Source organism: Diaporthe citri (assembly GCF_014595645.1).
Source record: "Diaporthe citri strain NFHF-8-4 chromosome Unknown scaffold_4, whole genome shotgun sequence".
NCBI classification, from domain to species: Eukaryota; Fungi; Ascomycota; class Sordariomycetes; order Diaporthales; family Diaporthaceae; genus Diaporthe; species Diaporthe citri.
Window position 1 is genome coordinate 5,961,885 of NW_025064849.1, and position 143,850 is coordinate 6,105,734.

Consider the following 143,850-nt stretch of genomic DNA (forward strand, 5'->3'; position numbering starts at 1 on the left):
AAATTATTATTTAAATTTTTAGTTTTTTTAAGTGCTATGCTATTATTAAAGCTAGTTATTATTTTATATAGCTTATTAGTTAATATGCTTTGGGTTATATGCTTATATTTAATAAAACTTTAATAAATTATATTTTTAATAATTTGGAAATTATTCTTTATATAGTTAGTTTTTATTATTAGTATAATAATAAATTTTAGCTAGGAGGTAAAGTTTTTATTATTAATAAATAATTTATTTATAAAGATATATAACTTTATATATTTTAGTTTTAATAAGATAAATATAATCCCTTTATTTAAGTTTTCTTTTTATTATTTAATTTATATATTAAGTATATTAATATTCTTTACATTAAGGTTTTAAATTTATATAATAAATAAAAGGTTATATGCTGCTTTTAATTAATAAATAAATATAATATATGCTTTTTATGCTTATTAAGAAATATATTATTATGGTATATTTTTTATATAGCTATTAATTAAATTAAGATTGCTTACCTATCCCTTTTATATAAATAAAAAGTTTTTTCTTAAGAAATTAATTTTTTCTTTATTAAACTTTAATAGCTTATTCTTTTTTAATATTTGCTTTAGCTTTATATAAAACTTTTTTTTATATAATTTATTTTCCAATTTTTTAAAAAATGCTTTAATAATAATTAAAAAGGTATTATTTATTTATATTTTTATAATCTTAAAATTATATAATTTATTTATTATATATAAAAGGTATAAATTATATATTAATACCTTTATCTTTAATGCTTTTATATAATATATATAATATATTTTATATTAATATAATCTTAATTTTATAAATTTATATAATAGCTTATAAATAATTAAAATTATACTTAAAGGAAACTTATTTTTAAGCTTTAATAATAAGTATATAATAATTATATAAGTAAGCTTATTTTTTACTTAAGTATAAGCTTAAGTAATATTTTATAATTTTATATAATATTTAAAATAATAAATAAGTATTAATTTTAATATAAATAAGATTTATTAGCTTATTCTTTAAATTATTAAAGCTTATATTAATATTATATGCTTTTCCTTATTATTAAAACCTTAAATTATTATCTTAAATTTTTTAATTAACTTTATTAATTTATTCTTTACCTTTTATATTATTTTTATTTTAAAGATATAAAGGTACTTATGGAGATTTTTATTATATAATGCATATTTAAATACTTCCTTAGCTATAAATATATTAAGTTTAAAGGCATTAAATTCCTTAAATAATCTTTTAAAAATTATAATTATATTATTTTTTCTTAACTTAATTATTAAGTTATATATATTCTTTTCCTTTTATATTAAAAAAATACTTATATTATACTAAATAATAACAAGGGAAATATATTATATAGCTGCCTTTTTTAATTATTTATATCTTTTAAGTAATGCTTATATAATAACTTTTCTTAATTTATCTTATTTCTTAAGCAATTTTTATTATTATATAACTTTAAGTATAAAAGTATTTAAATTATTATATAATATTAAATTTATTATATAAAGGTATGATTTAATATAAGTTACCTTAAATTAAGTTAATTTATTTATTATCTTAATTATTATTATATAATTCTTAATAGCCTTAATCTTATATAACTCTTTCTATTTTTTATTTTCTTTTTATATAAAAACTTTACTTTAAAAAGATAAGGATAATATAGCCTTAATATTTAGCTTATTTCTTATATTTAATATATAATTAACTTTTATTTTAACTTTAATTATATAAAGTATCTTTATTATTTTTTAAATTATTAATGCTTTTTATATAATTTTTAATAATAATAATAAGTTATATAAAACTTAAAGGTATATATTAAATATTAAAAGGATAGGTATAAAATTATTTAGCTTAGCTATATTATTTAAGACCTTAATAATTATTTAAAGAATGGTTTTATTATTTATATAATATTTAATTTTAACTTTAAGAATATTATATATTTTCCTTAAGGATTTATATAATTATTTAACCTTATTAATAACTTAATAAGCTTTAATAAGCATTGCTTTATATAAAATGCTTATAATCCTTATATTATTTTTAAATTTCTTAAATATAAAGTTTATACTTAAATTATATATAATATAATTTAAGGGATTAATATATATATAAATTTAATATTTATATAATATATTTTAAGTATTTTTTATAAATAAAAAGGTTAAAAATATAGCTGCTTAAAAGCTAGTATTTAAGTTAATTATATATAAGGCATTTTTTTTACTTAATTATATAATATTAATTATTACTTTATAATTAAAGTAATTATTATTCTTAATTAAGAATTTAAATTTCCTTAAGGTAAAGTTATATAATTAATAATAATAATAAAATCTTTAAATCTTTTTTAAAATTAATTTTTTTTAAATTATTATGCTTAATATTTTTAAGAAGCTTATAAAATTTCTTTATTTAAAGATAGCTAAAGTATTTATATAATCTTTTAAGCTTTAATTTTATAAAAAAGATTTTATTTTTTATATAACTTAAGTTAAAAAATGCATATCCTTATTTTTATATAATAAGGATTTTTATTTTACTTTATATAATTATATTTATTATATTATTAAAATATACTTTAAGTTTATTAGCATTATATAATAAAAAGAGGAATAATATTAATATTTTTAAAATATAATAAGTAATTTCTTTAAATTAATTAAGCATTTTTATTATTTTTATTAAGGAAATTACTTTATTTAACTTAAACTTAACTTTTATTATATTGTTTTCTTATAATATATTTATATAAGGATTTTTATAAATATATATTATAACTTAAGGCTTTTTAATTATAAATATTTTTATTACTTTTATATTTTAAAGCTTTCCTTAATATATTATATTATATAAATTATGTAATATAAAGCTTTTTATTAAAATTATTCTTAAGGTAAAGAATATATCCTTTTTTATTATATAATAAGTAAATATAAAGTTAATAAGATTTTATTATGAAATGTTTTTATTATTTAATAATTATAAATCTTATGTTTATTTTTTATATAAATATATTTTAGCTTTTTTTCTTTATATTTTAATATAAAGAAATAAAAGCCTTTTTTATCTTAAATAGGTTTTTAATAAAGGTTTTTATATATTTATAAGTATTAATATTTTATATTACTTTTTTCTTTTTTAAAGTAATTTATTAATTAATATCCCTTTTTTTTATATATAAAGTATTTCTTAAGTTAATTATATATATAATATAGCTTAAATAATTATTTAAAGCTTTAGCTTATAAATAATATAAATTATATAGATTCTTATTATATAGATTTCCCTTTATTAAAATGGGGATGGTTATATAATGTTTAATAAAACTTAAAATAGCTATATATTTCTTTTTAATAGTTATTTAAATTTAATATATATTACTTATTTATAAAGTTAATATTTACTTTATTATATATAAGGAATTAATAAGTTAAATTCCTTTTTATAATAATTTAAATTATTACTTAAAGATTTATAAATAATACCTTATAAATTAATTTTTAATTTATTAAAGTATATTTTAACTTTAATATAGCTTAATAAGCTTAGGAAATAATTATATAAAGAATAATCTTTCCTTAATATCCTTTCTTTAATATATATTATATAAGCTATAACTTATTTAAAAGTATTTCTAAGGTTTTTAGCAGCATTTTATTTAAATTCTCTTTTTTAATTTATATATATAAGATTATTATTTAATTTACTTAATATTAGCTATAATTAATATTAATATTAAAATATATATTTAATAAGTTATATAATTTCTTTTAATACTTATTTAAGTTAATATAATATAAGTAAAAGTTTTTTATATAATTTAAGAAAATATTTAAGAATATAGCATAATATTAATTTTTTATAATCTTTAGCCTTTAATAATAGCTAATACATATTTATATCTTATTATAAAGTAAGTTATATAATTTCTTTATATAGTTTTAAATTTTATTTTTATTTTTTTTAATAGCTTAAAATTAATTATAAATTAATTAGCTTATTATAAATTATTTATATTAAAGGTAAGTTATATAAAGCATTATTTATATAAATTAAATATATTATAAGCGTAATATTTAGCTATTATAAAAAGCTATTTATTTTTTATATATATTTTATTCTTAATAATATTTATTATATAGGAATAAAATTAGCTATTTATACTTAAGATTATTATATATTTTATTATCCTTTTTATATATAAGAATTTAAAGATTATTATTATAATTATTAAAGGGTAGGTTATATAAGTATTATTTATATATGCTTTAAAATTAAGAGTATTTATTTATTAACTTTTATTTTTTTAATTAATATCTCTTTAACCTTAGCTATATTTAATAATTTATTATTAAAAAAATATAAACTTTACTTTACTTAATATATAATTTATTTATTAAAATTTAATGCTAATATAAGAATAATGCATATGGGCGTAGCGTGCCCACGCAGTGGGTGCGCTGCAGGCAATGCACAGATTTGGAGGTGCAAGGTCTAGACTAGTCTTATCAATAGCAGCTGCCAGCCCGTGCCAGCCGGCTGCCAGCTAGCGGTCACGTGCCCTACGCACGGACCACCATAGCTAGCCTATAGCCAGACGGGGGAAGGCTGCAGCTTTGCTGCAACCTACCCTCCACACCATAGCCAATTCAAATGCACCCAGTCTGCTATCAACCAACGTACGTTAACCCAACCAACAGCTAATAATATTAATAATATATTATTTTAAAGTTAAAGTTAAATTATTTTAATAATTACTTATATAAAGTATATTATAAGTTATATAAGCAATAATAATATTATAAAATTAATTTCTTTTTTATCTTAAAATTTAAGATTAATAAATTATTATTATTTAGCTATTAAAATAATACTTCTTTATATTATTTCTTTATATATAATTATAACTTATTATTATTTAATAAGTATTTTAAAAGAGTTTACATTAAATAATATTTTTAAGATTTTTATATTATTTTATATTAATTATTAATTATTATATAATAATATATACTTTATTTATTTTAATTATATATATTTTTATTTATAGCTACCCTTTAATTTTTATTAAGTAATATAAATTTAGTTTATATAAATAAAATAAACTTTATTTTTTAAATAATTCTTTATCCTTTATTATGCTTAAAGTTGTAACTATATTTTTATATCTTGTATTTGTATCTTTAAAAATATAAAATACTGTATCTATATTTATATCTATATTTGTATTTTTTTTTTATTTATATTTATATTTATATTTATATATAGCTTATATTTATATTTATATTTTGTATTTTTTTATATCTATATTTATATTTAGATATAAAATATAGATATAAATATAAAAGAATATATATATAAAAAGAAAAATTAATTCTTTTAATTCTTTTAATTCTTTTAATTCTTTTAATTCTTTTAATTCTTTTAATTCTTTTAATTCTTTTAATTCTTTTAATTCTTTTAATTCTTTTAATTCTTTTAATTCTTTTAATTCTTTTAATTCTTTTAATTCTTTTAATTCTTTTAATTCTTTTAATTCTTTTAATTTATATAAATATAACTTATTTAATTCTTTATTTAATTACTTATTTAATTATTTATTTAATTTTTTTTAAAAAAAATAAAAAGCAAATAGGGAGATGGGTTACAAGGGTACCACTAAGAATTAAACCCAGGTCTTTAATCTTAAATTATTAGAATTCTAACCACTAAACTATAATACCTTTATATACCCCATTTCCTTATTTATGAAATTCTATAAAAGTAAGGAGTATATATAATAAGAATAAGTAAATTAATATATATATATAATATATATAAGAAATTTTATATATATATAAGAGATTTTATATATATATAAGAAAGAAAAGAAAGAATTATTAATATAATAATTAATAAAATAAATAATAAAATAAGTAATAAAATAAGTAATAAAATAAGTAATAAAATAAGTAATAAAATAAGTAATAAAATAAGTAATAAAATAAGTAATAAAATAATTAATAAAATAAGTAATAAAATAATTAATAAAATAATTAATAAAATAAGTAATAAAATAATTAATAAAATAATTAATAAAATAACTAATAAAATAGGTAATAAAATAACTAATAAAATAATTAATAGAATAACTAATAAAATAACTAATAAAATAACTAATAAAATAATTAATAAAATAAGTAATAGAATAATTAATAGAATAGCTAATAAAATAACTAATAAAATAAGTAATAGAATAAGTAATAAAATAATTAATAGAATAGCTAATAGAATAACTAATAAAATAATTAATAAAATAACTAATAAAATAGGTAATAGAATAACTAATGAAATAATTAATAAAATAACTAATAAAATAACTAATAAAATAACTAATAGAATAAGTAATAAAATAAGTAATAGAATAAGTAATAGAATAAGTAATAAAATAATTAATAGAATAGCTAATAAAATAACTAATAAAATAACTAATAAAATAACTAATAAAATAGGTAATAGAATAATTAATGGAATAACTAATAAAATAATTAATAAAATAATTAATAAAATAATTAATAAAATAATTAATAAAATAATTAATAAAATAATTAATAAAATAAGTAATAAAATAAGTAATAGAATAATTAATAGAATAATTAATAGAATAACTAATGAAATAATTAATAAAATAATTAATAAAATAGCTAATAAAATAATTAATAGAATAACTAATAGAATAATTAATAAAATAAGTAATAAAATAATTAATGGAATAATTAATAAAATAACTAATAAAATAATTAATAAAATAAGTAATAAAATAAGTAATAAAATAAGTAATAGAATAATTAATAAAATAACTAATAAAATAATTAATAGAATAACTAATAAAATAGCTAATAAAATAATTAATAGAATAGCTAATAGAATAAGTAATAATTTAATATAAATATATTCCTTTTTTTTATTTTCCCTTTTTTTTACTTTTTTTCTTTATATTAAAAAAGCAATTTACTTATTATAATACTATTAATTATTATATAATATACTTTTATTATTAATTCTTATTTAAAATAAGAATTAAAACTTTAATAAGTTTATAAAATATTTAAAAAATATATAAAATACTTTAAAATATTAAAAAAATGGATTCTTTTTTATTTTTTATTGCTGGATCTTTTATATCTTTTAATATATGCTATGCTAAGGAATTTGATTTAAATGATGAAAATTATGAAAATAGTGCTAATAATAGCATTAATTCTTAAAATAATGAAGATATATTTAAAAAACTTAAAAAGAAAGATAAAGTATATATTAATGAAAGGGGAAATAAAGTAATATTTAAATTTAAACCCCCTAAATCTTATTTAATAAAAGAAAGGTTATTTACTTATGAATTATTATTTATTAATTATTTAGAATTAAGAAAAGTTTTATTTAAATATATTATACTTAATTATAAGTAGATATGTATATTTAAAGCAATTAGGCTATAAATTAACTCTTTTAGCTTTTAATATTATAAGAAATACTATATAGGAATAGCTTATAATAAAGAAATAAATAAAACCTTAATAAAAAGTAAGTATTTTAATTAATAAATTAAATTTATTTATATTAATTTAAATATTTCTTTAAGAAGTAAATATAATAAAATAATATATTTATTTAATATAACTTCTTAAAAAAAGTATATAATTATTTATTTTAAAATTATTTATTAAAAATAAAAAAAAAGATAATATTTTATTAATTCTATATTTATTAATAATAAAGTTTACCTTGAAAAAGTTATAAATTTTTTATTAATAAATAATTTATTATTTAATATTTTATTTTTTAATTTGTTTAATAAATTAACTTAATATTTAAATAAATAAGTTTTTATTATATTAATTTATTTTAATAATATATTTATTAATTTTCTTTTAGTAATATTCTTAAACTTTATTATAAAAAATTATAAGCTTATTTATGGGTTTTATATGATAATGTTATTTAAAATATTAAAGGAATAATTAAAAAATAAATTGAAAATAATAAAGGAATTTTTATATAATTAAATATTTAAACCTTTATTAACTTTAATAAATATTTAAGTATTATTATAAATTTTATAAATAAAGATTTTAAATATGATTATTAATTAATTAGTAAGTAGTTTTAAAATTATCTTAATATAATTATATATAAATATTAATAAAATTATAGGATTTAAATTTTTAAAAGAAGCATATAGTAGTGTATATATATATGAAATATTTAAATAAAATATTTTAATTCCTTTTAAAATTCTTTTAAACTTTATTAATAGGTAAATATATTTAAATGATTTATATTTAATAATTGTTTTTATAATATTAATTATTTAATTTATAGTATTATAAGGGATAATGGCTTAAATAATAATATATTTTTTAAAGAATTTAATATTAATTACTTTATTAAATTTAAACTAAATTTTAAAAATAATATATAATGCTTAGCATATATATTAAATTTATATGCTAAAGCTATTATTAATTCTTTTAATAAAATTATAATAAATAATATTAAATTATAATAAATTAAATTATTAAGTATTTTTATAAAGACTTTAAATAAGTGGGAATACCTTTTTAAATAAGAAAAGGATAGAATATTTAATAAATTATTAGGTATTTTATAATTATTATTATTAATATATTTTTAATCTTTTTAGTTAATTATATTTAAAGCTATTAAATAAAGTAAGTTATATAGCTATTATTATTAAAAGAAATTAATAAATAAAGAAATGATGGCTAGAAATTTTAAAAGAATATAAATTAGTAAATAAATTACTTATTAATAAAAATAAAGTATTAATTTCATTAGGTATTTAAAATTTAAATATATATTATATTTTAATTTTAATTTTAATTAATTAATTTAAAAATAAATATTAATACTTATTGGAATTTTTTATATAAAATGATAAATATAACTTTAAATTTTAAAGAGTTTATTAATTAACTTATTAAAAACTTTAATTATGGAATTTTAAAAGAATTAATTATATAAGAAAAAGAATAGAAATAAATAAAAGATTTAAGGGATATTTTATTATCTTTTTATATATTAATAATTATTTTATAAGGAAGAAAATACCTTACCTTAAGTTTAGTTTTACCCTTAATTAAATAAATATATAAGGTATTATTAAATTTAAAATAATTATATATTAATAAGGAAGATAAAGGAAAGGAAGGTAAGGTAAGTTTTATTAATTATCTTTTTATTTTTAATTATATTAATACTTATTTATAGGTTTTATTATATCCTTATATATTATTTTTTAATTTAGTTATTATAGCTGGTTTAATAAAATTAAATATTTATTTTTTAATAAATTTTATATGGAATTATAATGAAATTAAAAAATATAAAATATATATTTTTTTAATATTATTAAACCCTAGGAATAATAGTTTAAATATATAAAGAACTTTAAACTTAAATTAATAATTAATATATTATATAAAAGACTTATTATTAAAAAGATTATAAGAGTATATATTTTAAATTTTTTTAAAAGTTTAATAATTTATTAATATTATTAATAGTTTATATAATAAGAAAAAAGATAATAAAGAAAAAGGAAAATAAGTTAAATTATTAGAAATATTTATATAGGAAAAGCAATAAATTAATATATATATTGATTTAAATATATTAAATTCTTTACTTAAGAAAAGAAAAGAAAAAAAGATAAAAGAAAAGAATATTTTAAGCTTTTTTTTTCTTATAAATATATTTAAAAATATAGAAAAAGAAGATAATTTAAAATAAGAAATAAATAAATATTTTAAAGAAAATATTTAACCTTTTAAAGTAAATATAATACTTTTTTATTTAATAAGTTAAAAAAATAATAAATATTAATATTTAAATAAATTAATATTTTAAAGTAATAGGATATAAATAAAAACTTATATCCTTATTTATTTATATTAGCTTTAAAATATTTAAATATTTCAGCTATATTTATTGCAATTAAAGGGAATTTTAATAGTGGAATAAATATTATTATTAATAAGCGTATTAACCTATAATATATTATATGGAAAGAATTATTAATTTTAAAATATAATATTAAAAAGGAAAAAAAGCTATTAAAGATTAAAAAATATTTAAATTTAAAAGCAAAATTAGATTTAGAAATATTAGAAATTAATTTAAGTAAAGGGGAAAATAGTAATATTAATTAATTAAAAAAAAATAGATTTAGCTTATTATTTAATTTAGAAATAATTATTAATATTTAATAAATAATAATAAATTAAAAGTAGTTTTAAAATAAAATATATAAATTTAAATAATAATAAATAATAAGTATTTTTATATAAGTTTAAATATAATATAATAATTAAATTATATTAATATTTATATTAATATTAATAATTTCTTAATTAAAGTAATAAAAGAAATTTAATAATAAGGAAATAATTATATATATATATTTATTTCCTTATTTATTTTCTTATTTATTTCCTTATTTATTTCCTTATTTATTTCCTTATTTATTTCCTTATTTATTTCCTTATTTATTTCCTTATTTATTTCCTTATTTATTTCCTTATTTATTTCTTTATTTAATTCCTTATTTAATTCCTTATTTAATCTCTTATTTAATCGCTTATTTAATCTCTTATTTAATCCCTTATATATTTCCTTATTTAATCCCTTATTTAATCCCTTACTTAATTCCTTACTTAATTCCTTACTTAATTCCTTACTTAATTCCTTACTTAATTCCTTATTTAATTCCTTATTTAATTCCTTATTTAAATTAGCTTTATTTTAAAACGTTTTAAATTTAAAATTAACCTTAATCTTAAAATATTTTATATTTAAAATTAACCTTATTTTAAAACATTTTATATTTAAAATATTTTAAATTTAAAATATTTTAAATTTAAAACTAACCTTAAAGCTAAAACGTTTTAAATTTAAAACTAACCTTAAAGCTAAAATATTTTAAATTTAAAATGTTTTAAATTTAAAATTAACTTTAAATTTAAAACATTTTAAATATAATATTATTTAATTTTAATAATAAGCTATTTAAATATAAATAAATATAAATATATTTATCTTTTTTATTTATATTTTTTATTTTTCTTTCTTCTTAATTTATTTATATTTATTTTTATTTATTATTTATTAGCTAAATATTTATTTTTAATATCTTAAAAATACCCTTTTTTCATTTTATTATTATTATATCTTTTTATATTACCCTTAAGGCCTAAGCTAAGCTTTTTAAGCTTACTTTTTCCTCTTTTATTAATTCTTTAATTAATTACCTATTTATAATTAGTCCTTTTTTTTTTTTTTTTTTTTTTACTAATACCTTTTTTAAAACCTAAATATTACCCTTAGTATGGCTAATATACCGTATAACCTAAGTAATCTACTATATTTTATATATTTCCTTTTTTTCTTTTTTTCCCTTTTTATTTTATTTATTTATCTTTCTTTTATTTATAATAAGATTTTTTTTAATAATTTTTAGGGGCATTTTAAAGTTAAAGGGTGTGAAAATATATTATATAATCCTTATAACCTTTTATTTTAACTAAATAACCTTATAAGTATTCCTTATTTTATTTTTAACTTTTTTCTTTATTAATATATATTTAGCTTCTTTCTTTAATTAACCTTATTTTTAAAGGTGGTAAAAATACTTTTATATTTTTAGATATTAATATAAGATTTATTAAAAAATTTTAATAAAATATATACTAATATTTCTTAGCTTTTTAACTTACTCCCTCTTTTTCCTTTTCCCCCTTTCTTAAGCCTTAAGCTTTTAAGCCTTGCATATAACTCTAAGCATTTATATTTTTAGGTAAGCTATATATTATTTAAAAGCCCTTTTTTTACTTTATTTATTAATATTTTTTTTAAAGACTTATAATATTCTTCTTAATTTTAATGAAATCTTAAACCTTAAGCCCTTTGCTTTTTAAGGCCTAGCTTTCCTAAGGTTTAACTTTATAAATATTAATCCTATCCTTAAAGTAAGTATACCTTTAAAATACGCTTTTTTTAATATATATTTTTATATTAAATTTATTAAAATAGGACTTAATTAGTAATCTTAAGAAATAATTATATTAAATATATTTTAATAAACTTACCCCTATTTAATAAGAGAAAGTAATTAATACCCTAACCTTATAAAAATATATTTAAATATTAATAATATTTTAAATTGCTGCTTAATTTTAAGAAAACTAGGAGAAAGAAATTTAAAAGGAAATTCCTTTTAACTTAGCTTAAAGATAGTTTCTTTTAAATTACCCTTATTAAAAATTTATTAATTTAATAAATTATATTTATAGTTATATTATTTAGTATAATATAAGTTTTTTCCCTTAACCTTAAATATTTATATATTAATATAATTAATTTATTTAATAGTATTTTGGTAATTTTAAGGGATTTTCAACTCGTTTTTTATGCCTAGATTATAAGAAGGTTTATATTTCTTAGCGGCAAATTTATATGCATTAGCAGCACGTTAATAAGAGTCGCTATAGCAACTATAGCTCTCCTTGTATTTAGTTATTTAGTTATTTAATTATTTAATTATTTAATTATTTAATTATTAATTATTTAATTATTTAATTATTTAATTATTTAATTATTTAATTATTTAATTATTTAATTATTTAATTAATTATTTTTTATATCTTTTTAATTTTTTAAATTTCTTTTATCTTTTTAATTATATAATATAAATATAAATATAAATATAAATATAAATATAAATAAATATAAATATAAATATAAATATAAATATAAATATAAATATAAATATAAATATAAATATAAATATAATATAAATATAAATATAAATATAGATATAAATATAAATATAAATATAAATATAAATATAAATATAAATACAATATTTTATATTTATATCTATATTTATATTTATATCTGTATTTATATTTATATCTATATTTGTATTTATATTTTGTATTTATATTTGTATTTGTATTTTGTATTTCTTTTGTATTTGTATCTGTATTTATATCTATATCTTGTATCTAGTTTGTATTTCACAACTCTGATTATGCTGCAGCTTAAAAAAATGGATCTTTAAGCTTTTAATATAAGCATATAAATTTAATTATCTTTGCTATTTAATCTTTATTAAGCAGGGCCTTTAAGAATTTATATAAGTACTTATTTCTTTATTTTTATTAATTTATAATTACGCTAAATAATTATTAATTAATATTAAATAGCTTTTGCTATATAACTATATTTATATATATATATATAATATTTATTTAATTAAGTTTTATCTTTATTATTTTATTTAAGTTATAAAATAAGAAAATAAATAAATACTATATAGGAAAGTATTACATAATATTTTAAGGTAAGATTAATCATCCTAACCCGCTAGCATATTTCCATGTAGTTAGCTTTAATGTTATTTTAATAAAAGCAATTATTTCTTTATTATTATTAAAAGGCAAGATTTAAGGCATTAAAAGAAAAGCATATATTATTTAAATAATAAGGAATTAATTTATAGCTAATTAATATAGCTAAACTATTAATAAGTATTCTTATGCTTAAAAACTTTAATAAAGCAATATTTATACCTATTTTTAATAACTTTATAAAAATTAAAAAAATTAAATTAATTACTTTAATACTTATTAAGCTATAAAATAAGTTTTTTTTAACTTTTAAAATATTAAGAAAAATATAAATTACTTTTACTAATTATAATTTATAAAAATACTTAATTATAACTTAATAATTACTTTTTAAAAAAATATAAAAAGAATATAATAAGAAAAACTAGGAATTAATAATGCTTTTATAAGAAAATTAAATCCTTAAAGATAAATTAATAGCCATAATACCTTAAAAGAAAAGGAAAGTTAAAATAAGCCTTAACTCTATATTTATTAAAATTAAGCATATATATAAGGCGTAAATTAATGCTAATATAATTAAAAATAACTTAGCAAAGATAAACGCTTTTTAAGATACCATAGATATAGAAGAATGTATTATTATAAATGGTGATGATGATTTAAAGTAACTTTAATTAAAGGGGTGGTGTGGTGAGAAGGACCGATTAGGTGGGCCGAATCCCCGGGCGGGCTGAATGTGGGCCACTTGACTTAATTTTATGCAGATGTTCAGTTGAAGCCTCCAGAATTGTATTCCCGTGCTGTCCACATTAAGATATCTATTGCCATCTTCTGTTAGAATGTACATTTTCTTCCTTTGAAGTCGTTCACATGGCAGTCATGCTCCAGCTGAGAATAGCCATCTCGGCTTGTGATTCACTTGCTCTGTGGCATCATTTGTTCAAGTGCAAGCTGCCAAAGGCATCAAGGCTGGGTGGAACGTAGGCTCAGATATTGTGCAGAGATCTATGCCCATCTTGACAATATGTACGTTCCTCTACATCTGAGATCGGTACTTGTAATAAGGACGGGAAATATTGTTTCACTGATCCCCAGGCCACGGTTGGAAATTTCCCGAGTTCCAGCCGGGCACACCCGCATCACCACGTGGATCATGATGGAATGCCGCCATCGGCTGTTTTTGGTTGCATCCCTGTCCGACCGGTCTAGCTGGGCTAAGCGAGAGGGACACCCCTGATTGCCAACGGAACGCGGCGAGTACAGGACAGGGATTCATCCGGAGGCCGGAGGAAATGAAATTGGCTGACCTTCACGTGCGCATCACGATGCTTGCGAACTGCTGATTTATCCTGCAAGACCGACCAGTCCTGCGAGAAAACCACCCTGTAATCGGCTGGTGACCTGCTGCTTCGCATTCAGGTGGTGTGGTCGACAGAGGTAGTTCCTCCAATCCGCGAGCTTGCAAGCGTTGATCTCTGCGCCGGTACTTATGCGAATCAAGCTCACCAAGACTGCTTGGTACTTAGCTTGGCTCGACATGGATTAGTTTACTTTCAAAGACCTTCGGATATTGTGACATGGGTTCAGCAAACACAAGCACACGTGTAGGAGATGGTGAGGACATCAGGATGACGGGATGGAGTGCTCTCCGACGAGGCGTGCCGCAAAGGACGCCCCGGAGCCCCGCTTCAAATCTCGGGGAGGAGGGACAATGGCTACCGCGACTTTACGATTACCGAGGCACGGTCGTGAGGATGGATCAGATGGGTCCTCAAAGCTGACTATTTTGCTTCTTTTCCCGTTGAGCCATGTTCTAGATCTCTTATGGAAGGGCGCCCCTGGCCACACTTTGCAGCCCGCCCACGAGCCACATCCCGGGATCCGTTTCAGATAAAAACGTGGTTGAGCAATGGGGTGAGGTCTCGCTCGAGTGGACTCGCCCTGTCTGCCCGTCAGGCCTGTCATCCCGGACTCCCAGTGAGAAGCTGCCGACCGATCCCTCGTGACTTCGCAGCGTCGCAACAGTCAGTGCGAGATCGTGAATAGCAGGAGGCTATGGATGGGTCGCAGAAAACGACAGCCTGGGATCCCATGCCAAGAGACCACGTGTGACCCGGCTTGAAGGTTCGGCGCTGGCTGTGATTGATTTGGACATAGACTACGTACACTGCAGGCCGCTGTCGGATCTGATCCTCGCGTCGATCTGGAAAAAAAGGATTATCGCGACGCAGCTTTTTAGGTGGGCAAGTGAGTGGAGAGCAGCACCCCCTCCCACCTCGATGATGAAGCTGTCACACACCTGCAGCCTGCTATCACAATTGCCAGGTATTGTACGTGCCGCCAATGGTGGATTTACCAACGGTGGATTGATCCGATGCAATTCAAAGAGGCAAAGTCAGCGGACCGAAGGTAGGATTGATGCACAGGCCAGGAGAGTGCGCTGCGCCAACGGCGAAGCATTCCTTTTCCAGCCCTTGTGCGGCGCGAAAGTTAACGGAGTCATATTCCCAGCGCAGGCCCTCAAAGGTCCGCGTGCGCAATCAATCTGCAAGTAGGCGACGTGGGTCACCGCAGGGGCCCAGCCCTGTAGGCCACCTAATTTCAAGTGATGCTTCTTCAGGCTTGTCCCCTTCCGGAACGAAAGCTTCTCTTGACTTTTCATCTATACGGCATTCCTTTCTCTTGGCTCCTTCCTTCTTACTTTCGATTCTCGCGGTGCTGGTACCAGCGGACAAGTATGGTCGATTCGAATGGACTGCTTGTAGCCCACCACGACTGAACCCACACGCCACGACGTGACATGGCGCCGCTTCGTGATTCGATCATGGTCCCCGATCTCCTGGCCTTGTCTCCTCGGAAAGAACACCACTACTACGACCCCTCAACGGAGCTATACGCTGGACTATGGTGTCTCTTTACTGCTGCGACCGCATTCCTGGCGCTGAGGGTCTGGGTCAAGGTCAGCAGGCGCCACGGATTGTGGTACGATGATTACCTGCTCATCTTATCATGGGTGAGTACTGCATTTGGGATGTATCAATGGCCTGGAACCACTTGTGGCTTACGCGTTGCTTGTCATTCCAGATCATCCTCTTGGGCACGGATATACTTATAACAGTCGAGTACGCTACGGGATATGCGAGGGGGAGCTGGGACGACAGGATGCATAGTAAGTAGCTTCTGGATACAATCCCAGCTTCAGACAGGCTATGGGCAAATGATAGTCCTGATTTGCTACTCGCATTTCATGTGCACGTCCCTGGTGCTTTCAGCAACTAACCTTTCTTAGTTTTGATCAACATATCTTCGGACGGCACAGTCATTGGACAGGCTCTCACCAAAACAGCATTTGCCGTCACACTCCTCCGCATGTGCCATGCTTCGACACGGTCGCGTTGGCCCTGGCAGCAGGCCCTGCTATGGTTCTGCATCATCACAATGGACGGCATCGCCTTGACAAAATGTGTCTTCCAATGGGCCAAGATGTGTGAGAGGCACGACTACCAGCAGTGGTATCGTATCCAGGGATGGTGTCTAAATTGGACCTTTTCTCAGGACTTTAAGGAGGTTGGGAACAGTGAGTCGGCACCACGACAACTTGCAGTCTATTAGGCTGACGCTGACCAATTTCTAGTCTACAACATTATCATGGACTTTATGTTTGCCATTTTCCCCTGGTTCATAACATGGCCGTTGAATCTCAAACGGGGTGAGAAGATCGGACTATGCATCACCTTGAGCCTTGGTATGATGTGAGTGCAGGAGTTGATATTACAATGCCCCTTGACATCAAACATCAACGCACCATCGGCTAATGGTAAAACAACAGGATTGCTATCGTCACAGCAATTCGAACTTGGTGGAAAGACACGCCGCTCATGCACGTGCACGACAACTGGTGTAAGTGCTTGTCGCCTTTTCCGCTGATGTTGTTATCAGGTGCATGAGATAGATGAGGGGTACTGACAGGGCATTGCATAGATATGTTGCGTGACGCGATATCACAGATCTGGTACTCGGCTGAGGTTGCTGGAACAATCATAGTTCAGTGTGTCCCAGTGCTCAGGCCGTTCCTCAAGGATCTGCATACCTCGTTCACATCGAAACGGCTTGACGCAACTGAGCCATCACAAGCGAAATCGACATGGCGTGGTTCGACGCTGGTCGACCATAAATCAAAGTCAATCCCCTCGCGAACGGCTTCGATACTATCCAAGAACGAGGAGAAGAAGTCGCCTGGACTGTTCGAACTGACGGAAATACCTGAGGAGCCAGGTGCACTAGACCAGACACGCAAGGGCTTTGGGTACCACGCGGATGCGTACTATGAACCTAGTTCCGATACAAGTGTCGACCTACCCGTTCAGGGCATAACCACCACCACGACAACGACCCAACGGCTGAACGGGCCATTGGACTCATGGCCGATCCCAGCAAGGGGCAACTACTAGCTAGAATCAATATCTCTTCCTCCGTGAACATTGTCCACTTGTACAGGGCCATGCAGTGTGTGGCTAGGGCGGGATCCTTGACGTTTTGCCTATTACTTCCGGCCTTTCTCCTCTCGGTATATATCGTGGAACCAGCAAAGTTTAATTTCTTAATGCCAAGTCCAAGTAGCTGCGAGTTCAGGAATTGCGCGAACATGTAGCACCCACATGACCAGCACCCACACAACCAGCACCTACACACCCAACACTTATATACCTGATTCAAATATCTAATTTAGGTATATGGGTATTAGGCATATAATTAAGTGTGTAAATCAGGTATGTGAATTAGGTGTGGCCGTTGGTTGTGGGTGTTGGGCATATGAATTCTGATGTGGCTCAGCACTGGCGATGTACTGGGTGTACCCTCCAATGTTGCAGGTGCAAATCTCCGTATCCTTTGTCCATAGCCAGGAAAGCAAGCCGACAGGGCGGGCAGTTTTAAAGTTATGTCGAAGCGCAGACACGGCATAAATTACGTGTGATTTCTGGTGAACCACGGCGCCTCGGGCCGAGCCCGGTGAGCCGTTGGGCAACGTCATGTCCAGTCATGTTCCCTACTAGTATGACGTGGTTGTGATACCACCTCGGCTCTCGTTTGCACGAAACTTTCTCTCATCGGGGCAAGGCGCGCTTCAAAGTTACGTTCATCTGTCGAGCTCGGTATCCACCCATCTGTCTCCTTGAGGCCAGCCATAAGACCACAGCTTCGACTCAATTGCGTTCTCCCTGCTCAACGGCACGCGATCTCGACACAGCAGAATCCGCTCAAATGTCATCCACGACCACGTCGGGCCAGTGTCTCTGTGGCAAGGTCCAGGCGAGTAGCCCTACGCTCTTGGATGGCATGCATTGATCTTCTGGCACCCGTTCTAACTAGGCTTGAATCCCATCTGCAGGTGACCGTCACCGGCAAGCCCCTCGCATCGTTCCCGACCCTTACCTGCCACTGCGTCTCGCGCAAACGGCGCAGCGGTGGCGTTGCATCATACGCCTTTGTCGTGCCCAAGCAGAATGTCCGGTTCCAACCAGAGCCCAACCCCCCAAATCCAATCGGCCCCGCGGGCGGACCTCACAGGATCTTTGTGGACAACGATACTGGCTCTGGCCACCCCATGCAGAGGACGATGTGCGCCGAATGCGGCAGTCCTGTCTGCATAATTGAGTCGGCTGACCCCGATGCGAGGTGTCTACAATTCGGGCTATTTGCAGACTCTCAGGGCGTGGATCTGAGTGAGTGTAAGCCGGCCTTGGAGATGTTTGCCTGCAGGCGAGTAAAGTGGATTCCGGAGCTGGGTGACGACGTACGAGAGAAGTCTTGAATTGAAGCAGGCGGTGACCACACTGCGCCCCGCACACATCAATCCAAGAAACTGCGGGCCATCACTTGGTCTCAATCTCAACTAGGAGACAGTATGAGAAGCCGAAGAATACCATAACGATGCAATCCCACTTGAGGTACTTTTACAGCCTTCCCCACTATGAGCGTAAGAGCGCAGATCCCAGATCGGTCTTGGCTCACGAGTCGATGGATGCAAAACTTCAAGATTGGTTCCGCTCCAAAGCAGGCAGCTAGAGACCACCTGCGACCTTGATACTACTAGTCGACAATGAATGGCATATTTCAAGTCACGGAAATCCCCGCGGTGTGTCCTCTGGCAAGCCACAAATTCCAGCTCGGCCCCTATGTTTTCCTCGGTCTTAGATCTCCGCACCACCGAGCCATCGCCGCTTTGCAATCCACGGCGCGTTCCGCGATCTTCAAATATTGCATGGTCTTCATCGGCTTTTATGTACCAAATGTCGCCGGCGCAAATATCCTCCCAGTTTATAAGCTAGGCAAACGCCATTTGTCTCGAGTCGAGGCAGTCGTCTCGGAATTCGGGCTAGCAAGCAAAGCGCGCGACTGGATCACAAGACCTTCTGAAAATTCATCACTCTGGCAGAAGTAAAGCTGCGAGACTTGGGATTCACGGGGCGTATTGTAGATAGTACGTCTCAGGACTTGCAAGGCTTGCTACGTCGTTTCTCGGCCGGGGCAGAGCGGAGGGCGAGATACGTCGTCTTGCCGAGCTCGGCACGAGATGTCTCCTTGGCCATCAAATTTGCGACTCGGTTTGTACATGTGGCACTTGATATCATTAGTGCGAGCTTCTAACACCTGCGTAGAGAGGATCTGAGTATAGCTGTGAGAGGCGGCGGTAACCACGCTACTACTGGCGCCAGCAGTGCTGAGGATGGCCTCGTCATTGACGTCAGCAACCTCAACAGAATTTCGGTTGACACAAACAAAGGCCAAGTCACTGTTGGAGGAGGATGCCGCTGGGGAGATGTATACTCGACACTACACAAGCAAGGGCTGATTTGCGTCGGCGGCGGCGTGCACATCGTTGGAGTCGGTGGCCATTTGACTGGAGGTAGTAATACGCCCTCCCCGTTCCTATCCCCCGCTCTAATTATGTCGACTGGTGGCTGGGGTACGTTGAAGGGCAAGTATGGAATGGGTTGCGACAATGTACTGTCCTCAACGGTGGTGCTTGCGGATGGGCGAATTGTCACTGCGAGCGAGACCGAGAATCCAGACCAGTCGTGGGCAATTAAGGGTGCGTGCCCCCTGCCACAATGAGGCGCTATGTGGTCGCTAATTCTCACCATCAAAGGAGGGTCATCTCAATTCGGCGTTGTGACAGACTTTGTTCTTCGATCATTTACTGAACCGGTAAGGAAACCAAGAACTATTTATCGAGCGACCTATTGGCTGAGATGATGCATTAGAGGCAATTCTTCTAACGAAATATGGCTTTCCAGAGCGAAAGCCTCCCCGCTATTCTTGAAAGGTTCCGCGTGAGATACCAATACTACATTCAGCCTCCACAGTGATGCATGGCACCAACGACTGACGTGCTTTGATGTAGACTTTTCTTGCTCGGAGATATGAGGGAGACGAGTGGTTAATCGGGTTCATTTTCTTTATGAGATCCCAAGATCAACATCACACAGTTGGTTTCCACTTTTACCGCACTCTAACACGATTCTGACGAAGTTGCAGCCAATTGTAATGCTCAACCTCACTGGTGTCAGAGACCCAGACCGCTACAACGATGTGTGGACTTCATTCCGAGAAGCAGCCAAACCTTCCATGGAGCAGACGGTTGGGAACCTCTCCATATCGAACCTCTCACATTCTTTCGACGATGCTCTGCTAAAAGGACCACCGCGTGTGATGAACGCTGGCTGTGTTGTTACGGAACTTTGGCCAGGAATGGCCGAAGAGCTGTGGGAATACTTCATTACTTACTCGGCATCTAGCGCCGATGTCGTTGGCTCGATGGTCGCCCTCGAGTTTCACGCCACTCGGCGAAAACATCCGGTACTCATGGGTGACCAGCCCCTACCCCTTCCCTCGGCCCCTCTCTCCCTCTTGTCCAACCGAGTACGGGATGAGCTATCTCTAACAAGTCACAGGAACTTGGTTGCTTCCCCATCGACGAGCCTGTACATCATGCTGTTGTCATTCACGGCCAGTGAGTTTCTCCGTCGTGACCTAACTGAACGTTTCAGGTCTGACCGCGAGCAACGCAAGACACCACACTTCTGCGAGTGACCCAGGAGCTGCGGCCTGGCTCAATAGCAGCACATCAATCATTCGACGCTACCAGACTCAGAACACAGGCAAAGACTTGGGCCTAGCAGCGAATGCGACGAGCATCCCAGCCAATCCCCAGGACGCATGGGGGGAAAGCTACGAAAAATTACAATGTTATATTGTTTTTTAACGTGGGGTGTTTAAGCGTTTATCACTATATAAAGGGACTGGATGCATATTGATTAAGAAGCATATGTGTACAGATAAAAAACGAGACCACTTATTCAGTACAGGTACTGCCTTTACGGCAAGCAATTCGGGTACGGTCAGAGCCCCTGCCCCTGGTTGTGTTGTACGCCACAAGGCCTGCCAGACTGGTTTTAGACACAGCTCCATCTTTTCCAATGTTCCCCAGGCGTGTGCCTTACGTTCATTGTACGTGTGGAGGGTTCCGCGGAATGAGGGCACGAATCGGAATGTGACAGCTTGTATGAAGGATGCAGGCAGGAAAGGAAGGCTCGAGTCGAATATGAATATGGACGACATCCCTTGAATTGCAATTCTGGCAAATTAAAGTGATGCCGCAACCCTCGTTCCTCAACTATCAAACGGACAGCTGAAACAGTCAATACCAACCATGGTCCCTCACAAAGACGATGATACAAAAGAGCGGACGGCTTTTGGAGAGTTCGACACGGTAGAGGATATCGGAAGAGTTTCCACGATTGAGGTTAACAAGTTTTATGGGCTGACATTGTCTGTCGTCCTCATTTACCTGGTGGGGCGCTGTTCAAGACCAAAGATGAATACTCATGCTGATGCGCACAACCTTCGTGTAGGCCCTCGTCCTCGTTAATTTCGCAGGCATGATAACAGTCGTGTCTTCGGGATTGGTAGGTCCCGCCTCCTTCCATCTGCGCGTTGGTGCTGGCTGCTAAGGCTACATACACAGGTCGGAACGTATATGGCTGAAGACATTGGGGACCCGGCAAAAGCGCAATGGCTAATACCTCAGACCAATACAATTATAACCTTGGCTTTCGTCAAGCCCATTTCTCAGATCGCAGACTACTGGGGCCGCAAAGGACCATTGGTCATCGCCTCTGTTGTTACCTGCGTCGGGAGTATCATAGTCTCCCGGGCGACCAACATGAGCATGGCCATCGCGGGAAATGTGTTCGCCAGCACCGCCAACGCGGTCTCGCCGTTGGTATTTGCCGTCGCCGCCGAAATCGTGCCCAGACGCTACCGCTCGCTTGCACAAGGCGGCATGACCGGGATGCAATCTTCGGCGGGTCTTGTGGCCTTGCTCGGCGGCACGAGCCTGTGCAAGAACTACGTCGAGGGCTGGCGCATCCTGTGGTACTTCATCGCCGGCGTGGGCGCGCCCACGGCTGTCATCGCGTTCCTCTGCTACAACCCTCCCCCGAGGCAGCTGCAGACCGCCCTTAGTCTGAACGAAAAGCTCCGTTGCTTGGACTGGTTAGGCATCTGCGCTGTGCCGATCGGTCTCACGCTCGTCGTCGTCGGGTTGACATGGTCTCAAAACCCGTATGGTTGGAATGATGCACACATCCTGGCCCCCTTCATCCTTGGTATGGCGATCCTGGTGTTTATCATTTTCTACGATGTCAAGATCAAGAAGCACGGCTTGTTCCATCACGAGCTCTTTAGGAAGAGTCGAAACTTCCCGCTGGCTTTGGTCCACATCTTCGTCGAGGGTTCTGTTTTCTTCACGGCCAACACCTTCTTCACGACCGAAATCGCGATTCTCTTCACAACAGATCCGCTGCAGACCGGCCTGCGCTTCTCGATGACCTTCTTCGCCGCTTTTGTAGCAAGTTTCGTCGCGGGATGGTACATCTCCTGGCAAAAGGCGCTGCGAGGCGCTATGCTTCTGGGCTTCATGTGCTTCACAGCCTTTTATGGTATGTACGACCGGCTCTGTAACCTTCGTGGTGATACAAGCGATGACCGCCGCGGGCTAACTCGTTCTCAGGTGCGATGATAGGGGTCGACGAGGGAAGTTCGAAAGAGATGTGGGGCCTGGCCGTCATCCTTGGATGGGGCCTCGGTACTGTGCTGACGTCCCTGGTCACTGCTGCGCAGTTCGGCACGCCTCCTGAGCTGATTTCACTCAGTGTGAGTGCGTTGCTCTGTGTGCGGACCTTCGGTGCATCGATCTCGCTCCCCATCAACAACGCCATCTTCAACTCACAGATCCAGAAACACCTCGGCCCTGGCATCCCCGCTGCCGTGTTGCCCCTGGGCCTCTCCCCGGATGTCCTAGGCCGATTCATCGAAGCACTGAGTGCGAACAAACAGGCTGCTCTTGCCGGAATACCCGGCGTGACACCAGAAATCATTCAAGCTGGCGTTCACGCACTTCAAGCAGCCTACGTCTCGTCTTTTCGCATCATGTGGATCATGCCCCTGGTGCTGTCCGTCTTGGCTCTTTCATGTAAGTCACCGATATTTCCTAGTACCACCTGTAACGTCCAATCTCTTCTTTCCTAGCTTGCGCACACTAACTTTGTGCACTTGGCCTGTTTGTTCCTGGCCAACCCACGGGAGGAATTCACCATGCACGTCGACGCGCCGATAGAGTCTGAGTCTTCGGGTGAGAATGATCCAAAGACTGCAGAGTAAACAGCCAGTCAGGCAAGCTCACCCGGGGATTGTCCGTTTGCTGCTCCTGATTACCATCGTCTCATTCTCTAATGACTTCATTGCAAGCACTGTAACAATACTAAGGCAGCTTCGTCTGTGTCTCATGAGCCGAGGAATCTGTTATGACTCCTGGTGGCCGCCTATGATTCACTTCAACTGCCCTTAATTCGCTGTTAATGCATTTTGCCGCAATTTGACCAACCATGGGGACCAATCTGAGCTCAGTGTGACCTTCAAATAGGGGACTTGGTGCTTGGAGAGGCTTGTCACCAGCGATTATTGTCCCCTCCAGCCCTCCCGTACAAATTCCCGCTTCGGGCACCCATAGTAGTTAGTAAAGAGAATACCATGATTCTAGACATGGCACAGGCAAATAGCATCATTACAGGTTGCTGGGAAATGATCGAGCTGAGATCAAATGTACTACGACTACACGTTTGTCGACGAGCACGCGTTGCACCCTCACTTCGTGCTATCTTACAAGTTTCTAGCCCGTTTTCCCTACACTTGTGGCCAGCGGTATGCACTTGTAGGCAACGACACAACCTTAGAGCATCCAACACCGAGCTTCCTATAGTGCAAAGGCGACGAAGTAATTGTTCAAAGTATCTCACGTAAGACTTTAGTAGGGTATACCAGCCACTTCTCTGTATACAGATCTACATTATGACACAAACACAGATGTAGGTGTTCCGGCCGCTGAAGCGGCCAGAAGGCCAGCACTGATAATCGCCTTGCGCTGGACTTTGTCTTCCTCGCCCCAAGTCCTCACCCCATTCTCGCCTGGTACCATTGTCGAGTCTGCGTACAGTAATGGCACCAACGACGACTTCCACGCGCGCTGGTGTGCTGCGCAGGTCTTCCAGATGGTGATACACAGAAGTGCCATCGAGCCAGTAACCGTAATAACAGATAGCGAAAGCCATCCCCAACGCACTCTTACGAACGTTTGGGTCTCAAGCAGCGACCCACGGGCCAGCGTTGCGCTTGGTCCGCTCATCATGTTGTACGTTATTCCCGTAGCCATGTTTTGGAGAGTCTGGGAAATATTTGGGCCAGCCAAGTATGCGCTGTTCCAGAAGTACGGGATTCCGTTGGAGGCTTCTCCTGTGTACCAAATCGTGGAGAGGGTAAGCTCCATGGCCTGCTGGTCCAACGGGTTGATCTCGAATGTACCGTTTCCGTGGAAATCGGGATCTGTGGCCGTGTAGACACGAGAAGTCTTCGCGCCTTGGGCGTCAAAGTCATCAGATGTGAGCACTCTTCCATCACTGACGACGGGAGATTGCGCTGTGGTGCCGTTGACGAGGATCCCGTTGGTCATGCCCCAATCTTCAAAGGACCATGCGCACAGTTCGAATTTGCATTCGTAAGCAGTCATCGTCTCCGCCCATTTTGTCGGCCTGTCCGGGTCCTCCGAGTCGGTGTTTTCATCGTCATTATCGAACCGGACAATGCTGATAGAACTGATCCCGGGCGTTCCGTCTAGCCCGGCATTGCCCCCACTGGTTGTACTGCCCAGGCTGATATTGAGATCGGGAGTGGTCACGCCGTACACCGAAGTATAGTACGCGTATGCCCAGATGTCGGCTCCGCCGGGAAGAGTGTAGTTACAAGAACTGTAGGGGCCGTTTTGCGACTCGGCTGTCAAGACAGTGTCGTTGCAGGTGACCTGTGTCTGCGCTGTGACGTTTTCGCAGGAGCTGCAGACGCCGAGGGATGTCACCAGCGGGAACGTACAATTGGACCCTGGACAAGAGAACGGCGGATCAGGCAGGGTACCGTAAACACTTGACATAACGCCAGCCATTACGGCGTCATCATTACGGCGACCTTTTATAAAATTCCGTAAGCGGGTCGCCTGGTTATGATAGGAGTCCACATGATAGTTAATAGACTTACTTAAGACGTTTGTCTTGTTCATTGGGCCTCTGTCATATAATAGTGAATGTTGCACTTCCGAGTACATATTGGGTACTGGCTCTCCGAAGGGTTGATTGTAATGGACGATTTGTTGGGTGAAAGGATCGAGAGCAAGTGCCAGGATAACAATGAGGCAGGCAAAATACGACACCGGAGGAGCCCCCCTAGCTTGTAGGAAGAATTGCAAAGAACCTGCTGGCCCCCTACTAGCGTTATCAAATACCTGGAGTTGCTCAAGACTAGTAAATTCCGTTATTCAGATTCTAACATATTAGTTGGCTTGAGGTTCTTACTGTGACTTCTTGCTTTGTAGGTGGATCCATTTTAGTTGGCTTATGCACTCAGCCACGGGCAGGATTAAGCCAGCTTTACCAGCTGTAGAGAGAATGGAAATAACAACGTTTAGTGATACTGGTACGGTCCACTTCGACAGGGGCTTCCCATCAACATTATAAAGGATAACGACGATGGCCACGGTGCAAAGTATGCTCGAGGTAGCACTGAGGATTTCCTGCCACCATTCGCTCAGAACACCTGTCTTCTTTTGTGTTTGTATCTCGAAGATTTCCTGCTGACATGGTTCCATTATCTGATATGGATCCATTATCCCTTTACTCGGTATAGCAGACGTGTCAATGGACTCGTATGACTGGGGCTGGTGTTGGGATTTGGCTGCATCGGAAGCCGTCGTGCGTGTTGGGGAGAACGAGGAGATCGGTGAGACTATCTCGTGGTGATCGTTGCTAGGGAGGTGTGCCCACCCGCGTTGCTGTTCGGTTCGAACGTGTGGGTGGTCAGTATGCTCGTCGTCTCCGATCATGGCTGGACGGCTTGGAGGTCTGATTTGGCAGCCAGCCAGCCAGCAGGGTTGATGGTCGAGAAATGAATTAAACAGGAACCAAAACCGGAGAAGATTGAGTCCTCCGACTGTATTGCACGATTGAAGCGAGGATCGAAAGACTTTTCGGCTGGCCTCGAAGCCTCTAGACGCTGTCCTGTGAGGCCCATATCTATATCCTCTAATGGGTCGATCCACCCTCTCTAGCGCCAACAGACAATCGCATTGCATACGCAGGATTGCGGCACAGCACTCAGGGGTTGCATGACTTGTGAGTGAGCCCGAGAAGAAAATGCGGTTGGCTGTGGATATGAAACTCTCGGCATAGTTCTTGCCGCACCGCCGGGAAAGTGTGCTCAGAATCGTCGTAAATATGTATGTTTGGTGCTGATTGGGCTTATTCGAGGGTCTCTATGGTGATAGGTCGTATGGTGATGAATGTTGCACTGCAACTTGAATAGCATCACAGACCAAGACCGATGGAGAACTGACACACAAACCTAATCCAAGAGATCCCTGGCAGCTCAGTTTCGCACACCGCCGCCAGCTTCTTTCGCGTCCCAAGAGTTCGAACAATCGTCGCGCTCATTTGCCATGTTGGCCATACTCTACGTGGCACAATTGGCTTAGCTTGGGGACCCAGAGGGAATGGTAAGTATGCTACGACTTTGGTCAAGGGAAAATCAAAAGGCCGGGGTCTACTAGCACTGCTAACGGGCGCACCGCGAACCGTTGCGGAACGGAGCGGCCGGGGGGTCGCCGGTTCCGCGGGTATCACCGACTTGTGCAGTGCGGGTATCACATCCCCGCTGTGTGTGGAAAACGAAACGCAGCCCCCCCTGTCGTTTTGACTCATGTCCCCCCCCCCGGCTTTAAAATCTCAAATTTAAAACCCAGCTATATTTTATTACGCCTTTAGTAAAGAATTATACATTATAATATAAATTATATTTTTACGATCCTTATTAAATGTATTATTTAATAAAATATAATATTTAATTAAAAAGATATTAAAAAATATTATATAATTTTAAAATATATTATATATATTAATTATTTTAAATTTAAACTAATAATATATAATTATAATAAATTAATATAACTTAAAATATATATATATTAAATATAAAGTTATTTAAAATTAAATTAATTAATTAAATTATAATATTTAAATTTAATTAAGAATTATTAAATATTTATAATTTTAAATATTATAAAAATATTTTTAAAAATATAAGGATTATAATAATATATTGTAATATAATATAATTATTTGTATCATAATAGTTATATAAGAAATAGCTTATATTAAGAGGATTTGGGATTTGAGAGCAAAGGGGGGGGGACATGAGTCAAAATGACAGAGGGGGGGGGGGCTGCGTTTCGTTTTCCACACACAGCGGGCGGAACGTTCCCAGGATAGCACACCCGACCCCCAAACGCTTGAGGTATATGTAGCCAGACATGCAGGCACCACGACGCAGGTTTGTCGATTATTGTTTCTGAGCAATACATCCACACGGCGCTAAGAAGGATGGCGCGTAAAGAATACATTTTCAAAGGCGAGGGGAGCGGCGGCATCGCTGCTGATGTCTTGTATCCGGATGGAGACTCTGCTACGGCATCCCCTATAGGTTCGTGGGCAATGGTTGCCCCGGTTGTAGACAGTGACATGGTTGGCTGACACCCACTTGTTTGCAGCACTGTACTTCCACGGTGGGAATTTCACGGCCGGGTCCAAGGATCTGCTTTCCCAGAACCATGTTGAGAAACTACTCGGCCTGGGCTTCGTGGTCGTTGCAGCAAACTATCGACTCTGCCCCACGATCTCCGTGTTCGAGGGGCCAGTCACGGGTGCATTGGACGCGTATGGCTGGGCCCAGGACGTCCTGCCAGGTCTGCTGCACATAGATGCTGGTGTGCGAGTCGATGGCTCCAAGATTGTGGTGCTAGGCCATTCGGCCGGTGGTCTTCTGGCTCTTCTAACGGTACGTTCCGGGAAAGAGAGGCACACAGAGAGCTCCCTGAGTCAACGTCCGACTTTAAAGGATACGTTAAGCAATGTGCTGATTAGGAACCGCCACTACACAGGCTGGCTCCCCCAGACCGCCTCGAGCCATGTTGGACCTTTTCGGGATGAAGTATCTGCAGGATGCATCTCTCCACACGCCCAGTGCTGCCTTCGCAAAGCTCCCTCCCTTCGACCAGGCATTCCTCGATCAAATACACGAGCAAGTTCCTCCCCCGAGCAGCGGGCCGTCTCCCATGACGGCCAAGGGCCCGGACTTCTCCAACCCTAGGGTCGCGTGGATGTTCAATCTTGTCAAGGAAGGAAAACTTTTCTCGGCCGTCGTAGCCGATGGTAACTACGATCGGGTCGACCCTGCTACTTTGTTCGCCAAGTTGGGGGAAGAATTTCCCGCCCACGTATTTCATTCATGGGACAGCAGACACTCTCGTAGACTGGAAACTGTCACAGCGCGCACACGACGAGCTGCAGGCCAGCGGGGTCGACTCGAAAATAACCCTCGTCGACGGAGCGCCCCATGGATTCGACGCCAAGGCCCAACCGGGAGACGAGACATTCGCCATCGTAGAGCAAGGGTTTGAGTTTTTCAAGGCGCACCTGTGAAGTGTCTGCGGGGACGGGCCTGTTGCTGTGCCGAACCAATGCTCGAAACATGGCAACGCACGGTAAAAACGAAATAGCACTATGTCGGGTTAGACAGGTAGTCAAGCTGCGTGGTGACCATGCCAAGAATTGCCATGTAGTTGTCTTCTGTCGCGTCAAACGTGCCAAAAATATCATCCTCCACACCCTGCGGATGTATATCCAGGAGTTCGACTGCGGTCGACTCGGAAGACGCGTCCGTGCTGACGGCGTTGGGGGGCGTGGGCTTGTCGGGCGTCGGCATCTGGATTGTCTCGCCGAGCCTCCGCATCTCGTCCAGCGAGCACCAGAGCCTTGGTTTCGACCCGGATCCCGTGTAAGGAGAGGCTATCAGGAAGTCGATTGCTGCGTGAAACGCGGAGCGGCAGATGGGCCCGTACGCACTGGGGTTACATGAGGCTGCCAGAAACATGCACGACACCGACCCCATGATAAAACGGTCCGCCAGGGGGCCTTCGAGGCGAGTCAAACCCTGGTGTCCTGCGGCGTGGGTCATCTTTCCATACAGCGCGACAAGAGCCTTGGGAAGGGCAACGGTGTTCTCTGCGGACTGCTGTGGCCGGCAAGCAAGGGCCTTACAGGAGCTGAGGGATCTGAAATGCGCCAGCATCCTCAGATATGTTGTGCGCATCTGGAAACGACTCGAGGACGACGCGCTCGGCAGGCGGGGGCACCACGAGGGAATCTGGAGGGAAGAGGTCAACTCGTGACGTTTCCTCGGCCAACTTCTGGATGCGATGGTCCAGGTAGTCCATCCGATCGTTGATCTCTTTCGACTTGTAGCCGCCGCTCCCGGCCTTGGCCGTGCTGATCAATTCAAACAGCTCTGCCTGGATAATATTGAGATTGACCATTGCCGAGAGGAGCGGGTAACGCCCGTGCTATTACTCGCGGTCAGCTGTATTGTCTCCGGGGGTGGAGCCTTCGGCTTAGGCTTGTGTGAATAGATAGAACATCGTACCAGGTCCAAGACGCTGTCGTCTATTTCCGTGTCGTGCAGGTGGTACGGCAGATTCACCATGAAGCTGCATCGTTTGTCGAGATCGACAACGCAAGCCATCAGCCTCTTGAGAAAGCATGAGCGCTCGATTGTGGCGTTTCCATGTCGGTAATATCTCTCTTTATGGAGCCCGACCTCGAAAGCAGATTGGACCACGAGACCGGCCGATCGCCACGCCTTCCGGGCCTCCTGGCGCAGCATGAAATAGATGGTCTGCGCCCGTTCTTACGCATAAGCCTCGCACCCGTGCAAACAGAGACAACCTGCAGAGGAGGCACTCACCAGCAACGCGCCCATGATCACGTCCTCAATCTGGGCGTGATCTCTCCTAATTATGCTGTCGGCGTTCCAGATAAGATGGGTCTCTAGGGAGGAGCTCAAGGGACTGTCCGCGTTACCCTCGATGAGCATTCCGATGGCCAAGACCGCCTTTGTGGCCTCGATGTCGATCAAATGCACGCCCAGGTCCTGGACGCCGCCGGCGAAGGAAAGCAGCGAGGTCCTGAAGAGGGAGTCGATGTTTTCCTTTGCGAGCGTCAGGTCGATGCAGGGGTATAGGGGGAACAGGTGATCGCGGAAGGCGGCAAGGTGGGCCAGCGCATTCTCGTGGCCCAGCTCGAGCACGGGCCGGGCGGCTTCGAGCGGCGGAAGGGTTCTCGTCAGGCAGGGCAGGCTCTACCGGGGCCGGCTGGTCCGCATCGGCCTGGCTGGTGGTGGCCGGGACCGAGATGATGCCTCTCTGCTCTAGGATCCGTCTGGCCTGGTCCAGGGAGTCGACGAAGGCGATGGGGTCGGAGTTGCTCGCAGGGTTGGCGCCGGCCGTCTCGCTCCGGCGGCGTCTTGGCGAGGATCTGAATTGGGAAGAAGGGCTACCGAAGCGCTTGGTGGAGGACTGGATGTCGTCGCAGATCTTTCTCATGCTGGCGAGTAGCTGGCCGAGGTCTTGCTGAGTGGCGCTGGACAGGTCTGCCGCCGTGCAGTCCTTCCGGGGTGCCGCATTTGCGCGCCTGGGAGGTGCCGCACACCGTCAGCGATCCCGAGCACAAGTGCTTGCTCATGGTCATGGGACTGTAAGCACGAAGCCAGGGGATGAAGGGGGAGATCTAGGGAATAGAGAGCCTCGTCGTACGCGGTGTCGGGCTGCGGAACATAGTCGTTGTATCTGCAATTGGCGTTGAGCTCCACACACCGGCTACAGGGCAGGCTGCCGCTGCACTTGACCTTCCTCGTCTTGCAGGACTCGCTTCGGAGGGAGCGTTAGCCTGCGTCCTAGTCAAAATGTCTCGCAGGCCATGCACGGGAGCACGGCGCGGGTTGTCTGCATATGTAGAGTGGATGACCAACCATGCGATGCGCGTGTATCTCTCTCGCTTCCGGGAGCGTTGCTGAGTCTCACGGCCCTCTGCGTCATGAGCTTGGGATCGCTTCTTACTGGGCATAATTGGCGGTTTACTTTTCTCGGGAGGTAAGGGGGGGGTGGTGGGTAAGAAGGCTGACTCCAGGGCTGGGACGACGGATATTGAGTGAGAAGCACTGAAGCAGGACGGGACTCGCAGGCCAGAGCAGGGTGAGCGTCCAATCGCCAGCGGTGAAATGTCTTCGCTGGGCACAATGTGGGCCCGGGCCCGGGGAACCAATTAACCCCGCAGGCATGGAGGCCCCAAAGGGCGCCTTGTTCGTACACGCATAGACTACTCCGTATTCACCTCGGCATTACTAGCGACCGCATGTACATCTACACACCCTGCGGTAGCGTTCAACCAGAAGCTTGAGCCACGCTAGCATTGGCAAGCCAAGCCCTGCTTGCCGCCCTCGTGAGTCGTTGCAGACGTGTCCGAAACACAACGGGGGACACGACTACTTAGTCTCAACGGCACAGCAGCAGCAACCCCCCTGCCCTCGCACATCTCCTGCCTAGTTGGCCCGGAACGGTGGAGCTTCCCCGGAGTGAGGAGTGTGATCCCGTCCCGCCCCGTGGGGCTGTCCTTGAGCTTGTGAGTCGGCCGGCCCACTGCCTTGCGTAGCGGGTGTTGCGGTAGTCTCATCTCCTCCCCGCCGTCCGGAACTGCCCGCGGAAACGGTAGTGTCGTGCTAACCACGTGGGGCCTGCTGCTTCGAACTACGTGGCACGCGATCGATCTCCAGGCGCTGTACGAGCACCGTGTTGAGGGCCTACGGGACCATGGTAGGCTGCGTTCCATAATGCTAGGCGACACAACGTCCTATGGCAAGAAAGACGATGGTCAGCAGTACTTAAAAGGGCTGTGGGCCGCGTGTGCCGGTGGGGGTGGGGGAACAGAGAGAAAATCAAAAGCAGGTAGGACCGTAGGAGGCGGCTCATTTGCCCCGTGCAGTGTTTCAAGGCCTGTGGTCTGGCTCGCTATTCTTCACAGCTTACCCTTTGCGAGCATCGCCACCACCTTCTCAGGCTGGTTGTGACCGTCAGCAACTATACACTGCATGCTACCCTACCAACAGGCAGACTCCTCGCTCTCGATTCTTGCCTATGTTCTTCCGTACTGCCCACCCCAAGGAACCAGAAATCCCCCAACTGCAGCATATATCTCAGGCCCCACAGTCAAGCATGGCTTGCAAAGTTTCTCACTGAGGTTGACAGGGGTCAATGACCTTTCCCTCCCGATTGCATGTCGCCTTGAGAGCCAAGATGTTGGATCGGTTATGTATATATGATCCCGATATGATCTCGTCCGGGGAGTTCGCGGAAACTCGACATTCTCGAGCCTACTGACTAGGTAATCATACTGACAGGACCGGGTCACAACCTGTTTATAAAGTTTCGACGGGCGTCAGTAGGCTTCTCAACACGCCTGCACCTTGTCCCCCCCGGGCCGGTGGCACACCAGTGTGGCGTTGCATGCTTTCAGCGTTACGGCGCTGTAAGACCAAGAAGCAGTGGAGAGCCCTGAGTGTGCCGAGTGGCCATGAAGCATCCATGGTGTCGCAGTGAATGCAGAACAAAATTGCACATGAACAATGTGCCAAATCATCAACCGCGTTATACAAGACCAGCCCATGAAACCAACATATGGCTCAGGAGGCGACAATGGCAACAAAATCGCTGCCGTTTCCGTTCGCACCGTTCAAGGTTGCAGGGCGGTGCAAGAGGTTGTACTGCAAATGCGCAATCCAGACTGTTTGTTCATAATGAGAATACCCCAGTCTCCCTGCGATAGTGTGACAACCCATGGCGAAGGACAACAAAATTAAGACATTACTCTGCTGATCGTAAAAGGGATCAAGGACATTAAGGCGCTTGCACAACTCACAGTGAACGTAACCAACTTTGTTACTACTACAAGAAACAGTGCTGCCTGTTCAAATCGGGCAACAGAAATCCTCGCGCGGCAAATTTCTCCCCCCCCCTCCCCCAGCGTTTCTTAAGCTTCATTTCCACCAATTTCTCAGGCGAGATTTTATCATATAAGTTTAGGCACAACTGAGGCGTTAAAAGATCACTGCAAAGAGGCCTCTATAGTCTTGGTTGAGGGATAAACATCCCTGGCTGAAACCTGAGATATCAAGGCAATCCTCGAACAGACAGGGGATTTTTCATTGCAAACGTGTAATTATCAAGTAGAAGACCGTTGTCACCGAGAAGAAGTTCTGCTGAACTCAATTCCTTGAAGGAGCGGATTACTGAACAAGACATCACATCCAGCACTGACAAGTTTACCAAGCACTGAGATGGGCGGCACAAGACTGTTAATGTCCATTCTCTCTGGTCTTCTCATGGCGTATCTCAATAGCTCATGCCTAATTACTCCGACGCACTGTTTTGCTATCTCAGCCTGTTTGTGAACACTTGTGGAGTAATGAACTCCTCTCTATCTTTCTAACTCAAACTATTTCTAAATGTCTAAACTCTTAATTATTTCGGAAGGATAGCTCTTGAAAAGAAAACTCGTTTTATACGCGTGGGGTGGGGGGCTAGGGAGAGAGAGTCTTTGTGTGTAATAGCCAACTTAGCTCACATAATTTGTTGCAATATGACCTTGCCTCCTAGTCTGATACATGAAATGATTGCTGGTCCTTGATGAGGATTCTAGGCATACCAGTAAGGACAGGGATAATAGTGTGGGCATGTGAATCAGGCAGAGGTTGGGGCCGAGGGCGACGCGAGGCACCGTGTGTCTTAAGGCAAAGCTTTCAACTCTTAGCGTCTATGGGCAGATTAATTGGGTGTGTTAGAGGGCGACTTCAGGTTATCAACTGTTGGTACATTGCTTCTGGCAAGATACCACTCAACCTTGAAAATGCTGTACCGGGTATGTGGGGTTCTTCTAAACGGTTGTTAAGCGGTGCAGTTATCGTTTAGGGTGTCTAAACTGCGGGCAATTGGGAGGGGAAGTTGAACCATTTAAAATCTCTAAGTAGTTTAAAATTTCTAAGTAGTTTAAAATCTTTAAGCAATTTAAAGCTTAATTAATAATTTAACTAAGTTATATATAAATAAATTTAATATAATTTATACTTATTTATTAAGTAAAAAACAAAAGTTACTTTTTTATAATAATATAATATATATAATATATAATAATATAATAATAATAATATATAATATAATAATAATAATATAATAATATAATAATATAATAATATAATAATATATAATAATATAATAATATAATAATATATTATTATCTTAATTAAGAAAGTAAAAAGGAAAAGAACGGGAAAAAAAAAGCTTTAAAAATATTTAAAAAAAAGTAAAGATAAAGATAAAGGTAAAGGCATATAAATTTAGCTTAAAATTTAATTTTATCTTAAATAAATTTTATTCCTAAGCTTTTAAAGGTACTTCCACCCCTTTAATTACTCCTTCCTTTAATTATTTAAGCCCCTTTAAACTGCTTAGGGATTTTAAATCGCTTAGAGATTCTAAACCGCTTAGAGATTCTAAACGGTCCAACTTCCCCTCCCAATTTTGAACCCCTTACCTGCCCCCAGTCTGGCCGGTATAGTGAGGCCAGAGCGGCCCTCATGCTAGGCTGTGCGGACACTCCGGTCAAGGGGGTGAAGGACGCCCGTGGAGGGGGGTCATTGGGGTTGCTCGGGTGCTCTATCAAAAGGGACGGGCGAGAAGAGGTAGTTATAGTTTGCCTAGGAACTTATCTTTTCAATATCTCAAGTCATTATAAACTGCTAAGCTAGCAGGATTCCCTCTTTGCCCCAACCCTCACAGCAGCCCACATGAGAGCCTTCCAAGTCCACTGCCGAGGGCGACCGACATTACATTCCAAGTCCCCTTTCACACGGTAGGGTCCTACGGACCAGTCTAGGCAGGGCCTCAGCATCTCAAGTCCTTGTTAGAATCCTTTAGTTTGATTATGCCCTGGAGCGGCTGTCTCGGTTAGTAAGGGGAGAACACATTCCGTCATGGAATGACAACATTGACAGCTGATGAGTTGACTGGGTCCAAGGGCAATCGGTGCTCAGGAAGCAACCTGCTGGCTGCATCAACAAAATATGACATAATTTGGATACTTGGGATTTTCTCAAGTCCCAGAAATTGGCATCTCCTACTTCATAAACAGCACGTGTTGGCTCCAGCAGTTGCGTCTGATATACACTTGTTTATACTCAAATTACCCATGTGCCAAATAAAGGGCCTTCGGGGACGTTTCTCAGTCTCGTTGAAATCATCGTAATTCACTTCATCTCCAATCGGATACGGCTGGAAAGCGTATGTTGTTGAGAGGCCATCAGCCATGGTTAGAAAAGTCCCAACCCTGCCCAAGTGCAAAGCACCTAAAGCCAGCACAATTTTATCAATCGATTCGAACCACTATTGTGTCATTTGACAACGTGCCAAGTCACACTATTCCCCGAAATTAACCGACTAGAGCAAGATCAGACGCATCGACTTGCTTAAACAGCTTACCGATCTCGGTATTGAGGACGAAAGAAAAGGAGCAGCCACAGTGGAGATATCAACTCAACGCCTGGGAAACCCGTTGTCGCCTTTGAGGCTGCCGGGGACTGGTTGGAATAACTGTACGCCTTGAGGCTCCCCGGAGCATTGGCGCTTGCCATAGTGAGACACTATCTTCTCAAATTTAGATGAAGAGCACGATGCTGTAGTCTTTGCTGTCGTACACTTGGACATAGCTTTACAAGGCAGATAACACCGTATCGTTTGCAGTATCACATGTGCAGTTGGCCCGTGTCCACAGCCTCACGCGGCGGGAGAGGAGGGCCACCTGGAGAGTCAACCCGGGAGGGTCCCATCAGAGTGTACTGGGGCTGGGTACGACTGCGGGGGATGAGAATACAATACAGACCAATTCACAAAAGGAACAATCTCTCGATGTAGGCTGTGTTACGGGACAATCAGTTAAGTGCGCGACACTCTCGTCGGCTTCGGCTGGTGGTCGCGAGACCCGAGACCCAGCGCAGACAAGCTTCGAGACTGCAATAGAACCACACGTGTTCCGCACCGACGTGCACTATTGCCCGAGGCGGGTCAAACCCACGTGGTTTGAGGCAGACGGCCGATGTAATCCCCTCGGAGCCCCAAAAGCTTGAAATTGATGGCTCGAATCCGTTAGTCTGAGGCCATATGTGGCCGTATATCCAGCCATGACATCCATCACCCGGTGTGCGACTATCGATATGACTCATGACGAGGCCCGTTCCGACGCGGCCATGAGGCTGCAGGGACCAGGCGTTCCATTCTGAAGCTGACAAGGGTGCTCATGTTGATCATCCGGACTCGCTTATAATCCCCGCAAACACGCCCTATAGCTGACGTCTCGGCTAGTTTTTGCTCGTCTAAGTGACCTGGATGACATATCTACAATTTTCGCCCACGGATGTGTCGGTGCAGCTCTCTTGTAATTGCTGACGTGAGTCGGCCGGTGACTGGACACCGGCCGTGTGGAATCTCCTGTCCCCGTCGCAGGGGTGGGTTCCCGCTCAGCCTCGGAGGACAGTTCCTCATCCGTTGAATAATGATCAAAGCACCCTATAGTGGACCTGCCAAGTTATAGCTCGTTATCGGTCGGATGCGATCCAAGAAATCAGGATCGATCGGGTCTTTGCCGAACCTACGGCCTGCAGTATATCATGGAAAGAATATCCCCAGGAACGTGCTTGTCTCTCTTCCGGACGTGCTCTACAGCCCTGTGTCCGCAGTCTCACCAGTCAACCCTTCCCAGCCTGAGAGCTCCCAGCCTCGTCATCCATCCCTTGTGTCTTCCGTACGAGCTCATCCGACAACATGCATTTCGCCAACCTCGCCCTCGCCGCCATGGCTACGGTCGGCCTTGCCGCCCCCGCGACCAAGCGTGACATTCTGCCCACCGTTGTCTTCACCCCCGGAGCTTGGCACGGAACCTGGGCCTTCGACACGGTCCGCTCTCAGCTCGAGGTGCTTGGGTATCCCACAGAGGCCGTGGCGCTGCCCTCCGTCGGCAATACCAATGCCTCCGTTGGCGTGGCTGAGGATGCTGCTGCTCTCGCGGCCGAGCTGGCCACGCTCACCGATGCCGGAAAGAATGTCGTCATGGTGTGCCACAGCTATGGTGGCGTAGTCGCATCCGTTGCTGCTGAGGGATATGGGTATAAGGACCGATCGGCCGCCGGGCTTGGTGGTGGGGTTATCATGTTGGTCTACATGACTGCCTTCGCGGTGCCGGCTCAGACCAGTCTCCTCGACGCTCTCGGCGGCGAGTACCTGTGGTGGATGAGCCCAGATGCCAGCGTGAGTCCCTCCGGCTATTGTATTTCTTTTCCAATAGGAAACCCAGATGAGCTGACTGTGCAATAATACTACAGGGCGAATTCATCACCGCGGTCAACGGAAGTCAGGTCTTCTACGCTGATGTGGCAAACGAGACCCTCGTTGAGGAAGCCGTCGCTGCTCTCAAGCCTGAGCCTGCCCGTATCTTCTCCGACGACAACACATACGAACCCTGGAACAACGGTGTGGAGGTCGGCTTTTTCTTCACCGAGCAGGACCAGGCCATCCCACTCGCAACTCAGCAATCCATGACGGCTCAGTTCCCAAGTGGCTATGTCTCTTACACCATGAACAGCTCTCATTCGCCGTTCATGAGCATGCCGGAGAAGGTGACCGAGGGCGTTGTGCTTGCTGCCACCGCGGGTCTGACAAAGATGCTTCTGTAGGAGGGACGGAACGGGAACAAGAAGTACATTATTTAACATTTCTCCAATGGATACAATTCTCATTCAGTCTGGTCTTCAGACTGGCCATGTATGTCTGTGGCAGAGTGGCGCCCTTGTGGTCCGTTTTTAAGCGTAGCTGGGAGTGACCCAAGCTTGCGAGGGGCGCTCCTGGCTGCGGTTAAGTTTAATACCATAAATCTATAAAATGTTTCTGAAGCAGTAATTAATTCATTATTATACCCTAAGTCTACTTATCGCTAAATTCTTCTTATTATTAAAGCGCTAAGGATTGCCGTTGCTAATATAATAAAATCCTTAGCATAGCGGCGATAAAGAAAATAATAATAAAAAGCTTAAGCCCCCTTACCCATTTATTTATGCTTAATAAAAAGTTAAATATGATAAAAAAGGGGGTTTAAGGGGTCCTCCCTTAAGGAAAATTTTTTTTTATTTTAAATAGCTCTTTACTTAATATAAGTTACTTGAAATTATGCTTACCCCTTAATATAATTCATTAAAGGGCTCCTTAATTAACAATATAATCATAACCCTCTTAGCTAATAATTTAAAAGCTAAGCAAAATTAATACTATCCCTATAATGTGCAAAGGGCCATATAATATTAATTTTGGGGAACCGCACCTGGCTTCTAGTATACTTCTTCTGGACGAGGATGGCATGGGTCGGTTTTCTGCTTGCTGTGCTCACACTGGCTCATCCACAGTCTCGTCGAAGATGTCAAATCCGATCTTGGCTGTCACATTCATAAAACGCACTCTCCCGGTTTCCATGTGCACTCTGTTCATTTGTTCGAACAACTCGTCGGAGAGCCTTGCGATTGTGCTCTTCTCGATCATGCGCGACTGGCTCATTGTTTTGGGCACGACCGGGATGCCACGCTGTACAGCCCAGGATAGGCAGACTTGGGCAGGAGTCATCCCGCATTGCCTGGCAACCTGAACGATCGCTGGGTTGTTCAGAGGTGACGATCCGGTATCATGGCCCTCACGGCCGTTGTTTACTGGCTCGCCACCCAGAGGCTGATGGGCCACGACAAGAATGCCATGGCTGTGGCAGAATTCGACGAGGTCGTGTTGTGGAAGCAGCGGGTGTAGCTCAACTTGGTTCACTGCCGGGAGGATCCGGCATGTCGACAAGATGCGTTTTGCCTTGGTTATGCTGAAGTTCGCTAGTCCAATCGCACGAGCCTTGCCTTTGCGGACAAGGTCTTCCATTGCCGCCCACGTACTTTGGTAATTTCGGGACAAGTCGACATCCACTATTGGCCTGCCACTACCGTCCGGGTTACGCAGCGCGTTGTGCTCAGAGTCAATCTGGTAGGCGTGGGGGACTGGCGGGTGGTATTAATACGACACATCCAGTAGTTTATTTGTTACGTGACTGAATATGAACCCACAATGCATCAAGTACAAATCAACTGAGAGATAGATTTAGTCGTCATTGTTTTGTGAAGGTCAGGGTCCTGCTTACCGTAATCGGTGCCAGGTGCTTCTAAGCTGCGATTCATGGCCTCTTCCACGTCCTCGGATTTGTGCCAGGTATTCCATCTGTTACGGTTATCACACTGAGTCAGAAGCGTGGAAGGGTTACGTACAACTTCGAGGTTATGAAGATTTCTTCCCTGGAACAGCCGCTTTCTCGTATAGCCTGCCCAACGTGGATACAACCTTTGTCACGCCGTCATTCCCCGCGATCGCCTGGAAAGTACCCAGGCCTACCGACGGTATCTGATGCCCCGTATTCAGTGGAAAGGACTTTGGGAGTACCATCGTGGTTGAGGCTTGAGTCGCTGATGGCGTCTCTCGAGACGTTGCGGCCTGGCAGCTGGGAACGAGTATCGTAGTTCAAATCCCTCTGAGGCAACATGTTTACGTTCGAGCAACATAGTTGAAATCTGGGAAAGCGGGGTGATCGAGGAGAAGAGCAGCTAGGCACGTGACACTCATGTCAAAGTCCTGGTATGAGAGACAGGGGCAGGGAAGCAACATGCGGTTCTAAGTGAACAAGGCGAAAGACTTGATTTAGACAATCATGCGCCCTTCCTTACTCACGATTAAAAATGAAAACCCAATCTTGGTCTAGGGCGGGAATCAGTTTATAGTCCTGAATTTTATGATTGCTTATGTCAGGAGGCAAAAATGCCTGCTAGCTGCTCTTGAATAACAGGTACTGGTCATATTCTTTTCCTCTGGATTCTTGTTATATCACCCTGATTGATTCTGGAATTTTATTCTGACCCACGCTCTTTATACATGTCAAAACCGCCTCTGTACTTGTCGATTAATCTCCGCATGTCATCTAGAACCCTTTTAGAGAAAGCGCATTAGTGTCGTGAACCCCAAGCAAGTGTGTTATATTTACATTTGGAAACATTTCGTTCTGTCGGGAAAGATCGTTGCACCATTTGCGTTGAAGCGCCTGGCTATTCAAATAGTTGAGTCAGCTTGTTTAATTTTGTTTATCGGTAGCAGCAGCACGGGTGTACAAACAAACAAGCTGTATAGTGCGTTCCTGTCATCGTAGTCCTCCTCGGGCTCACTTTTCGGGATATGGGTGTGACAAGCTTCAAAGTAGCGCTGTGAAAACATCTTGCGTTCAGGACGCCAGTTTCCCAACTCATCTATCCCCTAGAGTTAATACATTTACGTGGGACACCAGACCAACACATTTCAAGGGCATACAAACATTCGTTGTGTGCCCAAAAGCTAGCTGGGTCAAAGGATATGCCCTCTTCGGTATCCTCGTCAATGATTGCAGCATTGCCACACCATAGGTCACCATGAACGAATGATGGCTGCAGTCTCCTCCCGGCAGATTCCAGTGGCCGCAGGAGCCGTATGATGACTTTGCCATAGAAATCAGGAAGCATTGCCTCGAGCGCCGGTTGTGGACCAGCCCTCCCCCAACATACCTTGAAGACATGTTTCATGCCATTGGTGAAGCACTCTTCCCAGCTGCTGGACCAATTATTGTCTTGTGGCAGGTTTCCATTGTACTTTGTGACGTGAAAGCCGAACTTCCCTTGTGGAGAGGTATGGGCCGAGTGTAATTTTGCGACTTTGTCGCAGAACGACCTTGGCTCAGGAACGCCCTCTGACATTTCATAGAACTTGCAGATATAGAAATGGGAGCCAGGGTCGGTCTTGAATGTGTCTCGTGCGATAGGATCTGGGCAGAGGTCGGGGGCGATCGTGAACATTTGCCGTGTAGCCTCAAACTCGCCCCTGAGTGCCTCATGGCCATGGTGTCCCTCGGAAACCTTCATGAAATACGCCCCGTCAGTCCCATCGAGATGCTTAACAGTGACTCGATAGGCCTTTGCCCATGGTGATTGCGTGTGTAAGCTGATCTCAAAGATTTCGCAGACATCTGCAATCACTGTAAATGTGTCAGCGCAGCGCCCTGCAGTCTTTCTGATGGTCATAACTCTTGATGCATTTGCTGCAGAGTCCTTGTTTGCTCACCTTCCAGCAGTTGAGGCATTTGTGAATCCATCTTGGCGATCTGCCGAACGAGGGCAGAATTTCAATTACCCTGAGCTCTTGTGCAGCGTTTGTAAGTGAACACAGAAGTCCTGCACTCATTCCGATGGCTTGCACCGTATTATTCTTAACATAGCTGGGTTGCAACCAGGCTACCATGCAGGTCTCGCTTGCCCACCGCGCCTCTGAGCGGGATTATGCAGTTGGTTGCCTCAAAACTAAAATAGCCCAGGATCTGTGTGTGCACTGGTCGGCTACCGATCGCCTCGATGTGTGGGCGGTTGAACGACTGGCTGTGGATGAAGGGTGCTGAAGCCAACAGTTTTTGGCGCTTTTGCCATCACCTCTTGGCGTGAACGGGCTGACATGCGGCGTTGCACCACTCCAGCACTTGATTGTGACCGAGAACGTGTTGTTGTTTCCTGGGTAAGACTCTTCGTCTGTTTTCACGCTCTTTATCTCAAACAAACAGACGAGAATTACGGCTGATTGCTTGATTTTGCTTTATCAGGATCAGAATCAACCCAATGAAACCGACAACACGACTACCTCGAAAGAACGATCCATCCCCCAAAGCGCCCGCCGCACGACCAGCTACAGCCTCCGCGGCCTTTTCCGACGCTCCGCTGCGTCGCCGGAAAATGAGGAAGCCCCATTCGACTCACATGGACCGTTGGGACTCCATACACTCTTTCATCCAGAGCCAGGGCAGTCGTGTCTTGTCGATATCGTGTTCGTCCACGGCCTGGGCGGGGGCTCTCGAAAGTCGTGGTCCTTAACACCGTCGGACGATGGATTATTCTGGCCCCAGTCCTGGCTCCCGCACGACGCAGACTTCCAGCAAACCCGAATACACTCGTATGGGTACGATTCTAACTGGGGCAGTCGAACAAGGAGTGTTCTCAACATCCACGACTTTGCCCAATCTCTACTAGCCGCGATTAAGAATTATCCACCAATAAGACGCTCTGCGACGCAAATGATCCTTGTAGGGCATAGCATGGGTGGTTGTATTGTGAAGAAAGCATATGTTCTCGCGCGTCAGAACCACATCCACGAAGAGTTCGCGTCTCGATTCCACTCTATGTTCTTCTTGGGTACCCCTCACCGCGGCTCGAACTTGGCGAGGTAGGGTATGCCCACCCAGCTTCCACAGTACGCCCACCCAGCTTTCAGCGTTGGCCCACCCAGTATAAGGAAATTGGCTGCATATATTAATAAAATTAAGTACTTTCTTAATAAGTAAAAAGCTACCTTGCATCCTTAAAAACGCTATCTTAGCTAAAAAGGGCTTTTAAGGGTAAAGAGGGCCCTTAAGGGTAAAGAGGGCTCCTATAGGCAAAGAGGGCTCCTATGGGCAAAGAGGGCTCCCAAGGGCAAAAAGAGCTCCCAAGGGCAAAGAGGGCTCCCAAGGGCAAAGAGGGCTCCCAAGGGTAAAGAGGGCCGGTAAGGGTAAGGAGGGCCCTTAAGGGTAAAGAAGGCCCTTAAGGGTAAAGAAGGCCCTTAAAGGATAAAGGGCCTTTAAGGATAAAGAAGGCCTTAAAGGTATAAAGGACTGCCTTAAAAAGTAAAAAGAGTCTTAAGTAATTAAAAGGGCCTTAAGGGATATAAAAGGTGTAAAGGGGCATAAAGGGTATAAAGGGGCAAAAGGGCAAAGGGGCAAAGGGGCGGAGGGGCAAAATCTAAAGTATACCTATATTTTATTAATGCATGCAGCTAATTTCTTTATACTGGGTGGGCCAATGCTGAAAGCTGGGTGGGCGTATTATGGAAGCTGGGTGGGCGTACCCTGCCTTGAACTTGGCAGTGACTCTCTGCAATATCCTGCAAGTGGCCTGGGGCTCGAAGCCATATGTCGATGACCTGGCCCCAGACTCAGCGATATTGATGATGATGATGAACGACGACTTCCGCGTCTACGCTTACGACCTACGTTTATGGTCGTTCTTTAAGACTGTCCCTATGACTGGCCTGAATAGGCTGGTGGTTGATAAGGTGTCTGCTACACTTGGTTTCGGGAATGAAGAAATGTCTTTCATGGATGCAGACCACAGGAATGTCTGTAAATTTAGGAATCAGCAGGATCCAAATTACCGAAAGCTCCGCAACAGCCTATGCAGTGCAATCGACATGATGAAGACAGACTCAGCCCTACCTCGAGAAATGGATCACGCAGGCCGAGCCACCAGCCGCTCAAAGCCACGGAGTTTCCTGCTGTCAACTGACATGGATTCCCTCGAAGACGACCTCGCAACACTGGAAGAGCTCAAAACCACCGGTTCTTGCTCGTGGCTAACAGAAATACCTCAGTTTCGTTCATGGGCAGCTCGCATCACAACTACCTGAGGGGCTTCGTATGTTCGTCACAAGTCGCAGCTTGCCTGAGATAGAAAGAGGAATCTTGTCAATGGGCTCACGGATCTACGTCCATGAATTGACTTCGATCGATACCCTGGAGGACCCACGCCTGTATGTCAATACGATACTTGACGAGATGGCTTACAAAGATGCGGCTAAACTCGTGGAGAGAATTCTTGCGAAAGCCAACGGCTCAATTTTGTGGACACGTCTCGTTGTCCAAGATCTAGAAATGGTCTTCACGGAAGAAGAGGTGGACGGAATACTCAACGACATCCCTGATGACCTGTTTTCTGTCTATGAGCGCATCCTGCGAAGTATCGAGAGCGACCGACGGCGGGCAAGACTCGCGAAATCGATATTGACATGAGTGTTACTTGCTGCGCGGCCTTTGACAGTGAAAGAACTCCAGCACGGGGTCAAATTGGACATTCACGACACAACGCAGCCGATAGAAAGGACCATCATTGCAACATGTGGGCAATTGGTTTTCATTGACCCTACTTCACGCGTCCAGCTGGTCCACGAGACTGCGAGGGCGTTCCTCCTCAGCGAGGAATTGATCTCGGAACTCGCCATTTCAGCACCATCTGGTCATACTCGGCTAGCAAGTCTATGCGTGAAACATCTTTGTAGACGGCGAAAGGTTCTTTACTGTGGGGAGATCGAATGGAATGATTTGTGTCTATGACATGCCATCTTTAGAGAGCAGCATGAGCATGAAGCACCCAGGTCGAGTTGCATGCATCGAGTTTGGGACCGAGGACGCGCACGTGGCTTCTGCAGGGAAAGACCAAATCATTATCTGGGACCCAAAGACGGGAGCTGAATTTCAACGGTTCCAGAACGTGCAGGCTTTAGCAATGCAGCTCACATCGGATAATCGAGCTCGACTGGCATCAAGGTCTAGTCAGCTTATTACGGTCGATCTCAAGTCCAGACCCACGAAAAGAATCTGTTTGACTGGAGCGAATTCTGGTTCATCATTCCTGCCAAGCCAACCGCCTACAAAAGCCGCACTGTCGGTTCCAGAGCTTGGCATGCTTGCTCTTTACCACCGAAGCCACCCAGTCATGTTGCTAGACACCCAGACCGGCTCATTATTGGGCCAATGTACGGTTGGCTGGAACAATGGAATTAACTCACTGGTGTTTAATCCTAGGGTAGATATAGCCGCTCTGGTTGTGGCCTACACCGACGGGAACCTCGTTGTCTACAATCTTCACAACTTCACGTCTACCTTCCACACGGAACACGTCTCCGCTCATTCCTTGGCTTGCTCTTCGGACGGCAGAAGTCTGTTGGCGGGAAGCAATAACGGGGTTATCGAAATCTACGAATTCACTGGGATCGAGGGGAATCAATTGGAGCTGATACACCGTATTGCAACAGACGAACCGGACATCCGAGGCATGGCGTTCAGTAGTGATAGTTTACGCTTCGTCAACATCTGCCCCAGCAGATGCCGTGTCTGGGAGCCGGCCGCACTTGCTCGCCGTGACTCGGAATGGATGAGCGCCAGCGACCTTAGCGCATTGGTACCTCTACCGGCAAGAACTTGAACCGCGGGTGGAAACCCAGTCATTACTGCTCTCGAGTACGTTCTTGAGAGGAACATTGTCATTTGCGGAAAAGAGAATGGCGACGTGGTCATCTTTTCTGCTGAAGACGGCTCTGAGCTCGAGGTTCTCTACAGCCATTCAAAGACTGTCTCTGTGGTAATTATCCGTTTCCGCTGTTGCAGACAAGGGGATTGTGGCAATCGCCGACAACTCAGGACGCATTATCGTGACGAAGGTGGTACATAAACATCCACGTTGGTCCCAAGCAGTAGAAAAGTTAGACATACGAGTCGGACGCGCCATTAACAAGGTGATATTGTCTCCCAACACAGAATGCCAGTGGTTACTGGTCAGCGGTGTGCGGCCGACGAAATTTGGAACGTTTCGGATGGGACAGTCACCTCGAGGACTGATTGGCCTGACAATAGCCACCGTGCGATTCAAGCGCATCCACTGGCCAATGACCGCTTCGTGGTCATCCGAGACGACTCTGCTCACCTGCTCCATTGGGATGATACCGCTCCGGCTGTTGTGGCAGGGATGCAATGTCGCAGGATTGGTTGTCTGAGCAATGCACCGTTCTCGACCCAAGCAGTAACATATCGATGGAACCACAAGTGGCTTACACAAATGGTCAAGTCCGTGGTGATCAGGAGCGCACGAGCATTCGATGTTGGCTGAGCTCCTTCTTCCTATCCAAGGTTGCATTCCCGGACCCTGTGATAGCTCTGGACCAAGACAATGGCATTGGGCCAAGAGTCAGACACCTTCTTGGTTTGAGCGGTTCTCACTTGATCTTTGTTGATTCCAGTCCCTGGGTTTGCAGCGTTGACCTGGACACTTTCAAAACCGCGACGCTTGCAAAACGGCACTTTTTCATTCTGCCCGAGTGGCTGAGATCTGATGGAGAACGTCTCTGCGAAATAACGGAGAACCTTGACATCCTGTTCGCCAATGGGGACGGGCTTGCTGTAATTAAGCGTGGCATGCAGTTTGTCGAGTCGATCATGCCTTAAGTGAGAGAACGGATATTCGCAGAGCAAAAAACGGATGGCGCAAAGCAAGCCCCGCCACTGCAGCCAATCAAAGCCCACCATTCGCACGCCCACAACTTATACACGCTTATACTTAACTTATACCGTTAATTTGCATAACTAAGTTATATGCTTAAATTATATACTTAATTTATTTATTTACTTTATATATTAATATAATTATATAAATAAAAGATATTAATTATATAAATAAATTAAAGATAATATAATTTATTAATAAATAATATACTTTTATAACTTTTGCTAACTTTAATTAACCCTAGCACTTACTTAATATAAATAATTTAATTAAATTTAATATTAATTAATATTAATTATAATTAAATTTTTATTTTTAATTAATTTACTTAATTTAAAGTAATATAAATAATTATAATTTAAATAAAAGTAATTAAGTTTTAATAAAAGGATTATTATTTAATAAAAATTATATTAATACTTTTTAAATTAATTTTTTATTTATTTATTTATTTAAATATTTAATATATTAAAAATTAATAATTATAATATTAAAACTTTTAAAAAAAATAAAATACTTTTAATTATTTAAGTAATTAAAAATTCTTAAGAAAAATATATTAAACTTTTTAAATTATATAAAGTTATATAAATCTTTAATATTTTTAAAATTATATCTTATTATAAAATAAATTAATAATACTTTTAAAAAGAATTATATATTAATATATATAAACTTAATTAAATTAAAAAATAAATACTTATTTAATATATTATTAATTAAAATATTTAAAGTTTTTTTTATAACTTTTTAATATAAAAGATATAATTAACCTTTTATTAATATTATAAAATGCTAAATTTATTAATAAGTATAAAGCTTAATGCTTTATAAATTAATAACTTAGCCTTAAAATTAAATTTAATTATTTTTATAAAGTTTTAAAAATTATTAAAAAATAATTTAAATTACTTTATAATATAATAATTAAATATTAAATTATTAATAATAATTTTTATAACTTTAATAAAATTAACTTTATAATAATAATAATAATAATAATAATAATAATAATAATAATTTATTTGCGCTATTTTAAGCTATTACTAGCTAAAAACCATTTAATATATAATCCCTTTGCTAATTTACCTATAAGGAAAAACTATATTAAATGGCTGGAAAAAGCCCCTATGCCGCAACCTTTTCACAATAATATAACTATTTATTTACATTATATTAAGTAATATAAGCTTTATATCTATACTTAAAAATCTTTAAAAAGGGAAATATTTCCTTTTATCTTATAACTTTTTTGCAAAGTTTTTAACTTACTTATTTATTATTTCCTAAATAAAAAGATAATAAAAAACTATTTATATAAATAGCAAAATTTAAGCTAAAAAGTATAAATAGCTGCAACCCCTTACCCATTTTTCTTTCTTCTTTTTTTAATAATATATTATTTCTTAAGTAAGTTCTTAATTATTAACAACTTTACAAAGTACTTAAGTGCTTTATGGTAATGTTATAACCCCTTTATAACCTTTTCTTAATAATTCCTAACTTTATGCCTTTATTGCAATCTTTATAACCTATTTATAATCTTTGCTATATTAAATAATATTAAGAATATAGCTAAGGCCTTAAATTAATATTTTTACTTTTACTTTACAACCTTTAATAATCTTGCTAAGTCTTTTAATGGAATTAGCAATAATAATAATAATTTTTAAGAGGTTTTAGCATCCTTTTAAAAGTATTGCTGCATTAATATTGCAACCCTTAAGAAATTTAGCTTTAAGGGCATTACTTTAGCTGCTATAAAAAGCATTATTAATAACTTTGCTATAACCTTTCCTAAGGCCTTTAAAGCAATATTTGCAAACATAACTTTATAATAAGTATAATTACTTTATTAATAATTATTATATATATTAATAAGTATAAAAAAGTTAAAATAATTTAATTTAATAATTAAGAATAAGTAATTATTATTAAATATATTAATATAAATAAGTTATAAATTTTATTATTTATAATTATTTAAGGTATTTATTACTTTATTAATAAAATAATAAAGTTAAGTTTTTTAAATAATTAAATTATTAAGCTTATTTTTAATAAATAAATAAATAATAAATTTAATTTAAAATAAATTTAATATTTTAATAAATATATTAAATTAAAGAAAAATATTAATTATTAAATATTAATTATAAATAATTATAAAAGTTATATATTAATTAAGTTTAATTAATATTATAAAAATAATAAAATTATTATTATTAATATATTGCTATATTTATTTTATTTATTTTAATTATTAAATATTATATTATATTTACCTTTAAAATATATATATAATAATAAAATTAATTTCTTTATTTAAGCTTTTATTAATTATATTATTAAATTTAAGTTTTTTTATATTTAAAGCTATTAAATAACCTTTATTATATAGTTATATTTATATATATATATAATATTTATTTAATTAAGTTTTATCTTTATTATTTTATTTAAGTTATAAAATAAGGAAGTAAATAAATATTATATAAGGAAGTATTATATAATACCTTAAAATAGGATTAATTATCCTTATTTATTAATATATCTTTATGTAATTAGCTTTAATATTATTTTAATATTAAGGGTTTTTTATTTTTAAATTATATAATGCCTTAATAATATTAAGTAAGTTATATTACTTATATATTCCCTTTTACTTATTAAGAAAAGTATTTCCCTTATTTTTATAAGTTATATTATTACTTTTTATTTATATAATATAAATAAAGCTAATTATTTAGCTAATATCTTTTAAATAATAATTAATATTATATATTTAAAACTTTATTATACTTTTTTATTTAATTTCTTTATTATTCTTTTTAATTATAAACTTAATTATATAAATATAAAAGAAATTAAAAAAAAGTTATTTTTAATAAGTTATTAATTTTTATAATTAATTAAGTATTTAAAAAAGGAGTTATATATAACACTTCTTAACGTTAATATTTAAATTATTCCTTTCTTTATTTTACTCCCTTTTTTTTTATTCTTTATTATATAATACTTTTTTTTCCCTTTTATTTAACATTCTTCCTTATATTATATAATTCCTTTTTTATAATATATATAATTAATTAATTAATTAATTAATTATATAATATTTAATTATAATACTTTTTTATTTAACCTTTTTAGCTATTATACTTTTTTATTTAGCCTTTATAACTTCCCCTTTCCTTTAATTAGCCCTTATAACTCTCTTTTTCCTTTAATTAGCCCTTATAACTTCCTTATTCTACTTACTTTTAAGTTTCCTATCTTTATAATTTATACTCCCTTATTATTTATATTAATAGCTTTTATTATTATTAATTAAAAATTTTTAAGTTTAATTTTTAACCTTTTTTAATTAATAGCTAGCTTAACTTTAAGTAATTAAATTATAACCCTTTTTATTAATTATTTTTTAAATTATACTTTTCTTATTTTTCTTTATATTAATATTTATATAATCCTTTCTTTTTATACTTTTTATTTTTTAACCTTATATATAATATAAAATATTAAATATATAATTATTACCCTGTTATTAAGTAATATTTATATATTAATTAATATTAACTTTTCCTTAATTAATTATATTACTTAAATCTTTCAATATTTAAGTTACTTTTCTATTATTTTAATTTAATTATATAATAATAATAACGGCTTATATATATAATACTTGTAAAATATACTTAAGATTTATTAATTTTAAGGCTATTATTAAATCTTTAAATTTTAAGGAAATACTTATATAACTTATATTTAATAATTGCAAGATTAATAATGCCCTTATTATAAAAACTATTAGCCTTATTAACGCAATACTTATAATAATTATAAAGATTATAAAAAATATAATAATAATAATAATGTAATCCCTTTATATAATTTAGCATTTATTATTAATAGTAAGCAAGAAATTAAGGAAAAGAAGGAAGGCAGCTTAATAATTAACTTATATATTTTTATTTATAAGATTTTAAAGTAATTATATTATAATCTTAATTTTATGTAATATTTTTTTAAAAGGATAAAATTTCATATAATTAAATTTTATATATTAATCTTTTTAAGGGTTAAATTATATATTATATTCTTTATATATTATTTAAGAATTAACTTTCTTTTTACTTATTTTTCTTTTTAAATATCTTAATAATCTTTATATAATAATTCTTTATATTATTTTATAATAGCTTATTATATATTTTAATTTATTTATTAAATATCTTAGCTTAATTTTAGCCTTATTTCTTATATATTTTAGCTATATTTAAACTTTATTTTAAGTTTATTATTATATATTTTATTTATATTTAAACTTTATTTTAAGTTATTTATTATATATTTTATTTATATTTAAACTTTATTTTAAGTTTATTATTATATATTTTATTTATATTTAAACTTTATTTTAAGTTATTTATTATATATTTTATTTATATTTAAACTTTATCTTAAGTTTATTATTATATATTTTAGCTTTATTTAAGCTTTATTTATATTCCTTTTCATTTATATAAATTTATTTATTTTTCTCTTAACCCCTTTTTTAATTTTATTCTTTTATTTTTTTTATATTTTTTATATACTTACTTTTTTTAAGCATTTTATATATACCTTAATTTTAATTCTTAATATATTAATTAAGATTAAATTTTTTAATGCTTTATTTAAAGCTTTTTTTATATAAGTATTAGTTAAGTTATTTTTCTTATTAATTTATTATATCTTTAAAATCTCCTTTTTTTATATACCTTTTATAAAATATAATATTAATTATTAATTACTTATTATTAATTATTTTAAATTATATAAGGCATTTATATAATAATTATAGGAATAATACGTATGGGCATTACGTACAGCATGCCCATGTAGTGAATGTGCTGCAAGCAATGCATAAATTTAAAGGTGCAAGGTTTAAATTAATCTTATTAATAGCAGCTGCTAATTAATGCTAACTAGCTATTAGCTAGCAATTATATACCCTGCATATAAACCATTATAGCTAGCTTATAGTTAAATAAGAAAAGGCTATAGCTTTGCTATAACCTACTTTTTATATTATAATTAAATTAATTATATATTTTATTTATTTATTACTAACTATATAAAAGCTAAATTAATATTAATTAATGCTTACTTAGTAAGCATAAATAGCTAAGTTTAAAGAAATAATTTATTATTTTTAAAAGTAATTATATTAATTAGTAATTATTGCATGCTATGAATTTACATAACGCGATTTATAATATTAATAAATATTTATTAATTTAATTAATTATAATAATAAACTATGGGTGCTTTTTTTAATTAATAATTGCTTTATATATTTATTATGCCTTAAGTAAAACTAATAATAATGGCTTTTAAAATTAATAGCCGGCCTTAAGCAAAAGTATATATTAGCATTTACTTTCGTTAACCTTTTTTAACCCCTTTATTAAATATACTTAAAAACATTATATTAAATACTTTCTTATAATTCTTTTAAGCTATTACAGTTTTTTTAGCTTATTAAAAGCCTTTTTGCAATATCCTTATATTAAAAAGCTTTCCTTGCGATATCCTTAAAAAGCCTTTGCTTAGTACTTATAAAAAGCCCTTAATTAACACCCTTAAAAAGCCCTTACTTATAATTAACACCCTTAAGAAGCCTTTACTTAGCACCCTTAAAAAGCCCTTATTTATAATTAATGCCCCTTAGGGTACTTATGCAATACCTTTAAGGCCTATAACCCTTTAAAAACCCCCTAAGCACTTAAGAAAGCATAAGGTACTTAAATACTTTAAAGTATTAATAAATAACATTTCTTTTAAACAATTTACATATTTAATTAACACCCTTAATTAAATACTTTAAAGTATTAATTAGCAAATAAGCCATTAATATAACCATTTTATTTACTTAGTTAGCTTAAAACCATTAAAAAGAATAGTTAATATTTATTATTAATTTAGCTATATAAATAACTTAATTAAACCTTTAAAATATTTACCTTTTAATAATAATTAATGTTTAATTAATAAGTATAACTTTTTTTTAATGCTCTTTTTATTAATGCCCTTTAATAAAATCTTAAGTATAAACTATCTTAAAGCTAATAAAAGTTAGTTTATTAAGCAATAATAATATTTAAGCGTCATTACTTATAAATAAATAGTTTAAAAGTTAATTATTAATTTATAAGCATAACATAAGAATATTCTTTCCTTCCCCTTTACCTTATAATTAATTATTATAAGATTTACTTTAATAATAATAATAGCAATAGCCTTAATAATAATAATAATGCCTTGCTATTAAATAAAAGTAATGCTTATTATTAAGTAAAAGTAATACTTATTACTAAGTAAGAATAGCCTTGCCATTAAGTAAAAATAGCCTTATTATTAAGTAAAAGTAGTAATTGCTATTAAGAGTGGCGTTTAGCATTAACCATTAAAAAAAAGCTGCTAAAGTAATAATTAACTAATTAAAGCATAATATTTTAAATACTTTAAAACTTTAAAGTATTAATAATTAAATAATTTAAATTAAGCAATTTAAGTACTTTCTTTAAGTAATTATAAATACTTTAAAGTATTATTAAATAAATAATTTAATTAAGCAATTTAAGCAATTTAAGTACTTAAATTATTTAAGCATACTTATACTTAAATACTTATACTTAACTTATTAAAGTAATAGCTATAAAGTATTTAACCTATTATAACCCTTTAAAGAATAAAATATTTATATTAACTAAGCGATTTAATTAACTAAGCAATAATTTAAAGGAAAATATAATTTTAAAGCGTATACATGCATATATATAAAAGATTACTAATATAGGAATAATATATATAAGTATTATATATAGCGTGCTTATATAATAAGTACGTTGCAAGTAATATATAGATTTAAAGGTATAAGGTTTAAACTAGTTTTATTAATAATAGCTATTAATTAATGCTAGCTAGCAATTAGCTAGCAATTACATGCCTTATATATAAATCACTATAGCTAGCTTATAACTAAATAAGAAAAGGCTGCAGCTTTGCTGCAACTTACCCTTTACATTATAGCTAAATTAATTACATACTTTATTTATTTATTACCAATTATATAAAAGCTAAACTAATAATAATCTTAAATTTATATAAATCATTACTTAAACTTTTAATTTTCTTAAGTAATTTATAATTTAATTTAAAGTTATATTAAGTATTATATTATTATTAAAGCTAATTATTATTTTATATAGCTTATTAATTAATATGCTTTAAGTTATATATTTATATTTAATAAAATCTTAATAAATTATATTTTTAATAATTTATAAAATTATTTTTTTATATAATTAGTTTTTATTATTAATATAATAATAAATCTTAATTAAGAAATAAAGTTTTTATTATTAATAAATAATTTATTTATAAGAATATATAACTTTATATATTTTAATTTTAATAAAATAAATATAATCCCCTTATTTAAGTTTTTCTTTTACTATTTAATTAATATATTAAGTATATTAATATTCTTTATATTAAGTTTTTAAATTTATATAATAAATAAGAAATTATATATTATTTTTTATTAATAAATAAATGCAATATATATTTTTTATATTTATTAAGAAATATATTATTATAATATGTCTTTTATATAATTATTAATTAAATTAAAATTACTTATTTATTTCTTTTATATAAATAAAAAGTATCCCTTTAAGAAATTAATTCTCCCTTTATTAAATTTTAATAGCTTATCCTTTTTTAAAATTTACTTTAACTTTATATAAAACTTTTTCTTATATAATTCCTTTTTTATTTTCTTTAAAAATACCTTAATAATAATTAAAAAAGTTTTATTTATTTATATTTTTATAATTTTAAAGTTATATAATTTACTTATTATATATAAAAGGTATAAATTATATATTAATATCTTTATCCTTAATACTTTTATATAATATATATAATATATTTTATATTAATATAGCCTTAATTTTGCAAATTTATATAATAATTTATAAATAATTAAAATTATATTTAAAGGAAATTTATCTTTAAGCTTTAATAATAAGTATATAATAATTATATAAGTAAGCTTATTCTTTATTTAAATATAAGCTTAAATAATATCTTATAATTTTATATAATATTTAAAATAATAAATAAGTATTAATTTTAATATAAGCAAAATTTATTAACTTATCTTTTAAATTATTAAAGCTTATATTAATATTATATGCTTTTCTTTATTATTAAAACCTTAAATTATTATTTTAAATTTCTTAATTAACTTTATTAACCTATTTTTTATTTCTTATATTATTTTTATTTTAAAGATATAAAAGTATTTATAAAGATCTTTATTATATAATATATATTTAAATACTTTCTTAATTATAAGCATATTAAGTTTAAAAGCGTTAAATTTCTTAAATAATCTTTTAAAAGTTATAAATATATTATTCTTTCTTAGCTTAATTACTAAGTTATATATATTCTTTTTCTTTTATATTAAGAAAATACTTATATTATATTAAATAATAATAAAGAAAGTATATTATATAGCTGCCTTTTTTAATTATTTATATCTTTTAAGTAATACTTATATAATAGCTTTTTTTAACTTACCTTATCTTTTAAGTAATTCTTGCTTTTATATAACCTTAAATGCAAAGGCATTTAAATTATTATATAGCATTAAATTCATTATATAAAAATATAATTTAATATAAATTACCTTAAGTTAAATTAATTTATTTATTATCTTAATTATTATTATATAGCCCTTAATAACCTTAACCTTATATAATCCTTTTTATTTTTTATTTTCTTTTTATATAAAGACTTTGCTTTAAAAAAATAAGGATAATATAGCCTTAATATTTAGCTTATTTCTTATATTTAATATATAATTAACTTTTACTTTTACTTTAATTATATAAAGCATTTTTATTACTTTTTAAATTATTAATGCTTTTTATATAATTTTTAATAATAATAATAAGTTATATAAAACTTAAGAATATATATTAAATATTAAAAAAATAAATATAAAATTATTTAACTTAATTATATTATTTAAAGCCTTAATAATTATTTAAAGGATAATTTTATTATTTATATAATATTTAAATTTAACCTTAAAATATTATATATTCTTTTTAAGGGTTTATATAATTATTTAATTTTATTAATAACTTAATAGGTTTTAATAAGCATTACTTTATATAAAATACTTATAATTCTTATATTATTCTTAAACTCTTTAAATATAAAGTTTATACTTAAATTATATATAATATAACTTAAGAAATTAATATATATATAAATTTAATACTTATATAATGTATTTTAAGTATCTTTTATAAATAAAAAGGTTAAAAATATAGTTATTTAAAAGTTATTATTTAAGTTAATTATATATAAAGCATTCTTTTTACTTAATTATATAATATTAATTATTACTTTATAATTAAAGTAGCTATTATTTTTAATTAAAAATTTAAATTTCTTTAAGGTAAAGTTATATAATTAATAATAATAATAAAATCTTTAAATCTATTTTAAAATTAATTCTTTTATATTATTATATTTAATATTCTTAAAAAACTTATAATATTTCTTTATTTAAGCATAATTAAAGCATTTATATAATTTTTTAAGCTTTAGTTTTTTAGGGAAAATCTTATTTTTTATATAGCTTAAGTTAAAAAATGCATATCCTTATTTATATAATAAAAATCTTTATTTTACCTTATATAATTATATTTATTATATTATTAAAATATATTTTAATAATAATAATAATAATTTATTTACGTTATTTTAAGCTATTGCTAGCTAAAAATTATTTAATATGCGATTTCTTTATTAATTTACCTATAAAAAAAAACTATGCTAAATAATTAAAAAAAAACCCTATGCTGCAACTTCTTTATAATAATGCGGCTATTTATTTACATTATATTAAATAATATAAGCATTATATTTATACTTAAAAATCCTTAAAAAGGGAAATTCTTCCTTTTATCTTACAATCTTTTTACAAGGTTCTTAATTTATTTATTTATTATTTCTTAAATAAAAAGTTAATAAAAAATTATTTATATAAATAATAAAATTCAAGCTAAAAGATATAAATAATTATAACTTCTTACCTATTTCCCCTCCTTTTTCCTTTAATAATATATTATTCTTTAAATAAGTTTTTAGCTATTAATAACTTTATAAAATATTTAAGTATTTTATAATAATATTATAATCTTTTTATAGCCTTTCCTTAATATTTCTTAACTTTATATCTTTATTATTATCTTTATAATCCCTTTATAATTTTTATTATATTAAATAATATTAAGGATATAATTAAGGCCTTAAATTAATATTTTTATTCTTACTTTATAATCTTTAATAACCTTATTAAGTTTCTTAATAAAAATTAATAATAATAATAATAATTTTTAAATAAATTTAGCATTTTTTTAAAAGCATTATTATATTAATATTATAATTCTTAAGAAATTTAGCTTTAAGAGCATTATCTTAATTATTATAAAAAGCATTATTAATAATTTTATTATAACCTTTTTTAAGGCCTTTAAGATAATATTTATAAATATAATTAAGCTTAATTATATCTTAACTTATATTTAAACCTTTAAAATATTAAAATAAGTTTTTAATAAGTTTATTATAATTATTAATTATTTTTTAATTATTATTATTACTTAGGGTTGCATTTTAAATAATATTTATTTTTATTATATTTATATTAAACGTTATATTAATTAAAATTATTTTATTATAACCTTTTATATTTAAGCTATAAGTATATCTTTATAATCTTATTATATTCTTTTATAATTTTATTATTAATTATTTAAGTAAAAAGAAAAATAAAAAGTTGCTAGTAATATTATAAAGAAAATTATTAAGGAAATTACGTTATTATAAGATTTCTTTAATATTTCTTTATAATTTATTATTAACTTTTTTATAAATTTATATTAAAGCCCTTACTTTTAAAATTAATGCAATTCTCTTTAATATTATTTATACTTTATATTTAATCTTTAAAATTAAAGGCTTTAATAATATTATTAATATTATAATCTTTATAAATATTTTTTGCTTTACCTTTATAACCTTAATTAATATTTATAATTAAATAATTATTATTATTCTTTTTTTAATAAGTATTTATATATAGTTAATAAGTTTAAATTTAATAAAATAAAGCTTATAATTATTAAAATATTTTAAATTAATATTTATAAGCCCTTTATAACTTTTAAAAGTATTAATAAACTAAACCTTTAAGAAATTTTTAAAATTATTAAAAAGGTTTATAATAAAGTTATAAAAAATTATATTTTCCTTAATTATATTTATTATAAATTATGCTTTTTTAATAACTTATATTAAGTTTATAATAAGTTTATTTATATTAAAAATAATAATAATATTTTTAAAACTTTTAATGCAAAATCTTTAACTCTTATTATTGCTTATTTAAATAAGGTTATTAATATAGTTAAGAATAAGTAACTAAGTATTTATTATATCTTTTTTATAATTCTTTTAAGTATATTTTTATAAACTTTTATAATAATATTAGCTTAATGCATTAAGTTAATTAAATAATTTCTTTTATAAGCTTTGCTTTAAGTTTAATGCAATCTTAAATTAATATCTTTATAATTCTTAATTTAAAGTTATTATATCTTTCTTTCCATTTTATTTCTTAATATTTCCCTATGCACTTAGCAATTTCATTATAACCTTACTTCTAAGTAATAGCCCATTAATAGGGGTTTATAATAAGCATTAAGCACCTCTTATTAAGCTATATGCCTTAATTATGCTTCCTTAAGGAGGATTATTGCAAGGCCTTGAAATTTAGGGACTTTTTTTATTAGTTAGTAGTTGGTTCGCTATTACTTTAAGGCTGGCCCCTTTTTAAGGTTTCTTTTTCTTCTTTGTTTTGCCTTAAGGGGGTTAATTAAGATTTTAATGCCAATATCCTTATTTCTTTGGGCAATTTGCTTATAAAAATATATCTTAAGTTTATTAATATTATATAATAAAAAAAGGAATAATATTAATATTTTTAAAATATAATAAGTAATTTCTTTAAGTTAATTAAGTATTTCTATTATTTTTATAAAGAAAATTACTTTATTTAGCTTAAACTTAGCTTTTATTATATCTTTATCTTATAATATCTTTATATAAAAATTTTTATAAATATATATTATAGCTTAAGGTTTTTTAATTATAAATATTTTTATTGCTTTTATATTTTAAAGCTTTTCTTAATATATTATATTATATAAATTATAAAATATAAAACTTTTTATTAAAAGTATTCTTAAAATAAAAAAGATATTCTTTCTTATTATATAAAAAATAAATATAAAGTTAATAAGATTTTATTATAAAATATTTTTATTATTTAATAATTATAAATCTTATGCTTATTTTTCTATATAAATATTTTTTAACTTTTTTCCTTTATATTTTAATATAAAAAAGTAAAAGCCCTTTTTATTTTAAATGGGTTTTTAATAAAGATCTTTATATATTTATAAGTATTAATATTTTATATTACTTTTTTCTTTTTTAAAGTAATTTATTAATTAATATTTCTTTTTTTTATATATAAAGCATTTCTTAAATTAATTATTTATAAAATATAGCTTAAATAATTATTTAAAGATTTAGCTTATAAATAATATAAATTATATAAATTCTTATTATATAAATTTCTTTTTATTAAAATAAAAATAATTATATAATATTTAAGAAAACTTAAAATAATTAAATATTTCTTTTTAGTAATTATTTAAATTTAATATATATTGCTTATTTATAAAGTTAATATCTACTTTATTATATATAAGGAATTAATAAATTAAATTCCTTTTTATAATAATTTAAATTATTATATAAAAATTTATAAATAATGCTTTATAAGTTAGTTTTTAATTTATTAAAGTATATTTTAGCTTTAATATAGCTTAATAAGCTTAAGAAATAATTATATAAAAGGCAATTTTTCCTTAATATTCTTTTCTTAATGCATATTATATAAGCCATAACTTATTTAAAAGTATTTTTAAGGTTTTTAGCAATATCTTATTTAAATTCTTTCTTTTAACTTATATAAATAAAATTATTATTTAATTTACTTAATATTAGCTATAATTAATATTAATATTAAAATATATATTTAATAAATTATATAATTCCTTTTAATATTTATTTAAATTAATATAATATAAGTAAAAGGTTTTTATATAATTTAAGAAAATATTTAAGAATATAATATAATATTAATTTTTTATAATCCTTAATCTTTAATAATAATTAATAAATATTTATACCTTATTATAAAGTAAGTTATATAATTTCCTTATATAATTTTAATTTTATCTTTATTTCTTTTAAAAGCTTAAAATTAATTATAAGTTAATTAACTTATTATAAATTATTTATATTAAAGGTAAGTTATATAAAATGCTATTTATTATTATGGGCTGGCCCTAAAGGGGCTGCAGGCTGGTTAGCGCCTTCTTCCATAAGCTGCAAAAGCAGTAATTAATTAATTATTTAAGCCAAAAGGTATGTAATAATTTAAGCTCCCTTGAATTATTTAGCTATATTATATAAGGCTTGGGCAATAGCTTAAGCTCATTATATAGCCCCTTCCTTTAGGGCTCCCTCTTTATATATAGTAATATAACTACCCTTAAGGCTTACCTGCAATATTACCTTTTTAAGCTAGGGATCTTTTTTATAAAAAGGGTGCCCGCATTTATAGTAAATATAACTTAAACCCTTAACCCTAAAGCTTAAATTATTTATTATAAGCTGGCCTTAAAGGGGTTGCAGGTTAGCTAGCGCCTTCTTTTATAAGCTGTAAAAGCAGCAATTAATTAACCATTTAAGCCAAAAGATACGTAATAATTTAAGCTCCCTTAAATTATCTAGCCACACTATATAAGGCTTGGGCAATAGCCCAAGCCCATTATATTTATATAAATTAAATATATTATAAGCATAATATTTAACTATTATAAAAAGCTATTTACTTTTTATATATATTTTATTCTTAATAATACTTATTATATAAAAATAAAAATAGTTATTTATGCTTAAAACTATTATATATCTCCTTATATTAAGCTTTAATAATACCCTTAAGGTTTTTTAATTATTTCTTTAACTTATAATTATTATATATTTTATTATTCTTTTTATATATAAGGATTTAAGAATTATTATTATAATTATTAAAAGATAAGTTATATAAATATTATTTATATATACCTTAAAATTAAGAGTATTTATTTATTAATTCTTATTTTCTTAATTAATATTTTTTTAATCTTAATTATATTTAGCAATTTATTTTTTAAAAAATATAAAATTTACTTTAGTTAATATATAATTTATTTATTAAAGTTTAATATTAATAATGCTAATAATATATTATTTTAAATTTAAAGTTAAATTATCTTAATAATTACTTATATAAAATATATTATAAATTATATAAATAATAATAATATTATAAAATTAATTTCTTCTTTATCTTAAAACTTAAAACTAATAAATTATTATTATTTAACTATTAAAACTATATTTTTTTATATTTTCTCTTTATATATAATTATAACTTATTATTATTTAATAAGTATCTTAAAAAGGTTTGCATTAAATAATATTTTTTAAAATCTTTATATTATTTTATATTAATTATTAATTATTATATAATAATATATACTTTATTTATCTTAACTATATATATCTTTATTTATAATTATTCTTTATTTTTTATTAAGTAATATAAATTTAATTTATATTAATAAAATAAATTTATCTTTTAAATAATTCTTTATCCCTTATTATATTATAGGTTAAGAAAAAGAACCTTTAAGCTTTTAATATAAGTATATAAATTTAATTATCTTTATTATTTAATCTTTATTAAGTAAGGCCTTTAAGAATTTATATAAGCACTTATTTCTTTACTTTTATTAATTTATAATTACGTTAAGTAATTATTAATTAATATTAAATAACCTTTGCTATATAATTATATTTATATATATATATATAATATTTATTTAATTAAATTTTATTTTTATTATTTTATTTAAGTTATAAAATAAGGAAGTAAATAAGTGCTATGCAGGAAAGTATTGCATAATATTTAAAGGTAGGATTAATTATCCTTATCCGCTGGCATATCTTCATGCAGTTAGCTCCAGTATTATTTTAATAAAAGCAGCTTATAATAAGACTTTTATAATAAAAAATATTAAGTTTATATTTAAAGAAGCCGAAATTTCTTCTTAAAACCTTAATTTTATAATTTTTAAGCTTAATATTAACTTATAAACTTTAATATAATTCCTTTTTATTTCTCCTTACAAGTAAAAGTTTTAAATATTATTAAATGCTTAATAAACTATTTAATAATTAAGTTTTATTAAAAATAAAATCTTTATTTATTAAAAAAACTTTTTTATATTAATTATAAAGGTTATTAATTAATTAATAAAAAGTATATAAATAATAATATATTTATTTATTATACTAAATAAGTAAATTTATATACTTTAAAATATTAAAATAATATTTATTAAATATTAAAAGGTTAAAAAACCTTAAATATAACTTAAAAAAGTATTTATAATTAAGAAATTTTAAGCTTTTATTTAAAAGAAATAAAGAATAAAGCAATTAATTAATAAAATAAATAATAAAATATAAAAGTTAATTTATAATAAATTAATTAAAAAATATTATAATAATTATAATAAAATTAAGCATAATATAAAAAATTATAAAAAAAATAAAAAAAAAGTTTAATTAATTAAATTTTAATTATATTATAATAAATTTAATTTAATTAATATTAATTAATATAAATATAATTATTTTATAAATTTTTAATAAATTATATTTTTAATAATATAATTAATATTAATTAATATTATATATATATTTTTTATTAAAAGTTAATTAATTTAAATTAATATTATAATTATATTAATGCATTTAAATTAATAAAATTAATTAAAAATAAGGATTTAATTATAATTAATATTAATTAATGCTAAACTTAATTAAATTATTTATATTAAGTAAGTATTAAAGTTAATTAAAGTTAGCAAAAGTTATAAAAGTATGTTATTTATTAATATGCGTTATTTATTAATAAATTTTATTATACTTTTTTTTAAATATAATTTTATATTTTTTTAAAAAAATATTCTTATATTTTATTTAAGGAATAAGCTTTAATATTAATTTCTTATTAAAGAATATTAATTTTTTCTTTTAAAAATATAATATAAAAGAATAAATCTTAAATTTATCTTTATTAAATAAGCTTAATATAATGCATTATTTAGCGAAATAAATTACTTAGCAAAATACTTTTTATTAATTTATTAACTTTTATTAATTTTAGCATTTATTTAATATAGTTAATTTAATAAAAGTTAGCATTAATTAATGTTAATTACTTTAAATTACTTATTTTTAATTAATTTAATTAATTTAAAGTAATTAATATAAATATAATATAAATTTAAATTAAGTTACTTTTAATAAAAAATATATATTTTATATTAAATAATGCTAATTATATTATTAAAAATATAGTTTGCTATAAATTATTAAAATAAATATATTTATATTAATTAATGCTAATTAAGCTAAATTTGCTATAATATAATTAAAATTTAATTTATTAAACTCTTTTTCCTTTTTTTTATATATTTTTATATTATGCTTAGTTTCGCTATAATTCCTATAACATTATTTACTTAATTTATTATAAATTACCTCCTTTATTTTATTAATTATTATATTAACTAACTGCTTTTTTTAAGTTTCTTTAATTATTACTTAAAAGTTCTTAATAATAAATGCCCTTTTAAGCTATATTTAACTTTTTTTAGCCCTTTTATACTTAATAAATATTATATTAATATTTTTAAGTATGCAAACTTAATTCCTTAAAATTATAATTTTATATATTATTACCTATAAACCCTTTAATTGTTAATTATTAGCTAAAATAATTAATATAAGGAAGCTTTCTTAATATATTAAGATTTTACTCTTAATAAAACTTAATTATTAAATAGTTTATTAAGCATTAAATAATATTTATAACTTTTATTTTTTTAAAAAAATAGAAAGAAATTAATTTAGCGTTTATAAGTAAATATTAAGCTTAAAAATAATAAAATTTAAATTTTAAGGAGTAATTTTAACTTTTTTAAATATAAACTTAATATTTACCTTTATAAAAATCTTATTATAAGCTACTTTAAAGGCAAGAAAAAACTTAAACTTAATAATATAATTAATAAATGCATAAATAAAGAAATTAATTTAATTGCTATATATATACTTTAAAGATAAATATAACATAATATTTAATAATTAAAGTAACTAAGATAAATATAATAGCATATTAATAATAATAATATTATTTATCTTATAATAATTCTTAAAATTTATTAATATATAACTCTTATATTTATTTAAGACAAGTATTTAATATTTATTCTTTATTTATTATCTTATATACTTTTTAAAGTATTAAGCTTATTTTAAATTAATTTAATTAATTAATTATTTATTTAAAGTAAGCTTAATAACTTAATCTTTTAAGAAACTTAACTTTATAACTTAGCTTATAAAATAATAAGCTCTTTAAATAATTATAAATAACAAGATATATTAACTCTTTATATTAATGCATTTAATAATTATTATTTATTTTTAATTTTTAAGTTATATTAATATAACCTTTTTATATTTATTAATGCATATAATAATTATTAATATAATTAATATACTTATTATAAAGTTAATCTTATTAAAGTTATATAAGTTATTATTTATAATTTTATACTTAATTATTATATTATAAAAGAACTTAAATTAATTTTTAATAATTTTTAAATCTTTATAAAGCACTCTTTAATAATTATAAAAATAATTAAATTAAGTTTTTAAGTTAAGTTATATATTTATAAAGCATTAAGTTTAATACTTATTAATAAGCTTATTATTATATAATAATAATATAAGGTTAATTACATTTTTATATTAAAAATATATATTAAAAAACCTTATATATTTTAATTAATAATATATTAAATAAGTATTTATTTCTTAATTAATTTAAGTTTATAATTATTAATATATATTTTCTTATAATAAAGTTAATTATTTATCTTAGCTAATAATATATTATAAGGAATAAAAAAGATTTATATAACTTTATATATATTTATAAGTTATTTAACGTAGTTTATTAATAAGTAATATATATTAATAAATAGCGAACTTTTATAACTTTCGTTAATTTTATTAATTTAAAGGCATTAATATAATTATAATATTAATTTAAATTAATTAACTTTTAATAAAAAAGATATATTTAATATTATTTAATATTAATTATATTCTTAAAAATATAATTTATTATAAATTAATAAAATAGCTATATTTATATTAATTAATATTAATTAAGCTATATTTATTATAATATAATTAAAATTTAATTAATTAAATATTTTTTTATCTTTTTTATAAGTTTTTATATTATATTTAATTTTAATTTAATTATTATAATATTTTTTAATTAATTTATTATAAATTAACGCTTTTATTTTATTATATATTTTATTAATTAATTACTTTACTTTTTATTTCTTTTAAATAAAAGCTTAAAATTTCTTAATTATAAGTATTTTTTTAAATTATACTTAAGTTTTTTTAATTCTTTAATATTTAATAAATATTATATTAATATTTTAAAGTATATAAATTTATTTATTTATTATAATAAATAAATATATTATTATTTATATATTCTTTATTAATTAATTAATAACCTTTATAATTAATATAAAAAAGCTTTTTTAATAAATAAAAATCTTATTTTTAATAATATTTAATTATTAAATAATTTATTAAATATTTAATAATATTTTAAACTTTTATTTTTAAGAAAAAATAAAAAGAAATTATATTAAAGTTTATAAGTAAATATTAAGCTTAAAAATTATAGAATTAAGGTTTTAAAAAGAAATTTTAACTTTTTTAAATATAAACTTAATATTTTTTATTATAAAAGTTTTATTATAAGTTACTTTAAATATAAAAAAAAACTTAAATTTAATAATATAATTAATAAAGGCTTAAATAAAAAGATTAATTTTATTATTATATATATACTTTAAAAATAAATATAATATAATATTTAATAATTAAAATAAGTAAAATAAATATAATAATATATTAATAATAATAATTTTATTATTTTTATAATATTAATTAAACTTAATTAATATATAACTTTTATTATTATTTATAATTAATATTTAATAATTAATATTTTTCTTTAATTTAATATATTTATTAAAATATTAAATTTATTTTAAATTAATTTTACTATTTATTTATTTATTAAAAGTAAACTTAATAATTTAATTATTTAAAAAGCTTAACTTTATTATTTAATTAATAAAATAATAAATACTTTAAATAATTATAAATAATAAAATTTATAATTTATTTATATTAATATATTTAATAATAATTATTTATTTTTAATTATTAAGTTAAATTAATTTAACTTTTTTATACTTATTAATATATATAATAATTATTAATAAATTAATTATATTTATAATAAAGTTAATTTTATTAAAGTTATAAAAATTATTATTAATAATTTAATATTTAATTATTATATTATAAAGTAATTTAAATTAATTTTTAATAATCTTTAAATTTTTATAAATAGCCTTTTAATAATTATAAAGATAATTAAACTTAATTTTAAAGCTAAGTTATTAATTTATAAAGCATTAAGTTTAATATTTATTAATAAATTTAGCATTTTATAATATTAATAAAAAGTTAATTATATTTTTTATATTAAAAAGTTATAAAGGAAATTCTTAAATATCTTAATTAATAATATATTAAATAAGTATTTACTTTTTAATTTAATTAAATTTATATATATTAATATATAATTTTTTATAAAAGCTTTATTAATTTATTTTATAATAAAATATAATTTTAAAAATATTAAAAATTTATATAACTTTATATAATTTAAAAGGTTTAATGCATTTTTCTTAAAAGTTTTTAATTACTTAAATAGCTAAAAGTATTTTATCTTTTTTAAAAGGTTTTAATATTATAATTATTTATTTTTAATATATTAAATATTTAAATAAATAAATAAATAAGAAATTAATATAAAAAGCATTAATATAATTCTTATTAAAACATAATCTTTTTATTAAAACTTAATTATTTTTATTTAAGCTATAATTATTTATATTACTTTAAATTAAGTAAATTAATTAAAAATAAAAATTTAATTATAATTAGCATTAATTAATGCTAAATTTAATTAAATTATTTACATTAAATAAGTATTAAAGTTAGCGAAAGTTATAAAAGTATGCTATTTATTAATATATATTATTTATTAATAAACTACGTTATAGTTTTTTTTAAATTTCTTTATTGCTTAAAGAATTAAAATGATTTTATTTCTTTTTAAGTAAATTAATATAATAAATATTAATTTTTAATGCATTAAATAATTAAATAAGTAAAATAATGTAAAATTAAAATAAAAAACAGGGATGCGATTTTTATTAAATATAAACCTGCTTATTAAAACCTTAAGTTTTTAAACCTGCATTGCAACCTTATCATTACTTTAAATTAATAAAATTAATTAAAAATAAGGAATTAAAAGCAATTAATATTAATTAATGCTAACATTTATTAAATTAATTGCATTAAGTAGGTGCTGGGGTTGATAAAAGTTAATAAACTAACAAAAAGTATCCCGCTAAGTAATTTATTTCACTAAATAATGCACTATGTTAATTATATATTTTAAAACCTTATATTAAATTAAAAGTTAAATAAAATAAAAAAGCAAAATATTAAACATTTTTATAGCTTTTTATATAAACATTAATAATAATTAAATATTTAAAATTAAATCTTTTTATTAACTTTTCTTTATTTTATATATAAGGTAAGCTAAGATAAGAAAAGTAATAAGAAAAGTAATAAGAAAAGTAATAAGAAAAGTAATAAGAAAAGTAATAAGAAAAGTAATAAGAAAAGTAATAAGAAAAGTAATAAGAAATGAGAAATAAGATAAAGCTGCCCGTGCAAAGAAAGTTCGTTAAAGTAAGCAAGCAAAGCAAGTAAACAAGGGTAAACCTCTTTCACACATATTCTTATTATTTTCTTACTTTTTTATTTTTAAAGAATAGCTATTATAAGTTTTATAAAAATATTTATATAATATAAATTAAGGATATGAAATATATATATAACTTAAATATATAACTTAAGCATATAAATTAAGGGTGTAATTTAAGCTTGCGAAATAGGTATATAAATTAAATATATAACTTAAGCATATAAATTAAGGGTGTAATTTAAGCTTGCGAAATAGGTATATAAATTAATGGGTGTAATTCATGCACTAGGGGCTTTATATTATACCTTTGTACCATCCGTTTTTTGCTTTGTGAATATCCGTTCTCTCAAGTGAATGGAAACTGGAGAGTGGTCTCTGACCCCGGTGAACACACTGCAACCGTCAGCTGGAGGGCGGCTATACTCGGCAAATCTCAGGTCCGATAAAGAAGTAGGAATATTAGATTAGTTAATGCCAGGTAGCGCTACTTGATCTCGTCCAGCTCGGCCCTGCGGTGGTGATTCTCTCGAGATAGTTATGGGCTGATGTCTTGGAAAACTTCTTGGTCGTATCCCTAGGACTGTCAAAGGGTTGCCTTAATCTGTAGCCGACACGCCAGCATTTTGTTTTAATTCCACGCATTCCAAGAAGGATTAAGTGAAGAGACACGCAAATAGGTTTTGTTGTGTAATGCCTGGGATCTTAAGCAGTTTGATTGTCTATAGTCCCATCCAATTTAGAATAGCAATCTCCCTTGGCATATCGACCGAGCCTTTCTAAACAACTGTAACATCCCAAAATGTAGCCTCGATTTAACACTTGTAGCAATTTTGGAAGTGATTTACCACCGCGGAATTTTACTGGAGAATTCCGGCTGGAATTTCTGCATATAAGTTGTGTCATCTCTTTTCTTCAATCCGCAGTCCAGATATTGCTGGTGTAAAGATGCCAGTCTCTCCCTGTCGAGTTCAACCCCAAGGCCCGGTGTAGTTGTTACTCGAACACCTCCGTCCTCCCATTTGAGTGTTCCGGGAACTATGACATCCTCATCGCGGCGTTTCCACGGCCAGTGTGTGTCGCATGCATAGTCTAGATTTGGTGTCGTAGAAGCCAGATGTGTCACTGAGCCATGCGCAGTTAGCATCCACGGTGTCGCGGGGTAAGGGGGAATGAAATGGACATGCGGTATATTCGGAAATAAACCGCAACTTTTGTGTCCTAGAATTCGATGCAAGCCAGGTCATAGCATAAAGCAGGGGCTTGTCCGGGAGACGGTGCATATAGCTTCAAGGAGAGACTTACTAGCTGCCAAAGATATTCCCAAGTGACTGTTTGAATGCATCGACAATCGCATCCCCCAGGTGGCACAGATGCTCGCCAGCGCCTTGGACTGACGCAGTCCACCCCAGAAGTGGTGGTCTGACAGTACGATTTGGACTGCGTCTTGTGCGATGGAGGGCGGGAGATGAGCAAATGAGACAACGGCCATGTTCGTTGCGAGCGGCATGTTTGCCTCCTTGGCCACGGCAGCCATACCCTCAATCTCGGGGGCTGGGTCCTCGAGATACTCGAGCATCCCGTCCAACTCTCTCGCAACCCACTTGGACGTCTCGACCGTCCATGCAGCGTTGGGGTCAAGTCTCAGTGGCAAATCAGGGAACTCGGCGCGCAGAGCCTTGATGGCCTCCACCTCGTCTTTCGGGGGGAACACGCCGCCTTTTAGCTTTACAGCCTTGAAGCCATACTCGTTGATTATCTTGTGGGCTTGTTTAATCAGCCCCGCGGGATCGAGAGCTGGGCCGTACTCATCATCAGGCTGGCCCGGATGTCCAGCCCACTTATAGAAGAGATACGCAGAGTATTGTACGCGGTCCCTCACGCGCCCACCTAGCAGGTCGCAAACGGGGACACCGGCCAGCTTGCCTTGGACATCGAGGCAGGCGACCTCAAACGGGGAGAAGACCTTGGCGGCTGTCGACGTTCCTGTCACCATCCCGCTCATGCCATCCCCGCCGGTGCTGCTGTCCGAGGCGAGCGAGTCTACAACAGCTTGGTAAACAGCATTTGTATTGTGGACCTCCAAGCCTCTGATCTTGGTGGCTGCTTCTCGCATCCGATTCAGATGGGCAAGGTCGCCATATGATTCCCCAAGGCCGTATGTGCCATTGCCAATGATGACTTCGACAATACTCCTCAGTGCAAAGGGTTCGTGGACACCAACGCTGTTCAGTAAGGGCATGTCGTGGAAGGCGACAGGAGTAATGACAATATTCTCGATCACCGTTTTGTTTGACAAGGCAGGCGCCGAGCCATTCTTTTCGTTCTCGTGAGTCATTGCTCCCGTGGCGACCTGTTGTTGGTGATTTGGAGTTTATAGAACCGGATGGTAGGTAGGTCTTCTGTCGCACCACCCTCGAGTACGAAACACAACTCAACTAAAGGCTTGAGTCAACATCTGTGTGGGAGGTGTATCCGTGCTTGTTGACGATGCCAAGAGCAACCAACGCGTTTAGCCGTCACGCCGTCACTGTTGGGCAGAAGGTGACGGAAAAGCGATGCCGGAAAACGAGGGCGGAAACAGAACGCCGGAAAAGCAGGACCGGGACATCTGCAGACGGGGAGAGGGGTTTGAGCCAACCGGCTCCAAGCAGCCAAGGGAACTGGTCGGGGTTTAAAGATCCGTGGCGCGATTAGAGTGGCATCATTCTCGCCGCCATCTGCAGTCATGCTCACCTTTGGGACCCCTTTTCTGCTCAACACCTCCACTTCTGACAGCAGCGGGTGTGGGCTGAACTAACCGCCTCGAGTCGAAACCCCGGGCCCAGTGGAGTTTCACGTCGCGAGTGTGATTATCCTGCCGTCCCAACAGAGCCTGGGGAATTCGTTTGTTGCTGGAGAAGGCAAGGTTCCCCGCAAAAGCCAAGGCTCCTTCGACATCTCCCCCAGACTTTCCCCGGATCCCCTTATCAGTGTTTTGCGGAGCTGAACGTGTACCCACCCGGAACCCAGCCGCGTGGGCCAAAGTAATAAAAGGTCATTATACCCATCGCGTCTTCATGCAGTTCTTGGGTTTTTGGACCAGCCGAAGTCCTTTCCATCTCGATCTTTCACCCTTTTGAGCTGCTCGGATCGGTGTTCACAATGTCTCCCAAATCATCGTTGGACAAGGAGGCGGCCTTGGGCCATGTTGAGAACCTCGACGGTGCCCCTCAAGTGATTGAGATTGACGGCTTCAGAGTCCTTGGACTGTCCCCCGACGATGCAGACTTTTATAATAACTTTTCTGCAGAGAGGAGGAAGAAGGTCTTGCGCAAGGTGAGCAAAGAGCCTGCTGCTTCCCGGTCCTCGAAGCCACTCCCGCAACGAGCATTAACAAAGCAACCTCGCAGGTCGATATTCGGCTCGTTCCAATGCTAGCAGTCTTGTATCTCATCGCACACATCGACCGAGCCAACATCGGCAACGCCAAAATCGAAGGCATGGTGGAAGAGCTTGGTATGACCGGAGTGCAATACAACACAATCCTGGCCGTGTTCTTTATACCTTATGTGCTATTTGAGGTGCCCAGCAACATTCTCCTGAAGAAATGGGGCCGCCCTTCGTGGTACCTGGGCACTCTTATCACCATATGGGGTGTCATTATGACTCTTACTGGCGTTGTCAAAAATTATGGGGGTCTCATGACCACACGCATCCTACTTGGCGTCTTTGAGTGAGTGCATCTGGATTGTTCTGTCGGCGTTACTTGAGCTCCCCAACTAACCATCGAATTCAAACAGGGCTGGTTTCTTCCGTATGTATAAGTTTATCCCTCTTGCGTTCAACCACCATCGGCCTCGACCGAACAAGTCCAAGCCTTCATCGAAGACCTCTGGCTCTCCAATCGCTGACTTCTATACCAAACAGCCGGCGCGATTTATCTGTGCTCCTACTGGTACATGCCGAAGAACTTGGCCACTCGCATCTCCTACTTCTACTGTGCTAGTGCATTATCCGGTGCGTTCTCCGGCCTCCTCGCGGCCGGTATCGCAAAAATGGATGGAACGGGCGGATACAGCGGGTGGCGGTGGATCTTTATCCGTACGTAATGTGTGGTTTTAATATTGCCATGTCTACCCTGGGGAATGAAACCAAGACTTACCATCAACCAAATCACAGTCGAAGGAATCATCACAGTCATACTTGGCGTCGCCTGCTTCTTCTGCTTAATCGACTCCCCCAAGCGTGGAACACGATGGCTTGACCCGGATGAGATCCGGTTCCTCGAGCTTCAGATCTTCATCAAGCAGGGTGGCAAGTTCCACGAGGAGTCTGGGTTCAAGATGAGGGACCTCAAGATCGTCCTGATGAACTGGCGCCTGTACCTGCAGGCCTGGTTCTTGTTCTGCCAGTCAGCGACTTCCTACGGTAAGATATGGAAGATCCGTCACGCCCAATGCAAAGCAATTTGTCATACTAAGAAAGACCTAGGTACTAAATTCACCATGCCTACCATCACCAAGGTTATGGGTTTCTCGACGACCAACGCTCAACTCATGTCCGCTCCCCCATACGTCGTCGGCGCCATCTCGTCCATCGGATTCGCTCGCTTATCTGACCACTTTTACTGGCGGATGCCGTTCGTTGCCATCCCCATGTCAATGCTCGTTATTGCCTACGCCGTCATTATTTCTTTCCACGGTGCCCTGTCCGCGAATTTGGGCGCGGCCTATTTCGCAGTCTGCCTCGTCTGTGCAGGAATCTATCCCATCCAGCCGGCTGCTGCCGCTTGGAACGCCAACAACCTCGCTCCTGCGACGAGGCGAAGCATTGGTGTGGCCCTCATGAATGCAGCAGGCAACTGTGGCGGCATCGTCGGAAGCTTCATGTTCATCGACAAGGAGAGCCCACAATACTACACTGGCTTCGGCCTCGGCCTCTCATTTGGTGCTACGGGTTTGTTGGTGTCCTTCCTGCTGGAGATGATATACAAGTGGACAAATGCCCGCAAGGCGAGAATGTCGGAGGCGGAGGTACGGGCGAGGTACACCGAAGACGAACTGCTTGATATGGGTGATAAGTCACCTTTGTTTAAGCATGTTCTATGATTGTTGTTCAAGGTTATCATGGCTCCCACGTGGTCCTCAATTGAAGATACAGGACAGCTATGAGTTGAGGGCTGAGGAATCATCCAGCGCTCCACCCAGCCCCAATCACGCCTCCGAGTCTTATAGTCTCCGAATATATTTCTCTGATTCTCATTGAGATTCTTCGTAACAAGCTCGTCAATTTGGTCCACCCAATCGCAGAAACGCACTCTTATTACTCAGTATCTGGGTTCATCATGAGCAGCCTGTACAAGGTTGGGGAAAGCGAACCCCATCATTGGGGATGAGGTCTACGCAAATTGGCTGTATCTACAACAAGGCAGCGAGTGCCCGAGGATTCAGCGAAAAAAGACCGAAGGCCAAACAGGCTCATTATGGTTGGAATGTTTACTTGGTGATTCCAAGAATACGTATTTACTGTTTAATCCCAAGAATCGTCTACAGGACGCCCGCCTCTTTCCCCGCCCAATTTAATAACGAAGTCCGTCTCCGAATTTGAAGACCGGATCTTTCGTGTCAAAGGGAACATCTTCAAAATTCGCCTCAACTGCCTCCATGGACCTAGGTAGGTCGAATGGAAGCTTACCCTCCGGTTGGCTCTTGCCAAATACTACGTCCAGAAATGATTCCGGGCCACTGCCGTAACTCCCAAATAGTGCGGCTGCTTGCTCTGCGATCTCGGGAATTACAGCTGGACGGTCGAGCTTCACATCCACAATGCTGGGTACAGTGGAGTAGATAGCTGCTTGCCGTTGCTGCTCCGTCGAGTTGAACGCGAGGGAGCCTGCGTGATACCTAGCCTCGAAACCTCCCGGCCGCGGTTCAAACGGAGCGTTGTACCTCAACAGGGCATAGTCGGCTTCTTCGGGAGTTGACACGACGGTTAGGTTTCTGGCCTTCAAGTATGTTGAGTTGAAGCCCTCGACATAAAAGCTGGCTTGAGTGGCGTTCTGGATGGGGAGGATATTGTCTCGGTTCGTGAGAAGAGTGTAGGCTCGGCGCTGCGCGTCGTTCCCAAGTTTCACAAAGTCCGCATTTCCGACAATGCGTTGGGCTGCCTCAGGGTCGACATAAGGGTTCTCGAAGAGGCCAAGAACAAACTTTTCCCGGAGAAGCCGACGAACAGAGGTATCAAGGCGTTCCTCTAGGACTAGGCCTTCCTCGACAGCTTGTATAATCAGCTCTGTCCGGCTCTCTCCGCCGAATTGGTCGCATCCGGCGTCTAGGATCCTGACGACGCGTTCGATCTCGGTGGTGTTCTCTAGACCCCACGCTCGTGCAGGCATGTCCTGTCCCAGGATGTTGGTGTCGGTGATTAGTCCCCAGTCTGTGACAACAATGCCTTGGAACCCGAGCTCCTCCCGGAGCAGGTCTGTTACAATCTGGCGGTTGAAGGAAAAGCCAACGGGGTCATACTGAGTGCCAATAGGTCTCGAGTAGTAAGGCATCATCTGCCTGGCACCGACACCAATTGCGGCTTTAAACGGTATGAGGTGGTGGTCGAAGTTGTCTGCTGGATATGTCTGATTCTTCCCGTATGTGAAATGAGAATCCTCACCATTCTCCATGGGGCCGCCACCAGGGAAATGCTTTGTGACCGTGGTCACAGAGCGCGAGCCAAACTCTTCGCCCTGAAAGCCCTCGATGTACGCCACAAGAAGCTCACTGGTCAGTTCTGCATCCTCTCCCCAGGTTCCGCCGATCCGTGCCCACCGTGGTTCCGTCGACAAGTCAACCTGGGGATGTAGGGCTGATCGCAGACCCACAGCCAAGTACTCTTCACGTGCTGTCTCGGCGAATTTCCTGACCAGTTCCGCGTCCCGGATGGCAGCAAGACCCAGACTCTCGGGCCACTGCGAGAAGGTGCCTGCTTCGAACCCCGTTCCGATGTTGTCCGTGAAGGAGTGTCGTGGGTCCGAGGATAACGTGATGGGTATCCCAAGGCGCCCACCAACAGCTCGCCGCTGAGCTTCATTGACGTACTCAGCGACCTTTCCGGCATCCAGGATATTACCGACTAGGTTGAAATGCGATATCAAGTTCTTGCTGATGAGAACGTCGGATGCGCTGCCTTGAACGAAGCTGTAGTTGGCAGGCATGTTCAGTTGGGTGTGAAACAATTGACCAGCCTTCTCCTCGAGAGTCATTCGCTGGAGAAGGTCCTCGACTCGCTCGTCAACAGGATACGAGGCATTCTGGTAGATGGCAGGGAGGTTGTCCGTCTGTCGATATCCCAGGTGGCCTCCATCGTGGCGAGAAATTGAAGAGGAAAGCACGCCAACTGACAGTGCCGCAGTAAGGACCACTTGAGCGTGCCGGTACATTGTCCTAGCCATTTCCAAGTATGAGATGCTCTAGTAGGAGGCTCGGACTGGAGCAAAGTGCGAGAGCCGGATTAAATATGTTGTCAGTCCAGCCAAGCCTGGGACACGAAGACACACCGGTTTTGATAATCGCTGACCTCGCCATTTGTTGAACGATCGAATGGTAAGTCACGACACTAGACAAGTTCCGAACATTAACCGGTGGGGTGTTGGAAGAGGCTATTACCAAGTTTTTGGGGCGCACACGATGTGCCAAGCACAACACCGGATTTGCCGGTGGACGTGGAAATTCGGCTGGCTGTCTAGACAGCAGGACCATCACGACACATGTGCCGAAGCCACGACCAAATCTGCCGAATCCCAGAAGCCAAGCACTTTTGTTAATGCCAAGGAACGAGTCCCGCACACAGGATTATTGTTGACGATGTTGAAGCCTAGTGTTAGCCAGACCGTGTTGCGTCGTGGTCAAGTTGCCAAGAACCGGGGTTGTGGGGAAGTGGAGAGGATCTGGGGAGGACGTTGTTGTAGAGCCGAGATACGGCCGATCAATGAAAATATCGGCGTGTCACGAGATGGTGGTCTTGGCTCCTCCTTCTTGCACAAGCTGCCTAAAACAATCTTTCCCCCCTCAACACAACACTGACCTGGTTATAGCGAAGTAAGCTTCACAAGAAACCTGAAAGTGAAGGTTCTCCGGATGGCCTTTAAGCATCTTTTATATGGGTGCTTAGCAGCTCAGAGCTTCGAGTTCAAGAAATGTTATATAGTTGGAGGCTTGTGAAAGGCGTTGAAAGCCCTTTATAGGACAATTGATGTATTTTTGTCCAGCTTGGCTCAAGAAACAGACTTCATTCGGCTCTTATAACGGTATCCAAACATTGCGCAGACACGTTGGTCAGCACCATGGCAAATTGCTCTGCCTCCTGGGATTCAATCTGCCGAGACTGACACTGAAGAGCCACTTTGGCCTTTTCATTCCTCGGATAAAACCTTTTTCTCTTGGCCCGTTATAGGCAATCGCTTAACTAGAGCATAGGAATGCTCAACCGGCTTGTCACCGGGGGCAATGCCAGGTAAAGATTTGTCCGTCTCTGGAGGTGGTGCAAACCAAATGTCTATGAGTCTAATGAACACGAATGCGATCGGCCTGGGCCGATAACGTAGTATATGTTGCACGAAAGCGCGGCTAACATGAGGGGTCGAGGGTCAACGAGACCCATTTGCCCAGCCCGAATGCCTTAGCTCTTCAAGTTCTACCTCAGTACAGTCTCCTCCAGCTTCAACTGCTCGCCTAGTTATCATCAGTGAATGTGATCATGACGTCTTTAAAGGACAGGCGTCCAATGAGTTTCCAAACATTAACTTTCCAATGGAAAACGCCCCTTTTATCGCCACATCTGGCAGATCAGAACGGATCAACATCGGGCGCGGTGATACGGGTTTATCCGTTAGTAGATGTTTACCATGTTAGTGCGGGTCGCTTGTCATTGGCTCTGGGGTTCCGTCTGGCTTTAGTCTGTAATAGGATCCCCGCTAGTGATAAGCGATCGAACAGACGGTTCTTTAACATGCTGCAGTATACGAAGTCCATCCTACGGAAATCACACAAAGGTTCAACCGCTGGCGAAGCCCGGCAACCCGGCCAATATGGAACCGTGTATTCTCTGTTGTTGGTCCCCTCAGGCTCTGCGGCAGATTTGTCCTTGCAGGTGCTTCTGCGGGTTCAGAAAACCAATGCAAGCACACATTCTGGTCTGTACTAGAGGAAGTTAGGTCTAGGCACCAAGGAGGCTGGCGAGGGATGGATTAGTGAGCCACATGCGGGACGTGGATGGATGCGAGGCTCTAGTAAATCATTTTTCATTTGATATGCCATTGCTCATCAATGAATTGCCTGAGAGATACCTCCACACGCACATTATTTGTGACAGACTGGAAGACTGTCGTGTGCTTCCCCCACCAGCCCCTTCTCTCCGTATCACCTCGTATCACCTCGTATCACCCTGCCTGTCCAAAGATTGTGGGATCACAAACTCTGCTGGATTGGGCCAAAGGACGGCAGTCAAGCGGTAAATGCCCTAAAAGGCGAGGCGACTGCGGCCGTGTCTGGCGACGTAGCCTAAAGGTTGGATACTGCAACTTCCTCGACCACGTATCACGCCACACTTTTGAAGGCTCTTTGCAACTAATGTTGTTCGTATTAAGAAATTCACGCCAGAGGCTTTCCCATCGGCCTCAAACTAAGCTGTATCTTATGGTCCTAATTTTATTACCTATATCAGACTTAACTAGCTAAGGGATTAATGAGCCACACGCCAAAATGGAAACCTCGGCTATTGAGTCTAGAGACAACGTAAACCACATGAACTAGTCTGGTAATTCCGTTAGACTTAGCAGACGCTTCAGTGCCATAATTTTAAACTAATGTGATGGACTGGTCGCGCGGCCATTATTTTACGAGCGTGACCAAACCTTTCTTTACGAGAAGCTAACTTGTACCTAAATAAAAGCCGTCGGTAAATCCGGTCCTCCTCCACGAAATAGTGTGCAACTATCTACAACAAATAAGGCGTGAGATAATCTTGTGGTGCAAGTAACGATTGTATATATTTCAGGCTGCTCTTCCCCTGCAGCCTGGACCTCCTTTCCACAATACCTCCCCTACCCTCATCGCCGACCACCCCCTGAATTCTTCGTCTTCGGATTTCAATCAAGAGTTTTGTGTATATACTCAATGTACAAGGCGATTCTTGTTCTCTTTGCCGGTGCCGTAGGTATCCTTGCGGCACCGGTCTTCGATGCGGTGGACAACGTGCCTCCCGACCTCGAAGTCGACTGTTCTGTAGGCGTGGGTCCCTTGAATCGCGGGTGTCACACCAGAAGGAACAATTACAATGTTGGGCAAGCGGAAGCCACCCCGCCACCGGACCCCGACATATTCGGATGTGTCTGTGAAGGTGACGACGTCCACTGCCGCACCGCCCTCCCTGATTATTGGATTTCTCGCTTCAGAGATGAGCTGTGTTCCACGGAGACCAGAACGCCAATGACAAAGCGCCATCTAAACCCAAACACTACAACGACAGGAATCTTCGTTACCACCACCACAATGACGACTTTGACAGTAAATCCGGGTCCAAATCCGTCCACCACACCGACAGGAATCGTTGTGACCACAACGGTGACGACTGTGACAGTAAATCCGGGTCCAAATCCGTCCACCACACCGACAGGAATCGTTGTGACCACAACGGTGACGACCGTGACAGTAACTCCGGATCCAAGCCCATCTACTACAACGACGGTCCTTCCCACAACGGTGACAACTTCAGACCCGTCGCGCACGAGTGACGATCGGACTACAACGGCCACGACTTCAGACCCTTCAAAGACAAGTGATGTTCGAACTACAACGGTGACGACGACAAAACCTTCAAAGACGAGTGATACTAGAACTAGTACATCATCCACAACGGAAAGCGTGCCAAGAACAAGCACCTCGGACACGAGGTCTCCTGGAACGTCATCCACTATACTCACAAGCAGCAGCAGCAGCAGCAGCAGCAGCAGTGACGTTCGGACCACAACGGTGATAACGACAAGCCCGTCAAAGACGAGTGATGTTAGAACTACACCATCCACGACGGAAAGCTTACCAAGAACAAGCACCTCGGACACGAGGTCTCCTGGAACGTCATCCACTATACTCACAAGCAGTAGCAGCAGCAGCAGTGATTTGGTGCCAACGGAAACCTCTACTCGTCCGAGAAATAGTACAACGAGCTCCGCAAAGACGACGTCTTCAACCGATTCAACATCTTCTTCGTCATCCTGGCCATCTACCACCACTACACTATCAACGCACACTACCATCACTAGAAGCTCATCACCTTCACCTAAGCCAACGTCTTCCTCGTCGTATTCTACCACCGGAACCCCAACATCCTCTCACGGACCGACATCCTCGCCCTCTACCAGCCCTGGAACCTCATCACAAAAAACGTCCACCAGAACCCCAACATCCTCGCCCTCTACCAGCCCTGGAACCTCATCGCATAAAACGTCCACCGAAACCCCAACATCCTCGCCCTCTACCAGCCCTGGAACCTCATCACAAAAAACGTCCACCAGAACCCCAACATCCTCGCCCTCTACTAGCCCTGGAACCTCATCGCATGAAACGACCTCGTCCTCTAGCGGAACCCCAACATCCTGGAGTAAGGTGACGACGTCGTCATCCTCTATCAGCTCTGAAACATCGTCGCAAGACACATCCACCAAGACCTTAACATCCACCGTGACCTTACCATCCTCAACTCAATTGCCATCCTCATCAACCTCTACTATCACTAAAACCTCGACGCATACGATCAGCACTGGATCTTCAACAAGATCATCCCAGACGCCGACATCCTCGTCGTCACCCTCATCCTCCTCCGTCACCAGAACGTCGACGAAAAAGACCAACCCTGGATCCACAACGACATCACCAAAGAGTCTGACAACCCCCTCATCTTCTCCTACCACTGAATCGTCAAAGACGTCTTCACCTAGCTTAACGTCCTCCCAGCCCTCTTCCACCAATGAACCCTCAGAAACATCTTCAGACAGGAAAACATCGTCCACGAAGATGTCTTCTACCAAGAAAACTTCAGTGACATCTTCACACACGGAAACATCATCCACGAGTGCTTCTTCTACCAAGAAGACCTCGGCAACATCTTCACAAACGGAAACATCATCCACGAGTGCTTCTTCTACCAAGAAAACCTCGGCAACATCTTCACACACGGAAACATCATCCACGAGTGCTTCTTCTACCAAGAAGACCTCGGCAACATCTTCACAGACAAAGACATCATCCGAGGGCACTTCTTCTACCAATAAACCCTCAAAGACATCTTCTACCAAGCAAACATCATCCACGGGGGTGTCTTCTATCACTGGAACCTCAACACAAAGCACCACCACTAGAACCTCAACAGAGATTGTCCCTACCGCAACCCCAACAGAGGATCCGTACCGCATTATAGCCGACCTAGCGGAGGTCCTTAAGCGAGAAGAGGATGATGATGACGATCTGGCTCTCGGCCTCGGTCTGGGCCTTGGTCTTGGTATCCCTGGTGCTGGGGTATTCGGATGGGCTGGAGCATATGCCGCAATGTTGCACAGGGACCCAGGCATTTTCAACTGGGTGAGAAACAAATTGTCGAGGTCAGACCAAATGCTCGACGGTGTGATCCGCGGAGGTGGCGGCGGAGGCGGCGGTGGCGGCGGAGGTGGCGGCGGAGGCGGCGGTGGCGGCGGAGGCGGCGGAGGCGGCGGGGGCGGAGGCCCAGGAAACCCCCCGGACCCGTCTCAACCACCAACAGAGCCGACTTCGCCACCGACAGAGCCGACTTCGCCACCGACAGAGCCGACTTCGCCACCGACAGAGCCGACTTCACCACCGACAAAGCCTACTTCGCCACCACCACCGCCGCCGCCGCCGCCGCCCAGCCCTGTTGAACCAGGGGACCTTCCACCGCCAACACCGCCAAAACATCCCGGCCGGAAAGTACGAGTTGACCGAAACGCAGTCGATGTCGTTGAAGAGTGGAGACATGTTCTACAACTACAAGGGTTATCGGCCGACCAGGCAGCCGAGGTCATCAATGGAGTCCAGGGCGACATGGCTACTACAGAAAAAGTTATGGCAGCCAGCGCCTCTATCTCTTCTCCTAATATGCTTAGGGGCGGGAAGCCTGGGGGTCTGCAGACGCTATGTATCTCAGAAGCTGCAAACTTTGCAACCTATGGAGTTCGGCCGGAAGTGTTGAGCAAGTCCCTGGCTCGCGCAGGTGTGCCTCACGACTTGGTGCCTCGCACAGTATCAATTCTCAAAAAGAATGTAGTCAAGGACCCAGGGAGGCCCGATCGACACGTGGCTTTCAAAGATTCCGCAAAGATCATCGCAGACACTGCCTATCTTCAAGGTGTAGCTGTCGACGGAGCAGCGAGGTCCCTTATCTTTGGAGACCCCGGCCCACGAATTGATCACCAGCTTCGCCGTGCTGGTGTCCCTGAGGCCAATGTGGACAAGACGATATCCGACATGAGGAATGCTATCAAAAAAGCCGGGACCGATAAAGACAAGGCTTTCCTAGACTCGATCGACGTGATCAATGAAGCTGCTACGCGTCCCTCTAGCTCCTGGTTATTGAGTCCCCGCAGTATTGATGCCACTGGAGCTGAGAGTGCCATTGATGCTATGGGAGCTACATACATGCTCTGGCTCGGGTTGACAAACGCGATGTGGCACAGTGTCGCTGAAATGGGGGATGAAATACACCCAGAGATCCGAGAGGAAATCCTTGCCCTTGGCCAGCCACCAGCATTGAAGGCTTGGAAGAGCTTCACCTACCCGTACCAACGTACTGGCAAGCCCGACTTTGGCAACGGAAACGGAACCAACGGTACCAACGGTACCTCATCCGCATTGCCTACCACGACCCGCTGGTTAAACTCAACTGCCCTGCCCACCTCCATATTCCATAACTCAACCTTCCTGTCGACCACGACCCGCTGGTTAAACTCAACTGCCCTGCCCACCTCCACATTCCATAACTCAACCTTCCTGTCGACCACGACCTCTCTGGCAAACTCAACTGTGGTGCCGACAACATCTTTCCTGCCGACAACATCTTTGCTGCCGACCTCATCTATGCTGTCGACCTCATTCCCACTCCCTACCTCAACCTCTCTGTCGAGCTCAACTTCTCTGTCGAGCTCAACCTCTCTGTCGAGCTCAACCTCTCTGTCGAGCTCAACTTCTCTGTCGAGCTCAACCTTTCTGTCGAGCTCAACTTCTCTGTCGAGCTCAACCTCTCTGTCGAGCTCAACTTCTCTGTCGAGCTCAACTGGGCAGCCGGCAACCCTAACCGTAACCAGTACTGCGCCGCCGACCAAGACCTCGGAACCGGCGCCAACCACCAGCATTGCAAGGCCTCCGCCTAATACGGAAAAGTACAAGCACGCACCTGGGAAACAACCTTGCACGGCGGCGCCCACCGCTCTCAAGCAAAGACGGGAGGTCTTGGACAAGATCGAGGATGGAGTTACGCCCGAATTGCGCAAAGAGAAGGGCCCCAACTACTTTGGCTACCTGAGCGAAGTAGAGTACCAAGTCAAGGCCTTAGATGATGACGCGTTCAAGCCCAGGGGACTTGAGCCGTGGCTCACGGACGAACTGAGGCGAAGTCCCGACTACCGAGCCTGGGCACTTGAAGTCATCTACGTTGAGCGTTTTATGACGAAAACCGTCGACGACTATTTCCATCGGCGAGGCAACATTGCCCACTTGCTGAGAACCCATGCTCATCTCCACGCCCAGACGACCTACGACGTGCGAGACAGTGTCTGCGAATATGAGGCGGCTATCAAGGGGAATGAAATTCCACCCCGAATGGGCCGGCCAACAGTGGAGATAACATTCGCGAGGTGGCGGAAAATTTTGCGTTGGCTGATATCACTCCGCTGAGAGGTTGCAAAGTGCAAATATCTCCCGGACCACCTGCCCTTGCGAGCTGTTTTCCGGAAAGAACTTGCGATGAGGCTAGGAACCATGTTGGACCTTCCGTGTTCGTCCAAGCAGCTATAGCAGTTAGGCTTTCCCAACACCGGGCTCATGCGAGGGGTGAACGCAGCATAGTTACTAGTCGGTTGGCTGCTTGTTTGGTACTAAATGAGTGGCTGTCGGAGTATCTGTATTTCGACAGCAACAGGACAGCCAGACCGCCGTGAAGCTGTCGGCCCTAGCCTCTGTAGAACCATGTAATTATGCGGCTTTATGCCTTTTCTATAGCTATAAATACACCTTGGGATCGCAACTTTTGACATCGTCGGATTTCTCGTCCATGCGAATTACATCGTACCGACTCCAGTAGTTTCTATTGGTCTGGAGAGACGAAATGAGAATTAGAGAAGCTTCGCTCGATGGGGTTGGTGAAGTGCCCTGACGAGGCGGCGGCAACGGTAGAAGTAGAGAAGGAATACATTCGGGCGGGAGATATCTAGTCCACGAGAGTGATAGATGTGGTGGTGCTTTAAGAGACGATGACTCCGTGTAAATTTGTATCATAGATTCTACATGCGCATGTAAAGGTCCTACCGTAAGCTGCACGAAGCAAATGTCCAAGCAGTGAAGATTGGTTCGAGAAACTGACCAGGTTGTGCGCAGGGAAAGACTAGGTGATAGGCTCAGAGATCGCGTGCAAAGCAAAGCCAAGTCTTTGATTCCCGGGGTAACAACGCATTCTAGCAGCGGGCTCGCCTAGGTATGAGTTTGACGTCGCGGTCTGGGCGGTCTTGCCATTGTGGCTTTCCGTCCCGTACCCTTTTGTAGATCGTTGCAACCACGATACATCATTCTCTTCTCCCAGGGCATACCCACACATATCGACGCAAGATACACACCGGGGTAGCTAGATATAACACGCTGGCTCCATTGACTCGCCCCGAGTTCGGGTATAAGGACGAGGAGGATACATCCTCTGGAGACAATCCAGCGAGCGGCCAGAATTTCGCTGGACCTAACGAATGGAAAATAACCATTTTATCAATGCCTACTTATCAATTTTAAATGCAGGTCAACGACAAATTCTTGGTGTTGGACCAAGACTTTTTGGTTTGCGTTTCATTAAGATTAGGAGGTACAACACATGCAAGCTTATTCAATCCTTTAAACATCTCTATATGTGCGTTTTCAAATAACAAGCTTCCTTGATACATGCTCTAAGGTGGTCTCGTCTTTAATTTACACATATATGCTTCTTAAGCAATATATATTTCATTCTTTATATAATAATAAACGCTTAAATATTTAACATTTAAAAAAAATAAGGTTATTATTATTTTCTTAATTATAAGCTATATATATAATTTAAACTTTATATTATAGCATTATATTTTGCTAATTATAAAACTTTAAGCTTAAAAAAGAAATTTTTAAAAGTAATATTATTAGCGGAAAGAGTTAAAAAACGCCTTTTTATTATAATATTTACTTTATTAAGTTAATATAATATAATATTAATATAATATAAAAGGTTGTTTTAAAGTTAATTTATTTAAATTTTTATTATTTAATTAATTTCTTAACTTTAAATTAAAAGTATTATAATAAATTAATTTTAAGTTATTTATATAACGGTATGGCTCCGTAATATTTATATACTGCTAGGTGTATTTCCAAGGGATTGAAAATTACTAGTCTTTTGGCTAAGCAGTTTATTTATTAGCAGTAAAATCATAACAATTTCTAATTACACGGCTAAGGTTTAAGCCCCCTGGTTAAAAACTCTTTTAAATGGATTTGCAGCTACCGCAAAGGTCCTATAATAAGTGCCTAAGCAGAAGATTATAGGTAAGTTAAATCCGTGTTATTTAAGTTTTAAGCTACTTATAAGTGCGCATACCCGCTTTAATGACATTTAAAAGCTTTATAAGGGCCTTAAAGGGGGTAATATAACGGTATGGCTTTATAATACTTATATATTGCTAGGTATATTTCTAAGGGATTAAAAATTACTGGTCTTTTAGCCGAGCGGGCTATTTACTAGCAGTAAAATCGTGATAATTTATATTAATAATTTTACTTTATATAATTATTATAAGGTTATTATTATTAATATTATATTATTCTTTAATGCTATTATTTTTTAACCTTAAATATTTAAGTATTTATTATTATTTAAAAGGATTAAATGCATATTACTTAAGAAACAAATATTTATAAATTAAAAGCGAGAGCATTTAGATGTCTCTTAGAGCTAAACGTGAGTTCTCGTGGCATAGGCTACCCCGGATTCCCCACAATCCAATGGCTAGGAGGCTTGGCGTCCGGGGCATCTGTGGGGGAATCTGGGGTAAACCGCACCACGGCACACATCCGGTGACAGGTAAACAGGGTTGGGAGCGTCCCTGTTACAGTACGCATATAGGTGATAGCCACGGTAATGTTCTCGGCATTACAACGTCCCTCTTTTGTGGTGTTTTGGCGCAATAGGCTTTCTTGTGCCGTAACAGTCCCATTCCTGGGGACATTCTCGGCAAGCAGGGCGAGGGATCTGTCGGCTGTAAACGGCCAGACAACATGGTTTTCATGTTAGGTGTCTCTTAGGGTTGAGCATCCTCTATAACTTCATAGGAGGTCATGCTATGCAGGAAGGAGAAAATTTGAGGAGCCATAGAGCTTCTTAATACTTGGACATGGCTGACCACAGCTGGGGGAGTTCCACATTGAAGTGATGGGCTTACAAGATAGCAGGAGACGTGCATGTGGTTCAAGGGAGCTTCTGCTAGACCGAAGTCACATTCTAATCTTAAGCATGTAGACGATGCGTACGAAGCCATCGACACTACCATCGAGAGTGGTGACAAAAGGACCATACACTAAATACACAGCCCCAGGGAGTCGCTATCGATATCTAAATGTTCTTGGCTTTTAGCAACTCTAACCTGGGTCTCCTGGTCCAGGCATTGATGTCCTCATGAATGCTGTCACTGCAATTATTAACAATACTAGTAGTAGTTTCTACATGTGCGAGTCTTGCAGGGGAAGGGGGAAATATCTCACTTGTGGAGTTAGTAAATCGATCTATCTGGTTAGGTGCAGTTACAATCCATCAAGAGGTCTGTACACCTTCATCCAGCGCTCGTCATACGGCTTCTTTGGGTTAACAAACCGGAGATCAGTGGCCAAGCGGATGCGATTCTCTGGGTCCATATTCTTGCAACTCGCGTGAACCATGAATGGATTATGGAAAATGACATCTCCAACTTCGTACTCAGTAATGAGCCACTTCCTCTTGACCTCCTTGCCGTACTTCACCGTGTCTCTGCTTAAGGAAGCCGCCGTCGTTAATGTTTTTGTTGAAGGCTGAAACGCGCTCCTCGTCCCTGCGATTTTCAGCGTTACGAGCGAAGTCCTCTTCGGTGGTCATTCCGAAATCCATGGATCGGTCGAGATACATTAGGCCACCACCCTCAAGGGCGACGCGTCCAATAGGGACACAAGCCGGCGTCCTGCGCCAAGTCGGTATGCAGACCGTGGCGTATCATCCTACGGTAGAAGAATACATGGACTTCCGCTGCGGGTGCATTGGGGTCTATCCATGTGTCGGTCTCATGGAGTAAATACCCTTTTAAACGTACATCTTTATTAATGCCTGTGAGCTGTTATTTCAGCTTACCATCTTTAAATTGTTTTTAGTTGGGGTAACTAAGACGTGCTTAAATATGCTAAGGGTATCAACCTTCCTCTCGCCATTATAAAGCATTCTTCTCTACGCGAGATAACACGCTTAATATGCAACCTTATCACGTTATAAGCTTATTTAGCTCAAGCTTATAGGTTTATAATGGGAATTCAAGTGATTATATTAATGCCTATTATTAATTAAAATAATGTTTGCTTATATAAAAAGATTTTTAAAAAGGAATTTAAAATAATATTATCTTAATCTTAAAGAAAAGCGAGTTAATTAATTAAAAAGCTATAAATTAAGTTAATAATATAGTTTAAAATTATTATTAGCAATAATATAAAGCATTAAATAATTTATTATTTTATAATAATAAAAAGATATATAAAAATATATTATAATATATAAAAGGTTATTAAAATATTATATTTAAAAATTAAAATTAAAGGTTTATATATATATATATATATATATATATATATTAATAAAACTTATATAATTATACATTTATTAAGCATAATATAAATTATAATAATAAAACTTTTTTTAATATATAAATAATTATATAGAATTTAAAAAAGAATTTTAAAACTTTAAATAATTTAAATTTAATTTTATTATATTTATTATTATATTAATATAAAAGATATAAATATTTAAAAAGCAAAAAAAACATTATAAAAAATATATTATTTTTAATATATTTATAATACTTATTATTTAAATTTATATATAATATAAACATATTATATATTAATATAATATACTTATATATATATATTAAATATATAATATTTAATATTTAAATTTAAAAATATATAATTTAAATTAAATTTATTAAGTTAAATAATTTATATTTAACTTATTAAATTTATCTTTTATATTATATTATTCCTTTAATTAAAATTATTTTAAAAAATAATTATTACTTATAATAATATATTTTATTATATTAATAATAATTTTAAAGTTTTTTAATTTTATTAAATTATTTTTAATTATATTAATATTAATTTATGCCTTATATATATATTTAAATTTAATAAATATAAAGTTTAAAATTACATTAAGCTTTTTTTTAAAGTATTATAATTATTAACTTATCTTTAAATATTTAATTTTCTTATAAAAATATTATTAACTTTTAATTTTTTTATTAAATTTATTATTTCTTTTTAAAAAATAATTATTAAATTATAATAATATAATTTATTAATAAATAATTAATATTAATAAATAGCCGATGTTTTTAATTTTGCTTAACTTTAATTAAGCTTAATATTTATTTAATATAAAGAAATTAATTAAATTTAATATTAATTAATATTAATTATAATTAATTTTATTAATTTAAAAAGGTTAATAATAATATAATATAATTAAAAATTATTAAAGTTTATTTAAAATAACCTTTTTTAATATTAAATTTACTTTAATTTATTTATTAAATATTTAATGCATTAAATATTAATAATTATAATATATATTTAATTTAAAAAGAAAATAAAATTCTTTTAATTATTTAAATAATTAATAAATTTAAGAAATATAATATAAAACCATTTAATATTCTTTTAATAATATAAATCTTTTATGTTTTAAAATTAAAATTATTATAATAAATTATATATTAATAAATATAAACTTAATTTAATTTAAAAGTAAGTATTTATTTAATATATTATTAATTAAAATATTTAAGGATTTTTTATATAAATTTTTAATATAAAAAATAAAATTAACTAATTATTAATATTATAAAATATTAAACTTATTAATAAATATTAAGCTTAATATTTTATAAATTTATAACTTAATTTAAAAATTAAGTTTAATTATTAGCTATTTAATATATTAATTATATATTTAACTTTTCTTTATAAAGAGCATAAGTTTAAACCTTATTATAATTATTAAACCTTTTTTAAGAATTTTCCCTTTAATTATATTAATTCCTTGCAGCCTTATTAATTAAAAAGCTATATATAAAATAATAAAAAAACCTTATTAAAGTTAATAAATAATAAGCTATAAATTAATATACATTAATATAAAAGCATTAAATGCTTTATTATAAGGGGTAAAAAAAGCTAAATTAATAAATTAAAAGGCTTTAATATAACTTTTAATTAATTTATAAAAAGGCTTAATAATAATAAAGGCAGCTTTATTATATAATATTAAAGTTATTATAGCCCTTTTAATAAAGAATTAATAATTATTTATTAAAATAATTATAAAATCTTATTTTTAAAAAACGGCTTATATTAAAGGGAAAGTTATAAGAGATAAAAGTAATAAGGAAAAAGGGTAAGATTTAATTTATTATTAATTAAGCATAAAAAAAAGAAAAAAAGCTTTTAATTATAAAGAAAAAAGGAATATTAAATTTTATTTAACCTTAAATATAGTTTTTTATAATATATATAATAAATAAAAGAATTATATATTATATAATAAATATTATATATATAATAAATATTATATATATAATAATAATTTAATATAATTAAAATTAATTAATAAGTTTAATTATTTTTATAATTATTAAAAATTAATTTTAATTATTTTATAATATAATAATTAAATATTAAATTATTAATAATAATTATTAAATATATTTATATAAATAAATTATAAAGTTTATTACTTATAATTATTTAAAGTATTTATTATATTATTAATTAAAATATTAAGCTTATTTTTAATACATATATTAAGGTAAAGAAAAATATTAATTATTAAATATTAATTATAAATAATTATAAAAGCTATATATTAATTAAATTTAATTAATATTATAAAAATAATAAAATTATTATTATTAATATATTATTAAATTTATTTTATTTACTTTAATTATTAAATATTATATTATATTTATTTTTTTTAAAATATATATATATTATAATAAAATTAATTTCTTTATTTAAGCTTTAATTAATTATATTATTAAACTTAAGTTTTTTCTTATATTTAAAGTAGCTTATAATAAAACTTTAATAATAAAAATAATTAAGTTTATATTTAAAAAAGCTAAAGTGTTTCCTTAAAATTTTAATTTAATAATTTTTAAACTTAATATATACTTATAAACTTTAATATAATTCTTCCTTATTTTTCTTTAAAAATAAAAGTTTTAAATATTATTAAATAATTAATAAATTATTTAATAATTAAGTTTTATTAAAAGTAAAATCTTTATTTATTAAGGGAGCTTTATTATATTAATTATAAAAGTTATTAATTAATTAATAAAAAATATATAAATAATAAGGCATTTACTTATTATAATAAATAAGCAAATTTATATGCTTTAAAATATTAATATAATACTTATTAAATATTAAAGGGTTAAAAAAACCTAAGTATAGCTTAAAAAAGTATTTATAATTAAGGAATTTTAAGCTTTTATTTTAAATAAAAATAAAAGGCAAAGTAATTAATTAATAAAATAAATAATAAGATATAAGAATTAATTTATAATAAATTAATTAAAAAACGTTATAATAATTTTAATAAGATTAAGCATAATATAAAAACTTATAAGAAAAATAAAGAAAAGTTTAATTAATTAAATTTTAATTATATTATAATAAATTTAGCTTAATTAATATTAATTAATTATTATGGGCTAGCCTTAGATTATCTGCCGTAAGGTATTTAAATAAAGTTTATATTTAAAGTGCAAAGAAGAAGGTTTACTCTTTATTATTACGGTTTGGGCTTTGCTTATTATAATTAATTAGTAGGCTTTAGCTTTATAAGAATAGGCTTTGGCGTAAGTATAAATAAAGTGTAAATCTTATTCTTTATACTTTAAATATAAACCTTATTTAAATACTTTATAATTAATAACTTAAAGTTAGCTTATAATATATATTTAAAATTTGTTTATATTATAAACTTATAATATAATTATATAAAACTTAATATAATAAGACTTAAAAAAAATAATAATAACTTATTAAGTTTTTTTTTATTTAAAGAAATTTTTATTTTAAGAATACTTAGTAATTTAATTAATAAAGATAAGGGTTAAATTTATAATAAATAAAAAGGTAATTAATATTAAAAAAGCTTAATTGTTTTATATATTTAATTAATTAAAAACTTTTTATAATTAATTTTTACTTTATATTAATTTTATAAAGATATTTAAGGGGTAATTAAAAAGCTTTTTAAAAAAGATTTACTTTATATTTAAGGATTTTTTTAAATAAAGATATATTAAGCTTAGCTTAATTATATTATAATAATGCTATAAGAAAAAAATAATAAAATTTCTTACTTAATTTAATTAATTAACTTATATAATAAAGATTTAATATTAATTAAATAAATATAAAATATTATTAATAATTAATAATTTAATCTTTATAATAAAAGCTTAACTTAATTATAAAGAATAGCTAAATATATTTAAAGCTTTTTATTTTACTTTATAATAATATAAAGATATTTTTAATATTATAATAAGGAAAAATAATACTTAATTTTAAAATAATAAAGTAATAAATATTAATATTATAATAATTTTAATAAATAAAGTTAAATATTTTATATATAATTAATTTAATTATTATAAGTATAATTATTTTAATTATTATAAGAAAATAAAAATATAATTTTTATTAATTAAGATTAATAAGGAAAAAGAGTTTATTTAAAGGGGTATAAAATTTTTTTTTATAAAATAAGCCTTAAAAGTAATATTAACTTAATATTAACTTAAGCTTAAAGTAAATTAATTATATATTAATTAATTTAATATTATAAAAATGCTTAAAATTTAAAAAATTCTTATTAATAAAATAAATTATTTATAATTAAATATTAATTAATTATAAATTATATAATAAATTTATAATTTTAAAATTTTAAATAAAAAAGCTTATATAAAAGGCTTATATTAAAAAATTTAAAAATATTATTATTTAATTATTAATTTATATTTAAATAATTATTTTTTATTAACTTATTTTAATTAATATATTAAATTATAAAAATTAAAATATATTAATTATAAATAATAAGTTAAGCTTTTAATATAATTAAAAAATATTAAAATATAATTAAATAATTAAATAAAATAATAATATTTAATTTATAATTAAATTATAATATTTTTTATTTTTTATTATATAATTATTTTTTAAAATTTATTATAAAAACTTAAAAAAAAAAGAATATATTATAATTTAAGCTTTATTTATTATAATTAATTAATAAGCTTTAGCTTTATAAAAATAAGCTTTAATATAAATATAAATAAAAAGTAAATCTTTTTTTATACTTTAAATATAAACTTTATTTAAATACCTTATAATAAATAATTTAAGATTAGCTTATAATATTTATTTATATTTATATTAAAGCTTATTTTTATAAAGCTAAAGCTTATTAATTAATTATAATAAATAAAGCTTAAATTATAATATATTCTTTTTTTTTTTAAGTTTTTATAATAAATTTTAAAAAATAATTATATAATAAAAAATAAAAAATATTATAATTTAATTATAAATTAAATATTACTTTTTATTTAATTATTTAATTATATTTTAATATTTTTTAATTATATTAAAAGCTTAACTTATTATTTATAATTAATATATTTTAATTTTTATAATTTAATATATTAATTAAAATAAGTTAATAAAAATAATTATTTAAATATAAATTAATAATTAAATTAATAATATTTTTATAATTTTTTAATATAAGCCTTTTATATAAGCTTTTTTATTTAAAATTTTAAAATTATAAATTTATTATATAATTTATAATTAATTAATGCTTAATTATAAGTAATTTATTTTATTAATAAAAATTTCTTAAATTTTAAGCATTTTTATAATATTAAATTAATTAATATATAATTAATTTACTTTAAGCTTAAATTAATATTAAATTAATATTATTTTTAAGCTTTATTTTATAAAAAACTTTTATATTTCCTTAAATAAACTCTTTTTCCTTATTAATCTTAATTAATAAAAGCTATATTTTTATTTTTTTATAATAATTAAAATAATTATACTTATAATAATTAAATTAATTATATATAAAATACTTAACTTTATTTATTAAAATTATTATAATATTAATATTTATTACTTTATTATTTTAAAATTAAGTATTATTTTTTTTTTATAATATTAAAAATACTCTTATATTATTATAAATTAAAGTAAAAAGCTTTAAATATATTTAATTATTTTTTATAATTAAGTTAAGCTTTTATTATAAAAATTAAACTATTAATTATTAATAATATTTTATATTTATTTAATTAATTTTAAGTCTTTATTATATAAGTTAATTAATTAAATTAAATAAAAAATTTTATTATTTCCTTTTTATAATATTATTATAATATAATTAAGTTAAGCTTAATATATCTTTATTTAAAAAAGTTTTTAAGTATAAAGTAAATTCTTTTTAAAAAGCTTTTTAATTACTTTTTAAATATCTTTATAAAGTTAATATAAAGTAAAAATTAATTATAAAAAGTTCTTAGTTAATTAAATATATAAAAGAATTAAGTTTTTTTAATATTAATTATTTTCTTATTTATTATAAACTTAGCCTTTATTTTTATTAATTAAGTTATTAAGTATTCTTAAAATAAAAGTTTTTTTAAAAAAAAAGGGCTTAATAAGCTATTATTATTTTTTTTAAGTATTATATTAAGTTTTATATAATTATATTATAAGTTTATAATATAAAAAGACTTTAAATATATATTATAAGCTAATTTTAAATTATTTATTATAAAGTATTTAAATAAGGTTTATATTTAAAGTATAAAGAAAAAGGTTTATTTTTTATTTATATTTATATTAAAGCTTATTTTTATAAAGTTAAAACTTATTAATTAATTATAATAAGTAAAGTTTAAATTATAATATTAATATAAATATAATTATTTTATTAATTTATAACGAATTATATTTTTTAATAATATAATTAATATTAATTAATGCTAAATATATATTTTTTATTAAAGGTTAATTAATTTAAATTAATATTATAATTATATTAATGCCTTTAAATTAATAAAATTAATTAAAAATAAAAATTTAATTATAATTAATATTAATTAATGCTAAATTTAATTAAATTATTTGCATTAAGTAAATATTAAGGTTAATTAAAGTTAATAAAAGTTATAAAAATACATTACTTATTAATATGCGTTACTTATTAATAAATTACGTTATATAAATTTTTATTATTATTAATTAAAATAAAAAGTTTAAAATAAAATAATTATAATAAAATATATATTATTTATAAAAATATTATTAATTAAAAAATAAAGTTATTTCCTTTAATAACTTAACTTATAAAATATTTTAAAGATTTAATAATTTAATAATAATTAAAAAAATAAAATAAATAAAAATTTAAACTTATAATATTTACTTTATTTAAAATAATATATTAAATTTAATTAATAATAAATATATATATAAATATATAATAAATATATAATAAATATATAATAAATATATAATAATAAATATATAATAAATATATAATAAATATATAATAAATATATAATAAATATATAATAAATATATAATAAATATATATAATAAATATATAATAAATATGTAATAAATATATAATAAATATATTATAAATTTATTAAAAAATTATTAATATTATAATAAATTAAAATTAAATATAAGAATTATAAATAATTATAAGGTTTAATGTAAGTAAGAGCGGAAAAATATAGCGTTAAGATAATAAAGTAGGCTGTTTTAATTAATTTAATTATTATCCCATTGTTTATATTTAGGAATAGCAGAAAGCTTATTTGCATTAATAGGCTGGGCAACGTAGTTAGCAATGCGCGTATATGCATTGCATGCATATAATACTTAAATGCCAGCATGGCAGCATTATAATATTCTCCTTCCTACTCTTTTCGTATTGAATATCCATTAAAAGTCGTCATCGCCTACTGCTGAAGATTTCGACGTGCTCCTTGTATGCTGCCGTGCATCACATAGTTGACATGTCCATGTGGTTTAAGCGAAATGCAGCCCCCTTAAGCTGCTGATTCCTGGCAGTCTCTGCCCACAGAGGAGCGGGCATTTCTCGGGGTTTGAGTCGAGGCTGAATGGAAAGATGTGTGTAAAGTCAGGAGTTCGGGGAGGGAAGAGACACCCTACGAGATGAGAACCACAGCGCTTACCAGCAACGGGGTGCCTTGGGCGAGCTGGACTCGAACCGACCGGAGCCCCGGGTTAAGTAGATGATATTAAGTCGACCAGTGTTTCCGTCAAAGCCAGGCCAAGATGCAAGATACCGGGTTTTGCCATGCTTCTTTTGAATGCGGAGATTCGCACCGGTAAAAACGGAGGATGCACCAGCATGTCCGCCCGCTTTAGCTAACCAGAGCGCACCTGCTATTCCAACTTTGCCATCACCAGCTCATAGTGTGTTTCAAACTGCTACAATAATTAATACTTTATATGCCCTTTACTGATTTAACCACTTTGTATTGACACTACACTATTTTTAAGTAATTCTTTGTTAAAATAAATCATTATAGCATTAAAGACTAACCCTTCCTCCTTAGAAAAAAAATTCAATACCAACGACTACGCCAAGGAAGCAAGAAAAAAGATAAGAACAGACTCATTTCGATGTCTAATTCTCATGCAGACGCATCCACGCGCCCCGATGCAAGCCATCTAGACCTTGACGCCGGCGGAGAGCTTAAGGGTGACGGGCTGGCCCTTAAGGGTGACCCACTGGATGGGGGGCTCGGAGCCGACCTTGTCGTCGGTGACGGAGCCACCGGTGGCCGTGGTGGTGCCGTCAGGGATGGTGACGGGCACGGGCACGGAACAGGAATTGCCGTTGGTGCTGACGGTAACGGAGGTGACGGTGGCGCCGTCGGAGGCAAAGCCGTAAGACAGGGCGGGCTGACAATTGTCGAGGGCCTGGCGGTCGAGGAAGTACTGGGCGATGTCGTCGTGCTTGAGGGAGATCATGGGCCAGTTGGTGAGGCGGGTCATCTCCTGGGTGATGGTCTCGGTCCAGGCCATGAGGAGGGACATCTGGCCCGTCTGGGAGCCGATGGTCATGGAGGGCATGTCAGCCGACCTCATGTTGGCCTGGTGGAACATGTAGGGGTCGGATTGCAGGCCGAAGAGGTAGCGGGTATTGTCGGCCTTTGTGAGTGCGAGCAGGTCGGTGAAGTTGCCCTTGCCGGCGGACGTGTCGATCCACTCCTTGGTGGTGCACTCAGGGGTATCGCAGTTGTAGTAAATAGTTGTAGAGTACCGGGGGACAATGGTCAGGCCGTCGTAGCCGTTGCTAGCAACAGTCGAGGTGAGCGGGTAGTACTTGCTCTGAGAGTTCCTTAGGACGGGGCGGGTGTTGTCGCCAACAACGCTGGTCAGGCCAGAGTCCATCCAGGCCTTGATGACGTCGCCGTTGTGCATTCCGGTGATGGCGGGAGGAATGAGGCCCTTTGGGCGAGAAGGAGGTGGCCCCGGCGATGCCGAGCTGCTTCATCCAGGCCTGGTTGAACTGGATCTCGCGCTTGGCGTCGTTGTACGTGGCATTGTTGAGCTCCATGTGCGAGAAAGTGTGCGACATGTGCATGAAGGCGTTGAGCTTGGCGGGCGTGCCGAACCACTTGGCGAAGGAGTCGCGCTGGGCGCAGGTAAGGGACCAAGGGTAGGTAGTAAACTCGGTGGGCCAGCGGTCAGCGCCGGAACCAAGGGGCTTCTGGTACTCGAGCGTCGTGGCGGCGGCATCGTCGTACTCGACGGCGTAGTTGGGAACGCAGGCGGTGTTGTCGACGGCGGTGGCGTTCTCGATGTCTCCGTTGCCGTTGTGGCCGAGCTCGACCTTGAAGTTGGAGCCGGCGGGCAGCCGTTTGTTGAGGTCAGTCATCCAGGTGATGTGGGCATCGAGGTCGGCCGTCGTGATCTTGTACGAGGCACCGGCGGGATAGTACATGTTGGTCTTGAGCTGGACATCGTCGACCTGGGCGCTCACGTGCGTCTTGCGCTTGCCCAGGAAGATGCCGCGAGTCATCCAGTGGATGTGGGCGTGCTGGAGGTAGTTGGACGTGGCCGACCACGAGGGCGCCCAGCTGGTAAACCAGACAAACTGCTCACGGCCGCCGGGGAACTTGTTGACGACAGCAGCAACCGAGTCGGAAGTGTAGCTGCCGCCAGGGCCGAACTTGGCAACCTGCGTCGTGGTCGAGGGGTCGGTGATGACGGCCGGGTAGTGCCACAGACCCTGGCTGGTAATGCCGGCGTTGCTGCCAAGGTGTTAGACATGTATCTAGATCTATATATACAGAGAAGCAGGCACTTACGTCTTGAGATTAGCAGTGGGGAAGAGGGTCGTGTTGGTGAAGCTGATGAGCTGCTCGACGCCGGTATCGCAGCAGCCGCCAGCACCGGCGAGGCCCGCACCAAAGGACGGGCCCGGGAACTCGTTGATGCGGACCATGCGGACCTTGAAGCTGGCCTGGTATGCCCATAGCGTGTTCCACTGGTCGGTGGTCACGGCCGACCGCCAGCCATCGGCGCCGTAGTCGTAGGCGAGGGCATCGATGACGATGATCCCCGAGTACTTGCCCTCGGTTGCGGTGGCATTGAGCGTGGGGATAGCGCCGCCCTCCTTGGGAATGAGAACAGGCTCGAAGGGAATGCCATAGCCGGAAAGGCCGGCAGAGGCCGAGCTGGCTCCATCGGCGTCACGAGCCAGGATCAGGACCTTGTTGTCGATCTTGGTGATAGCTCCGGCGGCGGAGGCCGTGCTGGTGCCAGAGGCAGCGCTGCTGCTGCCAGAGGCCGTGCTGCTGCCAGAGGCCGTGCTGCTGCCAGATGCCGTGCTGATGCCGGATGCCGTGCTGATGCCGGATGCCGTGCTGGTGCCAGAGGCTGACTGGGGAATGGTCGCGGCGGAGGCAATGCCTGCCATGCCCACCAGAGCATTAAACAACTGGTGATGCATTGTGAAGTGTTGAAGCGTTGAAATATCGACGTGTGCCTCCTAATGAGTGGAGAAGAAGAGAAGACGAGAAGAGGAAGGCGAGGCTCCAAAAGAGTGAGAATTGGGGCTGTTGAGGAAGATGATGTTCTTGAGGATGATGGGAAAAGTCTCGTCGATATGGGGGGAGCGTCACGACCTTGATATAGAAGTTCTCTTGGCTCGGACTATAACTAAGAATCCGGGGACGCCACATGTCGTCGAACCACATCGTTGGGTCCTTCGGAATGTGGTTCTGTAGCCCAAAACTCGAATCCGGGGACACCGCATATCGTCCAACTAGATCGTTCGTTCTTTAGGACTATGGTTCTTTGTCTTCCTCGGGCTTGTCCCTGCCGGGCTCGAGCTAACAGTAGGGCCGGACAAGGCGCTCAACGGTCCACGGTCCAGACACATGGACCCGCGAGCCTGGGCCCGAGAGGTTTACGGTCCAGGCACATGGTCCCGCGAGCCTGGGCCCGTTGGCGAGAGAGCCGAGGCCCATTGGGATACCTATAAGGCGGATCACGGACTGCCGGTCGACGGGTGACCTTAGTCGATGTCCTCGACACGCTCTATTGAACTTTAGCGCAGCCCGGAGCCGTGCAGGAAGAAGAAAGAATCCAAAGCTCCTACATGCCTGCATGGAGGGCGACGAGAGGCAACGCGAGGAGGCGCAGGTCAACCCTAAACCCACGGCTGAGACGTCACTTGGGCTTCACGGCACGGAGGCTCGAAATGTGCACCAGATTATGTGGATTTAAAGAATAGAATCGAGGTGGCCTAAGAGAGAAAGGAAGGAAAGAGAGCTCTGGAGGGCCCTCTGGGCTGGAGCTGCCGGGCAGGACGGGCTTATCGATAATGAGTGATGGCCGTGCAGGGGTGTGCACAGGCCCAACCGCCCCAGCCCCAGCCCTACAGCCGTCAGCCTTGGCTGCTCTGGCCTGGACCCTCGGCGCTCGAGCTCCCATCAACGGTGTATCCGTAGCGTTCCGTCAAACGGCTGTCGAGATGTGCCGTCCAGATCCAGCCGCCGGCGCCGATCAGCCTCGGGTCCACGGACCCGTTCATCTGCCCGTGACATCCTCAGCTGGCTGCCGGCGTGGGCCGCCATACTGCATCGGCACAAGCAGGAGCATTTAGCGAGCAGCTGTCGTCGTAGGGCCCGAGAACAAGGCAGGACATCTGGCCAGGCCAGCCGTGCTCAAGGAAAGGCGCAAAGTCGAGCTTCGTTGCAAATGCTACACCTGTGTTGAATTTGATTAGTTACTAATTAGGTTAAATAGACGGCGGAGATAGCAAGCCTTTAAAACCATGTGCCATCTGCACCCCAAAGCTAACCGAGTAAGTTGGTTGAGCACAAAACACACAACCCGTGCAATTTCACATGGGAAGCGGACGGGATCCCCTATTTTCCTGTATCTATGGCCTCATGTACTCTCATAAGCAATTCAATGGCATATTTATAAACTTATTTAACTCATTCAGCCTTAAACTTTGAAATTTAGTTGATTGGTTTAAAGTTGCATGTGCATGAGAGCGCATTTCTGGGACGCAAGGTTGGAGCTGCAAAGGCACCTGGACTTAGGGTTACATTTGCAGCTCATCTTAACGCCTATATGCTATTTACATGTATTTAATGCTAAAAAACTAGCGGCCAAGTAATAAGGCATTTATTTTATTAAGGTTAATAAATAAATAATTTATATAAGGAATTAAAAAAAAGCTAATAAGTAATAAAAGTTTAATATTATTTTTAATTTATAAAAATAATAAAGGTATTTTATTATTAATAGCTTATTAAAAATTATTTATCTTATTAAAGAATTATTAAATATTTTAGCCTTTTTTTAAGATTTAATTAAATATTTAAAGGTTAAAAAATTAAGTAATAATAAAAATATTATATAATTATTAATTAATTAAATGTTAATAATATAATTATAATTTAATAAAGAAAATAATTTTTAAGCATTATTAATTAATTATATAAATATTAATTTATTTATAAGCTTATTTTTATTTTTAATATTATAAATAGCGAATTATTTTTTATTTAAGAGTTAATAATGCTTATATAATGTTATTAAGCCTTAAGGTTTAAGTAATTATATTTAAAAAATAATATAAAAGCATTTTTTATAAAAAAACCTTAATTAAAAATTTAAGTTAGCGTTATATTTAAAGTATTAAGTTTATTAAAAAACTAAGTATATTAAGTTAAGGTTAAGAAAAAAAAATAAAGATAAGCTTAAATCTTAAATAATTTTAATATATTATATTATTATTTTTTATTTATTTTTTTATAAAGAAAAGTTTATTAATAAGGAAAATTAATAATTTATTATAAATTATTAATAAATAAATATTTAATGTAAATATAATAAAGGTATAAATTAAAGTATATTAAAAAAAGCGGTTTACTATAAATTAAGACTTTTTCCTTACTTAATTTAAAAATAAAGTTTAAGGAAATATTTAAATATTTTATTTACTTTTTAATAAATTTCTTTTAAATTAAATAAGCTTTAAATTAAAAGGTATTATTTTTAAAACTACTTTATTTTAAATAAAAACTTTATTAAAAAGGTTTTTTATTTATTTTAATAACTTTATAAAAGATTTTATAAATAAGTTAAGAAAAAGTTTAATTTATTTTTAAGTTTATTATATTATTTAAAAAATGCTTAATATATTAATATATTTTTATATTTTATTATATAATAATAATATTATTAAAAGAAGTTTTTAATTAATATTTTTTTATATAAAGAAAATAATTAATTAATTTTTATAATAAATTAATTTTTATTATTATTATAATATATTAAATAAATATTTACATTATTTTAATATTTTAATAAACTTTTTAATTTTTTTTTAAAAAGGTTTTTATTAAAGTTAATTATTATAAAGTAAATTAATTTTACTTTAATAAAAGTATATTTTTATTATATTAAAATAAGTAAAGAATTAAAGAATATATTAATCTTTATTTATTTATTTATAATAAACTTAAAATTAAATCTTTATAAATTTAAGCTTTTATTAAAAAAAAGTATTATATTTAAAAATAATATTATTTAATAAAATAAATAAATATTTTATAAAATTATATAAAGCATAAAATATAAAGTAAAATTTAATAATTATATTTTATAAGCTTATTTAAAGCTTTAATAAATAAAGAAAATATTATTAATATATTATATATAAAACTTTAAGCTATTTATAAATATAAATAATATTTAACTTTTTAATTTCTTAAAATTAAAAAAAAGATTAATAAATATAAAAATATAAAAAGTATTTATAATAATGCCTTTCTTTTAATAATATAAGTTTTTATTAAACTTAAATAAATTACCCTTTATTATTATTATTAAAAGTTAATAAAGAATATTAATATTAAGTTTATTAAATTTATAATTATTAAAGGTAAAGTTAATTTATTTAATAATTTTATTAATTAAAATATTAATATAAAGGCTTTATATATTATTTATATAAAGTTATATATTATTTATTTAATTAATAAAGGTTTTTTTTTAACTTTTATATTAATATTTATATATTTTTAATATATTATAAAAATACTTTTTTAAATATTAATAAAGATAAAAGTTTATAACTTTAAAAAATCTTTTAATTATTTATAAATAATTAAATATAATTAAGTAAAAAATTTATAATTCCTTATATATTTTAAATATATTATAAAATTATAAAATATTATAATTATTAATTTATAAATTAAAAAACCTTTTTATTTTAAAAGATAAAATAAATTTTTTAAAAAGTTTAATAAATAATTATTATATTTAATTTATTATTTTAAAAAAAATTTTCTTAATTAATTTAATAATATATAATATAATTTAATAAAAGTTTTTTATAATATTAAATATATTAATTTTTTATTATTATATATAAAATTATAATTTTTATTTATAAGCTTTATTAAGAATTATTTATATTAAAAAAGCTTTTAAATTACCTTTAAGTTTAAATTAAACTTATAAAGTTATTTAAAAAATAAGCTTATTACTTTTAATTAACCTTTTTTAAAATTAAAGATTTTTTTTATATAATAATAATTATTATATTTATTTAAAAATTTTAAAAATATTATTTAAAGTATATATTTTATTTAAGTTTAAATTAAATTTTATAAATTTAAAATATATTTAATAATTTATAAAAAATAAACTTATTATTTATAATAAATTAATATTTAATATTTTTATAAATAATTATATTTAAGCTTATAAAACTATTAATAATAAAATTATAATTATATTTAATTAAATATATAAAAATATAATAAAATATAAATAATTTTTTAATATATAATAATATAAAATTTTAAAGATTTAAATATTTTTTAAAAAATAATTAAGTAAGAATTATATTTTAAAGCATTTATTTATATTTTATAACTTTAATTTAAATAATAATAATTAAAAATTAATAATATAAAGAAAAATTAATAATATATATTTAAACTTATTTCTTTATTTATATTATTATTATTATTATTATTATTATTAAATTTAAATTTTTTTTTTAAAAAAAAATTAATATAATTTAAAAATTTTATTTTTTTAAAACTTACTTTTTTTATTTTCTTTTTCTTTTTTATTATAATTAATTTCAAATTATTAACCTTATATATTAAATTTTCTTTTAAATAAGTTTTTATATTATTTATTAATATAATTTAAATAATATTTAAAATTTTATTAATTAAATTAATTTTATTATATAAATTATATATATAAAAAGTAATATATAATTTATTAAAACTTAAAATAATAAGTTTTTCTTTTTTATTAAAATATTTAATTTTTTTTTTAATAAATTAAATAATAAAAGTTTTTTAATTAAATAAACTTATTATTTAAATATTATTATTTAAAATTTATTTTAATAAAAATACTTTTATTTTTAAAGTTATTTTTTATTAAATAATTATATAAATAATAATAAATATTTATAAAATAAAAAGCTTATTATATTATAAAGTTTTAAAATAATTTTTTTTAATAAACTTTAAAAACTTTATAAAATTAAAAATATTATTTAACTTAAAAGCAATGCCTTTATTTTATATTAAGTTTTTAATAATATTAAATATTAATATAAAAATTTTATTTATATATAAAGCTTTTAATATTAATATTTAAAAATATATTAATTTAACTTTTTTAATAAAAATAATTATATTTAATATTTTAACTTAATTATTTTTAATTTATTTATTAAATATTTCCTTAATAAAATTTTTTTTAATAATAATAAAATAAATATTATTAATAATTTAATTTATATAAAAAAATAAAATATAAAAAAAAAAAAAATATAATTTTTTAAATATTTTAATAATTTTAATATAAATATTATTTCTTACATTAAAAGTTATAATATATATAAAAATAATTAAAAATATTATAATTAAATATATAATAAAATTAAAATTAATAAATAAATAATAAAAATTTAATATTATTTTAATTTATAAAAATAATAAAAATATTTTAATATTAAAAATTAATTAAATATTAATAACATAATTATAATTTAATTAATTATATAAATACTAATTTATTTATAAATTTATTTTTATTTTTAATATTTTAAATAATAAGTTATTTTTTATTTAAAAATTAATAATATTTATATAATATTATTAAATTTTAAATTTTAAATAATTATATTTAAAAAATAATATAAAAATATTTTTTATGAAAAAACCTTAGCTAAGAATTTAAGCTAGTGCTATATTTAAGGTATTAGGTTTATTAATTTATAATGCTTTAATGTTAAGAGTTAGGCAAAGAAATGAGATTTAAAGAAAAAAGAAATTTAAAATTTATAATATATAATTAATAAAGCTTCCTTCTTTAAAAAATAAAAAGAATTTTAAAGAATTCAAAAAATCTTTATATTTTTATATTTATTTTATTTTAAATTTTATAATTTATCTTTTTATATACTTTTTATTTTATTTATATAAAAGGCTTAATATATATTATTAAATTTAAAAAGTAAAAATAATAATATTTCTTTTTCTTAATGCTAAAAAGGAAATATATCTTTATTTTTTTATTAAATAAAGTACTTATATAAATACTTTTTATAAAAAAGTTATTTTAAACTTTTTTTTAATTTATTTTATTTTTTTATATTATTTAATATAATATATATAAAATTACCTTAAACTTATATTTAATTTATTTTAAACTTTTATATTATTTAAGTATAATATATATATAAAGTTATTTTAAATTTTTATATTATTTAAATATAATATATATATAAAGTTACTTTAAACTTTTATTTAATTTACCTTAAATCTTTATATTTTTTAAATATAATATATATATAAAGTTATATTAAATTTTTTTATAAATATTTATTATAAAAATTATTATTATTATAATATTTTATTATAATAATAATTATATTTTTAAGTTATTTATTATTATTAATTATAATAAGTATTATTATAAGGGCTTTATTTTTTAAATTATTTATTATTATTTATTATAATAAGTATTATTATAAGGGCTTTATTTTCTTAAATTATTTATTATTATTAATTATAATAAGTATTATTATAAGGGCCTTATTTCTTTAAATTGCTTATTATTATTAGCTATAATAAGTATTATTATAAAGGCTTTATTTCCTTAAATTATTTATTATTATTAGCTTTAATAAATATTATTATAAGGGCTTTATTTCCTTAAATTATATATTATTATTTAATATAAATATTAATTTTATAAAGAATATAATCTTTAAAATATATATAAATAATATATATAGGCATAATAGCTTTATATTGCATTAAGCTAATTAATGCCTTTATATACCCTTTAATTTTATCTTATTTATTAATATATTATAATAAGCTTTAATATAATTTTAATTATATTAAGAAATTCTTTAAAGTACTTTTTTAAAAAAATTAACTTATTATTATATAATTTATTTTAAATATTATATAATAAAGCATAAATAAATTAATTTTAGCTATTTAAAGCTTGCAATAATATTATAACTTAATTATAATATATATATAATCCTTTAATAATACCCTTTTATTATTATTATTACTTATAACTTCTTTTTCTTATAACCTTTTTTTTCTTTTAATATTATATTTATATTTAAATGCATTTAAATTATAAATTATTTAATACTTAATAATAACTTTATTATATTTAATTATATCTTTATTAAAAAGGCATTAAAAAAATATTTAAAGTATAAATAATAATACTTATATAAAAAAAAATGCTTTAATAAATTATATAAAACTTTTTAAGTAATATAAAATTAATAAATTAGCTTATTATTAATAATTAAGTTTATATTATTATAATATTAAATATTATAGCTATTAATATAGCTACCTTTATATTTATAGCAATGCTTATAATATTTACCTTAATTATATTATAGCTTATAATTATATTATAATTTATATAATAATTAAAATTACCTTATTTATTAATAAATATTTAATAAACTTAGCTTTATATATATTAACTTATCTTAAATAATAAACCCTTTTCTTTTATAATATTAATTACTTAATTATTTATATAATTATTAAGGCTTAACTTTATTATTATTATTATCTTTATTAAAATTATATTTCTTAATATATAATAATTAGCTACCTTTATTAAGCTTATTTTTACTTTATTAAATATATTATTTATATTAAAATAAGCTTTTATATTAAGTATATTAAATGCCTTTATATAAATGCTTATTAAAAGCAATAATATAAGGATATTAATACTTAATAACTTTATTAAAAACCCTTTTATAATAGCAAAGTTCTTATTAAAATATCTTTATAATAATTTTATATTAATATTTTATTTTAAGCTTAAAAAAAAGCTTGCATTATAATTATTATTAATAATACTTAAGTTATTTATTAATTATACCTTTATAATTAATAATAATAACTTATTAATATATTTATTATTATTAAAGTTACTAAATTAGCTTATTAACTTAATAAATATTATAATAAATAATATAATTAAAATTATAAAAAGAGTTATAAAAGTTATTTTAAAGGCTTTAAAAGCCTTAAAAATTATATTAAAAGCTATATTAAAAAATAATTTTGCTAAAAACCTTAATTTTAACTTTAATTCCTTAAAATACTTATATTATATAAATTATTTAAAAAGGGTTAATTTAATTAAAGCTTAAATTTATTAATATTAATAAGCCTTATAATATTAATAATTATTTATTTTATTAAATAATTTATAAAACTTTATTTAAATTAATAATAACTTTTTATTATTATTATTATTATTAATATTATTACTTTATTTATTAATTATAAATAAGCTTAATAATAACTTATTAAAAGTAAATAAATTTAATAATAGCTTATTAAAAGTAAATAAATTTAATAATAATTTATTAAAAGTAAATAATAATAATAATAATAATAATTAATATAATTAAGAAATATATATTTACTTTATATATAGCTTTATAAGTAAGGGTAGCCTTATTATAAGCGTTATAATTGCTTAAAATACCTTAATTAGCAACTTTTAATTAATTCTTAATAATAATAATAATAATAATTATTAAAGCTTTAATTTAAGCTATTCCTTAAATTTTATTTTTAATTATAACTTAGTTTATAAGCATAATAACTTTATTAAGGTTATTATAAGCATTAATTAAAGCTTAAAAATTATAAAGAAAGATAAAATATATTATATAATATAAGTAAAAAGTATACTTAAGTTATATTATAAATATAATAAATTACTTTATAATATATATTAAAAGAAATAAAAGCTTATTAATTAATTAAAGTAAGCTAAGTAATATAATAAAATTACTTAAGGAGTATATTATTATTAATAAAGTAGTAAAGCTTATTTTTAAAAAGCTTAGTAAATTGCTTAATTATACTTAAGGCTAAGGTTTTATAAATAACTTATTGCTATATTACCTTTTAATATAGCTATATCTTAATAATAATAATTTTAAATAAAATTAAGGTTTAAATATAAAAAGCTTTTTAATTATTAATTATATATTTAAAGTATTATTAATGGCATTAAAATATACTTAAATAAATATTAAAATTAAAAAGGCATTAAGTTAATATATTATTACTTAATATATTAATATAAATAGCGTTTATATAAAAGTATTAAGCCTTAATGCCTTTTATATTAATATAAAGCTATGCTTTATATTTTTATTTATATTTATTATTATATAAAACTTTTATAAAAGGCTTTATAATAATATTAAGTTATATAAATATAAAAATATATAATTACTTTAAGCTAAGCTTATAATAATATAAATTATATTTCCTTAAATATTAATAAACCTTAAATTTAAGCAAATTAATGCTTTATTTAATAAGCTATAATAATTCTTTATAAATAAATATTTACTTTTATGCCTTTATTAAATAATATTAATTATTATCCTTAAGCAATATTTATAATTATTTAATATAATAATAACTTTTATATTAATATTATAAGCTAAAATATAAAAAAATAATAATATTAACTTTAATTAATAAAGAATTATATTAATATTCTTTATATAAAATTAATACTTTAAGCCTTTATAATTTATCTTTAAGGTATTATTTAAAAATATAAAGAAGTTTAATAATATATAATTATTTATTTAAAATATAACCTTAAAAATATAATTTTCAAAGCTATCTTAATAAAAATACTTAAGTAAATAAAGCAATAAATATTTATATACCTTAACTTTATAATTATATATTTAAATTATTATTAAATTAACTTTAATATGCATAATATAATGAAAAAACCCCTTAATGCTTATATAAAAAGCTATATTGCTTTATATAAATTATATTATTTTAAGTATATATTTAATATTAAAGTAAATAATTTATAAGTAAACTTTAATAATTAAAAGTATATATAATACTTTCTTTGCAATGCTTTATTGCTAAAGCTAATTTAAAATAAGTTATAAGCAATATAATAAGGTAATAATTATTATATTTAATAGCTTAAGGCTTATAACTCTTATAAAATAATGTTTTTTATGCTTAATAAAAGTTATTAACCCTTTTAATAAAAAGCCTTTAAATATTTAATGCTTAATAATAAAATATAAGCAAAGCTTATATAAGTATTTATAAATAAGTATATTAAGCATAATATAAATATTAACTTAATATTTAATATATAAAAAAAGTAATAAAAAATTATATATAAGTAAATTATAACCCTTATTATAATTAATTATAATAAATAGTAAAAAATTATTATTAACTTATTTATATTTATATATATTTTTAATAAATATAGCTTTAAAAATAGCTTATATTTATTATTTAATTATTATATATTCCTTAAACCCCTTAATAAAATAAGTATAATAAAGCTATTTAAAGATATATATATTTCTTTTTATATTATATATATAGCTAATCTTAATAATTTAATTAAGGTTAATTATAATTAATATATTATTATTATTAATTAGCTTATTATTAAGATTAAGGCATTAAGTTAAGGTTAATAGCTTTTAAATAACTTAATTCTTATAATAATGTAATTTTTAATAATTAAATTTAATTTTATGCTTATAAGCTTATTATTATATAATTGCTTATTCTTTATATTATTTTAAAATACTCTTTTATTTAAAGATTAATAATAAGCTTATAAGCTTAATATTATTAGCAAAAGGCTTTAATATATTAACCTTAAGCTTAAAGATATCCTTTTTTAATATAATATAATTTACTTTATAAATAAGTAAATAAATTATTTTTATTTATGCCTTATTATAAAGATAAATTGTTTTCTTTATTAGCTTTAAGCCTATATAATATATTTTAATATATATAATTAAGTAAATTTTAAGCATAAAATTATAGCCTTTAATACTTATATTTTTAATTATATTTATAATTTATATAATAAAGCATTATAACTTATTATAAATTATATTAATAACATTACTTTTTAAAAAAAGATTTTTTAAGTTTTTATTATAAAGCTTAAGTTTATTATTATATTATATAATTATTATATATTATAAATATTAATTAAGTAAATTATTAAATTATTTTAATTAATATAAAAGTTTATTAAAAAGTATATTTTTAAGCTATTTAAGCTTAAGGTTATATATTATACATTATTATATATTTTATTTTTTAATAATATAAATATTATTTATATTTAAATATATATATATATTTCTTAAATTAAGCTTAAAAAAATATTTATAAATATAAATATAAATATAATTAACCTTAACTTATCTTTACTCTTTATTAATAAGATTTATAAAAAAATTATTACCCTTTAATTTATATTTATTATTATTATACTTAATAATTTATATAAGTTTTATATAAATATTATATTTAATTAGCAAGATATTAACTTTATATATTAATTTTAAAATATAAATTAATAATAATAATAATTTATTATTAAACTTTTTTTTAATTTTCTTAATATAAGTAAGTAATAATAATTATTTATAAATATATATATTAATTATTATATATATATAATGCTTAATTTTAATAAGTTTAAATTTATAAATATATAAAGCTTTATTATTATTAAATTAAAGTTAAATTAATTTAAGATTTTTTATATAAAATAATATATATTTATTATTAAAAATAATTATTTAAGTTACTTTATAACTTATTATATTTATTAATTTATAATATATATATAATTTTATATTATTATATTTATATTTTATAATATATTATAATAATTATAATATTTTATTAATAAATAAGTTAACTCTTTATTTAATATTTAAAATAATATTACTTATAACTTATATATAAACTTTATTAATTATATTTTTATAAGTAAATATATATTTAAAGTTATTATTAAGGCCTTATAATTTAAAGTTAAGAATAACTCCCTTTATATATATATTTTAAGTACTTTATTTAAGTTAAATATTACCTTAATAGCTAACTTTAATATAATTATTAACTTATAATATTAATTATATATAATTCTTTCCCTTATATAATATATTTATAAGCCCTTGCGCTTATTTAATAAAGATATAAATATTACCTTTTTATATATATAAATATTTTCCTTATTTTAATTAAAAAAAAGCTATAATAATTTATAATTTTAAAACTTTTTTAAATAAATTAATTAATTTTAAAGCTAGCAAAATATACTTATTAATAATAGCTTTAATATTAAATACTTTAAATAATTATATTATAATAAATTTAAACTTAATTTAATATTTATATATTTACTTATATTTTTAAATAATTATATTAATTTATATAATAACTTTATAAAGGCTATAATAAATAAGTAAAATAATAAGCTCTTTTTAAATATAAAGCTGCTTTAATACTTAATAAATAACTTAATATTAATCATTATATTATTATTAAGGCAAAGCCTTATTATATATAAATGCCTTTAATTACTTATTATATAAAGCTAATCCCCTTATTATTATTATTATAAGTATTATAATTTTAAATTAAAGATTATAAGGAATGAAAATATTATTATATTATATTTCTTAATTAATAATTAATTACCTTTAAATTATTTACTTATAAATAATAATTGCTTAAATATTATTATTATATAATAAATTAGCCTTTTAGCCTTATATTAATTTTTATATTAAGCTTAATATTTTATAATATAAAAGAAAAAGTTAATAATAATAAAGGTATTGCTTATTAAGTAAATAAACCCTTATAACTTAATTTTAACTTTATATATATAGCCTTTAGCGCTTATAATAATAATATATATATTATTATTTAAAGTTAATAATAATAAATAAAATTAATAATAATTAAATTAAAAGCTTTTTTATAATAAAAGTATATAATAAGTTAAATAGCCCTTTATAAAAAAAAAAAGTATATATATATTTAAATTTCATACCTTAATAGTTTTTTATAATTCTTATTATAATATAATTAAGTTAAAGAATTATTTAAATTTTTAAAGTAAACCTTAATAAAAATTATAAAGAATATTATTTTTAAATATTTAATGCTATTTTTAAATATTAAATATAACTTTTAATATATAATTATATAATTAATAATAATTAAATTATAATTATTTATAATTAAAGGTAATTATAAGTTTTTTATAATTAAAATATAAAGCAAGCCTTATAACTTTTTATAAAAAAAAATTAATTTTAAAGTTATAATCTTAATTATTAATATTATGCATTATTAAAGTAATATTTAAATAAAGAAATAAATAAGCATAATTAAATAAATATATAATTATTATATTTTTTTTATTAATATATTTTACTTAAAAGTAAAATATTATAATATTAAATATTAATTAAAATAATTTATTATATTATACCTTATAATTATTAAATAATATATTTATATATATTTTAAAAGATAATAAATTTTAATTTTAATATAAATTAAGGTAATTAATTAACTATCCCCTTATATACTCTTTAACATTACTTTATTTATTAATATATTATAATAAGCTTTAATATTAAAATAAATTAATTAAAATATTTATTTATATAAGTAAATAAAAAAATTAATTTATAGCCTTATAATTTATTTTATAAAATATATATATAAGGCATGCTTTATTATAAACTTCTTTATTATTATATTAATCTTAACTTTAATAATTAATTAATAAGCTTTATAATTATTATAATATTAATATTAATAATAAGCCTTAACCTTATAATTATTAAATTAAGCTTTTAATTCCTATTCTTTATATATCTTATAATATTATTTTACTTAATAATATATTATAAAAGGCTTTATTATTTAATTAAGTATATTAAAAAATTATTTAAAGTAAGGAATTAAAAAAATTAATTTATTATTATATAACTTATTTATTAATATATATATATTAATTATTTATATTATATTTAAAGTAAAATTACTTTAAACTTATAAAAAAGTTATTTTAAACTTTTTTTAAAACTTATTTTAAACTTTTTTTATATTATTAATTATAATGCTATTAACTTTTATTATATAAAAATAAAATATATATTATTTAAAAAAGCATATTTAAGGCTTTTAAATAATATATATTTAATATAATATATTATAATATAAGTTAAGTTATTTAATTATAAAAAGTTATTTTAAGTATAAAAAAAAGTTACTTTAAATATTAATAAAACTTACCTTAAACTTTAAATTAAAATATATTATTTATTATTATACTTTTTATATAATGCATATATAAATAATATATATATTATTTAATAACTTATATTTTAAGCTATTAAATAATATATATTATATAACTATATAAGTATTATAATAAATATAATAAAAAAAAGTTATATTAAGTTAATTTTTAAATTAAAAATATAAATATTTATATTAATATTATATTAATTTTTTTTTAATTAATAAAACTTTTTTTTAAACTTTCTTATATTTTAATTAATATATATAAAAATTATATTAAGTAATAATCCTTATTTTAAGCTTTTAAATAATATATTTTTTATTATAATTAATTAATAAGTTATAATAAAAATAAATTTTAAAGTTTTAATTTATAAAAATTACCTTAAACTTTTTAACTTATCTTAATATAATATGCTTAATAAATACTTAATTAATATAAAAATAATATTATTTAAAAGCATAACTTTATAATTATTAAATAATATATATTATATATATTATATTTTAAATTTAAATTAAACTTATTTTAAATTTTTAAATATTTTTAATTATATAACTTATTATAATTATATAAAAAGTTTATAATATAAATTATTTAATATACTTAAATAAAGATTATTAAATAATATATATTATATTATACTTAATTATATAATTATTAAGATATATAATTAAGTTTAAAAAGTTATATAAAACTTACTTTAAACTTTATTAAAAGCTATAGCCTTTATTTTATAATAAAAGTTATAATCCTTATAATAAAAAAATAACCTTAAACTTTTCTTTATATTTAATTATAATACTTATTATAATTATTTTATATAAATAATATATATATTATTAAATAAAATAAAAAAAGGGTTATTTAATAATATATTTTTTTAATATATATAATTATTATAGCTAAAGTAATAATTAAATTTATTTTTAAATTAAATTTAAATTTAAAAATGCATTAATTTTAATTATAATTAAGTTAAATATTTTTTAAATTATAAAACTTTTTAATTAACCTTTTTAATATTAAACTTATATAAATATAAATATTATTATTATATAAAGTTTTTTTTAAGCTCTTTAATAATATATAATATATAATATTATAACCTTTATAAGTTATAAAAATAAATCTTAAATTATATATATTTAAAAATTACCTTAAAGTTTTTAATTTATTTTATTATAATATATATTATTTAAAAAAGCGTATTTAAAGCTATTAAATAATATATAATACTTATTATATATTTATTATTTTAACTTAAACTTACCTTAAACTTTTTATATTTCTTATTATAATACTTATTATAAATATAAAAAAAATCTATATTATAATATATTTAATAAAGCAAAATAAAGACTTTTAAATAATATATTTTATATATAATAAATTAATATAATAATGCTAATATTTAATTAAAAATATAATATATTAAAATTTTTATGCATAAGTTTTACTTAAAAAAGTTACTTTAAACTTATCTTAAACTTACCTTAATATTAAATATATATTTTATTATAATACTTTTATTTATTATTTAATATAAATAAAATATATATTATTTAATAAAGCTTATTAAGAGTATTTAAATAATATATATTATATAAAATAAGCTATAATATAAATAAATAAATTTTATTATATATATAAATATTAAACTTAAGGACTTATTTTAAACTTTTTTTAAACTTACCTTAGCTTTTTATATAAAAATAAGTTTATAGCTTATTATAAATATCTTAGCTTAAAAAAAATATATTATTATATTTATTTTATTATAAGCTATTTAATAGCATATAACTTATAAGATATATAAAAGGAATTACCTTAATATTTAATATAAATGCTTGCTTATATTTATATAAGGTAGTTATATATAAATAAAAATTATATTATTAAAAAGAGCTTATTAAGGTATATATTTTAATTTTAAGCATATTTCTTATAACTTAAATAATGGCTATTAATTATATAATAAGCATTATTAATTATAATAATAAAATAATATAATAATTAAATTAATATAAAAGCCTTTATATATTAATTAAGTTATTTCCTTAAGATTAAATTTTATTAAAAGTAATATAATATATATATATTAGGAAATAAGTTTAATAATTATAAATTAATTTTTTAAATTTATTATATAAATAAATTTTTTAATATATATATTTTTATATTAAAGCTCTTTATAATATATTAATAAATAAAATAATATTAAAAGGTTTATAAAAAAAAAAAAAAAAGATAAAAAAAAAAAAAGTTATAATAAATATAACTTAATAAGTTTTTTTTAATAAGTATAATAATAACTTATTATTAATTATTTATTAAAAAGCACTTAATAGCACTTAATATTAAATTTTTTAATAAAGTTTCTTTAATATATATATATTAAGAAATAAATTTAATAGCTATAAGTTAATTTTTTTAATTTTTTATATAAATAAAATTTTTAATATAATTAAAATTATATTAAAAGCCTTTATAATATATTATAAAGTAATATAATATTAAAAAAATTATAAAAAAATATAAAAAAATTAATAAGTTAATAAGGCTTACTTTTTTTCTTAATAACTTTATACTTTATAAATATTTAAAAAAGGTTATTTAACTTGCTAAGCACTTTATTTTTAAGCATAAGCCTTTATATAAAAAGGTAAATTATTTTCTTACTTTATTAATAATTATTAAGCTTAATTTATTTTAATATAATAAGTTTTATAATCTTTATAATTCTTTATAAAGAATATAAAGTAATTAATTTAAGTTAGCTTTTTTCTTTATAAGTAAAGTTATATATATAAGCATATAATAATAAAGATTTTTAAATAATTTACTTAATATTATAATTAATAATAAGTTAAAAATAGTAAAGCTTTTAATAATTATTTAAAATAAATTAAAAAAAAAACATAATTAAAATGCATAATTTTTAAATTATAATAATTAATATAAGTTTTATATTTTATATAATTTTTATTATATAATTTTTTAAATAACTTAATAATCTTAATATCGTTAATTATAAAAAATTTATAACTTAAATTAAACTTTATTATTAATAAAAATACTTTAATATAATTATTAATAATTTAATTAAAAGCATTAATAACTTTTATTACTTAATATTAAAAAATAAGCTTTATAAATAATTAATTATTAATTAAGCTTAAAATTAAATAATAAAAAAATTTACCCTTTTAATAAATATTAAATAGCTATAATCTTAAAAAATAATTTCCTTTTAAGGCATTTAAGCAATACCTTATTATTAGCCCTATTAATAATATTTATACTTAATTAATAATGCTTTAAAAAACTTAAAAAAAGATAATAAAAGCTAATTATATTTCTTATAGCCATATTATAAGGATTGCTTTTAATATAATAATAATAAAAATCTTTTTTATTAAGTAATTAATAATAAGTATTATAAGGGTTCTTTATTAACATTTATAATAATTATTTAATTAATTTTATTAATAATTATATATTTATTTAAAAAATTAAGTTATATAAATATAAATTTATATATATAAATAATAAAATTATAAATAGCTTATTAAATTAATTATTATATATTTAATAATACTTATTATATAAATAATTATAATAATTTTAAAGTTAATATATATTTAAAACTTTAACTTTAAAATAAATATATTTATTAAATTAAAAATTAATGCCTTTTAAGGCTTATTAATAATTTATAATAACTTTTTAAATTATATAGCCTTATATTAATAATAATTTATTTAAATTTCTATCTTATTAATTTTTAATAATTAAGTTTTAGCTAGTTATAATTATAATAAATAATAAAAAGTTAAGGCTTAATTTTAAATAAAAAGCTTAAAAAATAATTATTATATTTAAAAAAGATAATAAGCATATAAATTACTTAATTTTAACTTAAGAAAGTAATAGTAATAAATATTAATATAAGGCTTTTTTAAATTTTATAATTAAAATAAGTATAATTTAAATTTCTTAATAAGGAATAATTAAAGAATAAGTTTAATATTAATAATTATAATAATTTCAGCTTTAATAATATATATTAAAGTTATTATAATTAAAAAGCTTATAATTAAACCTTAAGCTTAATTAGCTAATTTACTTTATTATATACATTAATTTAGCTAAGCCTTTTCCTTTAAAAAGCTATATACCCTTTATTAAATATATTAAAAAATTAAAATTTTTAATATAAAAAAAATTAAAGTATTTAAAGTAAGTATATACTTAAATATATTAATATAAAATAATAAAATAAAATATTATAATTTTATTTTATTAATTTTTAAAATTATTATAATAATTAATAAAGATAATTAAAGGTATTAATATTTAATTATTAAAGGTAAAATTCTTAAATTAATTAAAAATTAAGTATTATAAAAATATTTATTAAAAATATTTTTATTAATTAAAAATAAAAGTTAAAAAATTAAAAATAATTAAATATTATTATAATTTTAATTATAAATTATATTAATTAAAAATTAAATAATATTATTTCTTAATTTATTTAATATTTTATATAAAAGTAAAGTTTTTAAGTTTTAAAGAAAGTATAATTATAAGGTTAAAACTTAAAGAAATTAATAAAAAAGCATTATAAAAAGTAAAGCTTATAGCTTAATTTAACTTAATATAAAGAAACTTATTAAGTTTAAATATAATTAAAATTAATAAATTAAAATTCTTTCTTAATTTTATAAATAATAATATATAGCTATTTTTAATTAATAAAGTAATTTATTTACTTAATTATAATAATAAATAAAATCTTAATTTATTAAATAACTTATATTATTTAAATAATATATTAACTTTTTAAAAATATTATTAATTTAAGTTAATAAAAGTTTAAAGTAATAATAAATTAATTATATTTATAAGTTTATAAAAGTATAAATTTATTAAATGTTATTAATTTATATTAAATTTATAAGAAAGTTTTTTATATTAAGTAAATTAATTATTCTTAATTTATTAAAAATAATTTAATATTAAGTAATATTATTTAATATAAAGAATGCCTTTAATAATTATAATTAATATTAATTAATATTAATTAATTTAAGTTAATTTTATAATAAGCTTAAGTAATATTAAGTTATTATAATATATATAAAGGAATAAGCTTAAATTAAAGATATAAGTTTAATACTTAAGCTTAAAGTATATATTAATTCCTTAAAATAATAAATTAAGCTATAGAAAAATAAGCTTAATAGCTAAAGCTTTATAAAATTAAGTAATAATTAATATTATATTATATAATGCATTATTTATTTAATTAATAAGGTTTTTATAAGCTTAAATTATTTAATTTATTAATTTTAAAAATATATTTACTTTTTTTATTTTTTTTTATATTAAGAAATAATTTAAGTACTTAAAAATTAAAAATATTATAATGCCCTTAAATATTTTAAGTTATATATATATTATATTAATAAAGTTAGCAAGTTTCTTTTTAATTAAAAGGCTTATATAATTTTATAAAACTTTATCATACTAAGGATAAAGCATTATAATTATTGCTTTTTAATAAGGAATCCTAAATTTCTTAATTTTAATATTAATAAAAAATATAATAAAATATAATAAATAATATAAATTATAAAGTTTAATAAATTATTAAATCTTTAAATATATATTATATTTTTTAATATTTTAAAGGATATATTTATTTAAGCATTATTTTAATTCTTAAGCTTAGCTTAATAATAAAGCATTGCTTTTTTATAAAAGTAAGCCTTAAAATTTAATAATAAGTATATTAAAACCTTAAGCATAATAATTAAATCCTTACTTTAAAAAGCTTTAATAATACTTTATTATTAAACTTTTAATTTTTAAAAATTTAACCTTAAATTAAATAAAAATATTTATTAAACTTAAATATATTAATAAGTAAAGAAAAAGAAATTAATAAGGATTACCTTAATAATAATAAATAAAGTAATAATAACTTAAATTTAAAATTTAGCTTAAATTTAAATTATAATTTATAAAAAATGCTTTTAATATAATACTTTTTAAGTTTTTTATAATTAAATATTAAACTTATATAAAGCTTTTTTAATAAATTAAATAATTTAAAAATACTACTTTAAATAAAAAGTAAATTTATTTTAAAGCTAAATATTAATTAAACATTAATAATATATAAATAAAATAATTAAAAAATAAAAAGTATTTTAAAAAGAAAGTTAAATAATATATAAAATTATTAAAAGGAAAATACTTATAATTAAATTTAAATTAAGCAATTTATTAAAAGTTTTCTTTTATATATTTTACTTAATATAAATTAGCATTAATTTTTATAAAGAAATAAAATTATTAAAAATATAATACTCTTTAAGATATATTATAGCTTAATAAATAATACTTTTATAAAAATTAAAGTTTATGCTTTATAAAAATATTAATATAATAATTATTAATAATTTATTTTAAAATATAAATTAAAACATTATTTATTAAAGCAAGCATTTAAATATAAAACTTATATATATAATAAATATAAATATAAGTAAAAGCTTTAATATATTATTAATTAATTTTAATATTTTTAAAAAGATTTAAGTAAAAGTTTTAATAAATAAATTTAAAAAATAATAAATTATATTTATATAAAATAAAATTAAAGAAAACTTTAATAAAGGCTTATAATAATTTTAATATATAAATTAATTATTAAATATAAATATAAAAGCAAAAAATTAATTAAATTATTTAATAATTAATTATTATTAAAGTTTCTTTTAAAATAATAATATTAATCTTTAATTTTATAAAATAAAGTAAATAATTAAAAACTTAAAAGCTATATATTATCTTTATTTATTCTTAAACTTTAAATATATAAAAAGCCCTTATTATTTAATTAAATATAATTATTTAAATATATTAATATTAATAAATTATTTTTAATAAATAAAATTAATAATATAAGATAAATTAAATATAAAATTAAGGCATTAAAATATATATTAATTAAATATTATAAAAGGCATTAATATATTTAATAATAAAATAATAGCTATAAAAGTTTAAAAGTTATTAAAGATTATATAATAATTTACTTATTAAATATATTAACCTTAAAATAAAATAACGCTTAAATATATTATTTATATTTTACCCTTAAAATAAAAATAATGCTTTAAGAAATAAATAGCTATAAAGGTTAATAATAAAGCTTAAAGCATAAGCTTAAGTTAAATAACCTTTAATATAAATTTTAATAATAATAATAAATATTTTAATAAAAACTTAAAGAATTAAAATAAGAAAAGGTTTTATATAAATAATAATTAAATATAAATTAGCTAATTTTAAATTATAAAAAAGCTTTATTTTAAAGTATATATTTATATATCCCTTAATAAAAAGAAAGTAAATTAATATTTTTATGCTTAAATATAAGTTTTATATAATAATATAATTAAAAAAAGAAATAATAATAAAGGCCTTAAGTAAAGTTATTTTTTTTTAATAGCTTATTACCTTAAAAATAATTTATTTAAAGATAAAGTTTAATAATTAAAAAAGCTTAATACTTTTATTAAATTTAATATACTCTTAATATTCCTTAAAAATCCTTTAAAAAAATAATTTTTATATTAAATTATACTTATAATTATAATAAGGTTTTAAAGTAAATAGCCTTTAATTAATAAAATAATATAAATAAAGAAAGTTAATAAAATAAATTTATAACTTTAAAAAAAGAATTAGCTTTAAAGGTTAAATATATTAAGCTTTAAATAAATATTTTAAAAATAAGTTAGCATTAATTAAGTAATTAATTAAAGCTTTTTAATATTTAATAATAAATACCTTTAGCAAGCTTTAGCTATTTAATATATAATTAATAATTAACTTAAAATTAATATAAATAAAGGGAATTTAATTATTTAATTAAAATATAATATTATAATAATTAAAAAATAATATTAATATAATGTAATTTTTATATAATGCTTTAAATATTAAAATAAAGAAATTTAATTAAGTATAAATAAATAATAAAAGTAATTATAATTTAAAAAATAAATAAAGTTAATAATAAACTTTTATTTATATAATTAATTAAACTTTTAAAAGGGTTATAAAAAAAATATAAAAAGTAATTCTTAATACTGCTTTTAAGTAATATAATATTATTAAATTATAAGAATATTTTAAAGCTTTTATTATTATAATTAATTAAAAGATATAATATAATATTAAAATAATAACTTTAAGTATAATAAAAATATAAAAAATATATAATAAATAACTTATAACTAAGTTTTAAAAAGCTTAGCTTTATAAATATAATTTAATTATTAAATAATAATAAGTTTAATAATAAGCATTATTTTAATAATATTATTAAATTAAAATATAATTTAATATTTTATTAAAAGGCTAGAAAAATTAAAATGCTTTTAAGGTAATTAAATGCCTTATTATTTAATTAATAATATATATAAATAAATTAATAAAATTTTTATTATCTTTATTTATTATTTAATAAAATTATAGCTAAAGAAATAAATTTAATAAAATTAATAAAAAAGAAGATTTTATTAAGCTTAACTTTAATTTAATATTATAAAAAAATATAAAAAATATAAAATAAATAAAAGCTTTAATATTAATAAAATATTATTATTTTTATTATTTTTTTATTTATTTAATAAAGTAAAATTAAATTTATATTTAATTTTTTAAATTAATATTTTTTATAAGCAAACTTAAGTTAAAGATATTATTAAGTAAAAAGTTTAGCTAAGGTAATATATTTATTAAATTATAATATAAATATTTTAAAAGGGGCTTATAAAGAATAAAAATTTTTAATAAAATAAAAAGATAAAAGTTTTCTTAATTTTAATTTTTAATATAAATATAAATTATAAAAATATAGCTTATTAATTTTTTAATTTCTTAAGATTTAAAGTTATAAATATTAAAAAAATTACTTTATAATAACTTTTAATAATAAATTTAAAGTATTTTATTAATTAACTTACTTTATTTTTAATTATTATTAAAAGTAATTATTAATAATATTATTAAATTATAAAAAAGCTTTTAAAGCTTAAAATATTATAGCTTATTAAAAGGTAAGGTATTAATATTAAGGTAATAACTTATTTATTATGGCGCTTAAAAACTTACTAGGATTTTAAGCAAATTGCATTATTAAGAAAACCGTGCTAGCAAAAATTAAAGGTAAGATTCCAAGCTTCTTTATAATAAGTTTTCATAACTACGCCATAACTTAAAATGGCTATACTTAGCATTATTAAAAAATAATTAATTTATATATCTTGAATTTATTATTAAAATTTAATTTCTTTATATTATTATTAATATATTAATAATTAAAGTTAATAAGTTTACGTTAAGCCTTAAATGCTTTATAAGCATTGCTATAATAAGTTAAAATAAGTTATTGCTTACTTTCTTTTAACTTTAAGTTTAACTTAATTTTAAAGTTTTATATATCTTAACCTTATAATAAACTTTACTTTAAGATTTTCCTTTTTCTTTTTTAAATAAAGTTATACTTTTAATTTTAAATTTAATTTAATTATAAAGCTTAATACTTATAATATAAGGTAACTTTAATACTTTAATTTTAACTTTAATTTAATTTTAAAATTTTATGCCTTTAATATAAAGTAAGCTTAAAATAAACTTATTTATTAAATTATATAAGCTTATTTAAGTTTATAATTAAAAAAAAAAAAAGGTTAAATAATAAAATAAAAATAAATAAAAAGAATATAAAAACATTATAAATAAAGATAAATTAAGGAAATAATAAATTTTATTATAAATAAAATAAGGTTTTTTTATTATATTTTTATTATATTAAGTTAATAATAATAGCATTATAGCTAAGTATATATATTTATATATAGCCTTTTTATATATTTATATTATTTATAAATATAAATATATATAAAGAATTATAATATATTGCATAAGGACATTTCTTTTTACTTTTATATTTTTTTTATTTATAATAGCATTAAGCTAAGCATGCAGCTTATATTTATATTATTTATTATATCTTAATTATACTTTAGCAAAAAAAATTATAATAAAAAGCTTAATTTTATATTATTATTAAAAACTTTATTATATTTAAGATAATAATATTTTATATATTATTATTAGCTATTTAGTTTTTATTATAATTAAAGGGGGCTTAATATATTAAATGCATTTACTTATTAAATATAGTAATATTTTGCAGCTATAATTAAAAAATTAACTTAGCCTTTTTATAAAGCATAATAATCCTCTTTAAGTATAAGTTATAAATATAATATAATAAGTTTTAAATAACCTTAAAGTAATATATTGCTACCTTATATATATATTTTTTCTTTTTATTAATATTGCAGCTTTTACCTTATATATTGCTTTTATAATTAATATTATTAGCCTTATTTAACTTTCCCTTATAATAAGCTATAATATATATAATATTAATAAGCTTATATTTATTAATATATCGCTAAATAGCATTTCTTATAATGCTTTATTGCTTATCTTACCTTTATTTCTTACTTTAATAATTACTTAATCTTAATAAATTATAAAAATAATAAATATCTTATTAGCCTTGCTTTTTATATTTTTAATAAAGTTAAAAGTGCTATATATTTTATTTTGCATTTTATTAATAAAATAAATAATTTAATTCTTTTTTATCTTAATAACTTAGCTATTCCTTACCTTTATCTTAAGTATAATCTTAAAGTAATGCTTAGCTTTAATACTTTTTATAATATTAATAATTAAGTTATTAATTTAATTAAGCAATTAAATATTAATAATCTTAATATAAGTTATTTTATTTAATATTATAATAATATTTTAAGGGTTAAAGATAAAAAGGCTTATTAATAATAAAGAGCGTTAAATAAAAGTTAAAATGCATATTTATAAAAGTTTAAGTTTTAAATATATTATAGCAGTTAAAAAAGGGCTTGCTTTTAATTATAACTTTAAGCCTTAATAATTAAAAAGTAAAAAAAAGTAAATATATATTAAGTAAATATTAAGCTTAATTTAAAAGCTTAATAAATAATAATAAGTATTTTATATATAAATTTAAAGTATATTTTTATTAATATAATTAATTCTCTTTATTATATATTATAAAGGAAATGCTTAATAATATAAGGATTTATATATTTTTATATAAAGTTAATAATTTTTCTCCTTAATGCCTGCCTAACTTTATTCCCTATTTATATAATTATAATTTTTAACTTTTATATAAATATATTATTATTACTTATTTATTATATTATTAATAATTATAAGGTAAAAATAAAAATATATTATAAGCTATAAAGAAAAAAAAAAGGGAAAAAAAAAAGTATTATTAATATAATAACTTTATTTTATTATTTCATTTTATAATTAACTTTTTGCTTAATTTATTAAGTCCTTAAGTAAATTACCTTTATATAGTTAATTCTTTTTTATTTTACTTATTGCCTTTATTAAATCCCCTTTCCTTAAGAGCTTTTCATTTAATTATATTTTTATAACTTAAAAAAAAGTAATTATTACCTTAAGGCTTTAATTTAGCAAAAAATATTATCTTAAAAGGCTTTTTTTTATATAATAATAATAATTTAAAATTAATTTAATAAAGTTATATACTATATATTTAAATTAGCTTAATTTAATATAGCTACTTAAGCTTAAAGTAAATTATATTAAATTTATTTTATTTTAAGCTAAGCTATTTCCTTTTTATTATAACCCTTAAATAAATCTTTTTAACTTATGCATTATCTTTATATTATACCTTTTTATATAATATAAATAAATCTTCTTTACTTTTTTATACTTTTTTTAAATAAAGTTATAATAATAATATATTTAATAAGCATTTATAATTTTTTACTTATAATTATTAAAAGCCTTAATAATCTTTATAAGCTTTTAAATATTAATTTATAATTACTATTTATTAAGTTAAAAGCTTAAATATATTTATATTTTATATTTTAATATAAAGCTAATAAGCTATTAATACTTAATAAGCATTATAAATATAGCCTTATCTTTATAGCTTATATTTATTAATAATTAAGTAATATTGCTTATTTTATATAATATATTATTAATACCCTTAATTATTTAATATTTAGTTACTTTAATTACTTAAGTATATATTTTTTTTAATTTAAGTTTAATAATTATAAATTAATTTATATTAATGCTTTTAGCAATATTAATGCTTAAATAAGCAATTTATATTTATAAGTTTATAATAAAGATATTTTTTTTTATTATATTATTGCTAAAATATTATTAAAGGTTTTAAGTTATTAATTTAATATATATTGCTATCTTTGCTATATATATAGCTATTTAATTAAGTTACCTTAATTCTTTTATTTAATTTTTAAATTAATCTTTATAAAATAAGTTTATAAAGTAAGTTAAGTAAAAAGGATAAAGAAATTAAATATATTTATTTTAACAGCATATTAATATAATAATTATAATAATAATAAGATAAAAAATAAATATAAAGCTTAGCCTTTTTACTTACTTATAGTTTATAATTTTAAAATTTAAATTATGCAACCCTTATAATTTATTCTTAATTAAAAAGAGCAAGTAAGCAATAATAAGCATATCCCCCTTTTTTTTAAGCTTTATATATAATAATAAACTTAATAATATATTTTTTATAAATATTATAAGGATAGGCTAGCCTTATTATACTTAAGTATAAATTTTATGCTATTATATAAATGCTTTAAGGTTATTTATTTATTATATTCTTAATAGCAAAGATATATCCCTGCTTAAATATTATTATATAAATTAAAATATAAGCAAGAATTAAATAAGTAAGCTAGCTAAGTTAAGTATTAATTAAAAATGCTTTTTATTTAATTATTTCTTACTAAGGCTAGTTTATTATATAACAATTAGCCTTTTTTATTATTAAGGTTATTAACTTTTAATATAAAAGAAAGCTATGCAAAAAATAAATATTTTAATACCCTCCTTATTTAAAAAAAGCAAAATTTTATATATACTTAACTACCTTAATAAAAGATACTTTATATAAAAGCTAAGGCTTAAAACTTTATTATGTTAATACTTTAATTTAAAATAAAGAAATCTTATATATATATAAATATTAAAATTTTATTAAAACTTATTTACTATATAAAGAAGGTTTAATGCATTAAATATATCTTTAATAAGCGCATTTCTTACTTAATTACTATATTAACCTCTTTAAATTATAATTAAAATATTAGCTATAATAAGCTATTAATTAAAAAGATTATAATAAGCTATAGCTCTTAAATTAATCTTATTAAATTATATTATATTGCCTTAATAAGCTAAATAATCTTATAAATATAATTCTTTTTTAAGTTATTAATATTATTATTAAGCAAGGCCTTAAAAAAGGATATATAATTAGCTTTCTTAAGCTCTTTTTTATAAGCATTTATAATATAATTAATTTAAATAAGCTTATAATTATTAAATACTTATTATTAAGATTATATTAAAGGGTTTTAGCTTATTTTAATTTTTTACTCTTTAATAAAATTAATTTAAGCTTAATAAGCAATATAAATAATAAATAGCTTAGCAACCTTATTATTTAAATTAGCTAAGAGCGTTATTATAATATATATCTTAATTAACATTTTATTAATAAACTTAATAATTTAATATTTGCTAATATTAATAAATTAAATAACTTTTATATTAATATTAAAAATAATCTTAAAGTAATATATTATATATATATTTTTATTATAATAAATAATAAGGTTTTAAATCTTATTATTTAAATTAATAGCAATATTCTTATAATTTATTATATTACTTAATATAAATAAGTAATAATATATAAGGTAAAGTATAAGGATATAATAATATAAATATAATAATAAAATAATAATAATAAGGTTTATTTCTTAAGGATTTTATTCTTTCCTTATATATTTCTTATAAGGTTTTCTTAAGCCCCTTTCTTAATATAAATATTTTCCTTATAGCTAGCTTAAAAGAAAAAAAGAATATAAAAGTCCTTACTTAATAAAGTAAGTATAAAAAGTAATATAAGTAATTAATAAATATTATAAATAAGGCTAAGGTTATTTAAGGTAATTATTAATAATTTATAAATATAACCTTAAATAAAAAAGTAATATCCCCTTTTAGCTAAAGTTAATAAAGCTAGCTATATAAATAAGTTAAATAAGCAAGATATATAACTTATATATATTATTTAAAAAGATTAAATATAAGCTTTTAATAATTTATAAATATTAATAAGTAAAGTTATTTTAATAATAATATAGCTATTTAAATTAATGCTTAAGTAAATTTAAGTTAAGGTAAAAGGTTATATTTTCTTATATTCTTTATTGCTTATAATTAATTAATTTATTAATAATAATTATAAATATTTAATTTTTAAGTATATTAATAATATTTATTTATTATTATTTTAATACTTATAATATATATTATTATAATATAATTAAATAATTTTTTAAGTATAAAAGATTATAAAATAAAAAAATAAATAAATTAAGGATATTTTATTTTTTATTACTTAATAGTTTTTAATCTTATATAATTATAAGATTTAATAATTATTATCTTATTATTATAATTATTTCTTATACTTTATGCTTTAAAAAATTAAAAAAATACTATACTTAACTTTATTCTTTTTTTTAAAATTATAAGGAAAAAGAAAAAAACAAGCTTATCTTAATTACCTTTAAATTAATAAAAGACATTTTAATTAAAATTAATTACTTATAATTTAATAAGTATTTTTAACTTTTTTAACGTTTTTAAGTTTTATATATAAATATTAATTTATTATAATAATATTAAATAAAAAATATTAAGCTTATAAATATTATTTAATTAATATATAGCTTATAAACCCCCTTTTCTTAAATAATAATAAGAAGCTATAAAGTATATATTTTATTTATAATATAGCCCTTTATATAAATTATATAGCTCTTCTTTTAATTATTAATTACTTTATTTAAAATATTATCTTAAATATTAATTAACTTTATATCTTATAACTTTTTTTTATAATTATTAAATATATTAAAGATATTAAAAAGCTAGTTTATATTAATTATATAATATTATTATAAAGGGAAAAAGGGTATTTAGCTTATCTTAACCTTATTTTAATTAATAAAATTATTAAAACATTAATAAGCTATAAATATATTATAAAGCTTTTTATCCTTAATTATTAAGTTATTTATAAGACTTATAATATTTTATATCTTTTATAACATTTTATTTATAAAGTTAGCTATTTATTATTAATTAATAATAATTTATCTTAAAAGAATAACTTTTTTATTAATTATAATAATAAAATAATATTTAATATTAATGCTTTTAGCTTAATTAATAATTAGGTTTTTAATATTAATATAAAAATAAAGAAATATAATATTATTATTAATTATTTTAAATAATTATATATAATTTAAGATATTAAATTAATAGCTAAATAATTAAAAGGTAATAGCTTAATAATAACTTAATAATAAGTAAAAATTAATATTTATTTAATAAAAAGCTATTATATTTATATTAAATGCATACTTTAAAAAAATCTTTTTTTATATTTAAAGTAAGTAATTAATTCTTTAAGGATAATATATATATATTAAAAGGTTTAATATTAAAAAAAGTAGCAATAATATAAAAGCTTAAGTTTTTAATTAAGCTAAGAAATATCCTTAAATAAAAATAAGTAAATATTAATAAAAAAGAAATATAAAAATATTATAACTTAAAGATATTAGTTAATTATAAATATAATATTTAATATTAAAGTATTTTATTACCTTATTTAAGCAACTTATTCTTATATTAATTTTAAATTAAGTTTTATATTTATTTAAAAAATTAAGTATAAATTTTAAATAAAAAGCCCTTAAACTTAAGCCTTAAGTTAATCTTAATATAATTATTTATTTTTTTTAAAAAAAAGTATATATATAAAGTTTCTTATTATATAAATATATTAATATAATAATATTATTATAATACTTAATTAATAATTAAAGGGCGCGCTTTTTAATTATTTTTAATCCCTTTTTAATACTCTTAAGCATTTAATTTAAGGGCTTTTTTTTTATTATTTCTTATTTACCTTTTATAGCTTTTATTATACTTTTATTTCCTTATAATAATTAACCGCCCTTTTAACTTTCTTAATAAGCCTTTCTTTAACTTAATATATTAATAACATTCTTACTTTTACTTAAGCTAATTTATACCTTAATAAGCTATATAAAAAATAATAATAATTAATATTATTACCTTTTAATGCCTTATTTAAATAATAGCTTATATATTATATAATTTTATAAGGTTAATTTAAATTTTTATTTAAAATTATAAGGCTGCTTTTTATAAATATTTAAACTTACCTTATTGCTTATAAAGCACCCTTTACTTTCTTTCTTTTCTTTTTTTTTTAAATTATTTATTAACTTATTTTATTATATAAGTAATATATTTAATTACTTTATCCTTTTATTTATTTCTTTTTCTTTTATATTATTATATTTTATAAATATTTTTTATTTACTTTTTTAATCTTTTATATATTATTATTATTTTAAAGCTTTTACCTATTTATATTTATTTTTTCTTTATACTTAACTTTTATAATGCCTTATAATAAAAAAAGTAAGAATAAAGGCAAAGTAATTACCTTTTTTATTTCTTTTTTACTTTACATTATATATTCTTAAGCTAATATTATTAATATAGCTAATAGGTTTATTTCCTTTAACTTAGCTTAATTAAAAATATATACTTTCTTTAAGTTCCTTTTAAAATATATAATTATAATCCCCTTAAGTTAATATATCTTTATAATTACTTATTAACCTTATTTAGCTTTTAATATTAATAATAATAAGTTTTTTAAAGATTTTCCTTTTAATTCCCCTTACTTTATAATTCCTAACCCTTAAAATAATAAAGCTTATAATAATACCATCTTATTTATTTATAATAATAACGTTATAAATAAGAATTCCTTAATTATTGCTAATTATGCCTTAATTACCCTTAGCAAGCAATCCCATTCCCCTATTAATTAATAGCTTCCCACCCTTATTATTAATAAGTAAATTGCTTAAGCTAATAATAAGCAGCTTATTATTATACTTATTATTAATAAATAAGTTGCTTAAGCTAATAATAAGCAGCTTATTATTACTTTTATTATTAATAAGCAATACATTCTTATTAAAAATAAGCAGCTTAGCTTTATTAAGTGCAATTAATCCCATGCTTTATTTATTATCCCTTTAAACATTTTAATTATTAATCTTACCTTATTTAATAACAAGTCCTTTAAGTTTACTTATATCTTTATTAAAAATTTATATAAAAAGCATATTAAGCACAATAAACGCTTTATATTACTTTATAAATGCCCCTTTTTATATATTCTTTAATAGCTAATTTTATTAATATTTCTCAGCTATATTAGCAATTCTTTATAATAATAAATTATTTAATACCTTATATATTCCTTATTATTATAATTATAATAATAATTTAATTTATAATGCTAATTTTAAATATAATAGCTTAAGCATATAACTTAATAATATTTTATCCTTTAATAATAGCTTTTTTAATATCTTTATTATTATTTATAAGTTTAATAGCTTTTACTTTAGCTGCTTATTTAAGGTATTTTTTAATATCTTTATTCTTAACTTTAATGCTATTTATAAGCTCTTTAAATTCCATTAAAATGCTTAAAAAAAGATTAAAAAGGTAAATATTAAGGCAGTTAAAATAGCTTAACGTTAAAAGTTAATAAAAAATATTTTAGCTTTAATTCTTTAATTCTTAACTTATATTTTAATTATGCCTTAATATTATAATTAAGAAATCCATGCTAAGCTATATAATAACGCTATTATTTTTATTATTAATGCCTTATGTTAAAAGTGCCTTTATTAATCCTTATATATAGCAGTAAAAAAAGTAAAGATAATAATAATAAAGAATAAAAAGGAGGAAAATTAAAACATTAAAATAAAAAATAATAATAATATTAAATAAGCTTTAATTATTATTATAACCTTATAATTTCTTAAATTAATTATTATTAACTTTTAATATAAGTAAGTTTAAAATATTATTATTTAAATTATATAATAAAGTTTTCTTAAGTAATTATATTATTACCTTTATTTATAATATAAAATAATATATATTTAATGCCTTATTTTTATTTCTTTTATATTTATTATAAAAGTATAATTATTTAAACCCTTAGTTTCCCTTTTAAATAATATATAATCTTTTATATATTAATTTATAACTTTAAAGCTTAAATTAAATATAAGCATTTTATACTTTTAATTTTCTATCCTTTATATATTTATTAATTAAAAAGCCTTAGCGCATTATTAATGCAGCCTTAATGCAATATTATTAAGCTTATTATTATATATTTATATTATATTTTAATAATTTCCATTACTCTTCCTACTTATTTAAGCCCTTACTTACTATTTATTTTATATATTAAGCATATTAAGTTTTATATAATATTAAGGGTAATTATTTTATAAAGTAAAGATATTATTTATGCTATTAAAAAGTATTTTTCTTAATTAATAACGCCCTTTTTAATATTCTTAATTCCACCTTATGCTTTAAATAAAAAAGCCCTTTTTAAATATATTTATTTATAAACAAAAAAGCATTTTACTTATAATAATAAGTTTAAAGCTTTATAATATAAATTAATAAATAAAAAAGCTATATTTTTTAAAAATAATTATATATCGTTTTTTTATTTATTATAAATATAACTTCCTTTTTATAAATATCCTTATATTTAAGAAATGCTTATATACTTAACTTAATATAATTAAAGTATAACTTTACTTATTATATATAATTAAGCTTTATAACTTAAAGGTTAATATTAATTATTAGCTAAACATAAAATATTATTATAGCTTAATTAAATAAATTATAAATAATTTTAAAGTTTTTATATAAAGCATTAAATTATAGCTTTAAGCATTAATAAAAAATACCTTTTTATTTTAATATAAAGTTATTATAATTAATTAAGTTATATTAAGCTTAATTTATATTATTATGCCCCTTATAAGTATAAATTAAAGTAATAAGCTTTTTTATCTTAGCTTTTAAGTTCTTAATTAAGCGCTTAATTATATTTATATAATTAAATAATATATTAATTACCTTAAAAAAAAAAGGGTTTTTTATAATTATAATATAAATTATTATAATATTATTAATATTAATAATATTAAATATATAATTTATATTTATTATTAAAGCATTATTATAAATAATTAAGGTAACTTTAAATTATTAACTACCTTTTATAATAAACTTTATTATTATAAAGATTATTATAAAAGTTATTATATTATATTATATTTTTAATAATATTAATATAAGCTAAGGCTTAATAAAAAAATTAAATTTATTAATTTAAGTTTTTATATAATAATTAATTAATAACGTTAAGAAGATAAGCATTAAAGTATAACATTTATATATTACTTTTATAAAAAAACTTAAGATTTTATATAATGCATTACTTATATACTTCCCTTCTTAATTAAGCACTTCTTTATATAATAATTACTTATTCCTTAGCAATAAACTAATTACTTACTCTTTAATATTAAAAAGTAGCTATATATATTAAAAAAAAGTTTAATTTTATATATTTATTAATATATAACTTATTATCTTTAAGTTATACTTATATAGCTATTTTTTATTCTTAAAATATAACTTTATAATAATAATAATAATAATTATAATAAAATATTAAAAACATTTCTTTCTTTTAATGTAATTTATATTTTATTTATTTTCTTTTTTTAAGTTATTTTTAATTATTATTACCTTATTACTTATATTATTACTTAAGGTAATATAAGCTTTTTTTTAATACCTTTTCTTATTTTACTTTATTCCTTTTTATTTTTTTTAAATACTTAATAAGCTATAACCTTTTTATTATTTAATTTTATTTTAAAAGCAATAAATAACTTTATAAATATAATAATTACTTATTTTTTAAAAATATAGCTTTTTTAAACTTATTAAAAATATTTAATAATTATAAAATAAAAATATATAATAAGTAAGTTTTTATTTTTTATAAAAATATTGCTAATTTTATATATTGCTTATAAAAGTTTTGCAAAGCTAGCTTAATTATATTAAATATATTATATAAAAGCATTTAAGCTTTAAATTAATATATTAATAAATTAAGTATAATATAATAAAAGCTTTATATATAAAAGTTTTAATTTAATTAAGTTATTAAATAAATATAAATATAAATATAATAAAGTAATATATAATAACCTTTATAACCTTAAAAAAGGCAATTATATAAGTTAAAAATTTATATTAAGTTAATATTAATATTAAAAACATTATTATTTTATATAAGCTTTAACTTAATATTAATAAAATTAACATTTTATATATAAGCAATATATATAATACCTTTATACTTATTATATATTAAATATTAAGTTTATTATTAAATAAGTTAATTTTTATTATAAATATTAATAAATATTTAATATTAATTAATATTATTAATAAAATGCTTAAAATATTAATAAATATAAGGTTTAATATTTATAATATAATTTAATTTTATTATATAAATATCTTTTAACTTAATTTATAATGCTTTAATATTAAGAGTTAAGCAAAGGAATAGGACTTAAAGAAAAAAAAATTTAAAATTTATAATATATGGTTAATAAAGCTTTTTTCTTTAAAAAGTAAAAAGAATTTTAAAAAATTTAAAAAACCTTTATATTCTTATATTTATTTTATTTTAAATCTTATAATTTATTTTTTTATATACTTTTTATTTTATTTATATAAAAGGCTTAATATATATTATTAAATTTAAAAAGTAAAAATAATAATATTTCTTTTCCTTAATATTAAGAAAGGGATATATTTTTATCTTTCTTATTAAGTAAAGTACTTATATAAGTACTTTTTATAAAAAAGTTACCCTAAACTTTTTTTTAATTTATCTTAAATTTTTATATTATTTAAGCATAATATATATAAAGTTACCTTAAATTTATACTTAATTTATCTTAAACTTTTATATTACTTAAGCATAATATATATATAAAGTTACTTTAAACTTTTATATTATTTAAGCATAATATATATATAAAATTATTTTAAACTTTTACTTAACTTATTTTAAATCTTTATATTTCTTAAGTATAATATATATATAAAATTATATTAAACTTTTTTATAAATATTTATTATTATAATATTTTATTATAATAATAGCTATATTTTTTAAGCTACTTATTATTATTAATTATAATAAGTATTATTATAAGGGCCTTATTTCCTTAAATTACTTATTATTATTAACTGTAATAAGTATTATTATAAGGGCCTTATTTCCTTAAACTACTTATTATTATTAGCTATAATAAGTATTATTATAAGGGCCTTATCCTTTTAAATTACCCATTGCTATTAACTATAATAAGTATTATTATAAGGGCCTTATTTCTTTAAATTACTTATTATTATTAGCTATAATAAGTATTATTATAAGGATCCTATCCCTTTAAACTATTTATTGCTATTAACTATAATAAATATTATTATAAGGGCCTTATTTTTTTAAATTATTTACTGTTATTAGCTATAATAAGTATTATTATAAAGGTTTTATCCCCTTAAACTACTTATCGCTATTAGCTATAATAAGTATTATTATAAGGGCCTTATCCCTTTAAATTATTTATTGCTATTAACTATAATAAGTATTATTATAAAGGCCCTATCCCCTTAAATTATTTACTGCTATTAATTATAATAAATATCATTATAAGGGCCTTATTTCTTTAAACTACTTACCGTTATTAGCTATAATAAGTATCATTATAAGGGCCTTATTCTCTTAAATTATATATTATTACTTAACATAAGCGCTAATTTTATAAGAAATATAATCCTTAAAATATATATAAATAATATATATAAGCATAATAGCTTTATATTATATTAAACTAGTTAATGCCTTTATATATTCTTTAATATTATTTTATTCACTAGCATATTATAGTGGGCTTTAGTGTAATTTTAATTATACTAGGAAATTCTTTAAGGTGCTTTTTTAAAAAAAATTAATTTACTGCTATATAACTTATTTTAAATATTGCATGGCAAAGCATAAATAAGTTAACCTTAGCTATTTAAGGCTTATAATAATATTATAGCTTAGCTATAATATATATATAGCCCTTTAGCAGTACCTTCTTATTACTATTATAACTTATAGCTTCTTTTTCTTATAGCCTTTTTTTCCTTTTAGCATTATATTTATATTTAAATGCACCTAAATTATAAATTACTTAATGCTTAGCAGTAGCTTTATTATATTTAGCCGCGCCCTTATTAAGGAAGCATTAAAAAAGCGTATAAAGTGTAAGCAATAACATTTATATAAAGAAGAAATGCTTTAGTAAACTATGTAAAACCCTTTAAGTAATATAAAATTAATAAATTGGCTTATTATTAATAATTAAGCTTATATTATTGCAGTGCTAAACGTTATGGCTATTAATATAATTATTCTTATATTTATAATAATGCTTATAATATTTGCTTTAGCCGTGTTATAACCTATAGTTATGCTGCAGCTTATATAATAATTAAAATTACTTTATTTATTAATAAATGCTTAATAAACTTAGCTTTATATATATTAATTTACCTTAAATAATAAACCTCTTTTTTTTATAATATTAATTACTTAGCTATTTATATAATTATTAAGGCCTAACCTTATCGCTATTATTATCCTTGCTAAAACTATATTTCTTAATTTATAATAATTAGCTATCCTTGCTAAGCCTATTTTCGCTTTATTAAATATATTATTTATATTAAAATAAGCTTTTATATTAAGCATATTAAATGCTTTTATATAAATGCTTATTAAAAATAATAGCGCAAGGGCATTAATATTTAATAGCCTTATTAAAAACTTTTTTATAGCAGCAAAGTTTTTATTAAAACATTTTTATAGCAATCCTATGCTAATACCTTGTTTTAAATTTAAAAAAAAGCTTATATTATAGCTATTATTAATAGCGCCTAAGTTATTTATTAATTATATTCTTATAATTAATAATAATAACTTATTAATATATTTATTATTATTAAAGCGATTAAGTTAGCTTATTAGCTTAATAAATACTATAATTAATAATATAATTAAGATTATAAAAAGGGCTATAAAAGTTAATTTAAAAGCTTTAAAAGCCTTAAAAGTTATATTAAAAACTATATTAAAAGATAATTTTATTAAAAACCTTAATTTTAACCTTAATTCCTTAAAATACTTATATTATATAAATTATTTAAAGAAAGCTAACTTAATTAAAGCTTAAACTTATTAATATTAATAAGCTTTATAATATTAATAATTACCTACCTTATTAAATAATTTATAAAACCTTATTTAAGTTAATAATAACTTTTTATTAATGCTATTATTATTAATATTATTGCTTTATTTATTAATTATAAGTAAGCTTAATAATAATTTATTAAAAGTAAATAAATTTAATAGTAATTTATTAAAAGTAAATAAATTTAATAATAACTTATTAAAAATAAATAATAATAGCAATAATAGCAGTTAATGCAGCTAAGAGATATATATTTACTTTATATATAACCTTATAAGTAAGAGTAGCTTTATTATAAGCATTATAGCCGCTTAAAATACCTTAATTAGCAATCCTTAGCTAATTCTTAATAATAATAATAATAATAATTATTAAAGCTTTAACTTAAGTTATTCTTTAAACTTTATTTTTAATTATAACTTAATTTATAAGCATAATAATTTTATTAAGATTATTATAAATATTAATTAAGGCTTAAAAATTATAAAGAAAGATAAGATATATTATATAATATAAATAAAAAGCATGCTTAAGCTATATTATAAATATAATAAGTTACTTTATAATATATATTAAAAGGGATAAGAGCTTATTAATTAATTAAAGTAAGTTAAGTAATATAATAAAGCTATTTAAAAAGTGCATTATTATTAATAAAGTAATAAAGCTTATCTTTAAAAAGCTTAGCAAGCTATTTAGCTATATTTAAAGCTAAGGTTTTATAAGCAACTTATTATTATATTATCTTTTAATATAATTATATCTTAATAATAATAATTTTAAGTAAAATTAAGGTTTAAATATAATAAGCCTTTTAATTATTAATTATATATTTAAGGTATTATTAATAGCATTAAAGCATGCTTAAATAAGCATTAAAATTAAAAAGGCGCTAAGCTAATATATTATTATTTAATATATTAATATAAATAGCATTTATATAAAAGCATTAAGTTTTAATGCTTTTTATATTAATATAAAGCTATATTTTATACCCTTATTTATATTTATTATTATATAAAACTTTTATAAAAGGCTTTATAATAATATTAAGCTATATAAGTTTAAAAATATATAATTATTTTAAGCTAAGCTTATAATAATAAAGATTATATTTCCTTAAATGTTAATAAACTTTAAATTTAAATAAATTAACGCTTTATTTAATAAGCTATAGCAATTCTTTATAAATAAGCATTTACTTTTATGCTTTTATTAAATAATGTTAATTATTGCTTTTAAGCAATACTTATAATTATTTAATATAGCAATAATTTTTATATTAATATTATAAGTTAAAATATAAGGAGAAAATAATATTAACTTTAATTAATAAAGAATTATATTAACATTCCTTATATAAAATTAATACTTTAAGCCCTTATAATTTACCCTTAAGATATTATTTAAAAATATAAAGGAGTTTAATAATGCATAGCTATTTATTTAAAAATATAACCTTAAAAACATAACCTTTAAGGCCATTTTAATAAAAATATTTAAATAAATAAAGTAATAAATATTTATATACTTTAACTTTATAATTATATATTTAAATTACTATTAAGTTAACTTTAATATATATAATATAATAAAGAAATCCCTTAATATTTATATAAAAAGCTATATTACTTTATATAAGCTATGCTATTTTAAATATATATTTAATGCTAAAGCGGATAACTTATAAATAAGCTTTAATAACTAGGAATATATGCAATACCTTCTTTGCAATGCCTTATTGCTAAAGTTAATTTAAGATAAGCTATAAGTAATATAATAAAGCGGTAATTATTATATTTAGCAGCTTAAGGCTTATAACTTTTATAAAATAATATTTTTTATGCTTAATAAGGGCTATTAACTTTTTTAATAAAAAGCCTTTAAGCACTTAATGCTTAATGATAAGGTATAAGTAAAGCTTATATAAATGCTTATAAGTAAATGCAATAAATATAATATAAATATTGGCTTAATATTTAATATATAGAAAAAGCAGCAAAAGATTATATATAAATAAATTATAACCCTTATTATAATTAATTATAATAAATAATAAGAAATTATTATTAACTTATTTATTTTCTTATATATCTTTAATAAATATAGCTTTAAAAATAACTTATACTTATTATTTAATCGCTATATATTTCCCAAACCCTTTAATAAAATAAGTATAATAAGGCTATTTAAAGATATATATATTCCCTTTTATATTATATATATAGTTAATCTTAATAATTTAATTAAGGCTAATTATAGCTAATATATTATTGCTATTAACTAGCTTATTATTAAAGTTAAGGCATTAAGCTAGGGTTAGCAGCTTTTAAATAACTTAATTTTTATAATAAGGTAATTTTTAATAGCTAAGTTTAACTTTATACTTATAAGCTTGCTATTATATAGCTACTTATCTCTTATATTATCTTAAAATACTTTTTTATTTAAAGATTAATAATAAATTTATAAGCTTAATGCTATTAACGAAAGATCTTAACATGCCAACCTTAGGCTTAAAAACATTCTTTCCCGTTATAATATAGTTTACTTTGTAAATAAGTAAGTAAATTACTTTTATTTATGCTTTATTATAAAGGTAAACCGCTTCTTTTATTAGCCTTAAGCTTATATAATATGCTTTAATATATATAATTAAGCAAATTTTAAGCATAAAATTATAACCTTTAATATTTATATTTTTAATTATATTTATAATTTATATAATAAAGCATTATAACTTATTATAAATTATATTAATAATGTTGCTTTTTAAAAAAAGATTTTCTAAGTTTTTATTATAAAGCTTAAATTTATTATTATATTATATAATTATTATATATTATAAATGTTAATTAAGTAAATTATTAAATTATTTTAATTAATATAAAAGTTTATTAAGGAGTATATTTTTAAGTTGCTTAAGCTTAAGGCTATATATTATATATTATTATGCATTTTATTTTTTAATAATATAAATGCTATTTATATTTAAATATATATATATATCTTTTAAGCTAAGTTTAAGGAAATATTTATAAATATAAATATAATTATAATTAACCTTAACTTGCTTTTACTTTTTATTAATAAGATTTATAAGAAAACTGTTATTTCTTAATTTATATTTATTATTACTATGCTTAGCGGCTTATATAAGTTTTATATAAATGCTATACTTAATTAATAAAATATTAACTTTATATATTAATTTTAAGATATAAATTAATAATAGCAATAATTTATTATTAAATACTTTTTTAGTTTTTTTAATATAAGTAAGTAATAGTAATTATTTATAAATATATATGTTAATTACTATATATATATAATGCTTAACTTTAATGGATTTAAGTTTATAAATATATAAAGCTTTATTATTATTAAATTAAAGCTAAATTAACTTAAAGTTTTTTATATAAAGTAATATATGCTTATTATTAAAAATAGCTACTTAAATTGCCTTATAACTTATTATATTTGCTAGCTTATAATATATATATAATTTTATATTATTATATTTATATCTTATAATATATTATAATAATTATAATACCTTATTAATAAATAAGTTAACTCTTTATTTAATATTTAAAATAATATTACTTATAACTTATATATAAACTTTGCTAATTATATTTTTATAAGTAAATATATATTTAAGATTGTTATTAAGGCCTTATAATTTAAAGTTAAGGATAATTCTTTTTATATATATGCTTTAAGCGTTTTGCTTAACTTAAATATTACCTTAATAGTTAACTTTAATATAATTGCTAACTTATAATGTTAGTTATATATAGTTTTTTTCCTTATAAAGTATATTTATAAGCTTTTATGCTTGCTTAATAAGGATGTAAATATTGCTTTTTTATATATATAAGTATTTTCTTTATTTTAGCTAAAGAAAGGCTATAATAACTTGCAACTTTAAAACTTCTTTAAATAAATTAATTAATTTTAAAGCTAGCAAAATATATTTATTAATAATAGCTTTAATATTAAGCATTTTAAATAATTATATTATAATAAGTTTAAGCTTAATTTAATATTTATATACTTACTTATACTTTTAAATAATTATATTAATTTATATAATAACCTTATAAAGGCTGTAATAAATAAGTAAAATAATAAGCTCTTTTTAAATATAAAGCTGCTTTAATGCTTAATAAATAGCTTAATATTAACTATTATATTACTGCTAAGGCAAAGCCTTATTATATATAAATACCTTTAGTTGCTTGTTATATAAAGTTAATTTCCTTGCTATTGCTATTATAAGTATTATAATCTTAAGATAAAGGTTATAAGAAATGAAAATGCTATTATATTATACTTATTAATTAATAATTAATTACCTTTAAACCATTTATTTATAAGTAATAATTGCTTAAATATTATTATTATATAATAAATTAGCCTTTTAACTTTATATTAATTCTTATATTAAGCTTAATATTTTATAATATAAAAAAGAGGGTTAATAATAATAAAGGTATTGCTTATTAAGTAAATAAGCCCTTGTAGCTTAATTTTAACTTTATATATATAGTTCTTAGTGCTTATAAGTAATATATATATTATTATTTAAAGTTAATAATAATAAATAAGATTAATAATAATTAAATTAAGAGCTTTTTTATAATAAAAATATATAATAAGCTAAATAGCCCCTTGTAAAAAATAAAAAAGAAAAAGCATATATATATTTAAATTTTATACCTTAATAGTTTTTTATGGTTTTTATTATAATATAATTAAGCTAAAGCATTATTTAAATTTTTAAAGTAATTTTAATAAAAATTATAAAGAATGCTATTTTTAAGCGCTTTATATTATTTTTTTAAGCGCTAAATATAACTTTTAATATATAATTATATAATTAATAATAATTAAATTATAATTATTTATAATTAAGAGTAGTTATAAATTTTTTATAATTAAAATATAAGGCAAGCCTTATAACTCTTTATAAAAAAAAGCAGTTTTAAAGCTATAATTTTAATTATTAACATTATATATTATTAAGGTAATGTTTAAATAAAGGAATAAATAAGCATAATTAAATAAATATATAATTATTATATTTATTTTTTTTTTATTAATATATTTTACTTAAAGGCAAGGTATTAAAATATTAAATATTAATTAAAGTAATTTATTATATTATACCTTATAATTATTAAATAGCATGTTTATATATATTTTAAAGGATAATAAGTTTTAATATTAATATAAATTAAGGTAGTTAATTAATTATTTCTTTATATACCTTTTAATATTACTTTACTTATTAATATATTATAATAAGCTTTAATGTTAAAATAAGTTAATTAAAATATTTATTTATATAAGTAAATAAAAAAACTAACTTATAGCTTTATAATTTATTTTATAAAATATATGCATAAAGCGTATTTTATTGCAAATTTTTCTATTATTATATTAACCTTAGCCTTAATAACTAGTTAATAAACCTTATAGCCATTATAATATTAATGCTAATAATAAGCCTTAACTTTATAATTATTAAATTAAGCTTTTAATTTCTATTCTTTATATACCTTATAATATTATTTTACTTAATAATATATTATAAGGGGCTTTGCTGCTTAATTAAGTATATTAGAAAATTAATTAAAGTAAGGAATTAAAAAAATTAACTTATTATTATATAGCTTATTTATTAATATATATATATTAGCTATTTATGTTATACTTAAAGTAAAGTTACTTTAAACTTATAAGGAAGTTATTTTAAACTTTTTTTTAAATTTACCTTAAATTTCTTTTATGCTATTAATTATAGCATTGCTAGCCCTTATTACATAAAAATAAGATATATATTATTTAAAAAAGCGTATTTAAGGTTTTTAAATAATATATATTTAATATAATATATTATAATGCAAGCTAAATTATTTAATTATAAAAGGTTACTTTAAATATAAGAAAAAATTACCTTAAATATTAATAAAACTTACCTTAAACTTTAAATTAAAATATATTATCCATTATTACATCCTTTATGCAATATATATATAAATAATATATATATTATTTAATAGCTTGCATTTTAAGCTATTAAATAATATATATTATATAGCTATATAGGTATTATAATAAATATAATAAAGAAAAGTTATATTAAGTTAATTTTTAAATTAAAAATATAAATATTTATATTAATATTATATTAATCTTTTTTTAATTAATAAAACTTTTTTTTAAACTTTTTTATATTTTAGTTAATATATATATAAGTTATATTAAGTAATAACCTTTATCTTAAGCTTTTAAATAATATATTTTTTATTATAATTAGCTAATAAGCTATAATAAAAATAAATTTTAAAGTTTTAACTTATAAGAGTTACTTTAAACTTTTTAACTTATCTTAATATAATATATTTAATAAATACTTAATTAATATAAAAGTAATATTATTTAAAAGCATGGTTTTATAGTTATTAAATAATATATATTATATATATTATATTTTAAATTTAAGCTAAACTTACTTTAAACTTTTAAATATTTTTAATTATATAACTTATTATAATTATATAAAAAGTTTATAATATAAATTATTTAATATATTTAAATAAGGGTTATAAAATATATATATTATATTATACTTAATTATATAGCTATTAAGATATATAATTAAGTTTAAAAAGCTATATAAAACTTACTTTAAACTTTATTAAGGGTTGCAACCCTTATTTTATAATAAGGGTTATAATTTTTATAATAAAAAAATAACCTTAAACTTTTCTTTATATTTAATTATAATACTTATTATAATTATTTTATATAAGTAATATATATATTATTAAATAAAGTGAAAAAAGGGCTATTTAATAATATACTTTTTTAATGTATATAGCTATTATAGCTAAAATAATAGCTGGATTTATTTTTAAATTAAATTTAAATTTAAAAATGCATTAATTTTAATTGCAATTAAGTTAAGCATTTTTTAAGTTATAAAACTTTTTAATTAACTCTTTTAATATTAAACTTATATAAATATAAATATTATTATTATATAAAGCTTTTTTTAAGCTCTTTAATAATATATAATATATAATATTATAAACTTTGCAAGCTATGAAAATAAATCCTAAATTATGTATATTTAAGAGTTATTTTAAACTTTTTAATTTATTTTACTGCAATATATATTATAAGGGCTATAAATAAATAAGCTATATATTATTTAAAAAAGCTTATTTAAGGCTATTAAATAATATGCAGCACTTATTATATATTTATTATTTTAACTTAAACTTACTTTAAACTTTTTATATTTTTCATTATAATGCTTATTATAAGCATAAAAAAAATTTATATTATAATGCATTTAATAAAGCAAAGTAAGAGCTTTTAAATAATATATTTTATATATAATAAATTAACATAGTAATATAAATATTTAATTAAGAATATAATATATAAAATTTTTATATATAAGTTTTACTTAAAAAAGTTACTTTAAACTTTTTTAAAAACTTACCTTAAACTTACTTTAAACTTACCTTAATATTAAATATATATTTTATTATAATATTTTTATTTATTATTTAATATAAATAAGATATATATTATTTAATAAAGCTATTTAGGGTTAGGGTTAGGGTTAGGGTTAGGGTTAGGGTTAGGGTTAGGGGGTTAGGGTTAGGTTAGGGGGTTAGGGTTAGGGTTAGGGTTAGGGTTAGGGTTAGGGTTAGGGTTAGGGTTAGGGGGTTAGGGTAGGGTTAGGGTTA

General features: G+C 27.5%; 18 protein-coding genes and 1 non-coding gene across 19 annotated transcripts; 8 read left to right on the forward strand and 11 right to left on the reverse strand.

Moving 5' to 3' along the window:
• Positions 1 to 5,689: 5,689 nt before the first annotated feature.
• On the reverse strand, positions 5,690 to 5,762 carry INS49_010723. The gene has a single exon. It is a non-coding gene; the product is annotated as a tRNA-Leu (tRNA).
• A 10,513-nt stretch (positions 5,763 to 16,275) lies between these two features.
• Positions 16,276 to 17,902, forward strand: INS49_010724 (uncharacterized protein; the record flags this gene model as incomplete). Its single annotated transcript, XM_043171447.1, has 6 exons — positions 16,276 to 16,464; positions 16,536 to 16,620; positions 16,741 to 17,028; positions 17,086 to 17,203; positions 17,281 to 17,351; positions 17,433 to 17,902. 6 exons carry the CDS (start codon positions 16,276 to 16,278, stop codon positions 17,900 to 17,902), a joined length of 1,221 nt encoding a protein of 406 aa, XP_043026012.1.
• An 811-nt stretch (positions 17,903 to 18,713) lies between these two features.
• Positions 18,714 to 21,545, forward strand: INS49_010725 (uncharacterized protein; the record flags this gene model as incomplete). Its single annotated transcript, XM_043171448.1, has 5 exons — positions 18,714 to 18,755; positions 18,841 to 19,174; positions 20,113 to 20,544; positions 20,602 to 20,660; positions 20,991 to 21,545. The coding sequence occupies 5 exons, from the start codon at positions 18,714 to 18,716 to the stop codon at positions 21,543 to 21,545; spliced, it is 1,422 nt and encodes a 473-aa protein (XP_043026013.1).
• A 619-nt stretch (positions 21,546 to 22,164) lies between these two features.
• INS49_010726 (uncharacterized protein) lies at positions 22,165 to 24,271 on the forward strand (the record flags this gene model as incomplete). Its single annotated transcript, XM_043171449.1, has 5 exons — positions 22,165 to 22,305; positions 22,367 to 22,420; positions 22,480 to 23,455; positions 23,527 to 23,988; positions 24,264 to 24,271. The coding sequence occupies 5 exons, from the start codon at positions 22,165 to 22,167 to the stop codon at positions 24,269 to 24,271; spliced, it is 1,641 nt and encodes a 546-aa protein (XP_043026014.1).
• A 590-nt stretch (positions 24,272 to 24,861) lies between these two features.
• Positions 24,862 to 26,121, reverse strand: INS49_010727 (uncharacterized protein; the record flags this gene model as incomplete). Its single annotated transcript, XM_043171450.1, has 3 exons — positions 24,862 to 25,056; positions 25,135 to 25,946; positions 26,100 to 26,121. 3 exons carry the CDS (start codon positions 26,119 to 26,121, stop codon positions 24,862 to 24,864), a joined length of 1,029 nt encoding a protein of 342 aa, XP_043026015.1.
• A 2,371-nt stretch (positions 26,122 to 28,492) lies between these two features.
• Positions 28,493 to 29,590, forward strand: INS49_010728 (uncharacterized protein; the record flags this gene model as incomplete). Its single annotated transcript, XM_043171451.1, has 4 exons — positions 28,493 to 28,592; positions 28,660 to 28,946; positions 29,050 to 29,385; positions 29,438 to 29,590. 4 exons carry the CDS (start codon positions 28,493 to 28,495, stop codon positions 29,588 to 29,590), a joined length of 876 nt encoding a protein of 291 aa, XP_043026016.1.
• Positions 29,591 to 29,669: 79 nt separating this feature from the next.
• INS49_010729 (uncharacterized protein) lies at positions 29,670 to 32,068 on the reverse strand (the record flags this gene model as incomplete). Its single annotated transcript, XM_043171452.1, has 7 exons — positions 29,670 to 30,012; positions 30,209 to 30,510; positions 30,591 to 30,842; positions 30,912 to 31,304; positions 31,354 to 31,636; positions 31,819 to 31,872; positions 31,974 to 32,068. 7 exons carry the CDS (start codon positions 32,066 to 32,068, stop codon positions 29,670 to 29,672), a joined length of 1,722 nt encoding a protein of 573 aa, XP_043026017.1.
• Positions 32,069 to 37,869: 5,801 nt separating this feature from the next.
• Positions 37,870 to 38,777, forward strand: INS49_010730 (uncharacterized protein; the record flags this gene model as incomplete). The annotated part of the gene is made up of 2 exons (XM_043171453.1): positions 37,870 to 38,352; positions 38,427 to 38,777. The coding sequence occupies 2 exons, from the start codon at positions 37,870 to 37,872 to the stop codon at positions 38,775 to 38,777; spliced, it is 834 nt and encodes a 277-aa protein (XP_043026018.1).
• Positions 38,778 to 39,480: 703 nt separating this feature from the next.
• INS49_010731 (uncharacterized protein) lies at positions 39,481 to 40,663 on the reverse strand (the record flags this gene model as incomplete). Its single annotated transcript, XM_043171454.1, has 3 exons — positions 39,481 to 40,127; positions 40,268 to 40,344; positions 40,506 to 40,663. The coding sequence occupies 3 exons, from the start codon at positions 40,661 to 40,663 to the stop codon at positions 39,481 to 39,483; spliced, it is 882 nt and encodes a 293-aa protein (XP_043026019.1).
• A 750-nt stretch (positions 40,664 to 41,413) lies between these two features.
• INS49_010732 (uncharacterized protein) lies at positions 41,414 to 42,292 on the reverse strand (the record flags this gene model as incomplete). The annotated part of the gene is made up of 3 exons (XM_043171455.1): positions 41,414 to 41,417; positions 41,479 to 42,175; positions 42,262 to 42,292. The coding sequence occupies 3 exons, from the start codon at positions 42,290 to 42,292 to the stop codon at positions 41,414 to 41,416; spliced, it is 732 nt and encodes a 243-aa protein (XP_043026020.1).
• Positions 42,293 to 44,046: 1,754 nt separating this feature from the next.
• Positions 44,047 to 45,007, forward strand: INS49_010733 (uncharacterized protein; the record flags this gene model as incomplete). The annotated part of the gene is made up of 3 exons (XM_043171456.1): positions 44,047 to 44,557; positions 44,590 to 44,633; positions 44,738 to 45,007. 3 exons carry the CDS (start codon positions 44,047 to 44,049, stop codon positions 45,005 to 45,007), a joined length of 825 nt encoding a protein of 274 aa, XP_043026021.1.
• A 24,671-nt stretch (positions 45,008 to 69,678) lies between these two features.
• On the reverse strand, positions 69,679 to 70,894 carry INS49_010734 (uncharacterized protein; the record flags this gene model as incomplete). The annotated part of the gene is made up of 2 exons (XM_043171457.1): positions 69,679 to 69,681; positions 69,998 to 70,894. The coding sequence occupies 2 exons, from the start codon at positions 70,892 to 70,894 to the stop codon at positions 69,679 to 69,681; spliced, it is 900 nt and encodes a 299-aa protein (XP_043026022.1).
• An 806-nt stretch (positions 70,895 to 71,700) lies between these two features.
• INS49_010735 (uncharacterized protein) lies at positions 71,701 to 73,646 on the forward strand (the record flags this gene model as incomplete). The annotated part of the gene is made up of 6 exons (XM_043171458.1): positions 71,701 to 71,874; positions 71,949 to 72,271; positions 72,339 to 72,352; positions 72,466 to 72,639; positions 72,718 to 72,966; positions 73,030 to 73,646. The coding sequence occupies 6 exons, from the start codon at positions 71,701 to 71,703 to the stop codon at positions 73,644 to 73,646; spliced, it is 1,551 nt and encodes a 516-aa protein (XP_043026023.1).
• Positions 73,647 to 74,116: 470 nt separating this feature from the next.
• On the reverse strand, positions 74,117 to 75,982 carry INS49_010736 (uncharacterized protein; the record flags this gene model as incomplete). Its single annotated transcript, XM_043171459.1, has 1 exon — positions 74,117 to 75,982. The coding sequence occupies one exon, from the start codon at positions 75,980 to 75,982 to the stop codon at positions 74,117 to 74,119; it is 1,866 nt and encodes a 621-aa protein (XP_043026024.1).
• A 2,719-nt stretch (positions 75,983 to 78,701) lies between these two features.
• INS49_010737 (uncharacterized protein) lies at positions 78,702 to 80,998 on the reverse strand (the record flags this gene model as incomplete). The annotated part of the gene is made up of 4 exons (XM_043171460.1): positions 78,702 to 78,989; positions 79,070 to 79,866; positions 79,927 to 80,272; positions 80,339 to 80,998. The coding sequence occupies 4 exons, from the start codon at positions 80,996 to 80,998 to the stop codon at positions 78,702 to 78,704; spliced, it is 2,091 nt and encodes a 696-aa protein (XP_043026025.1).
• A 196-nt stretch (positions 80,999 to 81,194) lies between these two features.
• On the forward strand, positions 81,195 to 82,966 carry INS49_010738 (uncharacterized protein; the record flags this gene model as incomplete). Its single annotated transcript, XM_043171461.1, has 2 exons — positions 81,195 to 82,622; positions 82,721 to 82,966. 2 exons carry the CDS (start codon positions 81,195 to 81,197, stop codon positions 82,964 to 82,966), a joined length of 1,674 nt encoding a protein of 557 aa, XP_043026026.1.
• A 3,615-nt stretch (positions 82,967 to 86,581) lies between these two features.
• INS49_010739 (uncharacterized protein) lies at positions 86,582 to 86,964 on the reverse strand (the record flags this gene model as incomplete). The annotated part of the gene is made up of 3 exons (XM_043171462.1): positions 86,582 to 86,584; positions 86,652 to 86,788; positions 86,841 to 86,964. The coding sequence occupies 3 exons, from the start codon at positions 86,962 to 86,964 to the stop codon at positions 86,582 to 86,584; spliced, it is 264 nt and encodes an 87-aa protein (XP_043026027.1).
• An 8,963-nt stretch (positions 86,965 to 95,927) lies between these two features.
• On the reverse strand, positions 95,928 to 98,217 carry INS49_010740 (uncharacterized protein; the record flags this gene model as incomplete). The annotated part of the gene is made up of 3 exons (XM_043171463.1): positions 95,928 to 96,747; positions 96,773 to 97,516; positions 97,574 to 98,217. The coding sequence occupies 3 exons, from the start codon at positions 98,215 to 98,217 to the stop codon at positions 95,928 to 95,930; spliced, it is 2,208 nt and encodes a 735-aa protein (XP_043026028.1).
• Positions 98,218 to 99,156: 939 nt separating this feature from the next.
• Positions 99,157 to 99,417, reverse strand: INS49_010741 (uncharacterized protein; the record flags this gene model as incomplete). The annotated part of the gene is made up of 2 exons (XM_043171464.1): positions 99,157 to 99,303; positions 99,349 to 99,417. 2 exons carry the CDS (start codon positions 99,415 to 99,417, stop codon positions 99,157 to 99,159), a joined length of 216 nt encoding a protein of 71 aa, XP_043026029.1.
• Between the last annotated feature and the right edge of the window lie 44,433 nt (positions 99,418 to 143,850).